General features: G+C 39.8%; 5 protein-coding genes and 2 long non-coding RNA genes across 10 annotated transcripts; 5 read left to right on the top strand and 2 right to left on the bottom strand.

The window, feature by feature from the left end:
• Positions 1–5,389: 5,389 nt before the first annotated feature.
• On the bottom strand, positions 5,390–10,084 carry LOC114206735 (uncharacterized). 2 transcript variants are annotated; one of them, XR_003608712.2, is made up of 4 exons: positions 9,981–10,084; positions 9,167–9,270; positions 8,827–9,016; positions 5,390–5,860 (listed from the first exon to the last, which is right to left on the bottom strand). It is a non-coding gene; the product is annotated as an uncharacterized LOC114206735 (long non-coding RNA). The 2 variants fall into 2 exon arrangements; XR_003608711.2 differs by lacking the exon at positions 9,981–10,084 and having other exon boundaries at positions 9,167–9,703.
• LOC114206731 (C-X-C motif chemokine 6-like) lies at positions 9,922–12,023 on the top strand. Its single transcript, XM_028100593.2, has 4 exons — positions 9,922–10,102; positions 10,256–10,388; positions 10,501–10,584; positions 10,956–12,023. Exons 1-4 carry the CDS (start codon positions 9,997–9,999, stop codon positions 10,972–10,974), a joined length of 342 nt encoding a protein of 113 aa, XP_027956394.1. The 5' UTR covers positions 9,922–9,996; the 3' UTR covers positions 10,975–12,023.
• An 8,631-nt stretch (positions 12,024–20,654) lies between these two features.
• On the top strand, positions 20,655–21,927 carry PPBP (pro-platelet basic protein). The gene is made up of 3 exons (XM_028100592.2): positions 20,655–20,959; positions 21,279–21,414; positions 21,551–21,927. Exons 1-3 carry the CDS (start codon positions 20,839–20,841, stop codon positions 21,651–21,653), a joined length of 360 nt encoding a protein of 119 aa, XP_027956393.1. The 5' UTR covers positions 20,655–20,838; the 3' UTR covers positions 21,654–21,927.
• A 4,356-nt stretch (positions 21,928–26,283) lies between these two features.
• Positions 26,284–27,495, top strand: LOC114206732 (platelet factor 4-like). The gene is made up of 3 exons (XM_028100595.2): positions 26,284–26,514; positions 26,817–26,946; positions 27,128–27,495. The coding sequence occupies exons 1-3, from the start codon at positions 26,412–26,414 to the stop codon at positions 27,213–27,215; spliced, it is 321 nt and encodes a 106-aa protein (XP_027956396.1). The 5' UTR covers positions 26,284–26,411; the 3' UTR covers positions 27,216–27,495.
• A 15,234-nt stretch (positions 27,496–42,729) lies between these two features.
• LOC114206733 (growth-regulated protein homolog beta-like) lies at positions 42,730–44,535 on the top strand. The gene is made up of 4 exons (XM_028100596.2): positions 42,730–43,067; positions 43,164–43,287; positions 43,410–43,493; positions 44,209–44,535. Exons 1-4 carry the CDS (start codon positions 42,968–42,970, stop codon positions 44,216–44,218), a joined length of 318 nt encoding a protein of 105 aa, XP_027956397.1. The 5' UTR covers positions 42,730–42,967; the 3' UTR covers positions 44,219–44,535.
• A 7,323-nt stretch (positions 44,536–51,858) lies between these two features.
• On the bottom strand, positions 51,859–137,432 carry LOC114206734 (uncharacterized). 3 transcript variants are annotated; one of them, XR_003608709.2, is made up of 7 exons: positions 137,325–137,432; positions 114,412–114,492; positions 100,110–100,175; positions 99,311–99,382; positions 90,041–90,122; positions 76,490–76,533; positions 51,859–52,096 (listed from the first exon to the last, which is right to left on the bottom strand). It is a non-coding gene; the product is annotated as an uncharacterized LOC114206734 (long non-coding RNA). The 3 variants fall into 3 exon arrangements; XR_015767466.1 differs by having other exon boundaries at positions 90,041–90,119; XR_003608708.2 differs by lacking the exons at positions 51,859–52,096; positions 76,490–76,533 and adding an exon at positions 81,879–82,724.
• Positions 137,433–140,331: 2,899 nt separating this feature from the next.
• On the top strand, positions 140,332–142,085 carry LOC148164907 (growth-regulated protein homolog beta-like). The gene is made up of 4 exons (XM_088021143.1): positions 140,332–140,526; positions 140,623–140,746; positions 140,869–140,952; positions 141,739–142,085. The coding sequence occupies exons 1-4, from the start codon at positions 140,427–140,429 to the stop codon at positions 141,746–141,748; spliced, it is 318 nt and encodes a 105-aa protein (XP_087877269.1). The 5' UTR covers positions 140,332–140,426; the 3' UTR covers positions 141,749–142,085.
• The last annotated feature ends 2,094 nt before the right edge of the window (positions 142,086–144,179 follow it).

Here is a 144,179-nt window from a genome sequence, read left to right as displayed (position 1 = left end):
TTTTATTTATATATTTCTGTGTAAAAGACTTATCCCAAAACTTAGTGACTTCAAACAATAACTGTTGATCGTCTCAGGATTATCTGGGTTGCCTGAACTCATCTGGGTGGTCCTTTGGCTCTGGGTGGCTAGAGTTGCAGTCCTCGGGAAACCTGACTGGGCTGGCGTGTACAAGATGATCATTCACATGACTGTCAGTTGGTGCTGACTCTTAGCTGGGAGCTCAGCTGAGGAAATCAGCTGGTGTGCCTGGGGTCTCTTTCATATGGTCTCTGCATAGAACTTAGGATTCTCACAGCACAGCAGTTGGGTTCCAAGAAGGAGGGTTCTAAACCAACAGAGGTGGAAGCAGTGGACACACTTTCAGAAGTTACACAGTATCATTTCTGCCAAATTATGTTGATCAAAACCAGTCACAGAAACAGTTCAGATTCAGATAGATGCCACATTTCAATGAGAAGAAAGGGAATACATTTATGGCTATCTTTATCCAACAATGCACAAAAATATTTTATAATGTTTTTAGCTGCTTTATTCATAATAGTCAAATTGCTAACCCAAAACTGGAAAAGATCCAAATGTCCATCCACAAACTAATGGATAAACAAATTTTGCCAACTTTGTACAATTGAATACTTCATGTCAGTTACTAAAGGAATATCCTACCAAATAAAAAGGAGTGTGGTATTAATATTTACAGTAACATGGATGAATCTCACAGATACTAAGTTTAGCAAAAGAAACCAAAGAGTACAAGAGAGTACACACTGGATAATTCCCTTTATGTAAATTTTAAGCATAGACAAAACTACAAATCAGAATAGTGTTTTTTTTCTGGAAAAGAGAGATTGAATAAATAAGCACAGATCTTCTGAGAGGATGAAAATGTTCTCTATCTTGATTAATCATTTACATTTTCCAAAATTCATTGACCTACACACTTAAGATGTATGCATTTCACTGTGCAAATTTTATCTCAATTAAAAACATAAAAATAAAAAATATTTTAAAAAGTTTTCATAATAACTATTGTTCCTCTCAATAGTTTTATGAAGAAAAAAAGGTATCGGTACTTTCATTTAAAGAAGTGATAAGTTGTTCAAGGTTACACAAAAAGTTAGTGGCATAGAAATAGCATCCAAATAGGGCAATGATTAATGAATGGCTGAAGAAACATCTTTTTTCTTTTTAGAAATTAATTTTTTAAATGTTAAAATTGGCTTTATTTTTAGAGCAGTTTTAGGTTCACAGCAAAATTGAGAAGAAAGTACAGAGATTTGCTATGTATTCCCTGCCCTGACATATGCATAGCCTCCTCTGTTATCCATATCCCCCACCAGAATGGTGCACTTGTTACAATTGCTGAACCTGCATGGATGCATCATTATCATCCAGAGTCCAAGGTTTACATTAGTGTTTATTCTTGGTGTCTACATTCTATGGGTTTGGACAAATGTAGAATGGCAGGTATCAACCATTACAATATCACACGGAATAGTTTCACTGCTTTAAATATCCTCTGTGCTCCTTCTCCCTAGCCCCTAAACCCTAGCAACCACTGATCTTTTTACTGTCTCCATAGTTTTGCCTTTTCTAGAATGTCATACAGGTGGAATCGTATTGCTTTTCAGATTGGGTTAAATTTGCATTTAAACTTCCTCCATGTCTTTTCTCAGCACTGAATAATATTCCATTGTCTGGATCTACCACAGTTTATTTATCTGTTAACCTAATGAAGGGCATCTAGCTTGCTTCCAAGTTTTGTCAATTATGAATAAAGCTGTTTTAAACACCCATTTACAGATTTATGTGCAGACATAATTTTCAGCTCCTTTGGGTAAACACCAAGGAACATGACTGTTGAGCTGTATGTTTAGTTTTATAAGAAACTGACATTTTGCATTCCCAACAGCAGTGTATGAGAGTTTCTGCTCCACATCCTCACCAACAATTGGTGTAATCAATACTAATACTCTAGATTTTGGTCATTCTAATATATGTATAGTGATATATCATTGTTTTTTTAATTTGCATTTCCCTGTTGACATATGATGTGCACCATCTTTTAATATGTTTATTTGCCATCTGTATACATATATTTTTAGTGCAGCATCTATTAAGGTCTTTGTGTGATTTTTTAAATCATATTATTTGTGTTCTTATTGTTGAGTTTTAAGCATTTTTTGTATATTTTGGAAAACAGTCCTTTATCAGATATGTCTTTCACCAATATTTAATCCTGGTCTGATCTTTTCCTTCTCTTGGTAGTGTCTTTTGCAGAACAGAAAATTTTAATGTTAATAAAGTTCAACTTACCAGTTTTTTCCTTCACCAATTGTACTGCCTAAATTTACATTATGATTTTATTTTCAAAAATTCATAGAAAGCTAATTGGAAACACTTCATATCAAACTTTCATAACTTTCATTTATTACTAACAACTAATTTGTACCTAATCATAATATGAGAGAAACCAGCTTTGTTTTTTTCCTAGTACATTAGCGACTACTATTTTTCCCTTTTCTATGACATAATGCCTGGTCATAGCATTCACCGGTCTGGTTCTCAAATTTAAATTAGGGAAAAATAAATGCTGTTTCCAACATACATTCAGTTCCAAAGAAAATGACTTGGCAGTCTGATTTACTAATGCTGAATTTTTTGGAAACCAAAATGATTCAAAGCAAAGCATTTTACTCAAGTGGTTTTGTCAATTTACTCCCCAGGGGAAGCCATGCTTTAAAATCCCAACTGGTTAGTATGATACTCATAGCCCAGCTTTAGCCAGAATTTCTAGGATTTTGTGATTTTTGTTTTGGTATTACAACACCTCTTATGTCAGTAGGATCAATTTCTCAATTCTTAAAAAAAAAATTTCATCAACTGTGGCCAAGGAGATGAGGTTTTTGGCTTTTTTTTTTTTTTTTGCAAATTTTTAATTAAATGCTTTTAAATTGAAGTTTAATTTTTGACACACAATGTTACATTAGTTTCCAGTATACAACATATTGATTTGACAACTGTGTACATTAGGCTATGCTCACCACAAGTGTCGCTATCATCTATCACCATACAATACTATTACAATATTATTGACTACACTCCCTATGCATTTCCACCTTCCATCCCCATCACTTATTCATTCCGTAACTGGAAGCCTATGCCTCCCCACTTCTTTCACCCATTTTGCCCATCCCCACACCCCCTTTTATGGCAATGTTTCAAAAACGCATAAAAGTAGTTATTCACTGAGAATTCATAATCAGATTTACGAAAAAAATTTGTAGCAAGAAATCAACTATAAGATACATTTTATTCTCATTTTTCTCTTGATCTTATAAACAACAGAAATGTATTGCTCACAGTTCTGGACACTGGGAAGTTCAAGTTCAAGGTGTTGGCAGGTTCAGTGTCTGGTGAAAACCTGTTTCCTGGTTCATAGATGGCACTTTCTTGTTGTGTCTTCATTTGGTAGGAAGGGTTGTGGGACTTCGGTGGGGATTCTTCTATAAGGGCACTAATCGCATTCATGAGGGATCTGCCCTCATGACTTAATTACTTCCTAAAGGCCTGTCCTCCTAATACAATCATACTGGGTGTTAGGATTTCAACATATGAATCTGGGGAGGGGAGCACAAACATTTGGACCATAGCATTGTTGTTGTTGTTGTTGGTGGTGGTGGTGGTGGTGGTGGTGGTGTGTGTGTGTGTGTGTGTGTGTGTGTTTGACTTTTACGTCAAGATGAACATCATCTTAGACACATGTCAAATGATGAGTCTTTGTTATTTGTTCAAGTGATGACAAAGGAGGCCAACAGAGGGTTTTGATTATCTTCAAAGTATATAAACCACAAACATACAAATACATCACAATTATTCCTATTAAAGCAGCAATCAATGAGTTTCTAATATATATTAAATGAGAATGAAAGATATTGTGGCTCATGAAGAAGTGGATATTCTCCTAAATTGGAAGAGAAAAGGTATGAAGGTAATGGTAGTCAAAAAACAGTATAGTAAATGACAACTGTTAAGTACAGCATTTGAAGTCTAATTTTCATAAAGGACCTCTGCAGTATCAGATAAATGACTTCTCAAAAAACTTATTTAAAATAGCTAACCCCTAAAAAGATTTTTGTTGTTGTTTTGCTGAGCCCAGACCCAATTTCTGAAGAAAGTAATGAATGCTTCCTATTTCTGAGAAGCCCAGAGCTTTTGGAAATATTTAAGATTTAATCCTCGTCTTTGTATCTTCTCTTGTCAACAAAACATCTTGCAGCCTTTGCACAGATGAACAAAAATAACTAGCTACCTTATCCACCCAGGAGGTGGCAAGATAAAGTCCATCTATGGTTACTTGGAGCCTTGCTCAATTTGAACCCAATTAAGGATCATTGATTTACTCCTTTCTCAAGTAGACTTAATCTGAAATGGGCAGCAAGGAAAATTAGAGAATGGACAAGAGAAGGGAAAACATTTCTGATATTTCACAGTACAGTTGGGGCAACTTTTGAAGTAAAGTTTTCCTTAAATAATACTGTTTCGTCATCGGACTGCCAGTCCAATGTGGAAAGAGAGAGACTGCATGGATGTTGCAAAGCTAACCCATAAGGAGCTGGCTTTTTCCTTTTCTTTTGCATACAAGCAAGTAACTCTATCCTCTACTTACACTCTTACTGATCAGTAAATTCTTTTACTGATATCTTTGTTGTGCCTAACCAGACAGTTGTATGTTTACATCTTTTATTACTGTAATCATATGGCATTTCTTAAAAATAATGTAATATAAATAGAAACTTAGAAAAATATTTAAAAGGCCTAGCTCATATACTTAATCACACAATTAAAGGCCTCTTTGATTTGTTGGAAGAGATCATTTAAAATAATAGCACCACACCGTTAACATTCAATACAGTATGACTTAACCAGAATTTTTCCTTATCATTTATCTCTGACAATCTCTAAGTCCCAGAAAAATTTTATTTGGTTGATACTGTAGTTTTATAATCTTTTTCTTTTAATATCAAATATCCTGCTGGTTTCTGAACATTCTTTTGAATAGTTCAAATTCCAAAGACTTAAAATATCATTTGAACTGTCCCTAAGAATAACCAAGAAATAATTTTCGACACAGGGGAAAGCTAATTCAAAATTGAGGAGTTCAAATGATTAATGGCAGCAAACCACCCTATTCTCTTCTCCTTGACTTTAAGGTCCACTTGTAATTCAGAGAACATTGCAAAATAAAAAGTTATCATTATCTGTCATTAAATGTTCATAGACTGTTATTGAACTGGGAACATAAGGAGGCTATGTGAGAAATAGAAGACGTTACCACTTATTTTATTTTTTAAAGTTTTTATTTAAATTCCAGTTAGTTAACATACACTATAATATTAGTTTCAGGTGTACAATATAGTGATTCAACACTTCATCACCCCTCATTTTAAAGAGTTTATAATTGACTGGAGAGAGACAAATGCAAAATTAAGGAATAAGTAAACTCTGTCTCATGAGGCAGTTATCACAAGTACATTAGATATTCAAGCCTGAAGATAAAAAGAATACATAACAATTGGCTTTGCCAGAATAAACCTTCTCCGGGAAGACAGGACCTCACACCGGTCTTGAAGAAAGAGAGGAATCTGGAAAGCAGGTGACAGTTTCAGGCTGATTAATTTGGAAATCTCTTGGCTGCTTGACATCACTGTAGCCTCAAAGGCCAGGAATACATAGACTGGGGATTTCAACAGCTTAAAATATGTTTGTTTCTTCAGTTTGTTTTGCAATACAAGTGGTTAAGCAGATATTGAGAGCCATGGGGTATTTGCTAGTGACTGTGAAGAATATGGTTCGTAATCTGAAAAACATTAAAATTTTTTTGTGAAAAGAAAAAATAGACAAATGGGATTATGTTAAACTAAAAAGTTTCTGCACAGCAAAGGAAGTCATCATCAACCTACTGGATGGGAGATGATTTTTGCAAATCATATATCTGATAAAGGATTAATATCCAATATATATAAAGAACTCATACAATTCAAAAGCAAGCAAAAAACAACCTAATGAAAAAATGGGAAGGGGTTTTGGACAAAGAAGACATACAGATAGCCAATAGACACATGAAAAGATGTTTAACATCACTCATCATCAGAGAAATGCAAATCAAAACTATAATTAGATATCATCTCACACCTGTTAGAATAGTTATTATCAAAAAGACAAGGAATAACTAGCATTGGAGAGGATGTGGTGAAAAAGGCACACTCGTGCATTGTTGGTAGGAATGTAAAATGGTGCAGCCATTATGAAAAACAATATGGCCATTCCTTAAAAAATTAAGAATAGGACTACCATATGACCTGGTTATTCCATTTCTTGGTATTTATCTGAAGAATACAAAAATACTGATTCAAAGGGATATATGCACCCCTAGGTTCATTATTTACAATAGGCAAGAAATGGAAACAGTCTAAACATCCATCAATGAGTGAATGGATAAAGAAGATGTGGTGTGTGCACATATATATCGAATAATGATGGAATATTACTCATCTCTAAAAAAGAATGAAGTCTTGCTGTTTGTAACAGCATAGATGAAACTTGGACCTTAAAAGTATTATGCTAAGTTAATTAGGTCAGCCAGAGAATGACAAATATCATATGATTTCACTTATATGTAGAATCTAAAAAAAAAAAAACTAAACAAATGAACAAACAAAATGAAACAAAAACAAACTCCTAGATACAGACAACAGACTGGTGGTTACCAGAGGGAAAGGGAGGAGGGGGTGAGCAAAATGGGTGAAGGGTGTCAATTATATGGTGATGGATGGTAATCTAGACTTCTAGTGGTGATCACTTTGTAGTGTATAGATACCGAATTATAATGAATTAAATGCTGTACACCCAGAACTTACATAATATTATGGACCAATTTTACCCAATTAAAAAAGTCCTTGTGACAGATTCTCTAGCGCTTCACTTCTAGTCATTGCTTTTCTACTTAACTGGCCTTACTTTTATGATTTTTAAAAATTTTATTTATTATTATTATTATTATTATTATTATTGTTATTGTTATTTGCTTAGCCCAGACCAAATGGATGATTCTATTTCTGAGAAGCCCAGGGCTTTTGGAAACATTTAAGACTTTAATTCTCAACTTCTTATTTCCTGTGTATCATTCCCTGTCAACAGGAGAAGCTGCTCCTAAAATGAAGATAGGAGAATTTTTCTTATCTGCTTCAAAGAATCAATATGAGGCTCAAAAGATAATGAGCACGGAAGTGTTTCGGAAGCCAGAAACCATTAAGAATGGTTTAAGTCCTATTACATTAGTTTGTGGTATTATGACTAAAACTCTATTGCTTCTGACAAACAAGTCAGTCTTTCAGGCTATCAGGATGTCAATGTCATTTTGTGGATTGTTTGATTATATTTAGGGACAAAAATAACGCAGAGCCTTTCTCCACTACCTAGACAGAGTGCAGGTAAGGCAAATAGCCTCCCTTTAAAAGAAACAACTACTTTTAAAGAACCCTGTCTTCTACGGTACTTGGTGCTGTCATTCTCAACAACAGGGAGTCTTTGGACCATCCACATTCCTATCTGTCTTTGCAGAAGGCCCACACCAGTGATTCCTGGACAGGAGCTAGGCATGGGCAGTGGGCCAGAATGATTTCAATGAGAACCCAGGTTAAGTTACACACTATTTCCTGGTTAGGTTGGGCAACCCAACAGCCTACATCTCCTGGGAACTTTCTATTACCTGCCCGCCAGCTGAAGAAAAATTTTTTGCCTTATATTCTGTAAATAATCCATGGCAAGTTGATTCAGAATGCAAACCAGGTGAAACATGAACATCTATAAGAATGTCAGGAGAAACTGGAAATCACGTCTCATGACCCTTCTTTGATTTTACCATTTAGTGCCAAAATAACCCATAAGTTCATTTATATTTAAATAGGTTATTTGGAACTAATCTAAACACACACACACCTACACACCCCTAAATAACCCATGTCATGAAGCTTTTTTTCAATCTTCTTATTATATTGTGGTTTATTTGCTGTTGTTAAGCTGAATTTAATTGCCCAAGATTTTTAGTCACGTTCTTGAAGTTTTGTTTTATTCACATCCGTGAGGTTTACTTTTTGTTTTTAGATGCATTCTAATCTCTAAAAAGTCAATATAATAAATCTGAAGGCAGGTTGTTTTCCCAGATTACCACTCCCTAGAAGGATGAAGGATTATATTAGCTGAGTCAGGTATGATGCTGATGGTATCAGGAAGCTGTGCAGAATAGAGAACTTTCCATTTAGCTTCCCCTGAGGTGAGGCCAAACCTCCCAGCCTTCGTCAATTTCTCAGGTTTCCTTTCAGACCAAAAGTTCTAAAGGTTTATGAGACCTCCTCCTTGTTCACCAATGGAGGTGATGTTCTGCCAAGGAAGCTATGTGGAGGAGTCAATAAAATTCCCCAGGGTCTTCAGGGACAAGGAAAGTAATTTCTTTCCATCACTGGCTTCCAGTTGCTGTCATGTGTACCCAATGCCTTTGCTGGCCTACTGTGAGGACAAGGGTATTGAGAACAATCCAGAAGAGGATTTAGTTAGAGTTCCATGAAAGAAAGTCCATGTGTCATTCCAATATCATACTCATGCCTTCCACAGAGTTAGACATGTGAAAGACCTGCCGTTAAAACTTCAGCGTTCTATTTCCACAGTTAAGAGAGAGAGAAGAGAGAGGATGAGGAAGCTGGAAGCTACCTCACCCCTTTTCCAGCTACCTCACCCCTCAATTTCAGGGGGCAGCTCTGAGCTCACCTGGATTCAAACAGGCCTGTGGATTAAAGCAGCCACTGATCATGATGCTAAATCACTCCAGAAGCTTGTGGTTCTTCTCTCCCATGAAGTTGAGCAAAACCAGAGTTGGTGCTGTCTTGCTGCCAAATGGATTCAAATCCCCACACCAAACTTCCAGAAGAGTTCTTCAAACTCATCAGCCTCCCACAGCCTGTCAGAATTGGGTCAATTACACACCTGGCCAGAGTCTGGAGCCATTGCTGGAACAGGCTCAGCTGGGACTCTGCTTTAGTCTGCACTCACCGCTCCCCATCACATCTCCTCCCCCCCCCCCCCAAAAGACCCGCCTCTTCCAATTCACCAGTGTACTGAACTGCCGAAAGCAAGGCATCGTCTTCCAGGGCAATTTGCTTAGTGATTTTTGAAGATTTTCGAAGACCACCGGGCACGCCGATGCTTGCGGAGCTACAAGGACAGCATTTCCAGTTAGCAGAATTGTTTTGGGAGTCCCTTCCTGCCACTGGCTTCAAGCGGGAGTAGAGATATTTTCATCAAAGCATCTTGGCTTTGATGAAAATATGGCTTTGATGAAAATAAAGCTAGCCGAAATCAAAAGAATCAGAAATTAATTCGAGCCAGAAACCTAGAATGATCTGCCTGCAAGCCGAAGAGGAAGATTTTTCTGTTTAGTGCAGTTTTAATCACAGCTTACATTCCCTGAATGGTGATGATGATAATGATGATAAATTAGAAAGATCGTTCAGAAATTTTTCTAAAGTCAAACTTGGCAGTTTGGCTCCAGTTTTCCTCCTTAGCTGGGAACGAGGGGATTCTCCCAAAGGCTCCGTCCCCAGGAGAAGCCGGCCTTCGCTAGCCCTGGCTGGCCTAGGGGACGAAATCCCTGCAGCAACCAGCTGAGGAGGAGGCAGTTCCTCCCAGCCACCCTCCTCCTCAACTCCCTCTGCTCAGCCCCCCTCCACCCATTGCCCCCCTTCCCGCCTCCGCCCACCCCCCTCATCCAGGGAATTTCCCGAGCATCCCAACGCTTGAGTTTCCTGCCTGGGGGGAAGGGGCCCGTGCAGATAAAAGGGATGCAAAGGACTTGGGGGAAGCCACAGTGCGCAGGAGCTTCAGATCCCCGCTCCTCTCCTGCCTCTAGAACCCGCAGCCCTCACCGCCCTGGTTGCCGCAATGAGCCTCCTGCCCAGCCGCGCCGCCCGCCTCCCCGGGCCCTCCGGCTCCCTGTGCGCGCTGTTCTTGCTGCTGTTGCTGACGCCGCCGGGGCCCCTCGTCAGCGGTGAGAGCGCACAGCACGCGGCAGGCGCCCGGGCCGAGCGGCGCGTCCAGCCTCCGCGGCGGTCGCGGCGCGGGGAGGTGGCCTGGGCGGGCTTGCGGGGGGAAGAGCTCTCCGCCAACCTGCCTTAGAACGGTGTCTCTCTTTGTGCCCCAGCCGGTCCCGTCTCGACCATAGTGAGGGAGCTCCGTTGCATGTGTTTAACCACCACACAGGGGATTCATCCCAGAATGATTACTAAGGTGCAGGTGATCGCCGCCGGCCCACAGTGCTCCAAGGTGGAAGTCGTGTAAGTCCTCGTGCGCTTCGGTGTCCACTGTGACCTTGACAAGAGAGAAGTCTCTTAGCCTGAGTCTTGAGCCCCTGGGGCTCAAGGGCTCACCCCCTTTTTGTTTCTGCAGAGCCACCCTGAAGAACAAGAAGGAAGTCTGTCTGGACCCAGAAACCCCTGTGATGAAGAAAGTCATCCAGAAAATTTTGGACAGGTACCCTGCCGCTTTGATCTTTGTGCTTTTTAGTCTCTTTTGAGAGTGCAGACTTCTCAAGGTCCTTATTCTCTGCCTGGGATTTGCCTACCACATTCCAGACCACGCTTAGAATAAAAGATGGTTCAAGAGAAAGGGGAAAAGTTGTTCTGGAATGTCCCGGGAAGACTCATCACCAATTTCACATGTAATTGCCTAAGTGGTTCCATAGAGCTCATTACTGAGATGTATTTTTTTGTAGTTGTTAGTATAGTCCTTGCGTCCACCCTTTGCTTTTTTTCATTGCTCATAAGCTCTGTGTTTTGAAAATAGGTCTGAGTAGACAGGAGTGTAGAAACTTGGTTAAACTAATATGATTCTTTTCTCAACAGTGGAAGAAAAACTGATTAAGAGAAAGGACCATGCCCTGGAAAAATTGCCCAGTTCCTTAGCAGAGCGGTTTCCTGAGTGTCTCAGGACCCAGTGAAGACAAGAAGCAAGGACAAATTTTCTCCAATGAGTTAGGCTTCTTCATAAACTTCCCACTTTGAGAAAAGGATGGTGGGGAGGCACCTATGTTTGTCCCTCGAGCTTAATGCTCAGCTTATGAAGTATTTAACACAGTATTTCCCACTATTTATTTGCTGTTATTTTATCTGCTGTGCTATTTGAAATCTTTGGCAATTGATTAAATTGTGAGTCAAGAATCAGTGGTTGTTAAGCTTTCAAAATGACTTGTATTTTTAGAATATATTCCTTACAGTGTTACTGAGAAGGCTGTGGGTTTAATATGTGAATGTTATTTCATTAGAATGCTGTAGGTGGAGATAAATTGTTATCTTCACACCTCATGAAATAGGAGATATTTTGGTATCGTTTCTTGGGGAATATGTTAGGTTTCCTTGCTCTTGACTCTGGGATGCTGAGTTATATTGCCTTAAACAGCTGGTGTAACATGCAGTTATCTGTATAAAATATACTTCCTTATTTAGAATTTTTAAATGTTTACGTTCTATAAGAACTAATATGTTTTTTTCCTATAATTTTAGACATTTGATGTCTTCTTAGTATGGCATAATGTCATGACTTACTAAACCTTGATTTTATGGTGTGTATTAACCATTTTACTAGGAGTACTATAATTCTGGTCACTAAATATATGTTTTGGACAGATGAAGAAGCTAGGATATAGGCAAATTCCCTATTTCTAGTTTTTTTTTATAGAAATGCATTGTTTGCATTTTTTAGGAATAAAAGCAAACTTCACAATGATTTGTACTCGTAAAGTTTTGAAAAGATGTTTGAGCTATTTAAATATAGATTCACATTTAGTTTTCAAAAAGTATACACAGGTTAAGGTTTTGATCATTTTGTGATAAAGAATTGCCTATGCATCACAATTACCATGTGAAAGTTACTCTTTATTATGTGTCTCATTGGTTTGTAGCACTTCTTTTGTTCTTTGGGAAAAAAAATAAAACATTTATAAAATTTATTTATGTTGTTTCTTCCTTCCTATACTGTTACAAAATGTCCATTTATTTTTAATGCCACATTATCTTAAAAATAACTATGCTACTCTCTGGCTAGCAGAGAGGACCCTCATTTCCCAGGGCCATTACATTCCTCCCACCTTTCTCCAAGCTCAGTCCCCTTCTAGCTACTCCTCCAGAGCACCAACAGCCTTCAGGTTGTTTAGAAAACAAACCCTAACTGGCTCCCTATTTCCTAGACGTGACATCAAAGTTGCAAGGCAGGGCAAGTTAGGTTCTGTCTCATCTGACCTCTGATTGCTGCTTCAACGTCCCTTTCCCCTTGCATAAGTGTGGTCAGGAGCTTAGTTCCCTGACTGGGCGTGTTCTTTCCGGGGTCCACGCCTTTGCATTTGATAGAGCCTCTACCTGGAAGGGCCTTACCACTTTCTGCCTATAGGAGGAAGCTTATTCATCCTTTAGAAGTCAGCTCAAACAGTACTTCCTTCAGGAAATTTTCCTTGGCACTCCCGGAGTAACTCCTTGGTCTCCATTTTGATGTTCTGCTAGCATCTTCTAGATATCTGAATTTCTTTGATTAGCAAATACTGTACTGTGGGGCTTTTTTGTTTGTAGATTCTTTATTCTACTGAGTTCTCCCAGATCATCAATCATATGTCATTCATCTCTGCATCTGCAATACCCGACACAGATTGGCTGAAGAATTAATAAAGTATCCTGAACTGCAGGTAATCAGATCGTGTCCTAACATCAGTAACCTGCTCAGTGTGGTGTTGAAGAAATCGTAATTCCTTCACTCTCTTCCTTTCTTCTTATCTACAAGTAATCCAACAAGAGCTTTGGCCTATGCAGTCCCCTCAACCCATAACATATACACCTCACTTTTACCTGGCCAACTCCATCCTTCCTTCGAGGTCAGTTTACCTGTCACTTAGGGCCTCCACTGGTCCTTGCCCTTACTAGATGAAGGCCTCTTTCATATCCTCTCATAGAACTTTGTTCTTTTCCTTCCTAACATTTTGTCACTGACATGATTACAGAATCTACAGGGACGATATACATGTGATCATTTATTTAGTGTCTATCCAACTTCACTGTAAGCTCCATGAGGTCAAGGATATGTTTATCACATTCATCTCTGTTTCTAGGACACTCTGAGCACATAGTAGGTGCTTAAGCAGAAGAGTGGTCCAGGCTAAACGAGTCCCACTGTCTCTAAGTATCAAAACAGCAAGTTCATCTGAATAGCTCATTTTTGGGGCACCCGGCTGGCTCAGTCCTTAAGCATCTGCCTTCAGCTAGGGTCATGATCCCAGAGTCCTGGGATGGAGCCCCTGCTTGGCGGGAAGCCTGCTTCTCCCTCTCCCACTCCTCCTGCTTGTGTTCCCTCTCGCTGTCTCTCTCTCTGTCAAATAAATAAATAAAATCTTAAAAAAAATAAATAGCTCATTCTTAGGAAAAGCAAGAAAATGGAAGGAAGGAGACTAATCCAATTGATATGCATATATACTCATACCCCAACTGGATTAATATATATGCTTATATTAACACATGTATTTCTCGGTACAGACTAATATATTATTAGTACATCTATATCTAACTTAATTTATTCTACATCTTTTCATCTCTTTCCTTATATGTAAAATACCAATTAGATTCATATATGTATTAACATATTATTATTAATTAATATAATATATTAATTATAGTAATACATTATGATTATATATTAATATATCTATAGGACAGAGAAAAGGAAAAAAGACAGGAAGATACAAAAATATGGAAAAATTCAGAGATGATTTGCTGACAAATTTTTTTAGCAATAGATAAAAGCACAAAATACCCCAAAATCTTTAAAAAAAATCATTAAACTTCTGGGGCGCCTGGGTAGCTCAGTCAGTTAAGTGTCTGCCTTCAGCTCAGGTCATGATCTCAGGGTCCTGGGATCGAGCCCTGGGTTGTTGGAGCCCACTTCTCCTTCTGCCTCTGCCTCTGCTCCTCCCCCCCCACTTGTGCTTTCTCTCTCTCTCTCTCTCTCAAATAAATAAATAAAATCTTAAAAAAATCACTAAGCTTCTGTGATATCTTTTTCCTCTCTCAAACAGTATTTTTTTATCCCTTTGAACCTATAAATCATACACTAATATTAGGGAAACATTAAGAAAGCAAGCCAAATTACCATAGATGTAAGAACTATAAATTTCAGTGTTTTAAACAATCTCTGATTTGTCATATCGGCCCCAAAATACTCATTGAGTAAGTGCCTAACAATAATAAATGAAAGCATATTACATGTCCTTTGAATAGGTGAAATGTATGTTCTGCGAAGAAATAAACGTTACTGATTACTTTTTCTTTGTCATCATTCTAGATCTTTGTTTTTTCCAGAAGCAAGATTTGTAAGTTTAGCTTGTTTATAGACCATAGAATAAGACCTCATTTGTAATATTCTTGCAATTCTGTTTGTCATGCTCACACTATAATTGGCTGTTCTATAATGAAAATAGATTATATCGCTGATGTAGATAACCTATACCAGAGCCTCAGTGACAGCTACGTCTCACTAATCCTACTATTACTATTGATCCTGCCACTAGCAAATTCCAGGACTAACATATCTGGGGAAAAATAACCCACTGAAGTTCTTCTAGGGATACAGCTTATATTTTCCTCATACAGACTCCTAAATACTACACCCCCACTGTTATCCATCTGAAACTCACTGTCGGTTATAAAATCACTGGGACTTGAAAAAGAGGTCAGCTAAAATATCTATGTTACTCCCCCAAACCAGACAATTTTCCATGTTTAATTAATGCCTTTCATTTTACCATATTCCCCTGCTTGCCTCTGGGTGTGACACCTTCACATAATCCTTCAATTCCTGAAGTTATGACAGGATCTATGATAAAATCTGACTAGTGGCTTTGTTTTTCTCTCATACTTTTAATTCCTGCATAAGGAAAAGAATTGCTGTGGGTAACTCACATATTGTACATCATAACTTCAAAAGTCCTTCCTGGATGTTACAAATTGAGAAATTTACCACATAGAATGAGCACCTGGGGATTTTGATTTTCCTGCCTGACTGAATCACAGAAGACAAGGAGAGTGCACATGATTCTGACTTTGGCTGACGGTCCTGGTTTGCTTTTAGTCAGCAAAATTATTACATTCCCAAAAAGGATTGTTCATACTTCAGATATGTGCAGTGAAACAATGACATAGAAAGACCTAGAGTTTATGTGTAAAATTTTGTTTTTACAAAGTCTAGAGTCCCATTTTTTTAAATATTGAGAAATGACAAGAACCCCTTCCTCCTCTGAAAAATCCACATTCTTAATAGAGGTGATTCTGCTGCCCCATAAATGTGGGGTGATTGCTTCTGATCCACCTCCAGATTGAACAAAGAGAAAAATGGCCAACTCATTTCTAGCATGAGCGGCAAGAGATAGTTCTTTACCCTTCGTGGTACAGTACAAAGTCAGTGTAATTGTGTTTCAGATCTAGTTGAGCACTTCTGGCTATTTGACCTTGGCAATTTATTTAACATCTCCATCCCTCAGTTTTCTTGTCTGTAAAATCAGTACAGAAATATCCATCTCACAGGCACTATGGGCTAATCCTGGAACAAAGTAGATACTTGACAAATATTAGTTCCTTTCTCCTCATTCAAATTCAGAAAACTGAGAGCTCCATAGTTTAAGTGCCATCATTTTTTCCCCAAACGTATCCATATTCTTTCTATCTATGCATGGATGTTTAGTACACCTAAGAATTTGTTTCCAGGAGTCTTTTTTAGGAAGCTTCTGGAAACAATGTATTCATATTCTCTCTCTATTCTCTGTCATTACTGTATTAGCATTATCAACATGTATGGTGTATTTTCCTTCTTATAAATATTCATCCATCAACACCCATTTACTGATAATCTTGTTACATGCTAGACCCAGCCCAGGATCCTTCTGATGTGGAGATGACAAAAGTGAGAAGCTTTCAGACTAAGTTAGGGCCTTTTGACGGCCAATATACTGAGTTCTCTCTGACAAAGCTTTACTTGAAAGCTGAATGAAAAGGGACTAGATATTTTTTTAAAGAGAGAGAAAGAGTCCCTTAGGTGGGATTCCCTGGAATCAAACTCCAAGAGGACATTTGTGTGCAGGAAGTTTACTGAGGAGTGCTCTAAGAATGCCCATCAGTCAGGAAGTAAAGAGAGGGTCGGATAGAGGGAGAGCTTGCCGCTACACCAGAAGATTCAGGGGCCGGCTCTGCAAAGCTCTGAAGCTGGGGTAACCTTTCAGAGCCATTCTGAATTGTGGCAAGAGAGCAGATCTCTGTACTCCCCCCACCGACTGGTCACTAGATGTGGGCTATCTCTGGGAGGCGGGCACAACTTTGGGCAAGACAGTCCCTTTAGGCCCTGGGCCGTGCCCAGAGAGGGCCTCGGGCAGCCATCATTAGCAGCCGAGGGACGCTGTTGTGGTGTGCCACCCTGGGAGGGAGGCTCCTGAAAGGGAATGAATCTAGGAGGTGCAGTCGGGTTTCAGGGGCAGGGGAGGAGAGGGAAGGGGAGGAAGGAAAAATCACAGAAGAGGAGAGGCAAGGAGGGGAGGAGAGGAGGTGGAAAAGGCAAGGAGAGCGGAGGGGACCAGGAGGAGAAGATGTGAGGGGAAGGGAAAGGAGGAGAGTGGAGGGCTTGTGCCTTCACTTTTCTTTTTCTTTTTTCTTCCTTCCCTTCCCTTCCCAACTCTCCTGTCTCCTCACTCCCTCCTTCTCATCTTTCCTCCCTTTCTACCTCCCTTCTGTTCTTAATGTATTCCTGAGAAGTAAAATCATGCTACTGGAAAAGGAGGAGCAGGAAGATGGGCTGCCCCAGCAACCACCTCGCTAGCAGCCAGCCCCCAGCCCTCCCAGGTGGGTGAGGCTGTGGTGGGGGTCTCAGCCCCTCCAGGGGTGCTCTGACTACACCTGCCTGAGTGAGGTCCAAGTGCCACTCATTAACATGCGGAATTATTAGAAATAATAAATTGTTGTAGGTCACTAAATTTGGGATTGGCTTGTTCCACAAGAGTATCATTATGCATTGGATGTTCAGTGGATGCTATTCATCAACATAAAGTTAAAGTGAAAATTCTCAGGCCTGCTGAACTTTGCAGTGAGTGCTTCTGTCTAACAGCACCCAGGAAGACATTTCTCCTCAATTCTTTCACCCTCGCCCCCTTCCTCTCCATTGCCCCCCACCCCCACCCCTCACTTCATCTCTGGGCAGTCTACAGCCTCAATTGACTTGACTGACAGAGTAATTAAGGTCTGGATCATTCTTGTCAACTCAGAATTATACAGAACACATATTTGGTTTCAGCACATGTAAGAAATCTTTTACTGGCTAGAATTTCAACTTATTGCTGAAGGTGCTTTAACAACGGGACCCAAAATTGTATTAGCCCTAAGATTTTCTGTACCAATTGCTTTTAGGACTAATTTGCAAGTGATAGCTTGTTTCCTTCATACTTGGGAGATGTCAGTTCAAAATCTTTTATGTAAGACAGAGTTAATATATCTTAATTTTCAGGGATAATTCTCCTCAAATGCCTCTAGATATTTCCTTTTAAAATAGCTAGCAGATTAGTTGTTTTGAGTCTTAGAAAACTTGCTCGTTTCCTGAATGACTCTATGACTCTGCTATTTATACAATGACTTAAAGGAAAAAGAGATAAAGTAACTTACCACAGAATAAAATAAAATGAACAGCATGACAATGTCAGATCAATAAAAAGGCTGTCATTTTAAAACCCAAGAACCCTGACACTAATTTCATAGCATTCATTTAAATATACTATTTTGTATAAGCTGACTTCTTTTGGTTGAATAACTAATTTCAAAGTATCTTTTCTAGTAGTAGCAGATTAGTATCGATGTCCCATTGTTTTGCACAAATATTTGAGGTCTCACTTCTAAAAAAGAAATAGTTAAATGACCAAGTCATACAACGAAGAGAACTTTTAAACACCTGGTACATAATAGATACTTAATATTTATTGAATCAACGAAAGCTAGCAAAACGTTATTTCCTCAAATGCCAACTAATAGGCTTGTGAAATTTTAATGACGCAAGAAATTTGTTAATGCTTCCTGATGAACCTTGCTGACGATGTGTCTTTTGTGACAAATTTGTTGATTAAGACAATGACTTAATGATACTCTTCTACGTGCCTACCTCTTTCCTGATACTAAATGAACCAGGAAAGAGAGTTGGATAGTGTATGTATGAGGGAAAAAGTGTCCAGTGAAGCCAATAAATATAGCGAACAATATGTGTTGGGGCTTATGATGGATGGAAAAAGAAAGATACTATGATGCTTAAAAAAAATCTTTGTATCTTGCTCTGGAAATGGTTTTGAGCTTACATTTGAATAAAAATATATCTGACCAGAGAATTAATAACATTTCAGTCTCAATGAGGAAAGACGATAAAGCCATCACTCAGGAAGAACTAGAAAGAAGTTAATTCTCTTTACTCTGTTTCTTACTGATAATCTCTCTGCAATTCACTCCACATCTCAGCTTTTTCTTGATCCTGTTTCTTAGACGATGAATTTCTGAGTTGGGAGAGGTGGAAAATCATTTTAAGATATTCTACTGCTAGACTGGAAGTTACAAGAGGAAAATAAATGGGGCGAGAAAAATAAGAAATACTCTTATAAAACAGGGCTTATGAACTTAAGTAGGTGTAGTAGTCATTGGCACCTACTACAGGGGACAACAGGGGACATTGGCTTAAAAGTTAAAACAAGGGACACCTGGGTGGCTCAGTGGGTTAGGCAGCTATGGTCATGATCCCAGGGTCCTGGGATCGAGCCCTGCATCGGTCTCCCTGCTCGGCGGGGAGCCTGCTTCTCCCTCTTCCTCTGCTGCTCCCCTTGCTTGTGCTTGCATGCTCTCTCTCTCTCTCTCTCTGTCAAATAAATAAAATCTTTAAAAAAGATTGGAAAAAATAATTTACTGTATTCATTCTTTTGATAAAAAAGTAAACATTTGAATATTTTGAGTGTTTTCTTACCAGAATTTTAAAGTTATAAAAAGTAGGCAAAAAAAGGAAGTTTAAATAATAATGTGTAATATTCATGCATAGTTTTAACAGGAAGAGAGTTTGTGGCCCGAACTTTATCCTTTATTCCCAGCCTTCTAAATCACCTTTTCTATACCCATAGGTACTTGGGACCACATGGAGTTTGGTTTGAGGATTGTGTCTGATTAAAAAGGAAAGAGAAACTTTCCTTCATGTGATACACAGTCACTGACTAATACTGTTTAGGACCCACTGTATATTGCATTATCCTACACCCCGAAGGATACCTAAAGCATTCAAAGAAACCTAGGGCATGCCTCGGCTTTCAAAAGTGTACAGACCAGTTCAGGCAGCAAGTCGTATAGAAGAAACAGGGATCCAGACAATAATACACACCAGCCAGCATGTGATGTGTAGGTCTGCCCTGCATTTCTGCGGGGCTTTATCTGTATCATGTGGGGTTTGAGATCGAGACCCATAAGGAGGGTCTGAGAACTGAGGAATAGAGATTTTATTGCAATTTGTAATACTGCAAAACTGGAAACACCCTTGAGGTCACCAATAAGACAGAGGTTGGACAGAGGATTGCCCATGCCATAGAATGTCATGCAGCCATTAAAAAAGGATGGGGCAAAACTACATTGGGGTAGCATGAAAGGATGCTGAAGACATATTTGGGAAGGACAAAAGCAAGCTATATAATGATCCCATTTCTATTAAAAATTCTGTGTCTACCTCTATCTATATATGAGCTTCTCTATGAGTGATGTGTGTGTGTCTCTATGCATATGTATATGTGTGTATATAAATGCAGGTAGCATAGAAAACTAATGCCAAATTGTTACCAAAGGTTACCACTGGGGAGTGAGGATGTAGAATGATGATGATAACACTTCTTATTCCACATACATCTGCAGTGTATGAAACTTTTACAATAAATTATATTACATGCTTCCCTGTAATAATAAAAATAAGAGAAAAAATAAATATTCTGGGGCTTGCTTTTTAGGGTAGACTCAGGTGTCAGAAAGAAGCAGTTTATTTTATAACACAAGGGGAGATGAATTTTTCTTCTAGTTTCTGGATGAAATGATAAAAAAAATAATACATTTGGAAAACAGAAAGCAGCTAATGCACAGAGTGAGCCTTTTATGGTTCTTGGCTCATATTTTATCCACATCCTACAAACAAATCCTAGCATTTGTCAACAGCCAATTTGGGAACAACTGCTTTCCTTGGCAACTGGAAAGGGCTGCATATTTATGTTTTCAGATACTCATAAAGTGTCTTTTAAGCCTACAAATTGCCTTATCAGGGCATTATCACATGGTGATACAGAGAAAATGTGTGTAGGACTTCAGTCTTGTTCTTACCTCCAAGTGGGAGGTTATATTTGTTTAAAGGAGATGGGGACGAAGATAAGGATGGGGGAGAGTGTGAAAGGAAGTAAAAATGAAATTGAGCGGGAACCCTGACCCGCCTGGCATTTATCTGGGCTGGGCACAGCCTGACCACCCTTCCACATGTATTTCCATATACCCTCACCTCTCCTGCCCTATCTTTTTCCTCCTTACTGGCCTTGAGGGAGCTTGTATAAAAGGCATCAGGGGAGCATGAAAAGTCACATTGCTGCAGACTTCTAGGCAGCAATACACCCTCACGCTGAGGTCTCCTGTCTCTAGGAACGACTCCAGCTTCATCTTCTCCACCATGAGCCTCAGACCTAATGCCGCCTCCTCCTGTACCTGCACCAGCCCTCTCCGGGTCCTACAGGGGCTGCTAGTGCTATCTCTGCTCTTGACCACGCTGCTTCCCTGGGCCGCAGGAGAAAGTAAGAGAAACTCCGGGAAAACTGAGGGTGGAGCGTCTGCTGCCCTGCAGTAGTTTGGGGGGCAGGTGGTAGGGAGGAGGACCCTGCCCTGGTTCTCCTGGGGCGGGAGACGGGTATTATACTAGTAACTCTAAGCGGCGAGGAGATGCTTCGTGGGCACTCTGCTAAGGTACTTTACTGAAGGTTTGAAGATGATCGTATACCCAGTGGCTTTATGAGAGAGGTACAGTTAATGAACAAGGAGACTAAGGAAACAAGTCAAGAGATAAGATCTCCTCAACAATCGCAACTGCTAATGGAGCCACACTTTCTACCCTAGCTCAAAGTGTGGACAGGAAGAAGTTCTTTGAACTTTACTGCATGTGTTTGAAGACCGTCTCTGGCATTCATCCAAGTAACATCCAAAGTTTGGAGGTGCTCAGAGCAGGACCCCATTGTGCCAACGTTCAAGTGATGTAAGTCTCTGCTTCTGTAATCATTGCCTCATTGGGCGTTAGGGAAACACTCTTCTCTCCCTGTCAACTCTATTGTATCCAGCCCTTCTGAGAGTCCCGCCAGGGCACTCACACAAAACTCCATTCCCTCTTGCAGAGCCACCCTGAAGAATGGGAAGAAAATCTGCCTGGACCCAGAAGCTCCCAAAATCAAGAAAATAGTCCAGAAAATTTTGGAAAGCCATGGGCCAACAGCTTAATTGGTTCACTTTGTCAAACCTTTTTATCTCCCAAGAATGGGAGGAGTTTGAAGGCTTGACTTTCTGGAGTTCTTATTTATCCAAAATTCCTCTTCGTATTGTGTTAAACTTTGGATATGTTTTCCATTCTGCCTCAAAAAGTTACATGGTATTCTGAGAAGCCTGGTTAATAGATGACAGAGAGAAGATGACAATAAGCAAACTTACTTTCAAAATATAATGTATGGTTTATTCCCTAACTCTTGATTAAATGTGGCACTCTGCTTTGCATTCATTTATTTAAAATTTTCTTTTCAAATACTTACATGTGCATTAACCTATCTGGCTCTACCTAACTGTTAGACTAGCTGTGCCCATGATGATTAATAGATTCCATAATGGTCAATGGTATTCGGAATTACACAGAGCCCAAAATAGAGCACTTGCTCAAGAAATGTTTGCTAATTTATTTAGGTGCTTAATGGAGTTTTTTATTGTCTTAGTCTTAGGATGTCTTGTTTCAAAGCATTTTGTGAAAGATATTTCTAGCGTTTATTTTAGCCTTCAAACCCTAAAAATAATAAAGTTGTAGAAAGTGAGTCGTGTAAGCAGTGGTTATTTATTTTAAAGAGAATATATTTAATATGAGTAGAATAAAAAACATATGATGAGGGGTGCCTGGGTGGCTCAGGCGGTTAAGTGGCTGCTTTAGCTCAGGTCATGATCCCAGAGTCCTGGGTTGGAACCACACATTGGGGTCCTTGCTCGGAGGGGAGTCTGCTTCTCCCTCTCCCTCTGCTGCTTCTCTCTCTCTTTCTGTCAAATAAATAAATAAATAAACCTTTAAAAAAATATGATGAAAAGCATTAACATTCTCTATTCAAAAACTCCAGTATTTTCAATAATAATAATAATTATTATTATAATAATACAGGTTCTATATAGTGTTAAATGTTTTAACCTGACATGTTTGTATATATTTGCATTCACTTAATATCTGCATGGTTACAATTTTAGTATTAGAACCAACCCTGTGAATGAGTAAAATAAAAAATGTAAACTTTATCAGACTTCTAAGTACTGTTTTGTAATCAACAGAACTTTCATTCTTTTTAAAATTGTTTTTATTTGAATATAGTTGACACATATGTTGTGTTCATTTCAGCATAGTGATTAAACTTCCCCATACTTTATGCCGTGGGCACCAGAAGCGTAGCTGTCTCATTACAACGTTATTACAACATCATTTACTATATTCTCTATGCCGTGCCTTTTATCTCCATGATCTACTCATTCCATAACTGGAAGCCTGTACTTCCTATCCCCTTTCACCCATTTTGCCCGTTCTCTCCCCGGCTCCCTCTGGTATTTCTTAATCCCTGAAATTTACACCCACACTATTCTTACACAAGTATTAACATGAAATCAAAATTTGTTATTGTTTTGTTGTCATATATTATTAATTTTAACAGAACTGTTGGTTGAAAAACGCCTTAATTACCTTTTTGGGTTTTTTTTTACACTTCAGTATTCTACAATCTAGCAAATAAAATCACTAGTTGATAATTTATGTCATTTTTAATTTATTAAATAATAGCTAAACTTTATTGATAAATTTTAATATACCAGGCATATTGAGTGTTTTGTATGTATGAATTAAATAATTCTCACAAGATAGCTCTAAGAGGACATCCTCTGCAGAGAAAATAATTGGGTAAATAGTTCTACCATTTGCTAACTGCGTAACTTTGGGCAGGTTGCATAACCTCTCTATGCATTAGTTTCTTCATTTCTAAAATGGGATAATAATATTGCTTATCTCACAGAGTTGATATGAAAATTAAGAGTTAATAAATTCAAAGGGCTAGAAGTAGTGCATGTCACACAATGACCCATATATAAATGTTAGCCACTATTTGTTATTATTCTATTAGCATCCCCAGCATTATAGAGAAGAAAACTGAAGTTCAAAGAGATTAGGAAATTTGCCCCAAGATCAGATAACTAAGTAGGTGACAGAGTGGGGATTTGAAACTCTGCTTTTAACCACCACACTGCTTTCCTTGATTCTTCTTTTGCTAATAAAGAGATTACATTATATATCACACAATGTTATTGGCACACAAAATAGGACCTGATCATAAGTAGCATATTGTGATGGTTATAGGTGAAGAAGTAAGTTCATCAAGCCCAACCTGCACATGGACTTTGGGGAACACATAGTAAGCACTTAGTCCACAAATTTTGTATGTTAAGATCTCCTTTTACTATCTCCTCATCATAGGCTCAGTGCCTTAAAATGGTTTGTCTACAAAATAAATGCATTTATTAAGTAATAGTTAATAACAACTACAAATATATATATACATATATACATACATTATATATATATATATACATCAAAGCCGTAAGTGGGGATTGCCGTCATTTTCATTGGCTTTTCTCCAGTAATTCAAAATAGCTCAGACGTCTCATTCATTTCCCTAGTGGCTTCCTACTGAAATCCAACAGTGCCAGCTCCTGAGACATGACACAATTCTTCCACTAAACTGCACCTCCTCAGAGGCAGATGTCTTTTATTTTCGTGTACACACGTTAAACTATTTCATTTAATGCACAGGAAGAATCATTTAGTCGCCACTTACTACTTCCTGCAAATACTGAAATCCAGGGGTAAGGTTGCATAAATCCAGGGTGCCCCATTCATAGCCCAAACCATTCCTTCTATCCATTCCCTCTGCCACTAACCCTTATTTGGGATCTCAAGTTTTAATGCAATAAACTGGTCTAAGGTACAGCATATTCTGTATCAGTCATTGCATTGGATGCTGGATATTAAAAAAATGTAAGTCACACAGAATTGTCCTTGAAGAGATCATTGTCCGGTAGGAGAGGCAGATAGATTGACAAATCATCACAACCATATGGAACACACGTTAATATAGACACATGCTCTAACTTAATAAAGAAACAACACGTGAATAAGTCAAAGCCTCAGAATCATCATTTTCAACATTTACTATCTTCATGAATATAGTTCTTTTTATCAAGTCCCTACCCATGTGCTAGAATAATGATAAACGTTATGATGTCTCACCTCGTAGAGCTTTCCATTTGGGGAGAGAAAACATTTTAAACACTTTCAAACACACACACACATACACACACTCACATGCATGTCTAATGTACATGTGTTCGGGGCGCCTGGGTGACTCAATCGGTTGAGTGTCTTGATTGACTCTTGATTTCGCTCTGGTCATGATCTCAGGGTCTTGGGATAGAACGCCATGTTGGGTTCCATGCTCAGCGGGGAGTCTGCTTGAGATTCTATCTCCTTCTCCTTTTGTCCTTTTGCCCCTCCCCCCACTCACGTGTGTGTGTGTGTGTGTGTGTGTGTGTGTGTGTGTGTGTCTCAAATAAATAAATAAAATCTTTACCAAAAAATGTACATGTGTGCATGTTTGGAAGATCTGTGAGAAATCGCAAAGGCAGAGGGTGCTACAAAAACCCAACAGGGAACACAATTAGCTGTTAACTGTCAGGAAAGACCTCTCTGAGTAAGTAATGTTAGGGTAATACCAGAAATTCGAATAGGACTTAGCTGAAAGGCAAGTGTGGGATCCTAAGAGAAAGAACCACGGAAGCCCAGGAAGTAAGCTGCATACTTCCGCAGAGGTCTTGTTCCTGCTGAGCATTCAGAACCAGCTAGTTCCCTGCAGTGGGCTACTGATGCCCATCACCGCTGTTAATCAGTGTGACAGAAAGCCTCTGGCTTTGAGATGAGGGCATCCTGTGCCCTAATCAAGAGCCCAAGTCATCCTTTCTCAGGAAAGGGAAGATGGTCCATATTGATCTCTTGACCTTTCCTACGTGGGATTCTGTTGCATGCCCTCCGTATCTTCTCCACACTCCACTCCTGGATGCCCTGTGTCCTCCTGAGAGCATCACTGCTCCGGCCGGCACGGCAGCCTGCCTGAAACTGGCACTGGCTCAGGAAAGGCGGCCTGGAAACTCTCTTTCTTCACCTCATTTCTAGGCCCAGCCCAGCAGAGAAACATCTAGGCACCGAGTTTTTACAGAAGGAATGTGTTCAAATATTACTTCTACAATTTTTCTCGGAGGAAGAGGATAGCTGAGGATAACAGACTTTGCTCCCTAGAGTATATTGGATGAAGGCTGGGCGGGCAGGAGAGATCAAGAGACCGAGGAAGTCTTCCACATTCCAGTGAAATTCAAAACTGAGTCATCCTCTAAAGACCACATTCAACTTTTTACCAGCCAGAAAACAATTACTAAGGACACACCCTGAACACCCACAGCCACCCAACTCAACTGATAATGTGTAACTGGTAATGTAGGAAAGGCAGGTGGGAGTATGCGTGCTTTGAAAGTTGGGAGTTGGGAAGAAACAGAAACTGTCTCAGGTCTGAAGGTACCAGCCCTATAAACTTCAACATGTGCGGCAGAGAATTCTATCGTAACACGTAACGCAACATACACCTAAGGTTCAAGGGTTGTTTCTAACTGTGCCCGCGTGCATGTATATGAATTCAGGTTGCGGTTGTGGACAGGACAGCTGACCTCAGGCTTTTTCCGCCCCCCTAATCTTGGCTGGCCAGAGCCTAGCTCTTCCCAGAATTAGCTCAGCTTCCCCATCCTCCACCCCAAGCTTCGGACCCTGGGGATAAAACGGGCCTGGAGAGTCTTGGGAGCCACTGGCCCGCAAAGCCCCAGCTCCGACTGCCCTTGCACGCTCGGCTTCTGCGGCACCTGCTGGACATGAGCGTCGGAGCGCGTTCCCGCGCCCCCAGCCCCTGGCGGGGCGCACAGCGGCTGCTCCTGGGGCTGCTGCTCCTGCCAGCTGGGGTCGCCCTCCGCACAGGTGGGGGCTGAATAAGGCGTCTGGGGGACACGGGGAAGCAGAGCGGGAGAGTTGGGGAACCCTTAGGCCTGGGGCAGAATCTTGCATCTTTCGAGTTCTCTCTAGGTGTGCGGGCGCTGTGCCAAGCGCTGCCGCCGAATGCGCTTCACCATCTAGTCAATAACGCTTCTCTGAGGGAGGTAGGATTTGTGGGGGAGGAAATGAAAGCGAAACGCAGTGAGAAAGATCCCTAAGGTAAGTATGGGGGTTCCCGGAGTCACCACTCTCTCCTTCACTGCTGTTTCCCCGGACCCAACCCCCAGTGGACCTGGAAGGAGGAGATGAGGACCTGCGCTGCGTGTGTATGAAGACCACCTCCCTAGTCCGTTCCAGGCACATCAGCAGCCTGGAAGTGATTGGAGTCTCAGACCACTGCCCCACCCCCCAGATGATGTGAGTCCTGCCACTTGCCTCTCTGGCGCCCGCCCACCTCCCCCTGCCTCCTCTGCCTTCCCTTCCCCGCCTCTGCGTCCCCCTCACCCCGCTCCCCCCCGCCTCCGCGCCCCCTTCACCCCTTGTCTAATCCCAAATTCAAACCAACCCCTGAAAGGCGCGTCTCTTCTTTCCCTGGCAGAGCTTCGCTGAAGGATGGGAGGAAAATATGCCTGGACCCGAATGCCCCCCTGTACAAGAAAATAATCAGGAAGCTTTTGAAGAGCTAGCTACTTAGCTGCCTGACTCTGTACCTTTTCGACAGAGCATGTTTTTTGTTTTTGTTTTTTCATTTGCAAGCTAACTGTGGAAGAATCTTCTGATTGGTTTTATGATCTTTCAAATTCTAAATAAATACAATAAATCGACTTGTGGTATAGTCAAACTATTTCTTAATAGAGCAAAGAAATAGTGTCCTCATGTAACAGTTTCATTTTAAAAAATCTCCAGAATTTTAAGCAAAAATAAATTTGAAGGAAAGTTTGGCTTAATAAAGATTGCTTCACTTGGTGTTATGCGTTGGCTGATACGTATTTACATAACTGCGTTACTTCATTTATTTACATATTAATGTTATAATTAGCTTCGCCAGTAAATATTAATCACACTTAACCGTTATTGGCTTTTTAAATCAAAGAAAGGTAATTATCAGATGGTTTCACTCATGTGGAATATGAGAAACAGCACAGAGGATCATAGGGGAAGGGAGGGAAAACGGAATGGTAAGAAATCAGAGAGGAAGACAAACCATGAGAGACTCCTGAGTCTGGAAACAAACTGAGGGTTGCTGGAGCGGAGGTGGGTGGGGGTTGGGGTAACTGGGTGCGGATGGGCGTTAAGGAGGGCACGGGATGTGATGAGCACTGGGTGTTATATCCAACTGATGAATTATTTAACACCCTACCTGAAACTAATAATGTACTATATGATGGCTAATTGAATTTAAATTAAAAAACTGTTTGGTAAAAAAGAAAGTTACTGGCTTTTTATTTGTATTTTTATTTATTCTTTTAAGAGATTTTATTTATCTAATTGAGAGAGAGACACAGAGAGCACTAGCAGGGGGAGTGACAGGCAGAGGGAGAAGCAATCTCCTCACAGAGCAGAGAGTCCAAGGCTGGCTTGATCCCAGGACCCTGAGATCATGACCTGGGATCATGACCTGAGTGGAAGGCAGGCCTTAACCGCTTAACCCACTGAGCCACCCAGGCGACCCGGTTACTGGCTTTTTAAAATAAATAAATACACCAGATTCTGCTTTTATCCCCTTAAGATTTATACTCTACCCCAGTATTAGAAGAATTAATAAAAATGAAACTAAAACTCTCTATGCATATTAAGAGAAGTATGTGTTTAATTTCCAGAGAATTACATACACATATTTTACTCTTTTTTTTTTTTAAGATTTTTATTTATTTGACAGAGAGAGACACAGCCAGAGAGGGAACACAAGCAGGAGAAGTGGGAGAAGGAGAAGCAGTCTTCCCGCCGAGCAGGGAGCCCAATCCAATCCCTGTGGGACTCGACCCCAGGACCCTGGGATCATGACCTGAGCTGAAGGCAGACGTTTAACTACTAAGCCACACAGGCGCCCCATAAATGTTTTACTCTTTCTTAGTGCTTTGATAATGTTGACATTTCACTAAGGTGAAATGTTAAAAAACAGTTCCTATATCCACATTACTACCTTTAGTGAATACCACATTTGGCAAACCTACAGAATTGGCTCTTATTCCATTCCATTTATATACCCTGAGGGTTGCTCTAAGCCTGCAAATGTTCTGAATGGGCTTTTTTTTTCCCTTGGTAGTCTCACGTTCGGTAACACTTTATTTGCAGTCAACCACCGTTCCATGAATCCCTTAACACTAGAGAAATCAAAATTGTATGTTACACAGCTGTGGAAGGTAGGAGAGGTGCACGTTATACTCTCATTTATGCTTCAGGAAGACACTACTATATTTTGGGGAGAAAGGAGCGTGCTGCAAGATGGGCATGTTAGTTACCTATTGCTTCTGTAACAAAGTACCGTGCATGCCATAGCTTTAACAACACCAATTTATTATCTTCCGGTCCTGGAAGTCACAAGTCCAAAATGAGGCTTACAGGCTAAACTCAGGGTGTCTTCAGAGCTGCATTCCTTCTGCAGGCTTTAGGGGAAAATCTGTCTCCTTGTCTTTCTTAGCTTCTAGAGGCCATCTGTAGTTCTGGGCTGGTGCCTCCTTCCTCCATCTCCAAACTACATCACTCCAACCTCCGTTTCTGTTGTCACATTTCCTCTCTCTCCTTTGACCTTTCTACTTCTTATACCCTACTTGTCTCAAAAAAAAAAAAAAAAAAAACCCTTTGTGATGACATTGGGCCCACTTGGATAGTCCGGGACAATCTTCTCATCTCAAGATCCTTAACTCATCTGCAAAGTCCTTTTATTTTCTTGCCATATAAGGTAACATTTTCACACGTTCCAGGGAAATTTCTGGGAATGGGTGACACTATTCAGCCTACCATTGTGGGCAAGGATGTAGAATCTGGTTGAGGCCGGAGAACACTACAGACAGCTTGTGATTTCATGTCATTTCAACCTAGTGCAATCATACATAGAGGTAGGATTGGTCTGCTGAGGGAAAATGGGGATTAAAACAATTCATTCTCCTTGGAGGCGGGGGAGGGCCTCTGAGATGACAAACTATTTAAGAAAACGCTATTTATAGAGGCTTTGGAAGTACCAAAGTATCATCTAAATTTCCACACCCACTTTGCATGATGGGTAATATTATTCCCATTGCAAAGTTGAGGTAAGTCTCAGAAAGGTTCTGGAACCTCCCAAAGCCATAGCTGGGTAGAGGCTGAGCAGATGCATCTGACCCCCAACTCCCTGTTTGCTGCCTTTCACCCAGGCCATTGGCCTGTTAGCTCATTCTTCAGAAAGGAACTGTCCCATGAATAGCCCGTGGAAGTGGAGTAAGAATGAGCTGGGGGCGTGGGCAGCGTGTAAATGGAATAATGGAACTGCCATGAGATGAAGAATGAGTAGAAAGACACAAGACCATTAACTCCTCAGCACGACTGGAAGGCAGTTCATCATTCTGCAGAGCTGAGGTGTCTATGGGGAGCAAACGATCGTCTTCCAACCAGTTTTCGCCCATTTGGTGTTTTTCACCTTCAGTCCACCATATGAAGGTCACCTAAATTCTCTTTCCAAAAATACAGATACTTCCTTGCCTAAAACCTTCAAGGTTCAAAATCCTTAGCATGGCGCCCAATGACGGGCCACACTTACCTCCCCTCTGTGCCTGAGTCTCCTCATCTGGGAAGTGAGAATAGTATGAGCGTCTACTTCATCGGTGTCCATGAGGACTTAAATAGATGACATAGGCAAAACGCTTAGCATCGTTCCTCCTGCAAAGACTGTGCTTAAGAACCAACAACCATAATTATTACTGTTGCTCTCAATATTGCTGTCAGTACCCCATCCCAGCCAGCCCGGAGTGCAGACTAAGGCATTTAACAGAATGACTCTTGGTGCGAAGTAGCAACATATTGGTGCAATAAGAATAAAAGTTCCTTTAATTGCATGAACTTTGGGAGACAAAACATTAGAAGTGGAGTGTGGGTGGGAAGATTGTTTTTTGATTTGCTTACTTTCCTTTTATGGCCTGCCTCAAACAACCTACTTAGAGTCCATAATATAGGTGTGACTCAAATGGCCCAAGTGCATTTTGCAAAAGTCAACCCATGCTGGTGCTTTGCAAATCCTTCCTTCAAAATTGCCGGAGAAGACTTTCAAGTGGCCACCTTTATCAGCAATGGCATCAGGAGGAAACTTTCTTGCCAGGGGAAAACCCAAATTAGACAGCAACCTGTTGCAACTTCTGGCTCTTTGAACATTTATGGAGTGATAAAGTTTGAATGTACTTACATTTTTTTTTCCCTGCAAAAAATGTCCACACACTAATCACTAACTGCATAGTCATGGACTTTATCAACAAAACAAAACCACCAAAGGATATTTTGCTCTTGGAAGTCATCCTGCATTTTTTCTAAGTATTGCTTTTTTTCCCCTTGGAAGGCCTTTGTGGTAAAAACAGTTTCCTCCTCATTGCATAGATCATTGAGGGTTTAGTGGGCTTAAAAGATACATTCAAGTGTTTTGTGGTTGTAAAAGACAAGGAACATATGCTCATTATGGATAACATGGAAAACACAGTGGAAAATATAAGGAAAAATTTTAAAATGACTGTAAGTTTGCCACTCAAAAATATTCTGTTTTTTCAAAATATTAATTATTGGATATTGGTCATAAGGTGAATTGCTAATTTTCAATAAATTATCACTGTAATTACAGGAAATTAAAGGAAACAGTAACTACTTCATTGTTAGGGAGCATTCCTGTCCCAATTTTGCAGGTAGGAAACCACGTCCTGGGGTAATAAAATAAGTTATTCCTTGGTCAGAGAAAGAACATCAAACTTAGGGGATCAAGCATTCACTTGTACATTTATAGGTCTTGTGCATATATGTATTCACAGTGCGTGTGTTTATGTATTTATACACACCCCTAGAACAAGTTCACAATACAATACTTGTTTTGTTCAGTGTGTTTTGATATTTTATTTTCTATACTATCCTACTTTATCCACTTTTTAGCAAATGTTGGCCACAAGCTTGTGAAGTATTTCATAACCCATTAATGGATCATAACTTATAGTTTTAAAACTTTGCTGTAGCTCTCTGATTAAAGATTTGAGTTTTCACATTTCATGTTGGAGGCCATACCCCAAAATAGTGCTTCTCAAGATACTCAGAGAGTCAGGGGCAGGATGCTCAGGACCAGCTGGATAGTTAAATCTCCTTGCCTGAGGTCCGTTTTCAATCTCAATCTGCAAGACTGACCTTGGGTTGGAATCTTTGGGAACCCCAGGAGGAGCCAGCTTTTGAGGGGAAGATACAACACCAAACAGGGACTTGTCTGCACACTGTTGAGATTCTCTGCCTTTTTCAGCTTGGGGGTCCCACTTATACTCACTGCTCATTCAGCTTCATTCACACACATCCTGTCTGGGTCCTAATGTAAATTGAATTGAGGGCAGAAAACATTGCTTTCTAGGGTGCTTGGAAAAAGTAAACACATTCAGTACATTCAACTGGTGGTTTTATAGCTATTTTTTTTTTCCCTTACAGTTTTTCTCCTTATCCCTTGAGTAGCTGGCTTTAGCCCAGTGGGCTTTCGATAAGGCAATCTTGGGTTACAGAGTTTTGACTCTGTGTGACCTGAGTTCCCTCGTTTCCTCATCTGAAAAACCAGGGCAATAAAATCCACCTCACGGCTTGCTGGAAAAGGGTGAATCTCACTAAGAACAGGACCCAGCATGGGTCTGACTCAGAATTGGAAAGCAATGACTAAAAGTAACTCTTCTTCTCTTTCTCTGGGAGTTTTACCCCCAAAGCACATACCATTTCCTAACAATAGTGGCCAGCCACATCCTTGAACTAACAAGTGAGCATTAAGAACATGGCCGACAAGCCAGAACTTCCCCTGAACAGAACCACAACTCCAAGCGTGGGTGCAGATAACTACGGTAGTCACCCATGTCTGCAGTTTTGTGTTCCTTGGTTGTAATTACCCACCATCAACCATGGTCTGAAAACTCCGAAAGCAGATGGTCCTACTTCTGACTTAGCATGAGAAGGCCCATAGTAGCCTAATGCTATGTCACAATGCATACGCCGTTCACCTTGCTTCATCTCATTATGTAGGCATGTTACCGTCTCACATCATCGCAAGAAGTAGGATGAGTACAATACAATATTTTGAGAGAGAGACCACATTCAGATAACTTCTATTACAATATATTGTTCCAATTTTTCTGTTTTGTTAATTGTTGTTGTTAATCTCTTACTGTGACTCATTTATAAGTTAAACTTTATCACAGTTAGGTATATATTAGGGAAAACATAGTATATATAGGGTTCAGTACTATCTGCCATTTCAGGCAACCACAGAAGGTCCTGGAACATATGCTTGGTGGTTAAGGGCGGGCTACTGTGTTTAAGAAAAAAAGTTTAACGTGACAGATACAAGTTGCATTTTTCCATTCATGGTAACAACTAAAAGAAAATCAGATAACAAAACCACAGTGTTTATCACACAGCGTATCTATAAAATATTCGGGAGATCTGGTGGTTGGAGGCCTGGCATAACTGTTTATCTAGTAAAGAAAACAAGGACAAGGAATGAACTTTGGATGTAACCTCATGAAATATTTATGTCTTTGCTGAGGCAGAGCTATGGGAATTATGCTATTATTAGGCAGTGTTGTGATAAGAGGTAGTAAGTCCTGATGGCAGAGTAGTCATCAAGCAGATTGGAGCAGTCAGCTCTTACTTATCAGCTGTGTTGGAGAATCGGTGAATTATCTTTGCAATAATTCTAAGGATGAAGACAGGATCAATTGGGGAAAGGGGGAATAAAGCAGTGTATATCTATCTCCTTAGACGGCACTGTGATTATTTGTCTGTTTCTTCCTTTAGATCAGGGAACTAGGGTCTTGCCTCTTCTCTTCATTCCCACTTCCAGAAAAATGCCTAATAGAGTGGGTGTTAAATAAATGTTGGTTGGGCGCCTGGGTGGCTCAGTTGGTTAAGCAACTGCCTTCGGCTCAGGTCATGATCCCGGAGTCCTGGGATCGAGTCCCGCGTCCCTCTGACCCTCCCCCCTCTCATGTACTCTCTCTCTCATTCTCACTCTCTCAAAATAAATGGATAAATCTTTAAAAAAAAATGTTGGTTGATATTTATTAACTACATGAAGGGAAGCAGTAAGGCAGTTAGTACCATAATGCAGTGGTATAGTTGGGGGCTGGACAAGGCGCCTTGTCAAGAGAAAGTGGGTTGAACATTAAGGACTCTATTTTCCCAACACCTGACTTTGTTAGGCTCAGAGATTTCACCAAATTATTCATAGACATTATAACACATTCACGCCATTTACCCTCTCGATGATTTTTATGACTTTTTAGTTAGAGTCACATCTATAACTATTAGGGAAACAGCTACGAGTTCCCCTCATCTGTCCATCCACAGCCTTCCATCATGCACAGATGCTATAATATGTACTCATTAAACATGATTTGACTGCAGATACTCACATTCGATGTGCAACATACACATATGTAAAGTACAGACAACCAAGCCATCCTTTCTCCACTTATACCATAATTCCCACCATATCTAATTGGATCTCATATTTCCTTAATGTCCTCAACTACTTCAGAAGTGTCAATCAACAAACTAGCTCAGTTGTACACCAATAGAGTCACCCCTTTGAAAGAAGTATCATGCAGAATCCTCTGCCTCCAAGATTACCTGAGTATATGGACAGAGTCTAGAAGGCAAAAATAAAAACAAAATATTTCTGGCCAAAAAATTGGGAGATAATGAGTATTGGAAAATACTGTGGACAGCATGCTCAATATCTAGTTTTTATGATGAGTAATATTTCCTAGTTGAAATCTGTATCTTGATGCTATGCATTTTCTTTTGCGGTTTATACATTCATTTTTGGCTTCCTAAATTTGGTTTCCATAATACGATAAGGTCATAAGGGTGTTGTCATCTCCAAGACAGCTTTCTTATGTGATTATTTCTAAGAAAAGTTTTCTCATTTCCTTATTCTTTTGCAATTTTGGCAATCCTGTATTTCTTCCTGTTACACTATATAATCACGATGCCATTGATTTAGTGAGTAGAAAGTTCAGGAAACAATTTTAGAAAATGGAGATAAAAAACAATTTATAAAACATTTTAAAATCCAATAAACCTCAAAAAAACTGACAAAAACTAATATATCAAATGATTCTCAGTGTTAACTGAATGATTTTAAGTATTTGTAGACTGATTATATCATCAGATGATCATGCGAGGAACAGAAAACTAAATGATCTGGATCTTCCATTGCAGAAGAAAGTGGACAGGCTAAATAAATTTATGTTAGAAACTGAACTTTATCCCCCAATTTCATCTCTTCTATTATAGCTATCACTGCGCCTTACACACGGAGATGAACCAAAAAATATATGGGGTAAATAGCTATTATCCATTCACTTCCTGCCCAGATCTTGCACCTTTGATTAGATGGACCTGCCCATATACCATGAAGCAGATGGCCCATAAAGGCCAGACATACTATCCGGTTCCATCTGTGGCAGTCAAACTGGACTTCCTTTGCTTAATTCCTGATATCGTTCGGGTGCTCTGGCTTTGAATATATTTGTAGGTCCTACTTGTGTTCTTTGGACATGTCGGCAGACCATCGCCTCTGGACTTTCTAGAGACTTTAGTTCAGACTCATTTCTCTGGCTGCCTCAGGTACGATACTCTTCCTCAACTCTTTCACTGTAATTCAAATTCTGGCTCATCTGCATTCACCTATGTCCCCAGAAAGGTTGATGCTGAGTGGTCAAAATAGGCAAATGGAAGGAAATCTAGGCTGTTCCCAATCCTTCAAGGATGATTGCCTGATGTCCCAACCTCAGGACACATTGGTTACATACAACAGTGGCCTGGAACCATTTATTCATGCATTGTCTCAACAAACATTGGTTGAATGCTTTGTATGGATGATATTTGTACTGGAGAAGGGGACACAAAGAGAAATGAGATATGATAGCTTCTTTTCAGAGTGGGAGTATGTAAACCAGTGGTTCCCAACAACACGATCTGTAGCCAAAGGGCCAACTCTTGTTAAGAACTTTCTGATGGAAGTAGCGTTTGAAATGGCTCCTGAGCCATGGAGGCCAGGCGATGCCTATCTGCCTGTTCTATCTCTCTGGACTCCCTGCTTCAGTGGTAAACTCCAACTTAAAAAATCAACTGTTTACTTTTGGAGTCGTGTCATACCACACTGCTTCCGGCTTCCATGCCTTCACTTATTTGGTTCTCCTTTTCTGGAATGGGTTCCGTAATCACTCACCTTAAATGGCACCCTCCTCCAAAATGTTTTCTCTGATAGCTCCCACCCTTCCAAGAAAGGGAATCAGATGCCCCCTTTCTCTAAGTGCCTATAAAGCTCTGTGCTTTGGGGCACCTGGGTGGCTCAGTTGGTTGAGAGATCGATCCTAGCATTTGGCCCACAGTCTGCTTGAGATTCTCTGTCTCCCTCTCCCTCTGCCCCTCCTCCTGCTCTCCCTCTCTCTCAAAATAAATAAAATCTTAAAAAAAAAAAAAGCTCTATGCATTGCTAAGTATCATGGACCTCCAGACAACTCCGTATCTTTTTTTTCTTACTTTTATAGATTGTGAGTTTGGTGGTGAGAGAAAATGTCTTTTCCCTCTGTGTAGCTTAATTTATTTCTTAGCTTATAAGTAGTAGATAAATGTTGAAGGAATGAATGGATAAGTGGGTTAGAAATAGAGAAGTAGAGCTACTTGTGTTGGCAAGTTATCTTTAGCAGAAAGGTGGAAGATGAAAGGTGTTGAGCCAGACTATTCACTGGCAAGAAACAGATATCTAATTTAAATGGCATGAAAGAAAGAAAGAGAGAGAGAGAAAGAAAGAAAAAAAGAAGAAAAAGAAAGAAAAAGAAAGAAAGAAAGAAAGAAAGAAAGAAAGAAAGAAAGAAAGAAAGAAAGGAAAGAAAGAAAGAAAGAAAAAGAAAGAAAGAAAGAAAGAAAGAAAGAAAGAAAGAAAGAAAGAAAGAAAGAAAGAAAGAAAGAAAGAAAGAAAGAAAGAAAGAAAGAAAAGAAAAAAGAAAGAAAAGAAGGAAGAGAGGCAGGGAGGGAGGGAGGGAAGGAGGAAGGGAAAGAGGGAGGGAGGGAGGGAGGGAGAATTTGTTGGCTGACATAGCATCCATGAATAAATCAGAGCCACCTGGAGGACATGGGTGCCCAAACAATGTCCTTTGTAACTTTTTCCCATTTCATGTGCTTTCCTCTGGGCCAGCTTCATTCTCAGGCAGACTCTCCCCAAGCACTGGCTCACCTCCGGATCCCCTTTTACCAGTTTAGCAGCCCTAGGAAGAATTAAGAACTTCTTTTTCAATTGTTTAACAAAAATTCTAGGGACTGTTTCTCATTCGAACAGGCTTAGGTCACTTGTCCATCTCTGAATCAACCAGTGGGCCTGGAGGGTGGGCCAAGAAATAGTTCATCCCCCTGAACTTCATGGACTGAGAGGGGATAAATCTAGGATGTGTTACCAGGAAAAAGAGAAAGGGGAGCCCAACATGCCATTTCTGAGGAGACCCAATAGAGATGCTGACCTATTCCTGGTACACCCTAATGCTTTTGGCCTGTAAGGCGGATGAATCCAGAAATCTAGTGTCATGTTCAGACATCTTCACTCTTCCCTCATCAGAGCTGGAGTCATTACATCAGAAGAGATCATTTGGGGCGAGCTAGGAGTAGAGCAGAGCTACTCTGCCCTTTCCTGCTTGCCAGTCAGCATGGGTAGTTCTCAGGCTGGAGCAGTGTTTCAGCCTTGGTACCCCCCAAAAAGCAGAACCTGAGTCATCAGCCTGCCATACAGGCAGATTTATTTAGGGGAAATGTTCCCAAAGTTGGCACTGGAGAACTGGGAAGAGTGAAATAGAGTGTAGGCATCTGGGGTTTAGCCCTTCTGGGGTTCCTGTGAGAAGCCATGCGGAATATCTGCCTAAAACCTGGCAGAGGAGGAAATAGTTATCATTGCTTCTTCTTCCTTACTGGCAAGAGATTTTCCAGGGCAGTGACAGAGAAACTTTGGGGGAGGAAGTCACCTGGTGCGGCCGAGGGGAGGAGGTGTAAGTTTACACCTGCCTGCACTTGGTTGCTGCTGCTGTCATGACGAGGGCAAAGCAGCGAGCCCAGGGGCTGTGCACGTCCTGAATTTTATTAATTGTCAATTCCGAAAGATTTATAATAATTACAGGGGGTAAATGGAATTTAACCACCAAAGCATCCCTTTTAAAGGCTCTTCCATTTCCTTAGGAGTTGTTGCTTCTACTGGCTTAAAGAATGTGCATAAAAACTTGGTGTTTAGGGGCACTTGGGTGGTTCAGTTGGTTGGGCAACTGCCTTTGGCTCAGGCCATGATCCCGGAGTTCCAGGATTGAGTCCCGCATGGGGCTCCCTGCTCAGTGTTGAGTCTGCTTCTCCCTCTGACCCTCTCCCCTCTTTTTTTTTTTTTAAAGATTTTATTTATTTATTTGACAGAGAGGGACACAGCGAGAGAGGGAACACAAGCAGGGGGAGTGGGAGAGGGAGAAGCAGGCTTCCCCCGGAGCAGGGAGCCTGATGCGGAACTCGATCCCAGGACCCTGGGATCATGACCTGACCTGAAGGCAGATGCTTAGCGACTGAGCCACCCGGGCGCCCCAGACCCTCTCCCCTCTTAAGTTCTTTCTCGCTCTCTCATATAAATAAATAAAATCTTAAAAAACAAAAACAAACAAACAAAAACCTTGGTGTTTAACTCTTGCAGAAGTAATCAGCTTGGAGAGGTACATGTTCAAACAAGAGATTGAACTTGTTTATTGTAGTAGGCTACAGCAGTCCTGTGCTTATAAACATTTCTGCATTTTGGTTGAGAAAGATTTCATGGACTCAAGTGGCATAATAAAGAAAAAAATAACAAACAAGAAACCTTTCCTTTTTACTTCATTTCCAAAAAACAAGAGATGTGAAGTCCTTCCTGGGAAGTCAAATTCTACACAATCTGCAAGTGTTAACTGCTTCTTAACGTGTTTCATTTGGTCCCATTTTTTGGCAGCTTCTGTAGATAAGCTGGAGTTCTGATCTCCCTGAACACCCTCATTTACGTCAGTTTTGGGTTAGGTCTAGAGATCATTACTGCAAACGCTTCCTGTTTTTCTTTAATTACATGAAATTGAGAGATTTGTACTGCATGATTGGTGCTGAAGTCAAACTCTTTAAGCCTATAAAACATGACGAAGTGTCCAAACTGGAGCAGCAGATAGTTCAGATTTTCATATCTGAGCAAACATGAACTCAACAAAAATTCATTTTTTTTTTCTAGGAAGCTAGCAGTAAAGCATGCACGCCCACTGATTTCATTTGGGTGGTATTCCTAATGGATTTAGAAAGAGCAACTCTTTAAAAAACAACTTTTTTATTTTGAAGTAATTTTAAATTGACAGAATTGGTAAAAATAGTAGTTTCCTGTACTCTTCACTCAGTTTCCCCTTTTGCAAACACTACCTTAACAGGGTACCCTTGCCAAAGCGAAGAAACCAACATTGGCACATTCTTATCAATGAAAACTCCAGACTCCCCTGGACTTCACGAGGTTTTCCACTCACTGTCCTCTTTCTGGTCCGGACCCATCTCAAGTTACCACACTGTTTGTTGTCACCTCTCATACTTCCCTCTGAACGATGACTGTTTCTGAGTTTTTCCTTATTTTTCATGACCCTGACATTTTTGAAGAGTTCTAGTCAGCTATTTGATATTCCTCAATTTAGGTTTGAAGGATGTTTTTTTCATGGTTAGCCTAGAGTTATGAACTTTGGGGGAAAATACCAAAGAGTTGAAGTGCTCCTTTCATCACATTATATCAGGAGGCACGTGATATCCACTTAACACCATTAACCTTCATCCTTTAGTTAAGGGGATGTTCGTCAGATTTCTGCATGGTCAAGTGACTAGTTTCTCAGAATTGGACAATTTAAGAAAATATAACAAGCTATATGAACAAGTTACAACAGAAGAGTTATGCTGTAGAGTGAAAGAAAGCTATGCAGCTGTAAGATTGTTTGGCTGTGTTTGAATTTTAGAAAAATTCAGCTAGGGGATTAACAAACGGTTTTTAATTTTTTTTATTTTTATTTATTATTATTATTAATTTTATTTTTAGAGAGAGTGAGTGCATGGGTCAGGGGAAGAGCAGAGGGAGAGGGAGGAAAGAATCTTAAGCCTGCTCCAGGCACTGCACAGATCCTGACGTGGGGCTTGATCTCACCACCCTGAGATCATGGCCTTAGCAGAAATCTAGAGTCTGATGCTTAACCGACTGAGCCACTCAGGTGTCCAAACAAAACAGCTTTTTTTTTTTTTTTAATCACTCCTCTCTAGAAATTTTTAACCATATATCTTTATCATAGCATAATGGTTAAAAGACATTCTCTTTGAGTCTCAGGCTCAACATCTTGTGGTTTTGGGAAAGTTACTTCACCTCTCTTCACCTTAGTTTCTATATTTGTAAACTTAAAGCCCCATAAAGATAACCTTAAAGTTCCATATCTACTTCACAGCGTTGTTTGGAAGACCGAATGAGTCAATATTTGTAAAACTCTTAGAAGAACACCTGCAATTTGCACAAAATAAACATGCTGTGCCTTGGGGTGGGTGCATTGGCTTAGTAATTTGCTCATGGTATGTGGCAACTAAATAAAGGAAGTGGCCTGTTTCATATTTACTCAAAATCCTGTAAACTCTTCTTTGTTAACTACTATGTTTGTTGAAAAAAACAGCAAATTTTCAGTGATTTTCTTAAAGTTTGTTCTATAGAACAAACAAAAGAGAGATTATAGAAAAAATAATCTCTTCATGCCTTTCTGATTCTATAAACTTCATAAAATGAGCCTGTTTTACATGTACAAGTAAAATACAAAGCAACACATCTTTCAAATTTTAAAGAATATTTTTGGGTTTTTGAGCCAGTTTCCCATCAAATCCCAGAAAACAATTTATAATGAGAGGAGAACCACACAGACTCAATTATTCATAACCTAGTCACATATTTACAAATTTTTCTCACTTCTTACTGCTTAACACAAATTTTAATCTTTTAATTTCCCTCATTTTCCCTCTCAGGATCATCTGATAAAGGCTAGAATGTCTTTAAAGGTAGGCATTCATTTTGTAAATCTTTTCCAACCAATGAGATGGAGAGTAAGTCAAACTCCTTTTATAGATGAAGTGATTGAAAATAGGACTACAGTGGGGCTCCCGGGTGGCTCAGTCCCTTAAGCATCTGCCTTCAGCTAAGGTCCTGGGATCCAGCCCTGCATGGGCTCCCTGCTCAGCAGGGAGTCTGCTTCTCCCTCTCCCTCTGCTTCTCCCCTTGCTTGTACTCTCTCTCTCTGTCAAATAAATAAATGAAATCTTACAAAAAAAAAAAACAAAACAAGAAAAAGAAAAGAAAAAAGAAAGAAAGAAAGAAAGAAAAAGAAAATAGGACTACAAAATAAATCAGTGGTAGATCTCAACAGTAAAATTTTTAAAAAATCCTATGTAAGTATGTCTCCTGGTAGAGTACAGATGTGCCTTCCTTTCAGGAAGCCTAATACAGAAAATTTTAAATGTGAAGGGAAAAACTGGGGAGTGAACCTTTCTATTACAATTTTTTTTTCTTTCTTTATGGAAGGATTTACAACAGGTTGAGTTTCTGTTTGGCAATGCTGGGAAAAGCTATCTCACTTAGCGAACATTTATAAAGCGATTAACCTGTGCTGGCTCTCACCAATGTTGACTCATTTCAACTAATTACCTTGGGGTAGACAAAGAAATGTTTAACAACTTGCAGGTGAAAGGTGGCAACCAGAGGTAAGCAGTTTTGCTGCTCGCCCAGTAGCGGGCTACTAAGTGCAGGCTTATTCACTAAACTGGGCTGCCTGGAGCCTGGTTTCTAGATACCCACACCTCAGCCAGAGGCCATTCCTGTCTGCCCCCTCCACCTCCCCCCGCCCCTTCCACGCTTCCCATCGGATTCCATGCCTCGAGAGGTCTGAATCCACCCTGGAGAATTATTACACTTAAGCCCTCTATACCTAATATTGAATTAGTAAGAGTTCTCTAAAGCTTCTGGGTGAAAAAATAGTAAAGGTGTCAGGTTCAAAGACTGAAATTCCTAGTCAGAAAACAGAGACATGTCATTGTTGCTAGAGAAAGGGGGACGAACACTGAAGGCCCCATAGTAAATGGAACGGGATTTTGAGTGGGGTTTGGCGGTTCATGCTTCATCCGCACACAACAGGACCAAGGCTTACACAGTAGGTACCCACTCTCTGGGGACCATGTGCTATATTGTCCAGGGATGGACCAGAAGGGGAGAATTCCGCGAGCCTGCCGGACTAGCCCCTCTGCAGCTTTAGACTGGCCGCCAGTCCCGTATTTCCATAGATCGAATCTGAATCTCTCCTGCATTTGGAAAAGGAGATCTCCCCAGAATTCGGGGAGTTCCAATATTTCAGAGGGGAGAAGGAAGTTCAGCAGGATACAGAAAAAAGAGATCATGTTACGGTCCTCAACTCTCACTCAAAAAATCAACACTAGAATCCACTTTAGACACTGATCCTTGTTCCCACCAAATGGAAAACATGACCAAGATGATCCAAGTGTGACTTGAGAATACACAAGAGAAACAGATTGAACATTCTCTGGAATCTGAGAAGCTATTTTTGACAGACTTCATTTCAGGTGTATGGAATACGCAAAACGAAATTTAGAGACAGAATATATAAAGGATAGACAGTTAAGCAAAATTTGCCCCCTCACCGTCCTTAATTCCCCCCAAAACTGATAACTAAAGAGACGTAACTCTCCCTCTGAAGCTGTGGTGCCACCTTTGTCGGGAGGCTCACAGACCCGCCCCCCCCCCCCGCCCCCCGGCTCCTGGCTCCTGGCCAGGCCACCGGGGTCGCTGGGCACCCACGGTGCCCCCTGCAGGCGGCAGCTGCAGCGTGACGGCCACTCACGCCCCCTTTGGGGATTCTGGAGGAAGGAGAAGGCCCCGACTCGCAGGGACACGCGGGTGGCCGGGCGGGTCCCCCCTCACCGCGGGGGCGGGGCCGCGCTGTCCTTCCAGACCCCGAAGCGACCTGCGGAGCCGGGAATTTCCCTGGCCCCGGGACTGCTCACTTCCCCGCGCCCACCAGGGATAAAAGCGGTTCTCCCGGCTCCGGGAGCCACAGAATCCGCTCCGCCAGCTCGCGCTGCAGCTCGCCAGCTCCAGGTCCCGCCGCCCCGACTCTTCGAGCTGAGCCCCATGGCCCGCGCCGCCACCGCCGCCGCACCCCGCGCTCTCCGCCTCCTCGGCGCCGCGCTGCTGCTCCTGCTGCTGGTCCCCGCCGGCCGCCGCGCCGCAGGTGAGACTCGGCGCGCGCCCAGCCCACGGGCGGGACGCGGGGGCGCTGGGCGCCCACCGCCGGGCCGCCCGCTAACCAGGTCTGTTCTCCCCGCAGGGGCGCCCGTGGCCGCCGAGCTGCGCTGCCAGTGCTTGCAGACCTTGCAGGGAATTCACCTCAAGAACATCCAGAACGTCAAGGTGACGCCCTCGGGACCCCACTGTGCCCAAACCGAAGTCATGTAAGTGATGCCCCACACCGCTGCGGCGGCTCGCGTCCTGGTGTCCCCCAGCGCCCTGATGCCCGCCGGCCCCCCGCCCCGCCCCACCTCCCGTCAACGCGGATTCTGCCTTCTCCCTGCAGAGCCACTCTCAAGAATGGGCAGGAGGTTTGTCTCAACCCCGAAGCCCCCATGGTCAAGAAAATCATCAATAAGATGCTAAACAAGTGAGTTGTGCTTTTTGTTCACACGTGGGACTAGAGTCATTGGTCACTAATACTGGCAAATGCCTCCAGAAAGTTTTACCAAGGAAACCCAGGGTTTAGCTGAAGGACTGAAAATCATTATTATTTCACAATGAAATCTGCTAGTAAGATCATTCATCTGTTCTGGTGCCAGAAGGATATTTCCAGTACCCTCCATCCCCATGCAAATGAGTGTGGGTAAACCTGCTTTCATTAAAATTCTTATTGGTGTTGGTCAGTTATATTAAAAAGTTTTCCACCTGTTAAAAAACAGAGGTACCCCCCCAATTCCTTCTAGACTTCACGTCTGAAAAGCAGAACCCTTGGTTTTCTGCAACGTAGGCCCTAAAGCTTAGAGGTGAAGAGCAGACACTTCGTAGTGACACCACACTGGGAACAAATCTGGATTCTACCACCTATTAGCCATGTGACTCAAGGACAATTATTATCATCATCATCATCATCATCATCATCATCTAAAGCTTCAGTTAGGCCCCACAGGCCCCACCTGCATTCCTAAATAAAAGCATCCGAGAGCTTAGAGTTCTCTGCTGCACAACATAGGGAGTAGCCTTTTGATGCCAGGCAAGGGAAACTAGATTCAGAAAACTCTGGAACCTCGGGGTCGGGACAGGAGCTGTGCAGGCAGATTCCCTGAGCAGCTACTAAAGATGACATTTTTCTCATTATTGCGCAGCTCCAACTGACCACAGGAAGGAGGAAACTGATTGGTGGCTGAATACCTGAATCAGGCCCCGTCCTTACAGGAACCCAAGAGGAAAAGAGGAATCATCCGTTCCCAATGCCACCTCAGCTGGGCCTAATATATTTGAGCATCTCCTAGGAGAGTTCTTCTGTTTATTTATTTATTTATTGGTTGGTTGGTTTTCAAAGATTTCAATGTTAATATTTTACATACAAAATAATTAGGATGTAATTGAATCTATTTGTGCACTGTACCACTATTTTTATTGTTTATTTTATGTTAAACCCAACTTAGTTCAACCCTGATTCTTATTTAATTTGAAGGTAAAAGGCTTTCAAATATTCTCCAATCATTAAGTTAATACTCTGAGGGGCCCACAGCATTGCCAGCCACTGTGACTGAGGCTGGGGCGAGAGGGGGGTTCAAGCAAATAGAGAGTGAGGTCATTGTCAGTTTGAGGAATATATGTGTACATCTATTTTTGTAATTGTTTAAAAGAATGTCAGCTATTATTTATTGAAATAATTTCACAGTATGTGGTCAACATTTCTCATGTTGAAGCTTTAGGAACTACAATGTTCTAAATATCCTTTGGACATTTTATGTCTTTCTTGTAGGGCATAATGCCTTGTTTAGTGTTAATTACGTGGTGTTTCTCTATGTCTTCTAACAGAGAGGTTCAAATATTCATTGTTGTTTTTGCAGAGAACTTGAAAATAAAGTACTTCAAAGTAAAAAAAAAATGTTTGTTTCATTTAGGGGAAAAAGGCTATCTGTACTGGACAAGCTGATGATTTACACCAATACTTCTTGACCTTTTAAAAAAAAATTTCTTCCTGGGCATTCAGTTTGCTACACGGAGAAATGGAACTATAATTTATGCTTAACTTTATCTGATGGTAGCTTTCACTCCCCTTGAGTTTCACAAACCCAAGAATGTGCTTTTCCGAAGTGTGGGCTTCCCTTGGCCCCTCAGTGTGAGAGTCACTGATATATATTGCTGTTTTTTGATAAGGAGCTCCTTTCCACCCTAATACTCAATCTTCTCTCCTCAAAAACATTTACATTCTTATAGCAATCTTAACAGGGACTCTCATTTTGTTGCTTTTGCTAAATGATTTTTCAGTTACTGACAATTTAATGAAGCTGGCAGTGAAATGGTGGTAAAGTAGATTTTTCCTTCAAAACTCAAATAATTTGTGTCACTCATAGAAACACAAAGAGTGAGTGGCTGAGTACTTCACCTATGAAAAGATCTAACTGACATTTGGGTTCAATTTTCTAACCTTTATTTATAAGTAACTACCACTGAGTTTAATGTTACTCCAGTTTTTATGTCAATTTGTCAAATAGAATAGTTTTAAGATTTGAGTGCCTTAGTTCTCATCATTCCTAGCACAATTTTTCCGGAACCTGATAGATTGTCTAGCCTGAGAATGTCCTCTGAAACTTGATATTCAACACTGCCCCAGGATGATACCAACACCAAGACAGAAACAAAATTTGTATGTAAAGAGAGGAAAGATCCCTATAATCTGAAACCACACTCCAAACCTGAAAAGGAAGAATGTTTGTGGGTGTGCGGAGTGTGCTTGTCCCTGAGTCGGGACTCATTCAGGAAATCTTGAGCTTTGGGTAAAAGCCTTCAGCAGAGGCAAGAAGGCAGGGCTGGCCCCCTCAATACTTGAGATCAGGTTCGAGTTTGCCCAAGCAGCTAGGTAAATAAGGACTCCACGTAGCAAGAAACAAACTCTGTGAGCTTTTTTTCATAAAGTTAAAAATGGTAACCTCTTTATAACTCCAATGTTACTAGTTATCAATGAGATAAGAAGGAAGAAAATTTGTGAATGGTACAGAAGGAAATAAATGTCAGCCATTCTAGTAGTTCCACAAATGCTAGCATTCACTCCCTAACCTAACCCCAAGTCAAGGGACCTTGGAAATTATTTATAAGGGGAACACCAAGGGCTCAATCAAGCCCTCACACTCAAGAGAAGTCCTTACATTCAAACACTGGCTTGAGCTTGCTGTACTGGACACTGAGCTCTTGTCAATAAGGAACATGCAGCATAGAAAGGAGAAAGGAGATGTTCTGTTCATATGGTGGTTAAGGACATAGGTTTCAAAGCATCAGATAGACTTTGGATGAATTCCAAAAGTTCCAGCTCTATAGCTTGTTGACTGTGTGCTCTTGGGCACGTTTCTTGACTTCACCAGCCTCATTTCCCCTGCTATAGAATGGAGATAATGACATAATACACTTGCTGAAATTTTAGCAGGAATCTGCCATTGGTCCTCAGGCCAATTCCATGGACATTGTCTCGGTGTCTGTTGTGGACCAAGTGGATATGTACTATACTTTTCACACCATATGGCCCTGAGACTTGGCAAGTACAAGGCAGTCTCTTACTAAGAGTGTTAGGGCAGGAAATGGGACACAAGGGTGTGTGAGGTGGTGGTCATGAAGTGAAGTGGGGAAAGGTTATTTGGTGACACAGCTCAACTTCCAAAAGTCATCAACAGGAAATAGCAATGGCAACACTGACTGAAGTCTCTTGAGCAATGTTACCAAAGGAGCTAAACCCAGAAAGGAGGAAATATGGCTGATCCTATTATGTCATTATGAGTCCTTCTTTTGAATGCTATTGAGATGCCCTCGCAGGATTTCCAGACATGAATGGAAAGACATTGGGGGATGGCGGAGGTAGCAAAACTGCGATAGTATAATGGGGAAATCCAGAGTAACCGGCGATACTGTTTCTCTCTTTTTTCCTGACTACCCACACAAATAATAACGGGAAGGTCTTATCTCATCTTCACCATTGATGCTCCACTCCATATTTTCTTCACTTACCAATGACTTCCACAGTTGCTGTGGGACAGCATCTATACTTGCTGACAACTTCCCAACTCAAGTGCGCCTATCCTGATCCTCTTCCTGAGGGCTCTCTCCATTTGGGCGTGGCGGGGGGGAAGGCAGAGAGAGTTTGCTTAGCTCAGAGGCAGGATGACCTGTGATTTAATGCCCTCAGAGGCCAGCTCATTGAGAGGCAGGAGTTAGTGGATGAATATTCTATTTTCCAGTCCCTTGGTTGGACAATTCTAGAAGTTACACTATATGTGTGTGTGTGTGTGCGTGTGCGTGTGTGTGTGTGTTTTAAGAGGAACTCTTTTCTACCTTGCTACTCAACTTTATCTCTTCAAAAACATTTCCATTTTTATAGCTACCTTAACAAGGACTCTCATTTCATTGCTTTGCTAAATGATTTATTTATAAATATATTTATTATATATATGCTTTCCACCTCTCTCTTCGTTATGTTCACATTTTCTCTTAAATCTTTGAGCATATTGGGGTGCCTGGGTGGCTTAGTAGGTTAAGCATCTGACTCTTGATTTCGATTTCAGGGTCATGGGATCCAGTCCCCGTTGGGCTCTGCATTCAGTGGGGAGTTGGCTTGAGATTCTCTCTCTTTCCTGCTCTCCCACCAAGCTTTCTCTCTCTCTCTGTCTCTAAAATAAATAAATAAATTCTTAAAAAATATCCTTGAGCATATTTATAATAACTAGTTTAAAATCCTTGTCTATTAATTCTATCATTCTGTCCTTTTTATTTCTATTGACTGATCTCCACCCCCCCACCCCATTATGGATCATGTTTTTCTTCCTGGCATATCTAGTAATGTTTTATTGGATGCAGGAAATTCTGAATCTTATGTTGTTGAGTGTCAAGATTTTGTTTTCTTCCTTTAGAATCTTGGTCTCTGTTATGGCAGCCTGTTAAGTTACCGGAGAATCAGCTTGATCTTTTGTAGGCTTGTTTGGAAGATTTATTAGGATGATCTAGAGAGAGTTCTTTTCCCCAAGGTTTGTTTAGTCGTACTACTAAGTCATGCCCTTTCTGTGTCTCTGCTGAATGCCCGGAGTGCTTACAACATCCCTCCACTCTAAGAAGTCCAACCTCAAGTATCTCCCCACCCCATGCACTCTAAGAATTGCTCAGCTTACAGATCTCTGGCCACTCTCTGCCTGACCCGGTGGACTTTCACCTTATGCATGTGACTCGGTATTGATCAGAGAGACCCAATGGAACCTCAGTGAGGATTTCCAGAGCTCTATTTTCCTCCGTGGATTTCTCCTTTCTACAACCCTACTCCATAACTTGTAGTCACCTCAGTTTCCCTGCCCTCCAAGACCCAGAAATTCCAGCTGAACATCCACCTACCTGAATTCAATTCTCTGTCTCCTCAACTCAGCAAAATCGCTGTGCTCTGCTTGGGATCTCCCTCCCTGCGCAACAATCCAGAATTGTTCCAGCAAAAAAAAAAAAAAAAAACAGGGTGATCATGAACCTGATCTTCTTTGTTTCCTTTTCTCAGGGATCCTAGTCTTCTGCTGCTTGTCATTCCAAGGCCTAAAAGCAGTCGTTCAACGTTTCCTATTGCGTTTTCTAGTTGTTTATGGCAGGAGGCTAGGACTGTTCCCTTTTATTTCAATACAGCCAGAAGTGAAAGTCTTCATGGGACATTCTGAGGAACATTTTTACAAGATTTCTGAGGCTCCGTAGCAAGATTAATCTCTAGTTACTCATAGTGGTAGCCCATTTATTACATAGACTTTATTAGTGTTGTTTTCTTCCCTAGCCCACATTCCCCCATTCCCTCACTTGCTCTTCTTTTTTTTTTTTTTTTTAAGATTTTATTTATTTATTTCAGAGAGAGAGTACACAAGCCGGGGAAGACAGGCAGAGGGAGAAGACTCCCCACTGAGCAGGGAGCCGGACGTGGGGCTCGATCCCAGGACCCTGAGATCATGACCTGAGTTGAAGGCAGATGCTTAACCAACTGAGCCACCCAGGTGGCCCTCACTTGCTCTTCTTATGATTCTTTCCAAGCTAAACTATTGCACACGAGTCTCAGTATCAGTATCTGCTTTCAGGAGACCTTGGTCACTTGGATTCCCCAGACGGATTCCCCAGAATTAGATTTCAGTGCTAGGGCTCATGTACATCTTTTTTATTAAGGAGTACATTCCCAGAGAATCAGGAGGTAGGAAAATGTGAAGTGGGGCAGGGAAAAAGTCAAAACCTGGAAATTGGATCCGTAAGGCCCTAAAATGGGTCTGGGAAGAAAACGTCTACCAAACCCACATTCAGGACCTTATCTTCCCCTGTGAAGAGGATGATGTGCCTATGGACATTCTGTCCTCAAAATTAAAATTGATAAATATTTTCTTTTTTAAGTGAGAATCAGTTGGGATTGTTTTTTTGGCTTTCAATAGTTTCCTGAAAAAAGAAAAAAACCCACATAGTTTGGAGAAGAACAGACAAGTTACACACTAAAACCAGGAACTGATCTTTTAGCAGCCAGGTAGGAATTTAGTTCAAAACCTGAGAGATCATGGGCACCTGGGTGGCTCATTCGTTAAGCATCTGCCTTTGGCTCAGGTCATGATCCCGGGGTCCTGGGATCAGGCCCCGCATTGAGTCCCGCATCGAGCCCCGCATCGAACCCCACATCGAGCCCTGCATCAGGCTCCCCACTCGGTGGGAAGCCTGCCTCTCCCTCTCCCGTTCCCCTGCTTGTGTTCCCTCTTTCGCTGTGTCTCTCTCTGTCAAATAAATAAATAAAATTAAAAAGAAAACCCTGAGAGATCACACAAAAAATCAATTCTTTCATTTTATAGATGACACTATGGAGGCTCAGAGACCATCAAGGAATTCCCAAATGTCACAGAACTGTCCTGTTTCAAAATGGGTTAAGACTCAGCTTTCTGATATTTAGTATAGGACTATTTTCACTAACTAGATCATTATTAAATTTCTTTAGTTTCGGTTCTAGGGTTGGCTTTCTAAAATGTGTAGGACTAGTCTCAGGGTACTAATTAATAGCTAGTAGTCCATTCATACCACAAGCTTCTGTAAGGTATTCTAAAGGAAGCACGATGAATATTGTAGCCAAACAATTTGAAGTAAAAGACGGGTTCAGCCACATTATGTGATCTGCAAGGTTACTCTCTCAGTTATCTATTACCTCCCCGAAATGTAGTGGCTTAAAGCAACAACTATTTCATCCTGGTTCATGACGCTGTAGGTCATCAGTTTGGGTGAAGTGTTCTTCTGATGGTCTCTGCTGGGTCATTCATGGGGCTGCAGTCATCTGTGGCTTGAGCAGGACTGCCTTGCTCGCTTGTCTGGTGCTTGGTGCTGGCTGTTGGCTGGGCTTCATGTCTCTAGTAGATGAGCTTGGCCCTCTTCTTATGGTGCAGCAGCTTTCCAGGAGGGCAGGAGTGGAAGCTCCTAACGTTCTCATGTTTTTCTTCTTCTTTATTTTTTTATTCAAATGTAATTAACATGTAGTGTTATATTAGTTTTGGGTATACAATAAAGTAATAAAGTGATTCAACAATTCTATACATTCCTTAGTGCTCATCATGATATCCCCTCAAGGGTTCTGGAATTTTTGTTTTGAAATATCCATATCACTTTTACCACATTCTACTGCCCAAAGCAGTATCAGCACAGGGTCAAGGGGTTTGGGAAATAAATTCCACTGCTTGAAGTGAGAAGCTGTTAAAAATTTACAGCTCTTTTTAATCTTTCATAATTATTTAACCTCCCTGGGATATTCAATTTTCTCATTTGTAAGATAGAAACATCCCTGGTCAAGTTTCCAGATAATACGCAAAAAGGTCATAGAGTTGTATTGACACAAAAGCAGAACTCAATAAATGGTTGTTACTACCACTACATTTTGTTGTACCTCTGTTAGGGTAGGTAAATATTTTGAAGAAAGAAACATAAGATTATGGTTAAAAATGGGATTTTTTTTTTTTGGTGACTTGCCTGTGTGTATAGGTCTCAGGTGTGTGTGAAAATTCAACTAATAAAATAGATCGTCTATAAAACTTTAGAAGCTGACAATCAGAGCATTTTAAACAATCTAGATCCAACTCTACATTAATTGTGCTCCAGATCTGGCAGAGATTTTAGTAGTTCTAGAACGTGAGACCCACATTTGATAAGGAAGATCTCTGGATCTTTATCACTATTTCTTTAACAAATTCCTTAACAGCCATGATGTCCTAAGCCTGTTTTTGAAGTTTTGGAAAACTAAATTATTTTGAATCTTTCAATAGTTGATTATTTCATCTTTGTATTATCTTATTCTCATCATAATATCTAGACACAGCATTTCACTTGGTACAGATGGAGAATAAAACTCAAAGAAATCAAGATGCATCTGAATGGTGTTTCTAACTGATCTGCAGCTTTTTGGTTTCTATAAAGGTCAATATCTGATTGGTCCATTGAATGTTGTCAAATTATTTTTTTAAATGTTTTATTTATTTATTCATGAGAGTGAGAGAGAGAGAGAGAGAGAGGCAGAGGCAGAGGGAGAAGCAGGCTTCCCGCTGAGCAGGGACCGCAATGCGGGACTCGATCCCAGGACCCTGGGATCATGACCTGAGCCAAAGGCAGACGCTTAACCATCTGAGCCACCCAGGAGCCCCGAATGTTGTCAAATTATTAAAACTTACCTGATTTTGAGATTGGAATCACTTTTTTCTCTTTCTTAACATGACAAGACCCTTGTCTTGGTCTGTCCATGTTATTATAACAAAATACCATGGACTTGCAGCTTATAAACAACAGAAATTTATTTCTCACAATTCTGGAAGCTGGAAGTCTGAGATCAAGGTGCCACCATGTTTAAAGAAGGGCTTCTTCTGCATCATAGACTGGTCTTGTCTCACCTGGCAGAAGGGGCAAGGTTCTGGTGTCTCTTTTACAAAGTCACTAAGCCATTCGAGGGTTCCATCTTCATGACCTAATTACCCCACCTTCTAATACCATCACCTTGGGGTTAAGGATTCAAACCTGTAAATTTTGAGGAGAAGCAAACATTCAGACCATAGCAATGCTTTGTGAACCTGTGCTCTTGTGCATTTCTCTGTCTGGAATATTTATCAGCCTTTAGCTGTGATGAACTTCCTTTCATCTTGAACAACTCCAATGTGACTTCCCCAGTGAATTCTCCCACCACCACACCCACCCACTCTCCCCTCCAACTCCTCCCACCCCCGCATGCAGAGAGCCTCGAGTTTACATCTAACTTAACATAGATCACCTTCTAGTTTTGTCTATTTACATGTTTGTCTCCAAACAGGCGGTGAATTCCTCAAGAGCAGAAACTCAGTTTTTATTCTTTGACTATTTAATGTCCAGCAAAGGCCTTGGCAGGTAACAGATGTTCAATGATAATTGTCAAAAGAAAAGACCTTATTTAAGCTAGGTTTACCTTCAGACTATATCAGCCCTTAAAGAAGCACTAATTCTTCAGTTAAATGCTGTTATGGGTTGAATTGTGTCCCCCCACAGTCACTCCCCAAATTCATAGGTTAAAGTCCGAACCTCTAGTACCTCATATGGAAGTAGGGTCTTTACAGAGACCACCAAATTAAAGTGAGATCATTAGCGTGGCCCTAACCCAACATGACTGGTGTCTTTATAAAGAGGGAAAATTTGGAGATAGACAAGCACACAGGGAGAACACCATGTGAAGATGAAGACAACTATCTATAAGCCAAGGAGAAAGGCTTGGAGCAGCTCCTTCCCTCCCCGCCCCAGAAAGAACCAATTCTGCCAACACCATGGTCCTTTGGAATGGATTGTGGGCTTCTAGCCTCCAAAATTTCAAGACAAAAAATTTTTCTTGTTTAAGCCACCCAGTCTGTGGCTCTTTATTATGACACCATGAGGAGAGTAACGTCAATGCTTTGATATTTGATTTGTTAATGAAAAAAAAAATGTGGTCAGTGTGGAATAATAATTAAGGCCATTTTTTAAAACTGCTTAAGGAAAAGGTTCATAGTTCACTGTTACTTATTGCAGCTTCAAGCCCATTACAACTGCTGCCTTCAAACCACGAGTAAACTGTCATTTGCTATGTTTGACAGGGCAAGGGTTATTGTAGTCTGAACATCAGTTTCTTTGTAGGTTACTTAAAGGTGGAGTTGGAGCTTGGCAGATTCTATTATCACCTTGAGTGGAATTATGCAAGGAGGTACAAACACCAAAAGCAAATACTTGAGGAGGAAAAAGCATTTTAATTACTTACTGTGTACAAGCATGACGTTTAGAAAGTGTATAGGCATTCCTTTGACTCCATTCTTTAAGTCACTGTTAACTAACTGGCATTGAACTTTTCAGGATTATGCAGTTTCTCTCCCCAGGAAATAATACGTTCATCTCTCCTTTCAATAAATTTCGTATCCTGCTCCCAAACCTCAGCCCTCCTCCAAATAAAACAAAGCTTGAAAAACAAACCCCATTTCCTTATCGGCTTGTGACAAGCACACTACTTAATAAGCTGCTCTTTTCATTCTTCAGTGGGGAGAGAGTGCACGAACAACAAAAAATTCTCAGAGCTACAGAAGGCACATAGAAGAGGGCTGCCGTGTTGTTTACACCATTCAGACAAGGGTCGAGATTGAGTGCAGCCATGGCTGCCAAGAGCCCACAGACCCTCCTGCTGGCCGTCCTTGTCCTGAGCATCTTTGGTAAAGGAGCTATAGCTTTTATACTCTCCTTTGCAAAATTTAGCAAAGATTCCAGATCTTATGAGATTGTATTTAGCATTGAGCAAAATGGAGAAGCTGTAAAACTAAAACCTAAGCAGAACATATGTTTAGATCGTGGAGTGTCAAAGAATTTCTTGTTGAGGTAATTTTAAAAATTTTAACTTCTTAGAAAATATGTAACTGTAAGGGTCTGTGCTTGTCTTACTAGAGATAACCATAGGAGCATTCCTACAAATAGGCTTATTTATTTGTTTATTCTAAGGATGGTAGGCAGATGGGAATTGCCACTTTCAACTGATAGAATTCACCTAAAATGTTTATGTTTACAACTTTCATAGGAGGGAACCAAGTTGATTTTTAGCACGAAATAAGTTATTTTATTGGCCAGGCATAATTTGAAACAATGAATTATTGGTCTAGTGTACTTAACCATTCTTCATAGCAGATGCTTCATAAATGTGTGTTGATTATAAATAGAGCAGATGATTAGATTTGTGTGATTGCCTCTCTAACCCTTGCAGTACTTATTTTGTGAACTGAGGGTCCTGCTGCATTGATAATTAAAGGATAAGCATGTGGCTGTCTCTGTTCTCACTCAGGGTTTTGCCATTCTTTTCTTACACAGCCGATCCCGTGAGGGCCAAGAGCTGCGATGTCAGTGTGTTCAGACACATTCTGACTTTATTTCTCCTAAATTCTTTACAAATGTCCAATTGATACCTGAAGGTGCTTACTGCAGCAGTAAAGAAATCATGTAAGTAGTAAAGTTGTGGGGGAGAACTGAAGCCTCCAGTACCGGGCTTTTCAAAGCTGACATCTGTATTAAAAATGTGCTAGACTGAGAAGACAGGAGACCAGGGCTCTGAGCATTATTCATGTACAGTGTGGGAAGATCATTGTCCAGTGCTTATGTTCTCATTTCTGAAAACATCATGTACCCTCTCCAAAAAGAATAAGCTCTCACGTGGGAACGTGATTTGAGTGGCCTTTAAAGTCAATGAACAGGTACAACAAGCAAAGATACATGGTCTCAGTAATACATGGGTGAATCTTGTCTAGAGATCTCTCTATTAGACACTTGGGGAACACAATAAATCCAGTATGGCCTAGTGGCTCTCGAAGCTGACTTGACAACCTTTCTGAAGCATCAGTCTAGAAATATAGAGCTTAGAGGCTGTGGGGAACATTTCTGAATTTTACTGAAACTTTTTAAAATTTTGAACTGTATCATACATACCGTTTCGGTTCAATGCTAAGTAACAAATTAACCACAACTTAGTGGCATAAAATAAACCCATTTATCTCAAAGTTCTGTAAGTCAGTAGTCTAATGGCTTGACTAGGTTCTTTGCTCAGGGTTTCATAAGGCTTAAATTAAGGTGTCAGCAGCATGGAAGTCTCATCTGGACTCTCTGGGGGGAATCCCCTTCCAAGATTATTTATGTTGTTGGCTGAATTCAGTTCTTTGCAGTTATAGGATTGAGATACTCATATTCTTTCTGACCATTGGGTGATGGTCACCTGCAGCTCCTAGAAACTACTCTCAGTTCTTTCCACATAGCTCCTTCTGTATCAGCAGCTGAGAATCTGCCCCATGTTGAACTGATCTCACATTTCAAATTCTCTTTCTCTTCTGCTACCAGCCAGAGATAACGCTCTGCTTTTAGGACCCATGTGATTACACTGGGCCCACCTGAGTCATCTCTCTTTGGATTAATGTAGTCAACTCATCAGTAACCGTAACTGCATCTGCAAAATCCCTTTGCCATGTAATGTGACATAATCATGGATGTAATATCTCATCATGTTCCTGGAGACCAGAGAGGAAAACTTGGTGGTTCTTCTTAGAATTCTGCCTAACAAGCATACAAAAGAGTGTATAAATATATCCACATACAGTTTAAAGATCAGTAATAAAACAAACACCCATTCACTTGCCACCCAGGCCAAAATCTGGAACATATTTAGTACATCAGAAGCCTGCACGTGTAAAACACCTATTATGGGCTGAATTTGTGTCCTCTCTGAATTTTTTATGTCGAAGTCCTAACACCCAAAAGCTCAGGGTGTGACTGTAATTGGAGATAGGACCTTTAAAGAGGTGCTTAAAGTTAAATGAGGTCACAAGGCTGGGCCCTAATCCAATATGACTGGTGTCCTTATAAGAAGGAGAGACACCAGGAATGCACACACACACACACACAAGGAAAAGGCCTGTGAGGACACAGCGAGAAGGTGGCCATCTGCAAGCTAAGGTGAGAGGTCTCAGAAGAAACCAAACCAGCCAATACCTTGACTTGAACTTATAGCCTCTATAGTGAGATAATAAGTTTCTGTTGTTTAGGCTACCCAGTCTGTGTTATATTGTTATGGCAGACCTAGCAAACTAATAGAACCCCCCCCCCAAATCATATACCCACCCCAGGCTTAGAAATAACTACTATTTGAGCTGTTGTTTCCTGCTTTTTAAATAGTTTTACCATCTGTGTATGAAATCTAAAGCAATTACAATTTTGCCTGTGTCATGAACTGAATGTGTGTCCCCACTCCCAACCCATATTAAGAAGAGGGGCCTTTGGGAGGTGGTTAGGTCATGAGGGTGGGGCCCTCATCGCTCATTAATGGGATTAATGCCCTTAAAAAAGAGACCACAGAGAGCTCCCTAACCTTCCAACATGTGACAGACAACAGAGGAAGAAGGTGGCCCTCTATGAGCCAGGGAGTAGGTTCTCCCCAGACACTTCGATCATGGACTTCCTAACTTCCAGAACTGTGAGAAATAATGTTTGTTGTTTAAACCATCCAGCTGGTGGGGGTTTTTTTTGTTTGTTTGTTGTTTGTTTATAGGCGCCCAAATGAACTAAGACAACCTGCTTTTTTTTTTTAACTTAAATTCAAGTCAGTTAACGTATAGTGTATTATTAGTTTCAGAGTAGAGTTTAGTGATTCATCAGTTGCATAGAACCCAGTGCTCATCACATCAGGTGCCCTCCTTAATGCCCATCACCCAGTTACCCCATCCAGCAACCCTCAGTTTGTTTCCTAGAGTTAAGAGTCTCTCGTGGTTTGCCTCTCTCTATAAGACAGCCTGCTTTTGAACTTCAGGGCACCATGCTGAATATATTCTTCTGGGACTCTCTTCTATTATTCAATATTTTATTTTGCAATACATGCATTCTGACATGTTTAGCTGTAGTTTATTCAATTTAAATGACACTTAGCATCCCGTCATAGGAATACTAAATCAATAAATACGAAATTTGCTTCTCCAATCCACTATTGGTGCACATTTGGATTCTTTCCAGATTTTTGCTATTATCAACATTCTCTATATATGGTTCATGTATATCAGAGTTTCTCTAGGAATTACTTCCTGGGTTTAAGGTTTGCACACCTTTGACCTTACTAGGTTATGCCACATTGTATTACTGTATTAAGGTACCAATGAACACTCCTTCCTACATGAAACCATCTGTTGCTTCATATATTGGCCAATATCTGGTGGTATTAACCTGATGGGTATATAATGGTATGCTTTAGTTGTTTTCTTAATTTGCATTTATCCATGATTAACGGGGTTGAATATTTTTTTCATATGTTTATAAGCATTTGTGTGCCTCCTTTTGTGAAATTTCTCTTCATTTCTTTACTTCTTTTCCTACTTGGATACTATCTTTTCCCTATTGGCTCACAGGTATTCTTTATATATTCTGGATATTAATCGTGTGTCAGATTTATATATAGCAAAGCTCATTTTCCAATTTGTGGTTCATATTTTCCTTCTTTCTATGGTGTCTTTTCAATTAATGTAAGCTCGTGTTTTAATATACTGAGTTAAGCAATATGCTTTTTTTTCCTGGTTAGCACATTCAGTGTCTTGTTTCAAAAAACTTTCTTCTACAGACTTCACAGAAATATTTTTATATTGTCTTCTAAAGTTCTTACAGTTTTTTTCCTTTGTATTTAAGACTTTAACCCAAGCGGAACTGATTTTGTATGTCAAGTGAGGGAATTATACAATTTTATTTTATTTTTCTGTATGGTTCATCAATTATTCCAGCACTGCTACTTCTGTCATAAACTGAGCTCCCATCAATGTGTAAGGATATTTCTGACCTCTCTATTCTGTCCCATTAATCAAACTGTCTATACTTGTACACCATCCTTATTAATTTTATTAATTAATTGTTGACTTTTAATTAGAATTAACTAATTCTTGACATTAAGAAAGAAAAATTCTGCTATCGTCTTCAGAATGGATTTTCTTAGAGCTTTGTTTGCTCTTCCATATAAATATTAGAAGCAGCTTGCAAATTTGCACTAATTTAATTATAATTTTGAGTGAATTTCTTTGAAATTATAATTTGTGAATTATTGACATCTTTATGATGTCAATAATCATGAGTTATTTCAAGAATATGAGTTATTTCATATTCAAGAATATGAGTTATTTCAAGAATATAAAATAGCTCTCAATTTATCAAAGGCTTCCCTTAATGTCTTTAAACAAAGTTTTGTAATTTTCTCCATAAAGACCTTCCATGTCTTTTGTATTACTAAAAAAAAAAAAAAAGCACATTTCTAGTCACTTTATATTTTTGATGCTATTGTAAAGAACAGTTTTATAAAGTTTTATGTTCCCGTTGTTATTAGGATTTAGACATAAAATTTTGCATTGATTTTGCAACTATCAATTCTTTACTTGGGTGGTCCAGTCATCTGGCGATAATGTCTGTTGAGTTTCCTTCTTTGGGAGCTTATGCCTTTTATCTCTCTAGCTTTGTGGAGATGGCAGGCACTCTCATCTTTTTTCTGCATTCAGACGGAATACTTTCAAGTTTTCGCTATTATGTTTGATGTTTTGTGGCCAGCTTTGTATTGGCAATTTGCTCAAGGGTTATTATTACATTATTATCATTATCATTTTTATTATGATCTGGTCTTCATGTAATGAACTTCAAAGAGGTAGAGATTTGTGGTTCTGTGAAGTAAAGTTGAAAACTATAGAAGTAATTTAAACTACAGAATTAATTTAAATAAGCAATTTATGTTCTCCTTCCCTCTCCCAATAATAAATGAGGCTTTACTGAGTCCCACTAGTTAGCGCAGGTATGATGATAAAGAACGTATAGTAAGTGGTTGATAACAGGAAGCCCGGAAGATATGACCTTTATGTACATTTCCCAGAGTCTAACACCTGGGTAGCTTAAGTCCAATAAATGTTTGTTGATTAGTTGATATCTCAAAAATTCTAAGAAAAAAAATTATTCTTTAGTTGATTTTTAAAATTTCATTGTGTACACTGGTATGACTGAAAGTCATATTCCAATAATATGATTAATGTAGCTTGAGAAATAAATCCATATGTTCATTTTAAGCATTAAATTTCATGTTGCTGAAATTTTAATCAATAAATTTAAAGCATTATTGAATTACATACAATTATCATTTAACCAAAACGCTCTTTTTTTTTTTTTTTTTCAGAGTCACACTGAAAGATGGGACATTAATTGGTTTGGATCCTGAGGCTGAATGTGTGATGATTATTATCAAACAGATTATCAACAGGTATAATTAATGCCAAGGATTCTCATATTCAGACTCCCTCTTGTCTTTTAATTAAAGATATTTATGAATATATACAGACTCTGCTGTAAGTTAGAATAAAATTACAGTAAGATCAGAATAAGTCTATGCCAGAAAATCCAAAAGTGTCGGCACAAGACTGGCAGAATTACCATCACCTAGGAACTTGTTAGAAATCCAGATTCTTAGGCTTCATCTCAGACTTACTGGATCAGAAATTCTGGGGGTGGGACCCAACACTCTGTGTTTTAATAAGCCTCCCAGATGATTCTGATGCATGACCAAGTTTGAGAACCATCGGTGCATGCATTCTATTTTAAATACCATCCAAATCGAACTGTGTTATAAACATCCCCAATGAATATAAAAATGATCTAAAATTGCTAGAAGCTGTCTTATGCAGATCAGGTAGGCAGGCAATAGACACATTTGATGAAAGAAATTTTAAGAAAAAAATTCCCCTGTGAAAAAAATCTATCTCCAGCACAACATTTCTAGAAACTAGACTCCAAATAGAATTTGCCAACTGGTGAATGGAGAAGATACACTAAGGACAAGCAGGAGTGTATTTGGATTAACTTCTGGAAAAAAAAAATCAAACTAGGGCTTTGGGGGGGATTTTTAAGCCACAGCAGTGTGTAAGAAGAGAGAGGTGACCAGTCATAATGGAAAAACTAAATTTTGTGGGGTTTTTTAGTTAAAAAATAAACAGGAAAACAAATTAAGGGTATGCGGAGCTATGATTCACCAGAGGATCACCTTGGCAGTTGAGGGGTATAAAGTGGTGGGAAGAGCTTGGGTTTGTGAATTGTATAGCTATGGCTTAGTGTTCCAGATCCACAGCTAAAAGTTATGCCATTTTGGTTAATTCACTGAACATTGGGATTGACATGATTTCATTTGTTCTTACTTTGCTCTGTCATGGGAGAAGTAGAGATAATACATGTAAAGTGGTTAATTATGGCTATTATTAGTCTTCAGCTTACCAAATACATGGGCTTTTGTCTTTATTCCTCAGGGTTTTTTCTTTTTTCTTACAAGGCACCACACATGGGCAGTCCTGTGTATCTGTATAGTTATGTGCCGCTCTGATTGTGTTGTAGTGCTCCTAACTGATGGTCACACAAGGAACGTCACATCCTAAGGGTATCGAGAACCCTTGGTATCATTGTGAGCTTGGACATCCTCCAGAGTTTTCTCTGGAGGTAGCACCAACTTATGCTAATTTATGACTACATTGAACTGCCCTCTTTGCTCATTCTCACAACCTAAACATTGTTTTCAGCCAGGTGATTGGCTACTTGTGTGGGAATAATGGAAGGAGAAGTAATGAAATTTCTATTATGTTGGGAGAATAATCTCCCAAATTCATATAATAGGTGAGAGGTTTCCCTGTTAGGCTCAGTATACCTTAACAGAGTCCACATCTTCCATGCTGTACCCTATCACTTAACTCCTAGTGGACTCTGGCATTTGATCACTGCTTTTCACTGAACTCTATCCTTTGACATATTCTTAACAGTATGTTTCTTGATTAACTTATCAACACTCCGGCCTCCTAATTGCTTGAATTTTTGAGCTCCAAAGGCTGTAACTAGTCACCCACAACTTTGGATCTCAGTATAAAGTAATCTATAGTCTTCAAAACTAAAATACTTCTTTTAGAGGAATTTTTCATTCATTATAAGATCTATGCATTTAACAAGAAGAAAATGGGGTTCATACAGTTGTATGATAGAATTGTCTTAAACTTTAAGGCTTTACTCTTAAATTAAGCAAACCTAGTAGATAACATCAGCCAAGAGTAAAAGTGATCCAACCAAGGAAACTATAAAGTCATTGGGTTGGAAGAGGAGGGGAGGAAATTTAAGACCATCAAGACCCAGGGAGGTTCATGAGGATGATGCCTCAGAAAGATGAAATGGAAAACACAGAGCTAAAGTTGTGTTCTAATCATTTAACTTCTCCTAGGTAGAATTTTTGCATTAACAACACCATATTGAGTGAATAAAATCTCTCTCTCTCTTTTTTTTTTTTACTGTTTCTGAAGAAAAAAAAAAATGTGTTAACAGATAAGTGATGTTCTCATGGAGCCAATGAATAGGAATGCTGTTTCAGAAAATGTCTTAGTCAGTTGGGGCTGCTAACAAATTACCAAAGTGCTAACAAATTAGACCAAATTGTTGGCTTAAACAACACAGTTCTGGAAGCCAGGAGTCCAAGGTCAGGGTGCCAGCATGGTCAAGTTCTTGGAGGGTCCTGGTTTATAGATGGCCATTTCCTTGCTGTGCCTTCACTTGGTGGAAAATGAGCTAGCTCTCTAGTCTCTTTATATATATATATGGCTACTAATATCATACATGGGGGTTCTTCTCTCATGACCCAATTACTTTTAGAGTCCCCCCCCTCCAAATACCATCATATGGGGATTAGGGTTTCAACATATGAACTTTGGAGTGACACAAATATTCCATCTGTAGCAGAAAGGGATTCAGTTCATAGACACTGGAGCCCTGAGGACTTTCTCTTGTCATCTGCTGTGTCTTTGTCTCTCTCTGTTGACCTGGGGTTTCTCTCTTCTCTCTGATTTTTGGGTCTCTGTGACAAGTCATCCACAAAAAGTAACATACTTTCTCTCAGATTCAATTTCCAATTCCTGGGAGAGAAGACCTTATAGGCTATATTGATTCAGGTGTCCACACAGGTCCCATCAACTGTGGCCAAGGGATACAGACAAGGCCATCTGAGACTTACCACTGTAGGATGAAGAAACAGCTAAGTGAGAGTTTCTTATGAATTGAATCTTTCGAAGGATTCTATCACTACATGTGTGTCTTCACGTGTGATAATGGGAAAAGAAAGGCGAAAGAGAAAACGTATTTCCTCAGGAGAAACTATTGTACTTTTTTTTTTAAGATTCTATTTATTTATTTGACAGAGAGAGAGAGAGAGAGATCACAAGTAGGCAGACAGGCAGGCAGAGGGAGAGGGAGAAGCCGGCTCCCTGCTGAGCACAGAGCCCGATGTGGGGCTCGATCCCAGGACCCTGGGATCATGACCTGAGCCGAAGGCAGATGCTTAACCATCTGAGCCACCCAGGCATCCCAAAATTATTGTACTTTCAAGAGGTGACATGCATGTATTGAAAGATCCCTTCTTGGCAAAAGGTCCAGAGTCTAGGCTCTGCAATTCTGAGCAAGTATCTTAACTTCTCTGTACTCTTTTGTAAATGTGAAAACATGGCAAACAAAACAAAAGAAAACAAAGAACCTGCATTCCTCACAGAATTGTTAAGAGGAGATAATAAGATAAAAATTGCTTTGAAATAAACGTGAGGGGTGCCTGGGTGGCTCAGTTTGTTAAGCGTCTGCCTTCAGCTCAGGTCATGATCCCAGGGTCCTGGGGTCGAGTCCTGCATTGGGCTCTCTGCTCAGCGGGGAGTCTGCTTCTCCCTCTCCCTCTCCCCCTGCTTGTGCTCTCTGTCAAATAAGTAAATAAGATCTTTAAAAATAAAAAAAAAGAAAGTAAGCATGAAAAATCATAAAGTACTATCATTATTATTATTATTAAAATGATAAAGTCAGTCCCCAATTAGTACTTAAGAAAGCCATTTTATGATGCTTATTCACATTGTCTTATCCACAATTCTACCCACAAGCCTCTAAGCTGTCTGAAGCAGGTGGCAAGTTTTACTGCTGTGGATGGTGGCAAAAACATGTTATTAAGCTATACACTAACAATTAGCTCCGAGTTTGGGCTTGAGGCAAAAACTCTCTCAGGACCACAGGTACAAGACTGAATATTTGAGAATATAAAATTTCCAAATTTCAAGAGAAAGGGATCAAGCTGACACAGTTTGTGTCATGCACCCACTCACAGTCTAGCACCCTAGGCCAGGAGGGTGGAAACACCTAAAGAGACATGGCCAGCAGCCATCGCAGGATGAAGCAGGCCATTTCCGGAGTTGCCGGTAGACAACTCCATGGGGCTTAAGCAATAGGTTAGATTCAGCTAGAGAGATCATCATTTTAGATGAGTCTAGGATGCACCAGAGAGATGAAAATATATAAATAAATAAAATCTTTAAAAAAAAAGAGATGAAAATATAGAATATGCAAAAAGAAGGCTGAGATTTCAAGAATAGTATTGAGAATATCTGACTTATTTCTGAAAGGAATGTCAGACAATAAGAAGAGGGAGAATGGATGAAAAGTAATGTTTAAAGGATAATGACTAAGAATTTTGTAGACAGATGAAATCCTCATATTCAGAAGCTCAACAAATTCTAAGCATGATAGAAAAATAAAATTCATACCCAACGACATCATAACGAACCTACAAGATCCCAAATACAGAGAAAGACCTTAGAATGAATAAGCATGACCTACACTGTGTGGCAAGTGCTTTGAGAAGGAGGGCTCAAGAAAAGGTCACACCTGCGTTAGGTCTCTGGAATACATACGTGGTTTTTCTAAAATGGAATTGCTGAGGATGAATTAGTTGTAAAAGAAGAGCAAGTTGCTGTGGCTTTCTGTGCACATTTATAACGAAGAATCAAGGTCACCAAATTTAGCTTGCGTCAATTATGCCTAAATGCGAGCCAGTTTCTAAAGGATACAGTAAGCTACCAAGAAGAAACCAGGGTTAGTGATTCATTTATTTATTTAACTAATTTTACTGGAAATCTTTTGCTTCCTTATGTTTGTGGTTTGAAACCATCTCACACATTTTACCGTTTTTCACTCTGATCCTTTTCTTTAGGTTCAAAGGGATTTTCAAAATGTAACGTGCTGGATGTATTGAGAAAGGTATACCTTCATCCCTCACCCCCCCTGCCCCCCCATCTTAACGTGTTAATGTGGGGAAGTGGTAAAAAGTAATGGTTAAAAGAGGATTTGAGGCAAACAGATCCTATTCGTTCTACCATTTACAGAGTAAGTGATTTCAGGCAAGTAACAATTCTGAATTTCAGTTTCTTCTATAAAATGTCAACACTCATATTTACTTTAAAAAGTGAGTGAAAGAACTAAAGAAGTGAATGCCTTTCAACTCTTTATGCTCTAGGAGCCACATTCAATTACTCATTGTCTTTTTGATGGTACTATCCATTTCTCTTTTTTTAATTTATTTTTATTTTTTATTATGTTATGTTAATCACCATAGGTACTATCCATTTCTTGGCTTAAAGCTTGTTTTCATACCATTCCCTCCACCTAAATCGGTTCCCCTTGCCCTGCCTCCTTCCTCCTCACCTGACCTAACATATAAAGGAACTAAGATTTGAGGAATGGTCTTAGTTTGTATATCACCTCCTCCGGGAGGCCTTCCCATACCTCTCAAGTCTGGGTTAGTGGCCCCATGTCTATACAAACTGTCAAAATTACATTTGCTTCGCACTTTATCTCATTTCACAGGGGAAGCTTTTATTTATTTTGTTTTATACAGTTTATTTTTTTAAAGATTTTATTTATTTATTTGACAGCGAGAGAGGGAACACAAGCAGGGGGAGCAGGAGAGGGAGAAGCAGACTCCCCGCTGAGCAGGGAGCCCAATGCAGGGCTGGATCCAGGACCCCGGGACCATGACCTGAGCCAAAGGCAAACGAGCCACCCAGGCACCCCCAGGAGAAGCTTTTAAATAAACACAAACAACTGACTTGCCAAAGATTATAAAACCAGATAGTGGCAGACCCAAGGCAGTACACCAAGAATCCTGATTTTTATCCTCCATTACTCTATTATCTCCATTACTTCTGCTTTGGTTAGCAGAACCAGCTCCACCCTGGTTACATCCAGACTGTGGGATGCTGAGACATAAAACCTCCAGAAAGAGACCCTCTGTGTGTTTCTGGGTGAGGAACATTTCTTCCCCATGACACAGTAACTCATCAGGCTATCTAAGACATCCTGAAGGCTACTCCCTCCAGCAAAACCAGCCTTCCCCCACTGGATCATCAGATGCTATCATCTTGGTCTGGACTGATACCTGTTTCTGCATTTTCTTCTTGGTGCCAACAAAAATATGATATCTTTTGAATTTAGCCAAACCTCCTTCCAGAACTCATCATTCACACAGGGATTTTTCTCTTCTCTTGAGATTCAATTATTGTCACGGCTAAAAAGAATGGTCCCCCTAACTTGCACCCCCCTCCTATCCTGAAACACACATTTATTACCCATGACTATGCCCTACCCCCTGGGACAGGGAGTTCAAGGTGAAGGAGAGACATTTGTTATTTTCCCCGAACTCACTGTTCCTCTATTTTTCTATTTTATTACACTCTTTCTATTTTATTACACCGTTCATCCAGTCGCCTAAGCCAGGGATTTAGGGATCGTCATAGACTGCCCTCCCCCTTCTGCCCCACATCCAGCCAGGCTCTAGGTCCCGACCCTTCTCCACCCTTTTTCCACCCTCATTCAGCCCTCCTCCCTCTGCCCCTTCCCAATGTCTTAGTTCTGGCCTTCTCAAACTTTCAACAGTTTCCCTGAAACAGCCTTCTAACTAGTATACATGACTCCAGTCGGTTCCATTCCAAACAGTCTGATTCACCACAAAGTGACTGTTCTAAAACACGACTATCAGCACAAAAGAAGAATCCCTCACCTATGAGGCAGGCCAATCATCATTTCTTACCCATGGGCCAAAGTTTACATCAGCAAATAGCTGTGTGTGTTATATTTATTGAAAGAAAACATTTATGGTAAAAATTTAAACAGCGTAAGGGGTTATATCCTTTTTTTTCAAGGAAAAAATAAATTCCGCCCCCCCCCAAATCCTGAGTTGTCTGGTTTCCATCCCTCGGTGTAATAATGATTTTTACCAATTTTCGTGGGTATATATTCCCAGAAATGTTCTCTACATGTACCAGCATATTTGATGACATAAATGAGAGCATTGTCTCATTTCAGTACATTTACTTATTTATTTACTTGCTCAGGATGGGGAGTGGGTATAGAATATTTTATTGCAGGTATGTACCATTGTTCAGCTTACCAGTCTCTTCTGATGGACATTTAGGTCTTTTTTTATTTTAAGATTTTATTTATTTATGAGAGAGAGAGTGTGCAAGAGAGAGAGAGCATGAGCAGAAGGAAGAGTAGAGGGAGAGGGAGAACCAGGCTCCCCACTGAGCGGGAAGCCCAATTGGGGGGCTCGAAGATCATGACGTGAGCCCAAGGCAGACACTTAACAGACTGAGCTACCCAGGTGCCCCTATTTAGGTCTTTCCAGACTCTGTTTTATGTGAAATAATGCTTTAGTGAACATTTATGTATTTATCTTCTGTGTATATAAGTTATGCATGTATACCTGTAGTATAAATATATAGAACAGGAGTGCCTGAATCAAAGGGTACGTGCATTTTACATTTTGATAAACATTGTCAAAACAGTTCCAAAGAATTGGCACTAATTTAAACTCCCTCTATTAGACTAAGAAAATGAAATGTACTGGTGATGATAGTGCTTTGTCAAACTTTTTTATCTTTGCCAGACTGATGGGCAAAAAGTACTATCTCATTGTTTGAGTCTATATTTCTCTAAAAAGAGTGATGTTGGGCTTCTTGTCTTTTCTTTTTTTGTTTTTTGCAGCCATTTATATTTTGCTTTCTGGAAAATTTTTTTCATTATTGGTCTTATTTATTTCTAAGCTACATGTATACATTAAGAAAATAAACATTTTTCTGCAAAATAAATTGCAAAGTATTTATTTTGTATTTTCCATTTGTCTTTTTGTTTTCTTTTGGCTTTTCCCCCATGGAAAAAGTATTATTTTAGTGTAGTTAATTCACTAAATTTGTTCTTAATGGTACCTGGAGTTTGTGTTTTGCTGTCATAGCACTTCTCTATCTTGAAACTCAGTTTGCTCAAATTGAGAGGTTTGAACCAACCACTCTCCAAAATAGATATTCTCTAAATTAGGACTGCTGGAAAACAGGCTTCTTAATGGGTGGGTCACAGACATCATAGCTAAGAATAATGAACTTACATTTAAAAGATCTTGTTAATCTAGAATATTTAAAAGTAGTTCATGTCTTAAAATGAACCAATACACTGCAACAATGTCATCTTCTGGAAAGAACAAAGGTAAGTTTAAGCTTTAAATATAGATATGTGTGTGTGTGTGTGTGTGCGTGTGTGCACATTGATACACACAAAGAGAAGTGTATGTGTGTGTGCATGTATAAATATTCAGTAAAAACTATATAGTATTTTTATATTGAATATATGTGCATAAACATTTTGTATATTATACAAAATACTACATACATACTTATATACACAATATACTAATATATTTGCATACAAAAATTATATATATATATATGTTTTTCACCGAAAAAGAAATTTAACCACATTACAATATATTTTGGATAATAGATGAGAAAGTAATTACTCAATTCCCCCTATATTAACATAATTACTGCCATTATTTAGTACATCTCCATTCAGTCTGTTTTCTATACAGTTCTAAGTATAATGGCTAAGTCACCTTTAGGGGACACTATAAAGGAGTCTCCTGTTAGATCAAAGAAACACAAGCAGAAGGAAACTAGGATTGGATTATGTCTTCATTAATCCTAATTACTTCCATAAAGGTCTTATTTCCAGATAAGCATTGAGGGTCAATGTGTCAACTAGACACAACTAGTCAATATGTCAACTAGACATATGTCTTAAAACATTGAGCCCATCCTCAGTCCACAAATAGTGCTTGGTACATAGGAAGCACTTTATAAATATCTGATCAATCAATCAATCAGTCAGTCAATCATGCTCTGCTATTTTCTAAATCCAAGAACAACAAAATCCCTTTACATCACTTATGTTAGGAAATGTTTCCCCAGACTGGCTTAGATGGAAATTTATGCAACTCTCTCTTTAACCACCTACTTTCTTTGGTTAAAGTTTATATAGAGAGAGAACTAATGAGAACTGAGTATACAACCTGGAGTTATAGAAGATTTGCATCCTTAGTGAGGGTGATAATTATCCCTAATGAGACAAAAATATTGGTTTTGGAAAGTAGAATAATCTTAGACATTACACTGGTTCTTGGCCTTCCAAAGGGCCACAGTACATGAACAGATATACAGTATGTCTATGGTTTTAAAATTTTATGGAGGAGAGGCAATTGATTAGAAAAATCATGTTTCAAAATGCTCTTTGCAGAAGGAAGGATGATGATAATAACAGGTAATATTCAGCAATAATAACCATAGTAATACTAATATTGAGAACCACTGCTTCAAAAAATGGAGAATCAGTGCCCAATACCCAAATCTCCCACAGCTAATTTACATTTTACAAAAACCCACTGTTGGACATACTGATGGGATATTCCCAAAGGGTTCATGGGGGACTAAACAGGTTCACAGAGAAGTAGCACAAGAGAGTTGCCTCTCTCAAATTCCAATGTGAGATTATTTAATAAAACCAAGAGCTGGTTCTTTAAAAAAATAAACAAAATTGGAGGTGGCTTGGGGGATGGGCTAAATGGTGATGGGGATTAAGGACGGCACTTGTTGTAATGAGCACTGGGTGTTGTATGTAAGTGATGAATCACTAAATTCTACTCCTGAAACCAATATTACACTATATGTTAGCTAACTAGAATTTAAATAAAAATTTGAAAAGAAAAGAAAAAATAATAATTAAAAAATAAAAGGAATGCTGCATAATATTCCATTGCATATATATATCACATCTTCTTTATCCATTCATCTGTTGATGGACACCTTGGCTCTTTCCATAGTTTGGCTATTGTGCACATTGCTGCTATAAACATTGGGGTGCACATAGCCCTTCAGATCACTACATTTGTATCTTTGGGGAAAATATCCAGTAGTGCAATTGCTGGGTCGTACAGTAGCTCTATTTTCAACTGTTTGAGGAACCTCCATACTGTTTTCCAGAGTGGCTGCACCAGTTTGCATTCCCACCAACAGTGTAGGAGGGTTCCCCTTTCTCTGCCTCCTAGCCAACATCTGTCATTTCCTGACTTGTTAATTTTAGCCATTCTTATTGGTGTGAGGTGGTATCTCATTGAGGTTTCGATTTGGATTTCCCTGATGCCAAGCGATGTTGAGCACTTTTTCATGTGTGTGTTGGCCATTTGGATGTCTTCTTTGGAAAAATGTTCATGTCTTCTGCCCATTTCTTGATTGGATTATTTGTTCTTTGGGTGTTGAATTTGGTAAGTTCTTTATAGATTTTGGATACTAACCTTTACCAGATATGTCATTTGCAAATATCTTCTCCCATTCTGTTGGTTGTCTTTTGGTCTTGTGGACTGTTTCTTTTGCTGTGCAAAAGCTTTTTATCTTGATGAAGTCCCAATAGTTCATTTTTGCCCTTGCTTCCCTTGCCTTTGGTGACATTACTAGGAAGAAGTTGCGACGACCTGAATGGAACTAGAGGGTGTTATGCTGAGTGAAATAAGTCAATCAGAGAAAGACATGTATCATATGACCTCACTGATATGAGGAATTCTTAATGTCATGAAATAAACTGAGGGTTGCTGGAGTGGTGGGGAGTGGGAGGGATGGGGTGGCTGGATGATAGACATTGGGGAGGGTATGTGCCATGGTGAGTGCTGTGAATTGTGTAAGACTGATGAATCACGGACCTGTACCTCTGAAACAAATAATACATTACATGTTAAAAAAAAAAAGAAGAAGAAGAAGAAGAAGAAGATAGTAGGAAGGGAAAAATGAAGGGGGTGGAAGTCAGAGGAGGAGATGAACCATGAGAGACTATGGCCTCTGAGAAACAAACTGAGGGTTCTAGAGGGGAGGGGGTGGGGGGTTGGGTTAGCCCGGTGATGGGTATTAAAGAGGGCACGTACTGAATGGAGAACTGGGTGTTATATGCAAACAATGAATCATGGAACACTACATCAAAAACTAATGATGTAATGTATGGTGATTAACATAACAATAATAAATTTAAAGAAAAAAACTAATGATGTAATGTATGGTGATTAACATAACATAATAAAATTAAATTTAAAAAAATTTTAAAAAGGAATGCAAATACAAAAAAATTAAATAAACAAAATTGATAAACCTTCAGCCAGACTCATCAAGAAAAAAAGAGAAACCAAATAAAATCAGAAATGAAAGAAGAGAAGTAAAAAGATCATTTTATCTTTATGTAATATAGCAAAGGCAAAAAAAAAAAAAGTAGACACCATAAAAAGCTCTTTCCCAATTATACTGACACAAAAACAAGTGTAGCATGTAGACAATGAAGAGTAAAATGGGTACAGCACAGGAATATATTCTTTTGACTCACAATTCTGGCAAAAAAGGAAATGCTATCACAAGTATTAGCCTAATGTACTGGCAGTTCTTGCATTTGCATGATTCTGGTTCCAATATGCACAAGTTTCTTAAACAGTCATTTTGGGCCCTACACCTCTGTGTAAAGTGAGGACAGAACCGCCTATATCAGACACAGTAAATATTATAGTAACATTAATGAATGCAGGATACGGAGAATAAGAATAATTCATTAATGGTTAAGAAGGAAACTCTAAAGTAGTAACAATAATATTAATGGCAACAGATAGTACTTATTGAGCACTTATTATATGCCAGCCACCTTAAAACACTTTTTTCTTTAAGTTATTTAATTTCCACAACAATCTTATGACGTAAGCACTGTTACTATCTGCAGAAGCAGATACAATGGGATAAGAGATTTAATAATCCTCTTATGTAGGGACACATGGGTAGCTCATTTGGTTAAGTGTCCAACTCTTGATTTCAGCTCAGGTCACATGATCTCAGAGTCATGAGATCGAGCCCCACTTCGAGCCCCACATCGGGCTCCATTAGGCATCAGGCTCTGCACTGAGCTTGGAGTCTGCTTAAGATTCTCTCTCCCTCTCCCTCTACTCCTCCCCCACAACACGTGCTCTCTTAAAAAAAAAAAATCTTGTTATTTGGAATGAACAAAGAACTGTTTATTTAAATTTAACCAGTTTCCAAGGCCAGATTCTAGAAAATGGAGAGTAAGGAGAATCTTTCATTGTCTTGGGCCAAGCTATCTTTAAGCCTGTTAGTAAGTGTAAACCCCTTTCCAGGTAATCTAAGAGCCTGGCATACTGGTGTTCATCCATTCATTCACTTAATAATTCAACAGATACGTGTTGAGTGCCTCCATATCCTGGCTTATTTTCAGAAACCAAGGATGCAGTAAAGCTCTGTCTTCACGGAGCTTATATCATAGTGTGGGATACAAAACAATAACAAACAATTATATCACATAATATCAGGTTATATTATTATATATTCCGAGATTTATATCAGAAAAATTAGATAGGACAAGGAAAAAAATAAGTGGTCAAGGAAATTGCTAGGATGGCCCAGAAAGATTTTTTTGAGGAGAGGACAATTGAACAAGAAACCAAATAAAATGTGGGAGCAAGTCATGTGAATATCTGGTGGGCAAGAAAGACATGTAGTCCAGGTAAAATATTGAGCTGGATATTCTTTACTTAAATATTCACCCAGTATCATAATTTGAGAAAATCACAAATGCAGGAAGATTCTTTGTCATTAAAGATACCAGTTTTAAAATGTGGTAATTTATAGCGTAATCAACACACACACACACACACACACACACACACACCCTTACACAATGTTAGTAATGTCAGTGTCTGCATCAATGTGGTCCTATCCTTACCAGCAGCAAACAAAGTATATTGAATTTGAAGATGGTGTATGCCCACGTGCTGTTCATTGCCTTTCCCCATGTTGATTTGTGTTCCAAATCTCTGTCGGGCCAGGACTACCTCAAATCTTAAAGTTTGAAGTTTAATATTACCTGGACTTAGCCATTCAGCGTGAAATATGTTTGAGGGCTGGCTTACACCTGGGTCTTCTTTAGACTATCTGTGCATTCTCCTGCATTACGAACTCATTGATGGCTGTCTTCTATTAAACTGGCCATTATATATGGGTCATCAAAATTAGAGTTCAGATTTGGGGGAATGAGGGAATCTCCTTAGGGACAAAGGGCCCTTTTATACTCCAACTTAGTTATCTGATTTCCTGATTTTCTTCAAATCTTGATCTAATAATTCTTTATTGCTTTGGCTTTGCAGCTTTTAAAAGAGCTTTAAAAAATATCTTATCTACCCTTTTTATTTGTTTCCTGTGAGAGTGGGACTCCAGATGACCTAGATTATTGGAGACCAGAAGTCTCAATCACATCTCTAGTTGAGAAAATTTCACCCAAGTTTTTGAAGCTCTGCCATTGCTTCAATGATGCTTCTCTTGATTCTCTTATACATACGTGATTTCTTCCTTCTTCAAAACCCCATATCACCTGTCTGACCCTCTCATTTTCCTATTAGTCATGAGTGCAGTCCCTTTTTGTGTCATGTTAGACTCTCAATGGCAGATGGCGTGTCTTATCTCCTGAAGCAACCAGTTCATGCTTTGCACAGAGGAGACACTTGAGATTTATTTAATTGAAAAAATTTCAAAGCATTGCTTGAGAAATCAGCTATGAAATAATCACTACAGTTATTTCCCACATTTCTTGATTGCAAAAGGGAAGAGTCTTGAGCAATAAGAAAAGTTCCCTAGCCTTTTCCTTCACATTCCACTTGAGTTTACATAGAGTGTCAGCCCCAGTTTATTCTTCTAACAAGGCCCAGCTGCTGGAACATTCAATCACCGTTAGTTCAACTTGTGATAATGAACATGTTTCATCAGTCCACTTCATAAAACTCATTGAGAAGTCTCCGTTCACAAAAGAAGGAATTTGGCTCCCCCGGGAGCATAATTCTGTACAGATGTGGTCAAACAAGACTGAATGCCAAACTGCATAACAATATGTGAAATGATGTGGGGAAGGAAGGAAATCATTTGCATAGAACATGAAACACGTGTGTTGCCTTAATTGCCTGGCTATTTCGGGGGAAAAGTGTGGGCCAAAAAATATTCTGAAATTTGAAATCACACAACCCAAGCGACAAATTTGAGGTTCATCATTTATTAGCTACTTATTCATTCTTAGACACTACAGATTGTAAGTCATCATTATTTTACATACCATTTAGAAGGAGAAATATCAGTCAAATAATCTGTGGTCCCCATTACTGGTAAGTATATCATGACTTCAGAGATGTTAAAACGTAATCAAATACGAGTCTTAGAATCATTGAAATAGCATGTATCTTATTATCTTTGAAGTTTTCTTTCTCTGTTGGGTAAATAAATGGGTATAAAAAGACTTTCTTCATACATTTTAGTTTCTTTGTCATCTTTCTTTATCAGTCTCAGTATTGACCCGGGGAAGTCAAAATCTACAGCGGCAGAATGACCCATAGTGTGAAGGTAAAGGATCCGGCAGCAAGCCTACCCACAAAGAAGAGATGGGGAGGGGGGAGGGGTGTGCAAGTTGACCTGCTGGTTGTACCACTTAGGAAAAGCAGGCATTTTACCCGTAAACTTACCTGCTTCTACTCCCTCATGATATATCTACCTATGGAAAAAGACGGTGTATTAAAAAGTTTATTAATCTGGTCTCTCTGCTTCTGAGAGGAAGATTAAGGTTATTTAGATGGAGGGGCACCTTTGTGGACCCTGCTTAAGATTCTCTACCTCCCTCTCCTTCTGTCCCTGCTCCCTCTGCTTGCACGCACTCTCTCTCTCTCTCTCTCAAAAAAAAAAAAAAAAGGATTATTTAGATGGATGAGTTTGTAATAAACCAAGTGGATCTGCATAACATAACATCTTCCTCTTACCTTCTTCATGGGAGCCACCTGCACACCTATGGTAAGTGATCTGCTCTGTTCTCTGTCATGTGTGAAAGTAGCTTACCCCACAGGGGATGTCCGTAATTTTCCGACCTGATTTGTGACTACATAGATAAATCTGCCTAATTCTGGGGTTCAGCATTAAGGAGTTCATCTACCCATAGATATAAACTGTGAACTTTAATATCAGCTTTATTAGTAGTAAGGGTGGTATTTTGGTCTTTTATCTAACTTATTTTTTCTTACCTTAATTGAATCAAGACTCATAATCCAGGAAGTTGTAAGGAGCACTACTTGGAGGTTCCCTTAAAGACCAACTAGCATACCTGACCTTGACTCTGATGAGCAGCAGACATCTGCACTAGAACACAAAACTATGATAAAGGTTGGCCCATCAAGGTGCCATTGGGAAATCCAGTTCATCACGTAACCAGCCCTTCCTCATCCTGTTTGGCACAGTCACGGTTAGAACCCCAGCCCACATCTGAGTGTGCTATTTCTCAGGAAGAGGGCCACTCCTTTCTCCTCCTATTCCTCTGGCTTCTCTTAGCTTCCCCCCATCAAACAATGCTGTCTCGGGCCTTACTTCTGACCCATGATGAACTTGGCTGACCTCCCTTTACCACTAGTGAGCAGAGGAGCAACCCAGACACTGATCCAAGCCAACCAAAGTGCGGGCAGCTGTAGTCTGTCAGAGTGGCAGCAGTATTACCTAAAGGCCCAGCCAAAGCACATATTGACTCATTGTGAGCCACCAGATTAGGAGAATAAGAAACTTTATCAGTAAAACCACAACCTACTTTGCTTGGCCACATTCTCAGAGACCAACAAACTGGGAACAAAGGCAGCTGTTCAGGGGTACCAAGAGGTAGAATGTGAGAACAGTCAGGACATTGAGCTGGAGGAATCTTGCCCAGCTCTATGCTCAATTGACTTCCTTGCATATATTCTGTACCCAGACAAATCAATCACGTTTCTGCCAGAAAAATGCAGCCAGAATGCTTACGTTTTGTTTTCTGCACCAAGACAAAACATTCCCACACAGTCCATAGACTTTTGTATTACTTATTACTATTTGTAATTATTTTACTTGGTTGTGCCCTGTCTCACATCCTCTGGGCTCACCCTCTACCCAGGCATTCATGCAGTAAACAGCTCTGAGTCGGTATTACCCAACAATACTTGGACTCAGCTACACAGCATGTCTCTTGCTTTACACCCTGGAACTTTTATGACATGGGGGCACCCAGAAGTGAGAGATGGTTAACTCTCTCATTGCCACCAGTGGGTCCTGGAGGATACTGGTGGTGAATTCTCCCTGTTTCTTTCCCTAGGGCAGATAATTCTGAGGTACACCTACACTGGGCCCTGTCACTGCCTCTGCACCTGGAACAAGCTATAAAGGTCCCATCCCTGAAGATCAGAAGGAGCATGATAAAACATGGACTTCCCCAAGAGGATAGACCAGCATTTGGGGCTAGTGAACTTGGAACAATGCAGCAGGAAATGGTCAAATGAGTTTGTACTAACTTTGATCTGACATATTTACAGAGAAAGGCCCTTGGCCCTGATGGGAGGATGTTTATATAACTCTTTAACATAAAAGGATGTTATCATCATCCACCAGAAGGAGAGAGAGAATGCAGTTAGGAAGCAAAAGAAAGACTCAGTGCATACTGAATACAAAATTTAGCCTAAGGCAGACTCCACTTGCAATGATTTTTAAAATACTGGTTTAGAGTGTTTTAGAATGTTTACAGTACTTTTGGATTTAATCCATTGCAACATGCTATCTAGACATTATAATTTGCAGTGATATGATTGTTCAGTAGGTAACTTAATTCACAAAGCCTCTCCTCTTTCTTTTCAAGTCAAAAGGGTCACACTACCATATGATGCCAAGCACAACAGAGTATACATTTGCGAGGTTTTCAGAAGTGATACATTTCCAAAGCAAAGTTGGAGAAGTAACTAGATGAGGTCCAGATCAATAACAGAATAATTATGACTATTCCTGGTTCTATCTGAGGATGGGTTACAGTGAAGAAGGAGTCAGACGGTTCTGAATCTACAGAGGTGATTCTTTCTCTTCGGGTTATATATGAAGAAGGTCCCCTCATACTGATGCCTTCAGTGGTAACTCGGGCTCAAGCACTTAAAGTAGCTATATGTGAATCCAGATCAACCCAGCAGCAGCATCGCTTCTCAGCCTTTTGGCAAAGATCAAGTGCACATCAACCCAGCAGCCCATCCAAACAGCAACACTCAAGAAACTTGCCTTGGTGACCTCAAAGTTCACACTTATTCAGAGTACACACTCGGCTTACCTAAAAAATGTCTTTGAAGGGTTTGAAGGGTAAACTGGTACCACCTAGAAAGAAGAGAAAAGAGATTATTGGTCACTGACAGAGTAAAGAGATTATTTGTGAGTAACTTCTCTCTTGTCAAGAACTAGCAGAGAATCATCAGAGGACAAGGGGCAACAACTTCGCTGGGTGATGTGTTTCACCAACCTGGTTTTACATTTTACCACTGCAGCGGGATTTGTTCCTTTCCTGTTTCCTCTCCTTATGTATCTCAGACATCATGCACTTACATAAAGAGACATCCTAACAAGGGACAACTTGGATCATGGATACTAATAAAATCTATGGACTCTTTCTTGAGTTGTTATAATTAAAACCATCCAAATTCAGATCATTACCAGAACGGAGATTAACAAATTCCCAGAAAAGATCCTGTTTTGGGGGACGGAGCAAGATGGCAGAGGAGTAGGAGACCTGGATTTCGTCTGGTCTCAGGAATTCAGCTGAATAGGGATCAAACCATTCTGAACACCTACAAACTCAACAGGAGATTGAAGAAGAGAGTAGCAACAACTCTCTGAACAGAGAAACGACCACTTTCTGGAAGGTAGGACGTGCGGAGAAGTGAATCTGAGGCGAAATTCGGGAGGATAGACGGCGGGGGAGGGGGCCTCCATCGGCCGCTTCTGGCAAGTGCTAGAGCCAGGGAGCACAAAATTGGAACTTTTAGAAGTCGGCTCCGCGGAGGGACGTCGCTCCAGTGGCTAAGCGGGGGATGGAAACCTCGCGGGACAATGTGGTCTCAGGACCCTTGGGGTCACAGAAAGACCGGGGGTGCCTGAGTGCGGCAGAGTTCCCCAGTATCGGAGCGGGGAAGCCGGATGCAGAGACAGAGCCGAGAGGCGGGCTCGCAGCTCGGGGTGGCCATAAACTGTGATCCGCGGGCCAGTCGGGCCACTGCGCCTCCAGCAGGGACACAGCAAGCGGCAGAGCCGGGGAGACTCCCCTCCCTCCCCCGGGAGGAGCGGCGCGGGAGCGCTCCACAGGGATCTGCTGGGTTTGGAGACTCCACACAGGGTCGGGTGCCAGAGATAGAAACGCTCGGTCACAGGCCGGGTGAGCACGGAGTGCGGCCGGAGACCAGGGAGACGGGAGTGATTGACTGCTTTTCTCTGGGGGCGCACTGAGGAGCAGGGCCCCGAGTTCTCAGCTCCTCCGGGCAGAGAGTGGGAGGCCACCATTTTCACCCTGGTCCTCCAAAGCTGTACCGAGAGCTTGCAGGGAACACAAGCTCCTGAGAGCAAACCCGAGCAGCTTGCTTAGCCCGGACCCACAAGGGTGGGGCAATTCCGCCTCCGGCAAAGACATTTGGGAACCACGGCAACAGGCCCCTCCCCCAGAAGATCAGCGCGAACAGCCAGCAAGCCAAGACCAAGTTTACCGATGAAGGAGAACGGGAGAACTCCAGCACTAGGAGAATACTGAACATAGAATTCATGGCTTTTTTACCATGATTCATTAGTTTTTCAAAGTTAATTTTTTTAACTGTTTTTTGTTTTGTTTTTTTTGAATTTTTCTTTTTCCCTTTTTCAACCAACATCTTATCAATCCCTTTTTTAAAAAAACATTTTTTATTTTTCATTTTTAGAGTCATATTTTATCCCTTCATAGTAGTTACCCTTATTTTTGGCATATATATATGTTCTTCTCTCTTTAAAATTTTGAGATACAGTTTCTTCTAACAGATCAAAATATACCCTAAATCACTAGTGTATGGCTTTGTTCTAGTCTCCTGCCTGCTCACAGTCTCTCCCATTTTTTTCCTTTTCTTTTTTCTTTTTTTTAAATCTTCTTCTTTCTTCTTTCAAACAACTTCTTAACAATTCTGTTTATAAAAGCTTTTATAAGTTTCATCTTTACAGTCATCTTCCATCCCTTCATTGTATCAACCCTTATTTTGTACATATATAAGTCTTTCTTCCTTTACAATTTTGGGAGGCACTTTCTTCTAACAGACCAAATACACCCAAAATCTAGTGTGTGGCACTGATCTAGGCACTAGCCTGATCATATTTGATCATATTCTGGTTTTTTTGTTGTTGTTTTGTTCCGTTTTTGTTTGTTTTTATCTTTTTCTTTTTCTTTTCTTTCTCTTTCTTTTTTCTTTCTTTCCCTTTCTTTTCCCCTGGTTTCAGGTCTTTTCTGATTTGTATAGAGTATATTTGCTGGGGACGTTGTTAACCTGTTAGCATTTTGTTCTCTCATTTATCTGTTCTCCTCTGAACAAAATGACAAGACGAAAAAAATCACCTCAGCAAAAAGAACAAGAAGTAGTACCGTCTGCCAGGGACCTACTCAATACGGACATTAGTACGATGTCGGACCTAGACTTCAGAATCATGACTTTAAAGATACTAGCTGGGCTTGAAAAAAGCGTGGAAGTTATTAGAGAAACCCTTTCTGGAGAAATAAAAGAACTAAAATCTAACCAAGTCGAAATCAAAAAGGCTATTAATGAGGTGCAATAAAAAATGGGGGCACTAACTGCTAGGATAAATGAGGCAGAAGAGAGAATCAGCGATATAGAAGACCAAATGATGGAAAATAAAGAGGCTGAGAAAAAGAGAGAAAAACAACTACAGGATCACAAGGGCAGAATTCGAGAGATAAGCGATATGATAAGACGAAACAGAATAATTGGGATCCCAGAGGAAGAAGAAAGAGAGAGGGGGCAGAAGGTATATTGGAGCAAATTATAGCAGAGAACTTCCCTAATGTGGGGAAGGAAACAGGCATCAAAATCCAGGAGGCACAGAGAACCCCCCTCAAAATCAATAAAAATAGGTCAACACCCCGACATCTAATAGTAAAACTTACGAGTCTCAGAGACAAAGAGAAAATCCTGAAAGCAGCTCGTGAGAGGAGATATGTAACCTACAATGGTAGAAACATAAGATTGGCAACAGACCTATCCACAGAGACCTGGCAGGCCAGAAAGGACTGGCATGATATCTTTAGAGCACTAAACGAGAAAAATATGCAGCCAAGAATACTATATCCAGCAAGGCTGTCATTGAAAATAGAAGGAGAGGTAAAAACCTTCCAGGACAAACAAAAACTAAAGGAATTTGCAAACACGAAACCAGCCCTGAAAGAAATATTGAAAGGGGTCCTCTAAGCAAAGAGAGAGCCTAAAAGCAGCATAGATCAGAAAGGAACACAGACAATTTACAGTCACAGTCACCTTACAGGCAATACAATGGCACTAAATTCCTATCTTTCAATAGTTACCCTGAATGTAAATGGGCTAAATGCCCCAATCAAAAGACACAGGCTATCAGATTGGATTAAAAAACAAGACCCATCAATATGCTGTCTGCAAGAGACTCATTTTAGACCCAAAGACACCCCCACATTGAAAGTGAGGGGGTGGAAAACAATTTACCATGCTAATGGACACCAAAAGAAAGCTGGGGCGGCAATTCTTATATCAGACAAATTAGATTTTAAAACAAAGACTGTAATAAGAGATGCAGAAGGACACTATATCTTACTTAAAGGGTCTATCCAACAAGAAGATCTAACAATTGTAAATATCTATGCCCCTAACATGGGAGCAGCCACTTTTATAAGGCAATTAATAACAAAAGCAAAGAAACACATTGACAACAATACAATAATAGTGGGGGACTTTAACACCCCCCTGACTGAAATGGACAGATCATCTAAGCAAAAGATCAACAAGGAAATAAAGACTTTAAATGACACACTGGACCAAATGGACTTCACAGACATATTCAGAACATTCCACCCCAAAGCAACGGAATACACATTCTTCTCTAGTGCCCATGGAACATTCTCCAGAATGGATCACATCCTAGGTCAGAAATCAGGTCTCAAATGATACCAAAAGATTGGGATTATTCCCTGCATATTTTCAGACCACAGTGCTTTGAAACTAGAACTCAATCACAAGAGAAAAGTCAGAAAGAACTCAAATACATGGAGGCTAAAGAGCATCCTACTAAAGAATGAATGGGTCAACCAGGAAATTAAAGAAGAATTTGAAAAATTCATGGAAACCAATGAAAATGAACACACAACTGTTCAAAATCTTTGGGATACAGCAAAGGCAGTCCTGAGAGGAAAGTATATAGCAATACAAGCCTTTCTCAAGAAACAAGAAAGGTCTCAAATACACAACCTAACGCTACACCTAAAGGAGCTAGAGAAAGAACAGCAAATAAAGCCTAAACCCAGCAGGAGAAGAGAAATAATAAAGATCAGAGCAGAAATCAATGAAACAGGAACCAAAAGAACAGTAGAACAGATCAACGAAACTAGGAGCTGGTTCTTTGAAAGAATTAATAAGATTGATAAACCGCTGGCCAGACTTATCAAAAAGAAAAGAGAAATGACCCAAATCAACAAAATCATGAATGAAAGAGGACAGATCACAACCAACACCAAAGAAATACAAACAATTATAAGAACATATTATGAGCAACTCTATGCCAGCAAATTAGATAACCTGGAAGATATGGGTGCATTCCTAGAGATGTATCAACTACCAAAACTGAATCAGGAAGAAATAGAAAACCTGAACAGACCTATAACCCCTAAGGAAATTGAAGCAGTCATCAAAAATCTCCCAACAAACAAAAGCCCAGGGCCAGATGGCTTCCCAGGGGAATTTTATCAAACATTTAAAGAAGATTTAATACCTATTCTTCTGAAACTGTTCCAAAAAATAGAAATGGAAGGAAAATGTCCAAACTCATTTTATGAGGCCACCATTACCTTGATCCCAAAACCAGACAAAGACCCCATCCAAAAGGAGAATTACAGACCAATATCCTTGATGAACATGGATGCCAAAATTCTCACCAAAATACTAGCCAATAGGATCCAACAGTACATTAAAAGGATTATTCACCACGACCAAGTGGGATTTATCCCTGGGCTGCAAGGTTGGTTCAACATCCGCAAATCAATCAACGTGATACAATACATTAACAAAAGAAAGAACAAGAGTCATATGATCCTCTCAATAGATGCAGAAAAAGCATTTGACAAAGTACAGCATCCTTTCTTGATCAAAACTCTTCAGAGTATAGGGATAGAGGGCACATACCTCAATATCATAAAAGCCATCTATGAAAAACCCACAGCGAATATCATTAAATATCATATCTCAATATCACTGAGATCAACAATCCACATCAATAAAAAGGGCTCTAGATGACACTGATCTTTCTACTAGAAAAGAGCTGGATCAAAAGATAGGACATATAAGGGAAAACTGTTTATTGAGAGGCTGGGAAAGACCTCTTTGAGAAAGGAGTATTTAAGCAGAGACCTGAAATACCAGTAGGATTTACTACTGGTATTCTGGGTTCTGGGGCATATTAGTTGGCGGTAATGGTTAATACATAGATTCTAAAATTTAATGGCTAAACAAAACAAAAGTTTATTTCTCTTTCACATAACAGTCCAGCGTTGGCAGTCAAGCTCTGCTCTGTAAAGTCATCTAGGGATCCAGGCTGAGAAGGGCAGTTCCGTCATCCTCCTTGTGACTTCTACAGTTGCTTCCAGCCAGCAGGAAGGAAGGGGAGATGGCCATCTTGAAGAACTTCTTTAAACAGATGACTGGAACGTTTCGCTTGTACAGGAAGTTTGGCTGGATGTTCAGGTATTCAGATAGGCTATCATGGAACTAACTGGCCTGCCTTGGTGTGGTCATCATTCACTAGGACCTGGATGGCAATTACAGATATCCTACAACTCTTGCAAACCAAACTCACAACAGATACATGATACATGAGCATAGAAAAGTCTCACCTTGAAAGTATAAGCCTTTAATTAACGGAGTTACTGAACCTCTGTGAGACTATATCTTCCCTGTGAAGTGGGATAATGATAATATCAGTGCCTTCTCTATATGTTGGAGATAATTACTTACACTCATATCCTGTTGGTGCCAGATGGTTTTGTAATATGGCCACACCTAGATGAAAGCCAAGTAAGAAATGTAGTCTCTTACTTAGTAGGCATATTCTGAGTAAAAGAGAAAAGAAATTGTGGTTTCCCCTAGGTGTCTAACACACAGGCAGAGAAACTCAAAACTCTAAAGCCCTAACATTGGGAAGAGTTTGGCATGCTAAGAGAGCTGGATGGAAGCTAGGACAGCTTGGAGAAAGTGGGGTAACATGACACTAAATGCCAGGATCCTCACTTGCAATCAGCTCACAAGCCACTAGGAGAGAAGTAAGAAAACATGATTAATGTTATTATAATTGCAAAAACACCATGTTTTGGTGGGAGAGGGGTAGATTAATTTTTCTCTAGACAGTTTATGGAGAGTGGAACATTTTAGATGGACCTCTGTGACTAAGAATTTGGGCGTGAGATGATGGGTGAGGACATGGCAGGGAAATGAACACTTGGACAGAGCAAAGGCAAGGAGCCAGGAAATATATAGGGTGTTTCCTAAGAGTGGTAAGAGTTAGTTATGGCTTAAAGCATTAACAGAAAGCATTTGCCTCTGCTACTCTTAAATTGGATCCAAAGATAAATCCTACACTGGTAGTAAGGCAGCTAGAAAGGAGGGTAACAAAAAATCATGGGGTTAAAATGTAGTATCAAGTTCTTGAGTTATATTTAAAAAAAAAGTTTGAAAAAACAGTGCTCTCTATCTCCACCTAACATCAGAAGACCAACTTTATTCATCTCTCCAACTAAGGAACAACCTTTGCATCAAAGTCTTGTTTAACAAGTTAGCAACTCTGATGTGCCGGTTCTATGGAAACCAGAAAATATTGCTGTACTCTTATCTGAAAAATGCATGCAACACAGAAATAATTTTGATTAACTCTGAAAGTTCATCTAGTTCCACAGCACTTAAAAGTTCTACTGTTTTTCCCTCAAAGCTTAAAACATGTTCAACACTTCCATTCACTTACACATACATTTACTCATTCAGCAGTGTTCACAAATGCCAACGATCTGCACGAAATACAAGGAACTGTTAGGGGATGGTAATAAGACACAGCCCTTGACTTAAAGGGATCCAGGGTCTCATCTGAATGGGAGAAGAACAAACACCACAGAATAATAGCAGGACAGAGTGAAAGACATGATAGTATGTAGGGGTATGTAAGTCCAGAAGGCAAAAAGTATCGCTCTGTGAAGAGGAGACAAGGAAAGCTTAGTGAGAAGAGAGTTATTAAGAGAATTTGAAGATTGATTTGGATTTTGAAAAGCAAAGAAGAAACTCCCAGTCTGAGAAGAAAATCATGAGTCATTGAATACGATTGGCCAGGCTAGTTTAAGGGTGGCAATTGATCTAGAGTAGATGGAGCAAGCTAATCAAAAGGAGAAATGAAGGCAGAATGGCAAGAGAGAGCCGAATTGCGAAGAGCCTTGAGTGCTGAGCAAAATGTTTTTGAATTTGTGTCATAAATAATGGGAAATTGCCGGTCTTTAAGATGGGGATGGACAAGACTGGATCCAAGTGTTAGGAACAGAGCTCTGGCAACAGTATGAATGATAACGGGCAGCTGAGCTCAGTGAGCATGGAAGCATGGTCTCTGCAGAGAACCCTGCCACTTGATAGCTGTGTGACATTGGGCAAATGATTGACCCACACCGTGCCTGATTTTCCTCATCTGTAAAACAGGGACGATAGTGATAGCTACTTCCCAGGATTGTTGTGAAGATTAAACTAAGGAATCCCCACCCAAGGTTTAAACAGTGCCTGACATTTAATAAGCACTACATAAATACTTATATACACACAACGACATATACCTTCGAGAGAAACGGTGACAAGGTGGTAAAAAAAAACCATCTAGTTTGTGCTAGGCCTATAAAGGGCCCTTGAGAGATGGGAGTAAGATGTCTGTGACCAGATATCCTGGTGTCCAATCCCAGGTAAACTTCTTAATCTTCCTAAGACTCTTGTTCCTTCTCTGTAAATTAGAAGGAACAACAGTACATATTTCATAGAGTTGTGAGGAATTAATTAGATAACACACGGAAGGTGCTCAGCAAAGAGCCTGGCACCTAGTGATCACTCACAAAAGGATAGTTTCATTATCAGAAAGTATGTGCAAGGAGCTTATAATCCCATAACTCCTTGCCCCAGGTAAACTCCCAGCCCTTGGAGTGCAGAGAGCAGACTTTCATTTCAGGTGAACCTGAAATGAATTCTTGTTCTGTCATTTAAAGCAGCGTGAATGTGGGCATTTTTCTACAATGAAGGCCACCCGGTTTCCTACTAAAATCATCAGAATGCTTCCCATCTCAAAAGGTTACTGTGAAGATCAGAAATAATTTATGTAAAGTAGCTAGACTGGTGCACACTAAGCACACACCAGCCATTGCCTCCCCCCACCCCCGTCTTTTTGGAGCTCCCTCCCACATCTGCCCTGAAAGAGGAAAAGCCACACTCTCTGACCTCAGCCTCATGCTCGGCCTCAAAGACAATCATGGCCAACAAGCCAGGCCGAAGATTAATCACTATTCTGGATCATGAATTATGGGTCTCAGAGAAAGACAAAGTAGAACCAAACTAACCCAACCCCTTCACTTGCCAGACCTCTTGCTATCTGACTCCCACTGATGTCTAACCGAAATTAACCACAGACCACTAATGAGCCAATGAACCATTGTGCAATGTTTTCGGCTGGATACAGTGCGGAAAATTGGGAAAGAAGGAAGGGCCAACAGATAGTTGGGGGTTGAAAGTATAAGTGATGATCATCATGACACTGGGACAGAGGACAACATATACATTAGTTTGGAGGAAGGGGTATTTTTTTTCACATGAAAATACACAGAATTAGACCACCCCAAGTGAATAAGCTTTCTTCATATTGGGGGGTATTACCGTTAAGAGGTGTTAAGTGGTTAAGAGAGCTGCTTAAGAATAGTGATTGTTGAGTTTAACCCTTGGACCCACCACTTGTGAGCAGTGTAAGCCAGTGTAATTCAGTAATTCAGTGGGCAAGTTATTTAACACTTCTGAGTTGGTTTCCCCAGTAGCTCCTAAATCATTACATTAATGCAATAATTAAATATAATAATCTATTTAAAGCAGGTGAAATGGATTTGGGATATAGTATGTGTTAAAAATATTTGATTTTTATAATCATGATTTAATATTTTAGCAGAGTCAATGCAATTCACAATAAGGAAGGCAGAGGTGATTATCTATCTATTGTAGGTGGTGCAAATGACAAGATGAGTTAGACACCTACCTGGCAGCCTGAACTATCTAATTCTATAGATTTATTCAGTATGCCATTAACCTACAGTCACTCTCCTGAAAATGATTTTCCTTCTCAATTTCATCTTCTTTTCCCATTTTTTAAAAGATTTTCTTTTTATAAGCTTCTGACAAATGGCACTTCTTTGTTTCTTGAGAAATTGCTAATACTAAAAATTGTCATCAAGTGACTTGCTTCTCAAGTGCCTTCAGGATTGACTATTGCTCATAGATCTTTTAGTTAGTTCTTTCCACTCATCCCTGTGGTTTGCATCTTTCTGCCTTTCCTTCTTTCTCAATGTGCTCATTATAATCTAGATAATACCCATTAAAGGCAACAAGGCCATTTCACCTTCTGGCTTTATGATAGCATTCTCATCACCTGAAAAATGCCCTCCTGTTCTTTACTTAGCATTTGCCAAGCACAAGTTTTGTGCCTAGACTTGTGCTGGATACTCTGATCTACAGATGCGAAGGTGGGTCTTGGCCTCCCAGTGGTTTAGAATAACGGAAGAAACAAATCTCATATGCATGAAATAACTAGAGAATAGAGAGTTATGAAACTTTCATGACAGTTTTAATGGAAGTTATGAAAATAGGGAGGATAATATGGTAAACACAGGACAAGGGCCCACCAAAGAGGGAGAACGGACAGACATTGCTTTTTGGGAAGCAGCGATCCCTACAGCTGGGAAAGGGAGGGGAGACAGTGAAGAAATATTTCTGTTGGCCAGATGGCTGGCTGTCAACACCACAGCTGGGGGAGTTAGTTCCTGACCTACTGTAGCCTATCTTGAAACACTATGCACTTTCCTCTATAGAAACATTTTAAATAGCATTTGTTTTCCACATAATTTATAAAGGGAGATTTAATCCAGAGAGTAGCTGAACCATAGAGCACTAGAGTACATTAATAACTAACATTCTGTAGGATATAGCAATGTAAAAAGAACTTTTGTTTACCTTGCCTTACATCATGCTCACAACCAATCACCCTATGAGGAAGTTAACCAACCACGCTATGAGGAAGTTATAATTATTTTTCTCTCACCTTTTTTTTTTTTCAAGAGAGAGCATGAGTGAGTGGGGGGCAAGGGAGGGGCAGAGGGAGAGAGAATCCTAAGCAGGCTCCATGCTCAGTGCAGAGCTGGACTCGGGGCTCGATCCCACTACCCTGAGACCATGACTCAAGCTGAAATCAAGAGTCAGACGCTTAACCGACTGAGCTACCCAGGCACCCCGGGTCTAGTTTTTCTTATCTAAGATCGAGTGTTTGGTCCTAGACAATCAAGCCATATTTGTTTCAGTGGTCTTTAAGTCTTCCAAGCCCTTGGCTGTCTGTCCCTAAAATATTCCATCACCTCTCTGCTGTGTCCCCTGACCCCTTGCGTAGCTAAGATACTTTCTTTGCTAAGAAATTTCATTAACCATGAGAGTTAATATTAAAAAGTGTTTTGAAAAAGATGGACTCTCTTTTGTCCATGTTTCTAAAAATCTGTCAACATGTAGTTGACAGAATGAGCCAGTTTTGGGAAATGAAAAAATCTAAGAGATGCAAAGTTGCCAGGTCTTATTTTTACAAGGCTTTGATTTCTGTCACTGCCACTACCACTTGGCCAACATTTTAGAATGGTTTCAATTGTTTTTTTTTTTAAGATTTTATTTATTTATTTGACAGAGAGAGCAAGAGAGCACAAGCTGGGGGAACAGTAGGAGGGTGAGGGAGAAGCAGGCTCCCCCCCAAGCAGGGAGCCCAATGTGGGGCTCAATCCCAGGACCCTGGGATCATGACCTGAGCCAAAGGCAGATGCTTAACCATCTGAGCCACCCAGGAGCCCCAGAATGGTTTCAATTGTTATATTCTAGTTAAGTATTATTTTATTATTTCAAAAAACCTTGTAAATATGAATGTTGCAGCACACACACTTAAAAGATGGCATGGGCTGCAAGTTGAGCAGTGACTTCTGTCTAGTCCTACTTCTTCTCTAGATGAAGAATTGACTAGATGGATTGTTTTGTAATTTTCCTCACAGTTCACACTTGATATTGTAATGTCATCTCCCTCAAATTAGCACTTACTGTTGAGAAACAAAAGTCAAAATGACTTATCCAAGTATAAGTCATTGTCATGGCTGGGATTAGACCCCAGATTTTCTGATTTCTATCTCCTAGTCCTCAGCTAAATACACGGGACTCTACTCATCTGATCTCTATTTCTATAAGGCCAATACCAGTACTCATCGAAATAGAAAGCTGTCATGGACGATAGAGTTAGTCTTTCCTGGTCTTCTGTAGGCTCCCATGGTCATCTTTGCAACTCACAGAGCACTTCTTGATCCTTTCATTAAAAAGGTGAGATTTGCTTACCAGCCAACTAACCTGTGTTAACCTATCTTTTGTTTGCAATGTGGATTTAGCCCCAAGTGTGCAAATGAAAAGTGGAGCTTATTTCTTCATAGTGAATTTGATAAGTGTTGACTTACAGTGTTGAGAATAATCATAGTTCTACTTATGTCCAGGATCTTGAATTCTTCTTAGGTCATGCCTGAGAGACATTTTGTGGATTGGAAGATTATCTCTTTCCCTCCTGCCTAGAGATGATATATTACACAATCCCACGAAAAAGCCTGGCTGCAGAACCCAGCACCCAGAGGAAGTCAGGGGACTTGGCAGGACATGCAGCTGTCCTCAAATGCAAGATATGGCGGCTCAAAAAAAAACAAAGTACAAGAAGCTTCCAGCCACCAGAGAAACTAGGAAAGCAATAGATCTAGCTGAAATGAGGAAGTAGAAGCCACCTTTGAATAATATTGTGAGGCAGAGAGAATAGGAAAGCCTGGAGGAGAGAGACTGGAAAGACTCCAAGAAGACCTGGTCTTTCTAGAGTAAGTGGCAGCACAGACAGAATTCTCCAGAACTTTCGGGAAAGCACTAAAGACTCCAAAGCATATGTTTAAGGAGTAAAATGGTTGACTTGGGAAACACAGTATAAGAGTTGCAAACACTACTTTAACTTGTTAAACTAATATCAGTTGAAGTAAATAGCTGGCTCCTATTTGGAAAACAACTTGTCTTCTAAATGACTAGAAATTTGGAATTCTTCGGGGGTAAGAGCCACTACAGAGAAGTAAATAAGGGGTCAACAGGTAGAAAGAATAGAAAGTCTCATGAGAAGTTCTAAATAAATTTTCATTCAAAGGAATCTGGAGCTTTAAAACAAAATCATGTCTTTGACACAGGAATTATACTTCTAGGAATATATCCCAAAAGACAATCTTAAATAATTGAATAAAAAACATTAAACACAAAGATATCAATGTAATACTTTTATGGTTAAAAATGAGAGCTATGTAAATTCTTAAAAACAGGGAAATCATTCAATAAATAATATATACCATAGAAAATGAAGTCATAATATTAAAACAACTTAAAATATTTTAAATTATGCATTATGATGCATCAAATAAAAAAATGAAAACTTTGCACTGGCATAATATTCTGTACGTGCACAAAAGCATGAAAATATAGAATGATTATCTCTTAACAATGTAATTATGAGTGACATTTATTTTTTAATTATTTTCCAAATGTTCTAAAGACCATGGGAAGCAGTCTGACACAATGCAAAAAACTCAAGATCTGCATTTAGCTAGCTGGCTTATCATTTTTACTAGCCCTACAACCTCATATATTCTACTAGCTTTGTGATCTTGGGCATTTTACTTAAAATTCTTGGGGCCTTAGTTTCCTCATCTGTGAAAATGGGATAATAATAATAACTACCTCATAAGGCTGCCTTAAAGAATAATGAAATAATGTAAATTATTAAATGAAATTAATTAAATGAAATAATGTACTGCATGAACAGTCCTGGCAAATAGTTAACTGTTTGATTAATTTTAGCCATTCATTACCTTAAAAAAAAAAAAAGAAAATGCACGCGCATGTTTGTGTGTGTGTGTGTGTGTACACACACCTACTCAAGCATACATATTCAAGTTTTAAAACAATAAAAATAAACACAGCTGATAATATAAAAGGACAGTTGAGTATTGTTAAAAAAAACCCTTTTAATCACACTTAGTTTGCTTAAGACCTAGGGAGGAGCTTGACAGAGGGTAGGCTGGTCAGGGCAGTGAGTGTGGGCTCTGCCCAAGCAAAGTGTGTCTCTCCCCTGTAACCTTGTTCATCCCTGTTCCTCATGGATCACATTTGTTCAGTCCTCTCCTGATTGCTCAGTGCTTTGGAAATGGATGGGACATTATAGAAATTTTTCTTCTAGAAGTAGAGGTTTTTCTACAAACCATTGAATATGGGACGTCTAATGTTCAAATACTTTTTCTTCATTCCCTGGGGGCCACAAACTCCATCTTCTCTACAGGTCTGCTGTAGAAAGGGAGGAAATATTAGAACAATTCATTGAATTCACTTTCTATATTTTTTCCAGTACCCTGCAAGTTATAGTAGGTCTCTATCTCAGCATAAAGGGAGCACAGGGTGGATGGAAAAGGCCAAACCTCCAGAGAGTAAAACTCCTGGAGACCTGAGCAGTATAATCCCAGTTCTCCATTAATGACCTTTTTCTATGGTGTGGTTTAGAAGAAAAGCGTAGAATCAAATTTTAGCTCTGGATTTACTACAGTTGAAATCAAGCAAATTACTGAGTTTCTGAATGCTAAATTTCCCACCTATAAATTAGGATTATAAATAGTTACTTCAGAGAGTTATAGGAAGGACTAATGAAATATTACTTGGAGTAAGATATGTGACATGGGGGCACCTGGGTGTCTCAATCATTTGATCGGTCTGCCTTTGGCTCAGGTAGTAATCCCGGGGTCCTGGGATCGAGTCCCACATCAGGTTCCCTGCTCATCGGGGAGTCTGCTTCTCCCTCTGCCTCTCCCCCTCTTGTGCTCTCTCTCAAATAAATAAACAAAATCTTATAAAAAAAAAAGATATGTGGTATACAGTAAGCATCCATCAAGTAGCAGCTACTACTACAGAAACTAAAGAAGAAAGGGAAGTGTGGAGTTTCCATGATGATAACAAGTGCTAATAATTGCTAACATTTAATATGTGTCAAGCACTAGTTTGAGCATTTTATCTATAATAATGCAGTTAATCCTCACAACAGCCTTAAGAGTTGGGGAATATTAATCTATTCAATATTAATTTGTACAATATTAATTCTCTCTGTTTTATATATAAGGAGGCTACTGAATATAAAATGTAGTTTGGAGATACTTCGGAGCTCCTTCAAACTCTGTTAATATCTATCTATATTATAAAACTTCTCTCTCACTCTAGACTCTGAACTCTCTCTTCAATGACAGATCTTTGTATTCCCAGGTTTGCTTGGCTTATGGAAAATATACAATAAATATATATATTTATAATTTTTTATTGTTATGTTAATCACCATATATTGCATCATTAGTTTTTACAATAAATATATTTTGAAGAGAAACGCTCTGCCCCCAAGAATGGAAATTAGTTCTACCCTCAGTGCAGAAATTCATTTCATTTAAGATTTCAATGGCTACAAAGGAACAGACGAGTTGTATCTTCTCCATCTACAATACATATTTTGAGATCAAAGTTTTATAGTAATGATCAAGATCATTCATCAGTTTGCATTAAATAACAATTCAATAGAGATCATATGCTGGGTGTCAGGGATTATACTGCTACTTTGGATCTCTGCTGCCTATTGTGTTTTGGGCACTTTCTGCTGTTTTCATGAGCCCACCGAATCAATCACAACATAGTTCATTCCATTCATCTGGTTTTGCTCAAAGCCTATGTCTACACAATTAATCAATTCAAATGTGCAGAAATTTGAACGAGCCATTAGATGATAGAAATAACCAGGGACCAGGCCACAGTCTGAGGAATTTTGTTAAGTGGCCACAGATAGGGCTGAAGTCAAACACACTGGGATTTGCACATCACTGAACTGCGAGCAATGCATTAGAATGTGTACTAGCAAAAAGTCTGATCTGAAATTCTCTTCTGCATTAGGACATCAAAGAAAGCAAATGGCAAAGAATGTTTACTGTCATCATAATACATCTGTTGGAACTCTACAATGTCCTTCAGCATAGTATTTTTTGAAATGAGTGAATTTCCTTGAGACATTTCAGGGAAGAGTGAGTGATTAATTGACTTTGGCACAATATATTTCTTTTCTGTTTATATGCATATTTAAAAAATAGGACTTCTACATAACTTTAAAACATTCATATGTAAGTGGTTCGTGGCTTGGGTATTTAACTTTCTGAGTCATCATTTTACTGGCTTATGGAAATGCTGTGGTTGTTCAGGTATGTGTTTTTATATTCCAGTTGTTAGAAAAGCCTTTAATTTCCTTTAGACTTTTGCTCTTCAGTAATACAAAGTGACCCTCATTTAAAGATGCAGCTACCCATGCTAATGGTTGCCAGGAAACATCTCCTTTGAAATAAACATGCAACCTTTCCTTTAGAGAGTGGTTTTGATTGTTATTTGCAAGCACTCTTAATGTTTATATCACTTTCTTTTTGCTAAACTGTTTTAGGGATCTTACATAACTTTGAAATAAATGTTAGTCAAATGTTGATTCTGGTACTATAACAGAAAGATTGAGGGCAGGGAGAATGAGGCTTTATAAAATATGTTACATATTTCATATTAGAATGCTCCATAATTAATGCATCACTCTCCTGAGAACTTCAAAGAAGATGCCATACGGGTAGGAATATTATTCACTATAGGCCAACAATTTCACATTCTAAATTGAATGGTCAGAGATAACGGAATGTAGAAAGTCCTGCACATTTTAGCAAAGGATTATGATTTTTTTTTAAAGATTTATTTATTTATTTTTGAGAGAGTGAGAATGAGAGAGAGAGAGCACATGAGAGGGGGGAGGGTTAGAGGGAGAAGCAGACTCCCCGCCGACCAGGGACCCCGATGCGGGACTCGATCCCGGGACTCCAGGATCATGACCTGAGCCGAAGGCAGTCGCTTAACCAACTGAGCCACCCAGGCGCCCCGCAAAGGATTATGATTTAAAAGATATGACTCTAGACAAGTCAAGCTGACTGGTAAGGACATAAATATATAAACAAAGACTGTCATCTTGAATATAAATACCCGTTTCCTGGCAGGCTAAAGATACATATACAGGGGCGCCTGGATGGCTCAGTTGGTTAAGCATCTGACACTTGATCTCAGCTCAGGTCTCGCTCTCAGGGTCGTGGGTTCAAGCCTCATTTTGGTCTACACACTGGGCACGGAGCCTACTTAAAAAACAAACAAGTAGGGTGCCTGGGTGGCTCAGTCGATTAAGTGTTGGCCTTTGGCTCAGGTCATGATCCCAGAGTCCTGGGACCAAGGCCCGCATTGGACGGGAAAATCTGCTTCTCCCTCTCTCTCTCTACCCCTTGCCCTGCTCTTGCTCTCTCTCTCTCTAGCTCTCTCTCTCTCTCAAATAAACAAATAATCTTTTAAAAAGTTAAAAAATTAAAAAATAGATAAAATAAAGATATATATCCAACTACTAGTAAATAAAATACCAAGAGGTAAAACAGAGGTAGGTTAATGACCTACTCTGGAAGGGGAGATGCCTATATCTACACAATGAATAAAAACATGGTGTAGGATCTCAGTCAGACAGAAGCTTAAAGAGAAGTCATATATTCAGCAAAGACCTCTTTTGGAAAATATCCATTAGGAACTTGAGGGATAAACTTGAGCTTCCTAAAGCCAAGGGTGACCTATGGCTTCCCGGGAGTTTTAATATGTAGTCTCAACCTTAGCCTGGAGGTAATCAGATCACCTGTCGAGACTTCTGGGAGGTTGGCACGGATTTTGTAAAGACAGAGTTCACTTGGCACCATGGTCAGATGAAATCAGGTAATATAAGAGTCAAGGAAAATAGAATTTCCTCAAAGAAGGACTCCACATGAAGACAAAAGTGTTGGGAACTGCAGAACCTCTGCCCTCTACTCATTACCTGAGGCATCCACCCCCCACCCCGAACACACAGGCAGAGAGTAGTAAGTCCTGGGGTCTCTGGAGCACTAAGGAAATGTGGGTAATGTTGGAGGGAATGCACATCATTTAACACTGGCTATACTTTCAATTAAAATATCAATTCAGTAACAATTTATAGTGAAATGGATAAAAACCCAGACCAGGTGATTCTCCTCTGTGACACCGTAGACAGATTTTGGTACATACTAACGTTATTTTCTAGCTGGAATGGGCCAGCTCAGAGGTGACACTCCAAGGTTGGGGCACTGGTCTTCAGGATCTGGTAGATACATCCATGGATGGGGGAAATAGGGAGAAGGAGTTCTGACCTCTCCCACCACCAGACCCAGCTACCCACTTGCAGATTTTGTCCTTCTGGAACTCATAACTAAGCTCTGACAACTGGTTCTGGGCTCCTGGATCAGCAGTTCACAGATAAACTGCCAGCATCCAAGGCCTTGTCTCAGGTTCTGATTTTAGGAGAGTGAAAATTACAGCAATTCTTTCAAAGAGGGAGTGTGCAAATTTTTTTTTTTTTTTTGGTCTACAGAAATACATGTCTTTCTAAGTATTCTATAGATTATAAAACCAGTTATTTATTATTTAGTTGCTCACTTTAATGGTCTTTGGTTAGCATTTCTTTGTTCCTATGTTGTCTTCCCTTTTTGGAAATACCAAGTTATCCCAAAACACTCATCTTAGTTTAATCTCAGGACGGTGGTAGTGTAACTTCTGGTGCTCTGCCCCTCCCTTGCCTTAGTTCTCTGTTATAGTACACAAAGTACTGTAACAGAGATTCTGCAATTCTGGGATCTGTTTAACACTTGCTCAAGAGTTTACAGCACTTACACATTTTCCCCAAAGGACCTGACTTCTTCACAGTCCCTGCAGTTAGTTGTGAGGTTTGGAGATTTTCGGCTACAAATTTAAACATCTAAGTGTGGTCTGCCTTTAGAAAACACTGGACTGAGTGACACACCCTTGATTCCTTTTTATGATTCTACTCAATATGTTGAGAAACCTCCTACCCTCCCCAGTCAAGTCTTTCCATTTGTAACAGAGCCACCCAGCGCTTAACTGTATTCCAGACTAAAAGGAACGGAGTTAATAGACCTGGGAGCCTCTTGGATACTGAAATCAGGAATGGGTCTAATTCCACTGTACTTTCTTGTGTTTGTAATCTAAAGTATTTCTATTAGTTACTTTTATTTTGATATAGTTGGAAATATGCTTCAACTACAAAAGAAGAAAGAATGATATTTCATACTTTCATTTAATAATTGAACTCTGATACAGGGAAATTAAACTATAAGTGAAAAAAACAAAATCACTTAAAGTCCTGAATGATATACTACTTCTTCACATCTCTTTCTGAACCTCATTCTGATCAAATCAATACTATGTTGCCTATTAATACCAAGGATACCATTGCTTTGGATAAAACAATGCCCGAATCTACAGCACACTCCCAGAAGAGAAGAATGGCACCTAGGAGCACACATAAACGGACATATAAACCCATCCTACACTAAGGCTCTAGGTATGAAAACATAAGTTGGGAGGGAGAGGAGGAGTATGGGAAGAAAGGGTTGCATGTGGCTGCAAAGCTCATTTTTTGCCATTTTACTTTTGGCATGAGTGTGTGTACAGGGGGAGGGCTCATGTTTGTGCGTTGTTGGAGTGTTGTTACGAGGTAGTCTGCAATGAAATATAACCCCCATGTATTTTCTTTTTAGAGATGGCTTTTAGTTCTGCGAATTCTTTTTAAAGTTCATTACTCTTAGCTTTGGATTATTCATTCATCATAGCATCAAGCACTATAACCAGATCACTGACTTATTTTATCTACAGCACTGAGGTGGGGGTGGAGATAGGGCATGGGGAGTGGGGGTAATTTTTATTTGGAAGGAGAGGTAGAGGCTCTGGAGGGCAGGATCTGGTCTGCCAGAGAGCAGTGACAAAGCTGTAGATGCAAGGAACTGGCGGGGGGGGGACACCAAAAGGCTTGTGAAGGTAGAAACGTGAGAAAAAGAAAAATTGTTTAACAATTGTGACTTTGCAGTTTTGCCTCGTGAATTCACAATAATATGTCCAGGTTAGTACAAAGATGACCAAACTTCTCCCTATTGATTCATCCAGGTTTTCCCAGTCGTGCGAGGTCCCCAACTGGAAAAAGAAAGGGGTTCATTTTAAAAAGTTGTGAAAGAGAGGTGTATACGTTTCTACACCCCCTCACACACATGAGTGTTTGAGCCAGTTTCCCCTTCATTTTTAATTACCAGTATATTAAAAATTGGGATTTATATCTCCAAATATTTATCTTTTATAATTATCATGCAATATATCAAGAAATGCACAGAAAAAATTGATGGCTCAGAGGAAGAGAAATCAGACAGCTAGTACAGAGTTATCTGCATGATGGGATTAATTACAAGGAGGCTTTTGATATAAAGTAAAAGGCTGCAAAAAAGAAATATGTCTTACACTGAGAAGTACATACATTTAAAGTTAAAAGGATGATTTAACCACCAATTCTTATATATCTTACCCCTCAATAGCTTTTGGATCCCTGCCGGTCACTCTAGCTGCCTTGTCCCTACCCATATATCTGTCACCTGGAATATTATTATAAACCAACTTGGAAGTTATCCTCAGCTGTTCTTTTTCCCCTCACACATTCCAAATCCACTACAACAGGGTATCTTGGTTCACTTTCCAAGTTTAATCATGTGCACTGTTACCCTCCTGGCCTGGGCCACCATCTTCAGCCACTTGAATGACTGCAATGACCTCTTCACTGGTATCCTTAAGTCTACTCTTGGTGCACTCCCAGTAAGGTTCTTTCAAAATATACCAGAGCAGGACTCTCCTCTGTTTAAATCCATCATTAGCTCCCCTCTCTCAGAGTTAATGTCCAAGTTCCTGGAAATGAGTCAGGAGGTTTTGCATGCTGTGTCTTTTGTTCTTTCTCTGGTCACATTTTTGACAGTGTTTTCCCCCTCGCTCACTCACTCCAGCCACACAGGGCTCCTTACTCTTCCTTAAACAACTAGCCACCACACTTCCATTGTACGACTATCTATTCTGCCTGGGATTCTCTTCCACCAGGTATCTGCTTGGCTAAATCCCTCACTTCCTTGAGATCTTTGCTCACACCTTCCCTTCCCCATGAGGACAAGTTCCTCAAGCTGGCTCCTTTGTCCTTTCAACAGATCCCTCTCTGTTTTTAAGCACTTCCTTACTTTCTCATGTAAGCAGTTATTCCAGTCTCCCTCCATACTTTTTCTTGAGCTGCTCTCAAGCCTTCCTTAAAGTGCCGCGCACCTGTGTGATTCGCCGTGTGGATCTTGTTGACCATAAAGGATGACATGGGAGAGGAGATGCCCAGCATTTACCCCTCCACTGACATCAGCTCAAGGCAGCAGCTGCGTGTCGCAACACTTCATCCAGAATTCCAGATACCCACAGCACCCACATAAACTTCTTAAGATTTCATTACATTCTGGACTCCATTTGTTGTCGTAAATGTTTTATTAAATTAATTTAACAATAAGCACATTCACTTGTGTCCTCGTAATACTGCGTGGTCCCCTGTCATCATGGATCATATCCTTTCACATTTGAAGCCCCAGATTTGGGTATAGTTTCCAGCACTTATTGGGTGTTTGATAAATATTTGATCTGGAAAAGGAAGGAAGGGCCATTTTATCCATTCTACCAACAATTCAGATAAAAACATATGGAATGATATACTCTGCAAAAATCCTGTGGCCAGTGCCTGGCAAGTTGCAGGTATATTGCAAGAGTAGCCAAAGTAAAAGCTAAAGAGTTTTCTGCAATCTGCTAGTTCTGAGATATAAGCAGCAGGATTTTTTGTGTGTGGTTTATTGTATTTTCAATATTCCCGTTGACAACATAATAAACCGGTTAAAAAAATTACGAGAAGGCATATTTGATGTTACTCCTGTTCAATCTCAAATTTTGGAGTTTCAAGAAAATTATTTTAAAGTGTAAGCTAAATTGAATTTTCCCCTTTGAATCAGTACAAAGTAAATGATTGTCAAGAAATCATGTGTAAATACTAAATGAAAACCACCAAACCAACTGATGAATTCTGAGCAGGAAGTACAAAATCCAAGAATTATGCTTACTGTGTTTATATTAAGTCAATGATTGATGAAACACTGATGCACTTTTATACAAACTAAAACAATGTTACAAATAAATTAATGTCTAGACTGGCTTTGGAAAATAGCTACACTTCTAACTGTAAGAATAAAGCAAAGTTTAGGATTGTAATTAACTCTGGAAGCAGAGGAACAGAATAGTGGAGGAACGTAGATATATTTGATAATAGCGATAAAGCTCTAGATCTGATGCTCATGGTGTGCAATCATGAGTGTGTGTTTTGATTATGGTTTTCGTTATGCTTTAAACTTTATATCTTTGGTGTTTTTGTTTTGCATGTATCAATTATTACATACATAATAAAATAGTACATAGTCAACATTTTGAAATCCACTGATCTAGTATACTAAGCCTTTGGTTTTCTCATATGTCAAATGGGGATAATAACCCTCATAAAATTGTCTTTAAAATTCAATGAAATAATATATAAAAATCTGCAACATATTGCCTGGCATATATGCATATATTATTAACTCTATAGGTATATAAGTGACGATTTATGCTAAACTTTGTTCAAATTTTTAGTTTTTAAAAGTGCAGTTTAGTTTTTGGTAAGTTTCAAAATATCATCTATAATAAATATTGCATTTGAATCCATCTTGAATTGTTTTAGGCATATATCTACTTGATGAAAGTGACTATCTTAATCACACATTTATCTTCGAAAATAAGCACTGAACAGCCTTCTCTAAAATGTGGGAAGAATATCAAAATATGCCCTCCATCTAGTGTTACTGCTGTCCTGATGGCTAGCTGCAAAAGTCCTCGCCACAGATTAACTGACAATAGGATCTTAACAATTCACGTAAAACATTAAGCTGGAAATTTTGGGCATAAGATGAGTCACATATGATTATGAATTTTGATTTATCCACACTACAATTAGACTGTCTAATTTTACCTTCTTACTTACAAGACAGATGCATGAAAGACTTTGCTAGAGTAAGTTCTACAATTCTTTTTTTTAAAGATTTTATTTATTTATCAGAGAGAGAGAGACAGAGGCAGGCAGAGGGAGAAGCGGGCTCCTTGCTGAGCAAGGGATGTGGGACTCGATCCCAGGAACCTGGGATCATGACCTGAGCCGAAGGCAGACACTTAACCAACTGAGCCACCCAGGAGTCCCAAGTTCTACAATTCTGTCTTATTTCTACATCTCTTCCTGAGATAAAAATCAAATATGTGTGGAAAATCAAATATGGGTGGACACAATCAAAACAAGTCTCTCTCATTTACTTTGAAAAGTCTGTGAATTCACTCAAAATGTACTTATCTATATTTTGGCTAACTATATACTCAGATAAATAAGCTAAAAATTAAATTAAATTAATAAAGAAATAAATAAGGGAAAAATATACATATACTCAGACCATCCAGTTGAATTCCAGGCTGTACTCTTTCAAGCAATGTTGGGTTGTCCACTCTTCTGACCACCTCTCCCTCTGCAAAAACAAACATGGAGAGAGACGATGGACTCTGAAAAACAAACTGAGGGTTCTAGAGGGGAGGGGGTTGGGGGGATGGGTTAGCCTGGTGATGGGTATTAAAGAGGGCACGTTCTGCGTGGAGCACTGGGTGTTATGCACAAACAATGAATCATGGAACACTATATCAAAAACTAATGATGTAATGTATGGTGATTAATATAACAATAAAAAATTAAAATAATTAATTAATTAATTAATTTAAAAAACATGGAAGATATCCCACCATTTAGAGCTGATTTTTGAGGCTCAATTCAGAATCAGCTGAGAAAAATCAGCACAGATATGTTTAGATCTTTCCATTGAAGACGAAATTAATTATTGTCATCATCCCATGATACTGTGAGTCAAAGCAGTGATGGTAATGAAAGGCACTATTACATCCTTACCATGTTCCAGGCAAAATGTTCAGCACTTTACATATGATCTCATTTAATTCTTACAAAAACCTTCATGAAGGAAGTATGATTACCTGGAAGTGACTTACCCAAGCTACACTGCTATTACGTTCGACTTGAATATCAAACCTCCAGCTCTAGCACTAAGACTCTTAACTGCTAATATTACCATATGGTGGTTCTTATATGCTCAGTTCCACCATATTAATTCTTTTACCATTTATTCAAATATTATGTATCAGTTGCAATCAATGGCCAAGCATTTCTTCCAGCATTACGTTACCTACCCTGGAAAGAAGTTTTCATTGTCTGAAAGGAAATTTTTGAGGCTCCATTTGAAGACTTCAAAGATTCTGAGATAAGAGAAAGAAATAATGAATCAGTCATGATATGACAAAACCTTTAATCTGACAGGATCTTTCCTGACAGAATCTTTGAGAATGTACAATCTGTAGTTTTGCTCTGTGTTCCAGGTAGAAGAAGAGGAGGAAAGGGTTCTGAAACTGTTTTGTAAGTACTCAGGTAAAGCCAAGAAATGAGTAGTTGTTAACTAACCAATTTATAAAAGAGAGAAAAGGTAAAGATTAGAGATTTTTCTCAGCCCAGCATGCTAGGCCATGTACTATTTGAAGGGTTCAACATTAATAGGATGATTTATTTACCTCTTTTATTGAGACTACTCTTGAAGAAAAATGTCTAGACACATTTAACAGCTTTCTTGCCCATTTAAAACCTATGAAGCTTGCTTTTCTCTCTTCTAGCCAAATGCACAACTGATTATTAAATGGACCATCTGCACTTTGGATTATTATCACCACGGATTTTTGCTGCAGTGTCTTCTTGCCAACCTGATTCATTTTCAATGAGTGCAGAGCTGAGAAGGCAATGGATGTGGGGCCACCTGGTGACGGATGAAGAAAAGTCCTGGAAACTGAACACTGGGATTAGAATTTTGGTTTCCATTTCTAAATCATTAATTTTCAACAAATACCTTTTGCAAAAGGGTATCCTATGGCAATAGCTGATTTTTGCTAATGAAGGAATGGTTACCAGTATCACCATATACTCAATTACAGTACTGACTTGTTTCTATGTGCCAGCCACTGCCATAAGCCTTCGGCACATACTATATCATTCAATGCTCAGAGAGATCCTATTAAGTAAGGGCCATCATATCTCCATTTTACAGATGAGGCAACTGAGATTTAGAAGAAATAAGTAATTCATTTAATTTCATGAGGAGAGCAAGTGTGATCTTAGGAAGCCTCAAAATATTCTGCTTGAAAATGTGGAAAGCAATGTCGCTCTATATGAAAGTACAAAATTACATGAAAATATTAAGAAGTAAATCAACATATTTAAACTTTTGTAACATTTTAAAGCTTCAAATTTTATTTATTTATTTGACAGAGAGAGAGAGCACAAGCAGGGGAAGAGGGAGAAACAGACTCCCCACTCAGCAGGGAGCCTGACTCAGGGCTCAATCCCAGGAGCCTGAGATCATGACCTGAGCCGAAGGCACCCGCTTAACCAACTGAGCCACCCAGGTGCCCCTCAAGGTGCATCTTATTAGTGTATTTTGGATTAGAGACTCTGTTTTTACAAAAACACAAATTAATAGGAAAACGTTAAAATGTAGAAAGAACCATAAGAGATGATAATATGAATAAACTCAATAGTATAGAAATTTAAAAAGCATAAATATATTACATTCCCCATACTCATAACCCTATGATCTTATTTTTTGCCTTTATCTATGTTAAGTTAAAAGAGGGTATGTGTGTATATGTGTGTGTTTGTGTGTGTGTGCATGTGTGTGTGTGAAAACAAAAAGCAGATATTTTCTAGCTAAAATTAATACTAAATACCTTTGGATTCTATTTTCAGTGTGCCGAAATTATTAGTGAATCATGTGCTCTATTTCTATATTTCTATAGAAATTCCTTCAGGGATTTCAGGTGATATCTTCAAAAGTAAAGTCATTACTTTTCCCCTATGTTGTTATCTGTATTTCCCATCCCCAATGATGGCAGTAGACATGAAGTTCCACTGCCCAGATTCCCCTTCAAGGAAGAACTTGCTGTTTCAGCTCCAGACACTTGCCTTGACCAAAGTCACACACTTCCTGGGGAACACTGCATCCAGTGGCTCAATGAGGGTGTAAAGGTGGGTCATTTCAGCTCTAGGTGGGACGACAGTATTTGCTCTGGGGCTTACCATGCTGGGTTGTCTAAGTTTATATAGGGTTTTCATTGCAATGCAACTGTTCTCTTCTGCCCAATCCTGTTCCCTCCCCCTTCTTTTCATAGGTTTTGATCGATAAAATGTCTTTTTTTATTTTTATTTTTTAGGTTGCAAAATTTGTCCTAGTACAAATTGTTTTTTTTATTATCCTATGTTAATCACCATACATTACATCATTAGTTTTTGATGTAGTGTTCCATGATTCATTGTTTGCGTATAACACCCAGTGCTCCATTCAGTACGTGCCCTCTTTTTTTTTTTTTAAGATTTTATTTATTTGATAGAGAGAGAGGGAACACAAGCAGGGGGAGCGGGAGAGGGAGAAACAGGCTTCCCGCCGAGCAGGGAGCCCGATGCGGGGCTCGATCCCAGGACCCTGGGATCATGACCTGAGCCGAAGGCAGACGCTCAATGACTGAGCCACCCAGGCACCCCGTCAATACGTGCCCTCTTTAATACCCATCACCAGGCTAACCCATCCCCCCAGCCCCCTCCCCTCTAGAACCCTCAGTTTGTTTCTCAGAGTCCACAGTCTCTCATGGTTCGTGTCCCCCACCGATTTCCCTCCCTTCATTTCTCCCTTCCTACTATCTTCCTTTTCTTTTTAACAGATAATGTATTATTTATTTCAGAGGTATAGGTATGTGATTCAACAGTCTTGCACAATTCACAGCGCTCACCATAGCACATACCCTCCCCAATGTCTATCACCCAGCCACCCCATCCCTCCCACCCCCCACCACTCCAGCAACCCTCAGTTTGTTTCCTGAGATTAAGAATTCCTCATATCAGCGAGGTCATATGATACATGTCTTTCTCGGATTGACTTATTTCGTTCAGCATAATACCCTCCAGTTCCATCCACATCGTTGCAAATGGCAAGATTTCATTCCTTTTGATGGCTGCATGATATTCCATTGTATATATATATATACCAATTCTTCTTTATCCATTCATCTGTCAATGGACATCTTGGCTCTTTCCATATTTTGGCTATTGTGGACATTGCTGCTATAAACATTGGGGTGCATGTACCCCTTCGGATCACTACATTTGTATCTCTGGGGTAAATACCCAGTAGTGCAATTGCTGGGTCATAGAGCAGCTCTATTTTCAACTTTTTGAGGAACCTCCATACTGTTTTCCAGAGTGGCTGCACCAGCTTGCATTCCCACCAACAGTGTAGGAGGGTTCCCCTTTCTCCGCATCCCCGCCAACATCTGTCGTTTCCTGACTTGTTAATTTTGGCCATTCTGACTGGTGTGAGGTGGTATCTCATGGAGGTTTTCATTTGGATTTCCCTGATGCCAAGCGATGTTGAGCATTTTTTCATGTGTCTGTTGGCCATTTGGATGTCTTCTTTGGAAAAATGTCTGTTCATGTCTTTTGCCCATTTCTTGATTGGATCATTTATTCTTTGGGTGTTGAGTTTGATAAGTTCTGTATAGATTTTGGATACTAGCCCTTTATCTGATCCGTCATTTGCAAATATCTTCTCCCGTTCTGTCGGTTATCTTTTGGTTTTGTTGACTGCTTCTTTTGCTGTGCAAAACTTTTTATCTTGATGAAGTCCCAATGGTTCATTTTTGCCCTTGCTTCCCTTGCCTTTGGTGATGTTTCTAGGAAGAATTTGCTGCGGCTGAGGTCAAAGAGGTTGCTGCCTGTGTTCTCCTTTAGGATTTTGATGGACTTCTGTCTCACGTTTAGGTCTTTCAACCATTTGGAGTCTATTTTTGTGTGTGGTGTAAAGAAATGGTCCAGTATCATTCTTCTGTATGTGGCTGTCCAATTTTCCCAACACCATTTGTTGAAGAGACTGTCTTTTTTATTGGACATTCTTGCCTGCTTTGTCAAAGATTAGTTAACCATAGAGTTGAGGGTCCATTTCTGGGCTCTCTATTCTGTTCCATTGATCGATGTGTCTGTTTTTGTGCCAGTACCATACAGTCTTGATGATGACAGCTTTGTAATAGAGCTTGAAGTCCGGAATTGTGATGCCACTGGCTTTGCTTTTCTTTTTCAACATTCCTCTGGCTATTCGGGGTCTTTTCTGGTTCCATACAAATTTTAGGATTATTTGTTCTATTTCTTTGAAAAAAGTGGATGGTATTTTGACGGGGATTGCATTGAATGTATAGATTGCTCTAGGTAACACTGACATCTTCACAGTATTTGTTCTTCTAATCCATGAGCATGGAACGTTTTTCCATTTCTTTGAGTCTTCCTCAATTTCTTTCATGAGTATTTTATAGTTTTCTGAGTACAGATCCTTTGCCTCTTTGGTTAGATTTATTCCTAGGTATCTTATGGTTTTGAGTGCAGTTGTAAATGGGATCGACTCCTTAATTTCTCTTTCATCTCTCTTGTTGGTGTATAGGAATGCCACTGATTTCTGTGCATTGATTTTATATCCTGCCACTTTACTGGATTCCTCTATGAGTTCTAGCAGTTTTGGGGTGGAGTCTTTTGGGTTTTCCACATACAGTATCATATCATCTGCAAAGAGTGAGAGTTTGACTTCCTCTTTGCCGATTTGGATTTCTTTGATTTCTTTTTGTTATCTGATTGCTGTGACTAGGACTTCTAATACTCTGTTGAATAGCAGTGGTGATAGTGGACATCCCTGCCATGTTCCTGACCTTAGGGGAAAAGCTCTCAGTTTTTCCCCATTGAGAATGATATTCGCTGTTGGTTTTTCATAGATGGCTTTTATGATATTGAGGTATGTACCCTCTATCCCTATACTCTAAAGAGTTTTGATCAAGAAAGGATGCTGTACTTTGTCAAATGCTTTTTCTGCATCTATTGAGAGGATCATATGACTCTTGTTCTTTTTTTTTTTTAATATATTGTATCACATTGATTGATTTACGGATGTTGAACCAACCTTGCAGCCCAGGGATAAATCCCACTTGGTCGTGGTGAATAATCCTTTTAATGTACTGTTGGATCCTATTGGCTAGTGTTTTGGTGAGAATTTTTGCATCCATGTTCATCAAGGATATTGGTCTGTAATTCTCCTTTTGGATGGGGTCTTTGTCTAGTTTTGGGATCAAGGTAATGGTGGCCTCCTAAAACGAGTTTGGAAGTTTTCCTTCCATTTCTATTTTTTGGAACAGTTCCAGAAGTATAGGTATGAATTCTTCTTTAAACGTTTGGTAGAATTCCCCTGGGAAGCCATCTGGCCCTGGGCTCTTGTTTTTTGGGAGATTTTTGATGACTGCTTCAATTTCCTTAGTGGTTATAGATCTGTTTAGGTTTTCCATTTCCTTCTTGTTCAGTTTTGGTAGTTGATACATCTCTAGGAATGCATCCATTTCTTCCAGGTTATCTAATTTGCTGGCATAGAGTTGCTCATAATATGTTCTTATAATTGTTTGTATTTCTTTGGTGTTGGTTGTGACCTCTCCTCTTTCATTCATGATTTTATTTATTTGGGTCACTTCCCTTTTCTTTTTGATAAGTCTGGCCAGGGGTTTATCAATCTTATTAATTCTTTCAAAGAACCAGCTCCTAGTCTCGTTGATCTGTTCTACTCTTCTTTTGGTTTCTATTTCATTGATTTCTGCTCTGATCTTTATCATTTCTCTTCTCCTGCTGGGTTTAGGCTTTATTTGCTGTTCTTTCTCCAGCTCCTTTAGGTGTAGGGTTAGGTTGTGTATTTGAGACCTTTCTTGTTTCTTAAGAAAGGCTTGTATTGCTATATACTTTCCTCTTAGGACCGCCGTTGCTGCATCCCAATGATTTTGAACAGTTGTGTTTTTGTTTTCATTTGTTTCCATGAATTTTTTTAATTCTTCTTTAATTTCCTGGTTGACCCATTCATTCTTTAGTAGGATGCTCTTTAGCCTCCATATATTTGAGTTCTTTCCGACTTTCCTCTTGCGATTGAGTTCTACTTTCAAAGCATTGTGGTCTGAAAATATGCAGGGAATGATCCCAATCTTTTGATACCGGTTGAGAGCTGATTTTGTGACCTAGGATGTGATCCATTCTGGAGAATGTTCCATGGGCACTAGAGAAGAATGTGTATTCTGTTGCTTTGGGATGGAATGTTCTGAATACATCTGTGAAGTACATTTGGTCCAGTATGTCATTTAAAGTCTTTATTTCCTTGTTGATCTTTTGCTTGGATGATCTGTCCCTTTCAGTCAGGGGGGTGTTAAAGTCCCCCACTATTATTGTATTGTTGTCGATGTGTTTCTTTGCTTTTGTTATTAATTGCCTTATAAAAGTGGCTGCTCCCATGTTAGGGACATAGATATTTACAATTGTTAGATCTTCTTGTTGGATAGACTCTTTAAGTAGGATATAGTGTCCTTCCTCATCTCTTATTATAGTCTTTGGTTTGAAATCTAATTTGTCTGTTATAAGGATTGCCACCTCAGCTTTCTTTTCGTGTCCATTAGCATGGTAAATGGTTTTCTACCCCCTAACTTTCAATCTGGGGCCGTCTTTGGGTCTAAAATGAATCTCTTGAAGACAACATATCAATGGGTCTTGTTTTTTTATCCAATCTGATAGATAGTCTGTGTCTTTTGATTGGGGCATTTAGCCCATTTACATTCAGGGTAACTACTGAAAGATATGAATTTAGTGCCATTGTATTGCCTGTAAGATGACTCTTACTGTATATTGTCTGTGTTCCTTTCTGGTCTATGTTACTTCTAGGCTGTCTCTTTGCTTAGAGGACCCCTTTCAATATTTCTTGTAGGGCTGGTTTCGTGTTTGCAAACTCCTTTAGTTTTTGTTTGTCCTGGAAGATTTTTGCCTCTCCTTCTATTTTCAATGACAGTCTAGCTGGATATAGTATTCTTGGCTGCATATTTTTCTCATTTAGTGCTCTGAATATATCATGCCAGTCCTTTCTGGTCTGCCAGGTCTCTGTGGATAGGTCTGTTGCCAATCTAATGTTTCTACCATTGTAGGTTACAGATCTCTTGTTCCAAGCTGCTTGCAAGATTTTCTCTTTGTCTCTGAGACTTGTAAGTTTTACTATTAGATGTCGGGGTGTTGACCTATTTTTATTGATTTTGAGGGGGTTCTCTGTGCCTCCTGGATTTTGATGCCTGTTTCCTTCCCCACATTAGGGAAGTTCTCTGCTATAATTTGCTCCAATATACCTTCTGCCCCCCTCTCTCTTTCTTCTTCTTCTGGGATCCCAATTATTCTAATATTGTTTCATCTTATGGTATCACTTATCTCTCGAATTCTGCCCACATGATCCAGTAGTTGTATATCTCTCTTTTTCTCAGCTTCTTTATTTTCCATCATTTGGTCTTCTATATCACTAATTCTCTCTTCTGCCTCATTTATCCTATCAGTTAGAGTCTCCCTTTTTTATTGCACTTCATTAATAGCCTTTTTGATTTCAACTCGGTTAGATTTTAGTTCTTTTATTTCTCCAAAGAGGGTTTCTCTAATATTTTCCATGCTTTTTTCAAGCCCAGCTAGTATCTTTAAAATCGTCATTCTGAACTCTAGTTCCAACATCGTACTAATGTCCATATTGATTAAGTCACTGGCAGTTGGTACTGCCTCTTGTTCTTTTTTTTTTGAGGTGATTTTCTCCATCTTGTCATTTTGTCCAGATGACAATAGATGAATGAGAGAACAAAATGCTAACAGGGTAACAACGACCCCAGAAATATATAAACTAAACAAATCAGAAGAGACCTGAAACCAGGGGAAATGAAAGGGAACAAAAGAAAAAAGAAAAAGATGAAAAAAAAAAGAATATGATTAAATATGTTCAGGCTGGTGCATAGATCAGTGCTATACTCTAGATTTTGGGCATATTTTGGTCTGTTGGAAGAAACCGCCTCCCAAAATTTTAAAGAAAGAAAAGCTTACATATGTATAAAAATAAGGGTAAATACGATGAAGGGATGGAGTATGACTGTAAGGATGAAAATTATAAAAGATTTTATAAAAGTAATTGATAAGATAGGAAGTTTGTTGAAAAAAGAAAGATTAATTAATAAAAAGAAAGGGAGAGAATGTGATCAGGCAGGAGACTAGAACAAAGCCATACACTAGAGATTTAGGGTATATTTTGGTCTTTTTAGAAGAAACTATATCCCAAAATTTTAAAGAGAGAACAACTCATATATATGCCAAAAATAAGGTTAACTACTATGAAGGGATAGAATACAGCTCTAAAAATTGAAAATAAAAAAGATTTTTTAAAAAGGGATTGACAAGATATTGGTTAAAAAAGGGAAAAAGAAAAATTCAAAAAATAGAAAATTAAAAATGTTAACTCTGAAAGACTATGAACAAACAATGAATCATGGAACACTACACCAAAACAAATTATGTAATATATGGTGATTAACATAACAATAAAAAAAAGTTAAAAAAAAAAAAAGCCATGAATTCTATGTGCAGTTTTCCCTTAGCTCTGGAGCTGTGTCGTTCTCATTGAGGATCGGTAAACCCGGTCTTGGCTGGCTGTTCTTGCTGATCTTCTGGGGGAGGGGCCTGTTGCCATGGTTCCCAAATGTCTTTGCCGGAGGTGGAATTGCCCCGCCCTTGCCAGGTCTGGGCAAAGTAATCCGCTGGGGTTTGCTCTCGGGAGCTTTTGTTCCCTGTAAGCTTTTCGTTCGGCTTTGGAGGACGAGAGTGAAAATGGCAGCCTCCCAATCTCCGCCCCAGAGTTGCTGAGAACTCGGGGCCCCGCTCCTCAGTGCGCCCCCAGAGAAAAGCAGTCACTCTCATCTCCCCAGTCTCCGGCATCATTCCATGCTCACCCGGCCTGTGACCGAGCGTTTCTATCTCTGGCACCTGACCCCGTGTGGAGTCTCCAAACCCAGCAGATCCCCCCAGTGCGCTCCCGCGCCACTCCTCCCCGGGGAGGAAGGGGAGTCTCCCCGGCTCTGCCGCTTGTTGGGTCCCTGCTGGAGGAGCAGTGGCCTGACTGTGCCGTGGATCACGGTTTATGACCACCCCGAGCTGAGAGCCTGTGCCTTGGCTCCATTTCTGCAGCCGCCCTCCCTGCTCCGATACCTGAGAGCTCTGCCACACTCAGGCACCCCCAGTCTTCCTGTGACCCTGAGGGTCCCGAGACCACACTGTCCCAGAGAGGTTTCCACCCCCCGCTTAGCCACTGGAGCAACGTCCCTCAGCGGATTCGACTTCTAAAAGTTCCGATTTTTGTGCCCCGCTGCTCTATCACTTGCCATTAGCAGCTGACGGAGGTCCCCTCCCCTGCCATCTATCCTTCCGAATATCGCCTCAGATTCACTTCTCCGCACGTCCTACCTTTCAGAAAGTGGTCGCTTTTCTGTTCAGAGAGTTGCTGCTATTCTTTTCTTCGATCTCCTGTTGAGTTCGTAGGTGTTCAGAATGGTTTGATCCCTATCCAGCTGAATTCCTGGGACCAGATGAAATCCAGGTCTCCAACACCTCCGCCATCTTGCTCCTCCCCCCCCATAAAATGTATTTAAATTCAAAATCATTTCACAATCTGCTTCCTGTGTGTGTGTGTGTGTGTGTGTGGTAAAAAAACACATGACATGAAATCTATCACCTTAACCATGTTTAAGTGGACAGCACAATAATGTTAACTATATGCACACTGTTGTACACCAAATCTCTAGAACATCAGTATTTGCTTCTTGAGAAGCCAATTGGCTTCTCAATGATCTAAATCCTCTTTAGTTGTTTTGGAATGCTGCTCTCATTTCTCAGTCATACCCCGGAAGGTTTGCAATATGAAATTGCAATGGTGAAAAACATGGCAGACAACATATAATGCAGAATGTTTGCAATGATCACATCCCTTTCTGTGGCATCAGTGAGAATTTCCCATACAGCTTGAAGATTGGAGTTTTTCTTTTCCTAGCCCTCTTGAGAAGTAGATAGGAACTGGAAGGCTTTGTCCCGGGAAGCTCTAAGCAGACTGCTGAAGGTATTTTTTTTTTTTTATTGGAGAGAGGCCAAAAGCAACGTGTCAGGTATCTAACAAAGTTTTTGACTTAAATCTTTCCTGAAGTCTTGAGCATGATATTTAGAGTTTTAGAGTAAATTGTATTTACTCAAAATTGATGTCACATCAAAACTCCATGCTCTGGTTATCTGTATCTGTAAAATGGGGAGTTTAGGCTATTATAATCATTTCAATTTCAGTGTGGTAATTTAAAGATGGTGGAAAATTTTTTGCTACTCCTTCCGTTGAGAGGAGGAATCAAATTCCCCTTCTCTTGATTCTGAGTTGATATCAGTGACTTGCTTAATAAATAGGTTGTGGCACAAGAGATGTGGCATGAATTTCGAGCTAGATCAGACAAAGCCTGAGGCTGCCCCTTGATCTCTAGGACCATTCTCCGTGGAAGCCTCTGCGCAGACCAACATTTTTCTTGGGACCAGACTAGTGTTTTTCTGAGCAGCAGGGCTGGAGGGAGGAATTACAAAAGGGCAGGAGGAAACTTTTGAGGGTAATGGATATATTCATTATCTTTACTCTGATGATGGTTTCAGGGACGTATACATATATCAAAGTTCATCAGATTATAAATTTTAAATATGTAAAGTTATTATAGGGAAATTATGCCCTAATAAAGCTGTAAAATGAAAGCGAGACATTGGTGAGCTCAGAGAATTTCTCTAGGAACCAGAAAGCTGGATCCAGCGGATCAATAGCTGAAAAAAAAAGTCACCTGAATTTCACAGAATTAGGTTGACAAAGGTAACACAGCTGTCCCTCACTGGACAGGGACAGCACAGATTGCATCATTGACCTCTGGACTCCTGGAAAGTGGTTACTTTTATGAGAGTGATTGCTTTTGGTACTGCCTCTGACAAGGGAGGCATCTGCCCCCACCATTTGCCAGGTTAATTTAGCTCTTCCAGGTGAGTTTCATCACAGACTACCTTGTTTGTAGGTATACTGAATCCTACTGGGACTGCTTAGATAAGCCCAGGAGCATCTATTTAAATTCATAAAAACCTCATCGAGGAAGCAAAAGTGGTTTTCTTCTAAGCTTCAATAGCTCTGTACCTGGCATTATCATCTCACAAGCTAACCATGAAACCCTGGCTTCAAAGAAAGCTAAACAGTTCATCAAAAGGCATGGCAGTTAAATATTTGTCAGCCTGAGTTGACCAAAAAAAAATATGGAACCCCACAGTTAGTCACATTTTTTTCAGGACTTTTTGCACTATGACAATCTGAAAAACGCTCTGATAATAAGTAGAATAATGGTACTGGCCAAAGTTCTTTAATAGATGTCCTTAGACCATTGATTCCCAACAAAACAATCCTTGCTTCCTTTATACATATCAAGTATCCTTTTTACATATCAAGTATCCTTTTTATCCAGAAAATACACCTTGACTCTAGCACAGAGCTTCTCCTCTAATTTGTCTTTCTATTTCCCAGGTACTTGGGTTTCCCCTAAATAAAAGCTGTTTAAATCCAACTCATGGGGTTTTCTATAATGATGCCTAGGAGAGAAAGAGTATGCTTTATTTTCTTTTTTCCCTATCTCTTATCTTCTATTGAGATAAGTAATTCTCACTGGTCTACTGTGGCACTAATATGCCAGGACTTTAAAGAAAATAGTAATATTCCTGGCTAATACCCTTTCTTCCTGCCCTGTTAGTCACATGACCAGAGTTACCAGCTCCATCGTAGTCTCTCTTAAAACAGAGAGAGACTATTCTCTTAGCTCATTTATTTGTTCATTCATGTATGGGCCCAAGATCATCATCAGGTAGCTGGACTAAACATGCTGACTGATTCAATCAGGTTATCTTTGACTTGAGCATATGCCTGGCTTCTTTTCTACACTGTTACTACTCAGATAAACTTTAGCAAGTTATTAAACTTCTTTGAGCATCAATTTCCTCATTGATGAGATGAGGATACCAACTACTTTGTGGCATTATCATCAATAGTTAGTAAGATGTAAACTATATGACACAAATTAGACATGCAATAAAAGTGGGTAAATTTATTTATTTATTTATTTTTAAAGATTTTTATTTATTTATTTGACAGAGAAAGATAGTGAGAGCAGGAACACAAGCAGGGGGAGCGGGAGAAGGAGAAGCAGACCTCCCACCGAGCAGGGAGCCCGATGCGGGGCTCCCTCCCAGGACCCTGGGATCATGACCTGAGCTGAAGGCAGTCGCTTAACAGACTGAGCCACCCAGGCGCCCCAAAAGTGGGTCAATTTATACCGAATTGTATAGTCAGAGGATTTGCTCTGCTACATTTATGTAAATTTCATTTCCTTATTCAAATGATTAATTCATCAATTGTATTTTTCTCCCTCCTTCCACTGACAGCCCAGGAAGTCTGGGCTTGCTATGTACAACCACTGGTTGATGGATAGTCGAAAGTCAGCCTCGGGAACAAGTACCTAAACCGTGAAGCACTAATACTGAGGACTTGAGAAAAAAAATCCCAAACTAAGAGACTAAAATATATAAATCCTCCCTGGAATTGGTTCTCTTCTGTGTTTTGAAAACAAAGGTGTATAAGGTGTAAAAATTACCATAGAAAATTTTAAACTTTCTAAGTCAAAATGTGATTGGTAAAATAAAAAGCTTTCTAGAAAAGTTTACACTTGCACGTTAAGAAAAAAGGGAAGGCAGAAGAAAGGCAGGAAGGGAGGGAGCAAGGAAGGAAGGAAGAAGAGAGAATGAAGAAAACATGTATATTTCCCAACTGCCAAAATGGTAGAGAGAAAAGAATCCGTCCTCGGAGCATATGAAGAAACATCTTTTTAAAAGTTAAATAAATAAAACACGGTGTTGACAAAACATTTCCATTTAAATAAAATAATGACAACCTATGGTACATAGTAAATAATTTTGACCAACCAACAGTGACACTGAGTACAATGTCAAGTGAATCTTTGCTATTTTGCTTTTCAAATATAATAAAGCCATAACAGGGATGCTTCTCTAGCACAAAAGTCTCATGGTCCAAGCTATAATTGAGTAAAAATGGAAGGCAGGCTAAGCAGAGTACCAGCACAGATGAGAGCAGCGGCAGAGCACTCTAATATAACATCACTGAGTCTAAAATAAGAATGTTCTACCAAATCGTTATATTATCCTCTTAATATCTTTTCTTTATAATTTGGCTATATTTAACATTTGGCTAATCTATGCACTACCTATATACATGTATATTATATTATATTTGAACTAAATTACATTTGAAAGTAGTCTTTTATACGACTATTTAAAAGCTTAAATCATCTTGGGCGCCTGGGTGGCTCAGGTCATGATCCTGGAGTCCCTGGATCGAGTCCCGCATCGGGCTTCCTCCCCCTTCTCGTGTGCTCTCTCTCTCTCTCTCTCTCTCATTCTCTCTGTCTCAAATAAATAAAATCTTTAAAAAAAAAAGCTTAAAGCATCTTACATGTTCTCATAATTCTGTGTCAGACGAAGTGGTATATTTTTACCCTGCTTTAGAATTTCAAGACACTGAACACAGTGGTTCCTTTTCAGCCCCCCAGAGTACTCACAGCTCTTGCCTTAGTTAGGGTCTTCCTTCGAGCAGTCACTTAGATACAGATTCAAGTGTAAATAGTTTATTTTGAAAGTGATCCCTATAACCATGGGAGGAATAGGGAGAGAGTAGTGAAGGAAAGAGAAAGCACTCAGTCAGGTGTTAGTTATCAAACAAGTTATTGCTATGGATTAACTGGAGCTTCACTGGAACCGTGTGGAACACGTTCATCGGGGTTATCCCACCTGAGGGGTGAGGGAGCTGGGAGATGTACGCTACCCTAGTAAGTCATTAGTTGGAGGCTGTTTTCAGGGACACTCATTTCCAGTATTTCCAGCCCATGGTTTAGTGGACTCTGGTGGCCAGAGAAAACCTCTGAAGATTAAGTACAGTGAGGGATGCAGTAGTGAAGATGGGAAGATTGGGGGGGAATGAGGGGGGGACCCATCAGCATGGCTAAAGCTCTGACTTTATTTATTTGAAGTTTCATTAGTATGTTCACTAAGAAATTTTGGGAAACCATGGAGGAATTATCCTTTACTTTTTATATCATTCATTTTTCTCATCCCTAAGAGCAATTAAAAACAATGGATTAAGAAAGCATAAGGGAACTTCTTTGTTGTGTTTCTTTTTTTTTTTTCAGAGAAATTAATACTCTTAGGTTTACTGTTTTGCTCTACATTTTCAGTTACCAAAAAAGCAAAACTGCTATTGCCATTCTTTTCTATCACCAAAGGGGCAAAGACATGAAAGAAACCTTTTAAGGAGCAGGGAAAAAAGGCTTAGTGCAATTCCATCAGGTGATTGAGCTGACTTCTGAAAGCTCCTTATTAGTTGCATGAGAAATGAAGAATTTTAATTGAGAAAAATCAACTCACCTCCTCAAAACTATCTAGAAACTTCTGCATCCACTTCCACTGCAGAGCCAGGCAGAGGTCTCTTCATGAATAAGCTTCATGCTAAAATAATGAGATTTTTGAGATGAATTATTTCTCTGGTTTTAGGTAATCCTTTGCCATGGTCCTTTGGGGTTCCCTGGTGAACTGAAATGATCCCAGGGATTTCTTCACAATTTTCCAGAAGCCACGGGCACCTCGCTTACACTGCCAAAGGCCACTGGACCCAGTCCTCACAGTGAAAGGAATTCCCAGGTTATGTGGAGTCAAATTGCTAGGGGTCAGCCAACACGCACCTGGAGTTGCTTCAATCACACTAGTTCCAATTCAAATTTAATTGTTATTTCAGAAACTTTCTACTGTTTCTCTAATTATTTTAACTCTGCAGAATGGAGGTTAGCCAGCTCTCCAAACTGTGTTTTGGAGTTTGCTCATGTGAAATAAATGAAGCCTTCGCTCTAGAATTCAGAAGTAAAGGGTCTCAATAGCTAAAACAAAACAGGCATCTGTAGCATGTTACCTTTCATAAGGACAGAGATTTTTTCTTGCTCTTTTGTTTACCATAAGTACCCAGCACTTAGACTTTCTACATATGCAGAAGCAAAATAACAAAGCGTTTTTAAAAGCGTATACATGATTTCTCAATTTTTATAGTGTGAACTATCCTGAATCTTTTTTAATTCTTTGATATATTTGGGATGGAAAGGAGTGGAATGTGTCCTCATGTACTGGCACTGAAGCACTGCACTCATCCTTGGCCCAGTGGAAGCATCGGAAACAGTAAGGGGCTAGGGACTGTTTCATCAAAGGGCACAGCTCTGTTAGATACAATCCAATACAATGGATTGTATTATCCATTGTAAATCCAATACAATGATCTTGAAGACTGTGGAAAATGTTTTAATTTTAAGAAACAGCTTGCTGCAAATAGAGACCTAATTTTTGGCCAGCCCTTGACATCAATTTCCTTTTTTAAAAAAAGTGATTCTCACTGACAATTTTGAATACCTTTCTATATAAAGACTAATATTTGTAGTTTTTAAAATTAGCATAGAACCTCCATGTGGCATTTTTTTCTTCTATTTGATTTTGCAGAATCCTATGTGACATCATAACACTATTTGTAGGAGGTAAGCTAGGATCTCATCAATAAAGAAATCAGCTTCAGAAAAAATTAATAGTAATATATGACTATTTCACAGGGATATCTTATGTATAGAAGAATTAATACAATTAAAAGAAAAAGAGCAAGTGCAGAAACCACAGGCTAAAAATACAATATTATTGGGACACCTGGGTGGCTCAGTGGGTTAAGCATCTGCCTTCAGCTCAGGTCATGATCCCAGGGTCCTGGGATTGAGTCCCATATTGAGTCTGTTTCTCCCTCTGCCTGCCGCTCCCCCTACTTGTGCACGCCCTCTCTCTCTCTCTGTTTCTGGCAAATAAATAAATAAAATCTTTAAAAAAGTATTGTATTTGTTATAGAGCAGGATCTCAGGAGGGTCTAGGATGCGTCATGGGGTCTTCAAAGCAAGCAGGAGATGATAGTTGCCTGAGCCTTTGTTAACAGAATGTAGAGTAAAAATACATGGGTTCAATATCTGGTTCAATATTAATACATAATTTTTATCAACTGTGGCTCCCATGGAACACAAATTATATATGGATATAGCTATATATAGTGAGACATAAGTCTATAAATTCAACTAATATTCAGACATAGAAATATGTCTTATAGAACAGAATCTGATTTTTAGCAACCAGATGTCTACATCAACTCAAATATTACTTTCCTTAGAGGTATAGAGATAGAGAATAAAAAATTCAAAATCTAATTCAAATCAGAGCCAGCTAACTTATGCCTTAGGTACAGTAGACACAGTGCCTAGCTCCCACAATAATCTTAGTGACCCATAAAAATGTTTCAATTTCTTTTAAGGTCAAAATAAAGAAGATTTAGAGTTAGACTTATTTTTTTCTCACGAAAGAGAAAGATGAAATTTCGGGGGCTCACAAAAATCTAAATTTTGCCTAAAACAGAAGAAAAAGTTGAAGTATTTCAAGCTATATCAAAAATAATTTTTAATATTGAGATGATTAGGATGGGAGACCCCCATAAAGGTAAAAGTGTCCAGGGTCCATGAAAGTCCTTTTGCAGCCCTGTCAACATTAAACGAATGTAAACAGATTTTTTGCTTGTTTGTTTGAGTAAAATTAGCGTTTGTTATCAAAGCATTAGACAAGAGGAAACTCTATTGATGGGAGGGTGTGCCTACCTTCACAGGATGCAACAGAAAGCAAGAAACTGACAAAAGAGCAATAGAGCAATGGTCAGCTTGGAAGTTATGTTTACACTGTATCCTTTCTTCCAATTCCCTGCTGCCCCTAGACACTGGTATGCTTAGCTGTCTCTGAGGACTTGCACTGGCTGAAGTGGCTTTTTATATATTGCAACACTAACCATGTGTGGGGCCTCACCCTTGCACTATGTTACTGGAAATGACACCAAATCCAATATGCACCCCTGCCCTTTGAAATGAACCCTGAGAGAAACAAACACTCCTAGGTCTCTTAACAAATTTTCAGCATGCTTAAATATTAACCTGAGTTTGTATAAAAACTATTTTGCTTAATGTGCATGTCTTATTCTGTTTGGGCTGCTATGACAAAAACATTACAAACAGGGTGGCTTGAACAACAAACTCTCAGAGTTCTGGAGGCTGAGAAGTCCAAGATTAAGGCACCAGTAGATACTGTGTTTGATGAGAAACCCCTCCTGGTTATAGATGCTCGCCTTCTAGCTGTGCCCTCGCATAACAGAAGGTGCAAGAGGGCTCTCTGCGGTCTCTTTTATAGGAGCAGTTATTTAAAAAAAATCTCATTCATGAGAGCTCCACCCTTATGCCCTAATCACTTCCGAAAGACCCCACCTCCAACTACCATCACACTGGGGATTAGGTTCAACATATGAATTGGGGTGCGAGGAGCACAAACATTCAGCTCATAAGAGTGCACCTCTCTCAATTTGAGTATCTGTATTTATATCCCTAATTTTTATAACATTTTATTTTGAAATAACTTTAGAGTTACAGAGAAGTTCCAAGAAGAGTATAAAGAATTCTAGAAAATTTTTCACCCAATTTCCTAGGATTTCCTAAAAACAAGAAAATGTTCTTACATAACCAGAGTTACAATGATCAAAAAGAAAATTAATGGTGATTCCATACCATTATTTAATCTATAGACTCTATTCAATTTAAGACAATTGCCCCAACGATATTCTTCACATAGATGGATAGCTGGATAGATTGGTAGACAGATGGATGGACAGAGAGAGAAATGCAGAGATAAAACTACTTCAGGATTTAAATCTAAGATCACATATAGCATTTAGTTGTCAATATCTAATATCTAGTCTCCTTTATTCTGGAACAGTTTCCTCCGTTTGGATTTGTCTGATGTTTCTTCATGATTAGATTCATTTTGTACAGCAATATTTCAGTGTGATGTTGTGTACTTCTCAGTGCATCTTCTAAGAGCCTGATTTCCAGATGCACAAGTAATAGTTACAACGATTTTGCACCCTAGCAAACAGGACTTTGAAGTATCAATTTATGCCTTAGGGGGGAAAAAAAAACACTTGCTGAATGAAACTTCCTTGACCTGTTCCGATTGTTATTCTTGTTTTATAAGAATCATGTCAGTTTCTGGGTATAATGAGCACTGTCCAAGAGCGCTTGCAGTAGTTATAATTAATAAATACTTTATTTTGATAGTACTTTTCCGGTCTTCCAGAGCTCAGTGCAGCAGTAAGCAGCTGCTCACAGAAAGCATGCGTGTGCGCGTGCGTGTGTGCGGCGGCGTGCATATGTGTGTGTGTCTTTGGGGGGAGGAGGGGTGAAATCTATATTAAAGTGATCACTAATGAATCCAGGCAATTGTTAGAAGTATTTGGTTTCTCATGTTTTTAATTTTTGTATTGTTTCTGAATTTAATCATTTATTAATTTAATAATGTCACTTCATAAAACCAGGATTATTAATTACTCAGTAAGTGCTTTTTCACCATGTTATGTGCCAGGTATTGTGAGACGTGCTGTGAATACAACAGGAATAAAATCTAATCTCTTCCTCTGTCGACCTTGCAATCCAGTGAGCAACCGGACAGACGAGTCAAGTGCAGGGGTAGAGTGTGGTAATAGGGAATTACAGAGGCACGGGAGCACAAGGGTGGGGGACCTTTCAACCATCTTGAGGGAACTGATGTATGAACTGAGACCTCAGTCTGAGTGTGGAGCTCTTCAGACAGACGTGGCATGGAGAAGACAAGGGGTGCTGCTAGGGAGAAGAGAGAGCTTTCGTCCGCGTGCTCTCTCTTCTACCAACCCTGCACCTCCTCAGAAGCAGCTCTCACGAGGGAAGTGACTGCAGAAAATCGCAGCCACTTACTGACTCTCCTTAGAAAGAAACGACCCCCCGAATTTGAACCTTTGAACACCCAGTGAAGCTACTGATCCTCTGGCAAATATATTGTATTGCCCATTTTTAACCATCCCGGTCACCAATATAATGACGGGAATTATGGTTCCTTTTCTAAAAGCTCAGAAAAGAATAAGCAGCTGCCAACACAGTTAATGAATGGATATGTACCACAATGTTCCGTTCGAGCGCATTCAAATTCTCAACAAAGGGGAACAACCAGGGCATCGAGTGCTCTGAGTCGGGGAAGGGCTAGACAGAGACTGGGCAGAGCTGCGTAGCAGTCCCAGCTCTGACCTCAGCAGAGCAGTGGCTGCGCAAGAAATCAGTCTCAGAGACTGCTGCTCGCCTTGGCTAACATCCGTCTAGCCTCCCCAGCAGGCACAGCTAAGCCAACGGACAGTCAGGCGAACACAACTTCCTTTCTCTCCTACCTAGGCTCCCATCCCGTGTTTACTCCCCCGTCTGCCATACGTCCTGCCTGGGTGCCATAGCCTATAATGCTCGTCTTGTAGAAATTTCTAGAATAGGCTAAGTTAAAGAAGCTCCTATAGGAATCATAACTCTGTCTCTCTTTATGGAATCATTCATACGTCTCACCCACCGTGGAGTACATCTTCACAGCTCTGAAATCTGTCTCTTCTTTCCTCCTTTTTTCCCTTCCTTCCTTCCATGCTTTTCTTCTTGGCATTTGACATAGTTCTACATTGCAAATGTGATTCCCTCTGAGTATAGAAAAGTATGAAAAGAAAGTAAAAATGGTCCCTCATTTCACTATCCAGAGACGAAGGCTGTTAAGGTTTTGATAGATTTCGTTTCAGGCCTGTGCGCTCTGTGTACGCTACAATTTTATGTCCTGGTTATTTCACCTTCTCTTGTGTTGCCAGTGTTTCTTAACATCAGTCAGTACTTAGGGGCACCTCAGTGGCTCAGTCGGCTAAGCATCCAACTCTTGACTTCGGCTCAGGTTATTATCTCAGGGTCCTGCGATCGAGTCCCGCATCGGGCTCCCTGCTCAGTGGGGTCTGCTTGTCTCCCTCTGCACCCATCCCCCACTCACTCAAGCACATGTGCACGTGCTCTCTAAAATAAATAAATAAATCTTTAAAAAAATCAGTCAGTACTTCTACTGAATGATTGTCCTGTCAGCATTTCTACTTCTACTTCCACTTGCATTTGTGAAGTATTCCAACATGTAGCTTTTTTATTTTTAAGTTTTTATTTATTTACTTTGAGAGAGCAAGAGAGAGAGCATGAGCAGGGGCAGAGGGAGAGGGAGAAGCAGACTCCCCACTCAGTAGGGAGCCCAATGTGGGACTCGATCCCAGGACTGAGAGATCATGACCAGAGCCGAAGGCAGAGCTCAACTGGCTGAGCCACCCAGGCGCCCCCCAACATGTAACTTTTTAAAATTCCATAGTGAATTTCTCCTCCCTTCCTGCCCTCCTGCACTAGACTGAGTCCTCCTTTCTCTCACCCAGATCACCCAAGAAATCTCCTTAGTGGTCTAACCTCAAGCTTTCCCCCTCTCCTATTTGCTCACTTTTGCCAAGTGAACTTGCTAAAATATGACTCTGGTCATGTCTTTTCCCAGCTTTAGTCTTGCTGGGTCTTTGGGAAACAGTTTATATTTTCACCCTGATGAAAGTGTTTCTCTGCTTGGCCCCTTCTGGCCAGCCTCTCCAGACTCCTCTTCAGATCTGTCTCTCCTCCTTGCCTCAGCTTCCGTCTTTTAAATTCTCCTATCTATCTCTTGAGTCTTTGTTCATACTCTTCTGTCTGGGATACTTTTTCCATTTCTTTGCATCCTTTAAAATTCAACCCAGATAGCACCACTGCTTGGAAACTTCCTGAAAGTTCTTCTTTCAACCTCCACTTCACCATATGGGTTGAGATCTCAAGGTCTTCTCTTCCCTGCCTGTGAGCAGTCCTATAGCTGACTGAACCATAAGTGACTTCTTGGGGATTTTTTCCCCTTAACAACATGAGCTGGATTTGAATCCCAAGCACTTCACCCAGAGTGAACACTCAAGACAACTCTTTTGAAAAGAGGAAATCTTTCAAAGTCACTCTGGCTCAGCAGCAAAGAGTTCCTGTGCCTGAGGCCAGTTTCCTTCTGTTGACCCCAATACAATGTTGCATGCCTAACTCATGACTCATAGATTCCTGCACAATGTCATTTGTCCAAATGGCTATGAAGCCATGTTCACTTGTGGGATTTCCCAAGGATTTCAGAATCTCCCTTTAAAATCCCTTTCTCCAACATTTCTGTCACAGAAGCCTCTGGAGAAAAACAGTAATAGGGCATTGTTACCCTGAGCATAAATCACCTATTGAAAAAAATCCCCCACATTAATTTTGCTTTAAGGAGCTACGAAAAAGGAAACCAAATGAGAGTTTGTTTAAAAATATAATGAGTTAAAATTTTAACATGCAAATTCTATTGTAGTAAATGTGAAAGTGGTTTGGGTAGAGATCCAGAAAGACAGATAGAAATCAAAACACCACTTTAGTGTCAAGAAAAGAAAAATCTCTTTAAACCTAACCTGATGATAGTTTTTCATAAAATCATTCTGGTGACCTAGACCTGATTCACCATTTTTTGAACATGCAACAGAATCTTCTTATATTTGTCACTGTTACCAGTTACTAGGGGCACAGTTACTACCCTACACATAAGGATGAACATTTGTACATCCTTTTTAAGGAATGATGTCACTCAGGTAGATGAGAACTTTATCACAACGATAGGTGGACATATCATGAGGCTACTTAGCTTGAGCTCCAGGACCCGTCAGTGGGTCAGCCTCTTTTCAAGGCTTTGACAGGGGCCCTAGCAAAGCTTCTATATTTTTATAAAATGTCCTGTTGTATTTTAACCAAATTGGTTAGGACTGCTTATTTTTCTCATTCTCACTTCCCTTCTTTACACTTCTTGTATTAGACAATGTTGATGTTTTGCTTTTGATAACTGGCTAAGGGGAAGTTGAGATGAGGATATTCGCTTTGATTTCATGATATATATTTACTGGTTCACAGTCATGTTATACATGGTTCTGTTTTTACTAGGCATCCTGGCATGAGCAGAGCTTCTAGGAAAATCCCTCTGATCACTGTGCCTACTCACCTGGATTCCTGTAGTGGAGAGTGGGTCTTAAGGGACACAACACCAAAATGATGCAGGCATGGGAGAAACAAGGTTAAAATACACAGAAGCGGAGCTAGTCTGGGGAAAATTCTTCTGGTCATCAGAATGGAAAGTTGCACCAGAGGATTCAGTTCACATCAATCCTAGACAAAAGAAACCCCCCTCCCCATTTCAGGACTATCTTAATCATGCAGGGTATATGGTCAAAAATGTTTCATATCTTTTTTTTCTATTTGACTGGAATCATGCATCATAGAATCTATCAGAATTCTTGCACTTGTAAAGCGTGCAACTGCAGTAGCATGACAAATAGTAAGTCCATCTGTACATGAAGTCCCATGCTTTATGCATCCAACTATCTACCATAAAAACAGATTTTGATCAACCACCCTAACAGACAGAAAAAACTATCTTTCTAGTATTTGTATAGATGATTATCTTAAATATCTTTGTTATATGAAGAAGATATGATGAGTATTATAACCACAAATGTAGAGTCAAAGTGTTTTAGAGATGTTGCCAGTAGTTACTTAATAAGCATATCCTATTTTACTGGATTTTCTCTTTGTGGTATTTTTCAGCTTTATAAATGTATAATTTATTAGGATTACTTTTCTTATTTAGAGTAAATGTTTATTCTTACACTGTAATCTGTCTTCCCTCTTTTAGAGCATCTCTATAATTGCATGAGCTTCTGGGTCTACAAAACCTGGATCTGACTAATTCATGATGTTTTTTAAAGGTTCATGTGCTTATTGCCCTTCGCTGTCTTCCATAGAATGGCCCTTGTCCCCTCACTTGGAGTCACGTGGCATCACCCAGCACTCAAGAGCAGGTAGTCCTCCTGGGTTTGAACCATAGCTACCGCTCACACACCGTGTGACCTCGCGGTTCTCTCTGTCTCCATTTTCTTACCTATAAAACAACGGCAATGGGAGGAATGCAGAGGAGAGGAGTGAGGGCTAATTAAGGCAAAGTTTTGGAAACCACTTAGCCCACTGTCTAACACAAAATATATAATCAGTTAAATGATGGATGCCATTATTAAAGTGTTACAGAAATTTCATCATATTTTTCACATGTAATATGCATTATTTTTGCAAGACTTAGATCTACCTAAAGTAATATTCTGAACTCAGTCTCAAATCCATTAATAGAATTAGTTTTGTGGTATCTCTTATATCAGAAGAACTAAACAGTAGAGGTTTTTAAAGATTATTTATTTGAATGAGAGAGACAGAGATAGAGAGAGAGCACTAGAGAGAGAGAGGGAGCACAAGCAGGGGGAGCAACAGGCAGAGGGAGAAGCAGACTCTCTACAGAGCAGGGAGCCCGACATGGGACTCGATCCCAGGACCCTGGGATCATGTCGTGAGCCGAAGGCAGCTGCTTAACCGACTGAGCCAGCCAGTTGCCCCAACAATAGTTTTACACCAGATAAATATTTGAAGAAGAAAAGGTCCAGAGAATCTAACACATCACATAGTGATCGTAGTTGATAACGTTGTGCTATATAAATAAAATTTGCTAAGAGACTAGAATGTAAATGCTCTCACAAAATTGAAAGAAAAAGATACATATGTGAGGTAATGGATATGGTAACTAACTAAATAGAAGAAATTTTTTACAATGCTTACATATATCAAATCACCACAATGTACACTTTAAAAATCTTGCAATTTTATTTGTCAGTCATATCTCAATAAAGGTGAAAACAAACCCAAAAAAGCCATTATGTTCTTAATCCAATAAATTGTTTTAAATTAAAAAAAAAGAAATGGTTCTCATATATATTTAAATGTGCTCAAAAACATCTCCTCTGGCCAAAAAAAAAAAAAAAAGTGGTTTTCTCTCAGTCCAGTGAGAACCAACTCCTAAGAATCTTCTGTGCCTGCAAGTTCTATAAATAGTGAAGCCCAAGAAAAATCAAGAATGAAAAAGGAAACCAACTAAAGGGGGGAAAATGTCCAACGGATCTCAACAGAGGGCAACTGGATAGCAGAGGCTATAGAAAGGGGGAGGGAATAGGGGAGAATGTTTATACAGAGCGGAGAAGGATTACATGTAGTAGTGTGTTTTTTGAAAGCAGCTTTCAAAAAGAAAGCCCAGATTTGTAGCATCTGCTAATTTCCATGGTGCAAACATTTCCACTACGGCCAAATTTATGCTGCCAAAAATTAACAACCGGCTAACAGAATTTTCAATGATTTAACACTCAGCTCTTGGAATGATATGAGCTGATTTGAGGACAGCAATGACTGTAAGTGACACTGGGAAAGACTCGCTGACTAAGGATGAGCTCCTATGGGACCCTTGGGATGATAACTCTCCAATTACAGAAGACTTTTCTTTTAATAAAACTATGACTATGTTTTACGCTAGGACATCAGTGTGCATATCCCGTGCATCAAGAGGAGTTTTTTGAGCGAGGGATTGAATAAAGTAAAGTGGTTTTACCCCTCAAATGCTGGGCACCTCTGTTCTCTGGTTTCAATGACAACTGCTGTCCATTTAGTGAACTCTAACCACTCAGAGGTGGAAGGAAGAGTGGGAGAAAGAAATGGAATATCAGGGAAAGTGCCCTGTGTTCTCACCCTGCCCTTTCGCCTCACCCCCTCACCCCCCACCCCCTCACTCCCGGCCCTGCTTGTAAAGCCTTGGCCTCTCTGTGAAATAAACACTACTTGGCCCTGTCTTGGAGGAAACTTGGAAGAGCTAGGCTCTAAAATAAACTAATTTTATTCACAGTCTAGGACAAAAACAAAACAAAAAAAACAGGAAACATTTGGCACAAAGAAGTTGTCTTTGAGAAATTATTTTCCATGTTGTATTTGCATAAATTTGTCATGGGCCTGCCATTTCAATAGAAGAGGAAAATGGCCTGACCTTGAGTTGGCTGACATCCTGTTGTCCTTCTTCAGCCAACCAAAGTCAGACTATTTTACAATCTGCTTTATTTCTGTTCTTATTAGTAGACTCAAGCCTGGCAGATCTGACGCTGCAGACTGAATCCTACTGATTTTTCCCCCAATCCTGTGTGCTCTAAGTAATGCATATTGGGCAACAAGATTTCATTTTGCTGATTCTTGGTTTGTTGAGCCATGAGTCGGACAAGTTGTTCAAACCGTGAAGTAGCATTTCCTGTGGCAGTGCCAGTCAGAGAGAAGCTGTGTCCAAAGGTCAAGTACCAAAGATGCACGTGGCAAGACCACCTGACTCCACAATCTTGCTCTAGAATCCAAATTCCTCACTACCCAATATTGTTCCTATGAATTTCAAATGAGGATCAGCCAGCTGACAACATATCCCAAGGCATGATGACCAGTTCAGACTTCTGCCCTAACTGTGAAAGTCCTCCACCAGGAAATGACAATTGCTGTCCCGCTGTTAACTCATGAAGAATTTGAAGTCTCTTGAGTAATAAGAAGTTGAGAAATGAACTTCCTGCTGTTGAAATTCCTACACCTTGGAGTACTTCAATCAATGGAAGTAATTAGTGTTTTTTCTTTAATAATGAAAAGAGATTTGCTTAAAACAAAACCAAACTAACTGTCTTAGTATAAGTGCATAGAATTAGTTAGATTCTCCAACCACTGAGAAAAATAAGGCTGTCTCTCATTGCATAATTTTCAAGGATAGTTTGAGGCACCACTGAAGACAAGATGATAATTCTTTGCTTTTTCTAATAATGCCATGTTGTGTTATGTTATCAAGATTGATTATAGTTAAAATAGCATTTTACTCATTGGTCAAGAAATTCTACTTGAAAGAAAACCATGCATTTCATCACTTAATGTGGCTTTCCCCATCTGGAGTCTTAACCATTAAAATTTATGATCTACACTCCATTTCTCTTCCTTCCCAAGAACATCTTATTTCAAGTTATTTAGCACCATTTCATTCCAAGCACTATAAAATGAACTCTGTGTGTAGAAAACATAGATGGAAAATAAATAATTTTTTTTTCCAAAAAGGAGTAAATCCTCTAGGGGTTACCAAAATAAGCACAAATTTAGATACATTATAAAAATATTCAACTTTTTCCCAAAATTCATCTCCCAGTCATCTGTTTTAGGATGCCTTTCCAAAATTCCTTCCCCAAATGCACACCCCCAATATCCATGAACTCAGGCCTATATCTAACAGTCGTGAGGTCTTAGGGGAGAGTTCAAAGAGAGACCAACATTTCTCTGTCTAAATGTTTAAAACTTTCTAAACAAGCTAACAAAATGTTAAGAGAATATTTCTATCCTCCTACCTTGACAAATATACCTTGATAAATATATATCAATAACATTTTAGAAATACATAAAGCTATGGATTTCTTTAAAGATTTTATTTATTCATTTGAGACACAGATACAGAGAGAGAGAGAACATGAGCAGGGGGAGAGGCAGAGGGAGAAGCATGCTCCCTGCTGAGCCAGAGGCCCGATATGGGGCTCGATCCTAGGACCCGGGGATCATGACCTGAGCCAAAGGCAGATGCTTAACCATCTGAGCCACCCAGGCGCCCCAAAGCTATGGATTTTATATGATGAAAGTAAACAAGAGAGGTGTGCCTGGCTGGCTCAGTCAGTTAAGCGTCTGCCTTCAGCTCAGATGATGATTCTGGAGTCCCTGGATAGAGCTCCATGTCTGCCTCCCTGCTCAGTGGGGAGCCTGCTTCTCCCTCTCCCTCTGCTTCTCCCCTGCTTGTGCATGCTTTCTCTCTCTCTCAAATAAATAAATAAAATCCTAGGAAAAAAAGAATAAAAATTTTAAAAAAGAAATGAAGAAAATAAGGAAAAGATCGAAGATAACTAAATTTAATTACTCCATGTATCTGGGTGTTTTGTTATTATGAAGGCCATATTTGAATGTGTATAAAATAAAGACATACATACTTTATAATTAATGCTGTATATATGGCATAAAATTCATTCTTCCTGGCTACGTACATTTCAGCAAAATCAATTCTTAAGTTTTCATAATTGAAATTTGTGTTCTATAGACAGTCATGCAAAACTAGATGTTATTTGAATCATTAATCTTTAGATAACTTTATTATTAATTTAAATTTGGGGGCTTCACTCTGCTAAAGTAGTGACTTGAGTTGTTAATAAGGTTCCTAAAACATTACTTAGATTCAGAAATGAACCATGAATTTCCCATCATGTTCATATATTGTAATGAGTTGCCTATGACAAACTACCTAGATACTGAGAATAAATGAGAAAACATACAATGGATGGATTCCTTAGGGTTTATTAGCTGTTATTAACTGATCTCTGAATGAGAGGACAGGGAAATTATTGGTCATAAGGGTACATGGCCCTCTTGACTTCACCCACGCTTCTTAGGTCAAGTCTGCTGTGAATATTCTCGATTTATTGTTGTTGCTGTTTTAAAGTTGTTTTGGTTCTTTTTTTGGTAAAGATTTTATTTATTTGAGAGAGAGTGAGAGAGAGAGGACACAGCGGGTAGGGGCAGAGGGAGAGGGAGAAGCAGACTCCCCGCTGAGCAGGGAGCCAGACATGGGGCTCAATCCTGGGACTCTGGGATCATGAACTGAGCCACACAGGTGCCCCTTGTTTTTGTTTTTTTTTTTAATACACCTCCACCTCCTCATATGTATTCCAGGACAGAAGAGACTAGGAAAAAGCCTAACTGCCACTTTTATTTTTCATTAGCCTCTCCAGGGCTTGGAACACTCAGCCTTGGAACTAAACTTTGTTAGTCAAAAGAGTAGATATTTAGGGTTAAGGATGTTTAAGATGTTAAGGGTCATTTGATGCCCACACAGGTCACTTGTTCTTCACGTGGCAGAGGTGCTCTTATGTTCTCCAGTACATTTATTTTTCTACATGTTTGTAATAAAGAGGTCTTCTCACACTTTGGCTAAGGAGAGAGGGTCCTTCTTCCCTAAGTCTAAGGCCATGTAGAATTTGCCTGATACAATTTTTTTCCTCTTTGTCTATTCTGTCTTTAAGAATTTAAGCCCTGAAAGGATGGGGACAGTATTATACCCCTCTTTCTATCCCTATCTCTTTACTTATATAGTATCTGGCATATGTATTGTGTTATTATTGCCTCTTGACTTCCCTATAGCTCTTGAAAAGGAAGGAATAGATATTTTGATTTCTGGATCTCAGCGTGTCCCTCAATTCTGGAAACACGGTCGCTCTTTAATAAATGAGTCCATTGATTAATGTGTGTGTAACCTTAGAACTGTACCCTTACTGTGGAAGAAAGGAGACAGAATAGCCCATGTCCCACATAGTCTTATTAGTTTGGAAACCAAACACCCAAAATAGGCAAGAAGAAAATATAGAAGAAGAAGAACACTAGAATACAGAAGTGTCTCCTATCTCCATTCCACAATTTGGCTACCTTCAATTTCATTTTCTGTTTCATAGTCACCATTCCTGAATCTTTTATTCTCTTTTTCTTTTTGAATTCATCATCAACCCTCCAACTCCACCTAGTTCCCTGCTGGATACCACAAGGATAGAAGAGCCGGAAGGGAAAGGGTTGTCACAGTGTTTTTTACACATTGCCAAGATCAACAATTTTTTTCCTTCTCTCAGCTCTCTCTTTCCAGGAAGGTAACAGGACTATGGAAGAATGGCTGTAATCTGTACTTGGAAGACTAGTAAGCCCTGGTATTACCAACTTTAGCAACAATTTCTGTGCTACAGAACAGAAAGAAAGCTACTCAGTGCTGCATCTCAAATGACCATGCCAATGTTTGTCCTTTTATAGAAAATAAGCTCAAGCCAAAGCCCAGAAGGACATTCCTAGATGTTTTGCTTTGAATAAACCCCTTGCACTATAAAGAAGTACTGTCAAGGAGCCATTGAAATTAAATAATTTTCTCCATGGTGGAATGAAGGCACAAGGTCACATTTAATCAGTTTTAAAGAAAATAAGTTTAAATGCTCCTGAACATATAAGAGCAAAATTCAGACTCACCATCCAATGTTTGAAGACTCAAAAAAGTTACTTGAAGAACAGTAGAAAGTGATTTTTTTGTATAAGGACAATTGAGAATTTAAAATATAACCACTGACTTTGCCTTTGTTTTAATTGTGATTATCATAAGAATACAACAGAGTAAATTGCCTCTTACCTCATAAAGAGTTGCCTATTTTTCATGTATTTTTATGATGGAAATGCATGCAAGATACAGGAAAAAAATAGCTATAAAGACGTGACAGAAAGAAATTTCATCCTAAATAAACATATTACTAAAGAAATTCTTCTGTAATCCAAAGATTTTCAACTTGTTTCCAATGACAATTTATGTATAATTATATTGACTTTAATAAAGTTCTATAACAAACAGAGAATATCAACATATTTATTATTTTATGGGATTAAAATTTGTCCTGAAGAATTCAAAGCACAATTTAGGCTCAAAAGTAGAATTCTCACAAAGATATTGCCTTAGTGCTGGGGTCAAATTATTCCTTGCTTAAAGGGTATTCTGAATCCATGCTAAGAAATTTAAAAATGAAGCCTTGAAAGTATCAAACTGATCCTTTGTAGCCTAATTGCATCCCAGAGCAAAGTGCAAACATATTTAAAGTAATATAAAAATATATAATTTAAAAATCCATTCCCAACATAAAATTCACAATATTTGACACCCAATAAAAAATTACTAAGTAATCATAGAAGCAGGAAACTATCACTCTAACTAGAAAAGGAGAAAGACATGAGAATGGCACAGATAATAAATTAGTAGACAGAGATGTTAAAACAGTTATTATTAATATAATCCATTTTTCAAGAAAATAGAGGGAAGGATGAGCATAATAAGGAGAGAAACAGAAAAAATAAAAAACACCCAAAGCAAACATTTAGAGATTAAAAATAGCATAGCTGGAATAAAAATACACACTGGATGATTTACCGGCAGATCGGACACTGCAGAAGAAAAATCTAGTGAACTTGAAGACATAGCAAAAGAACCTACAATATGAATTACAGAAAGGAAAGACTTTTAAAAAACAAACACCTTCAGTGAGCTGTGGGACAATATCAAGCAGCCTAGAATACATAGAATTGTAGTCTCAGAAAATGGTGAGGAGGAAAGAGAGCCAGAAAAATTATTTGAAGAAATGATAATCAAAAACAATCTTAAATGTGTAATGACAGTTGTTAAAAATATATTTTTGGTAAAGTCAAAATTAGCTAATGTCATCTATGTAAATAAAATTTCAGTAAAGCTTATGAAAAAATCCACAATTCATTGATCATAGTTTCATTCATATGCAGTGTTGAATCCATCCTATGTTCTTTCTAAAAGCTAAATAAATGTAATGTTCAGTGAAGTTTATTGTGTTTCATCTTCATTTGATTTTCATCCTGAGTATCAGACTGCTCCTGCTGATTAAGCAATGAATGTTACAATCATCAACTCCTATAGGTCTGCCCATATAACTTTCAAATATTTATCCATTCTCTCTATTACTACCCCAGGATAGTAATAGACAAATAGTCTGTGGAAGGCATCGCATATTTACAGAAGAGTTTATCATTCTATGTAGGTGTAATATATGTGTGGGATGGGGCAGAGATATACTGGAGACAGTAGTAATCACTTCTTGAAGAATTTTGCCCACATTTTGTGTTTCCCTCTTAGCATTTCACTTCAATGCCATGAGAATCATCTTGTTAAAATACAGATCCAATAATGTCACTCATCTATGTACAAACAGTCAAGGTTTCTATTTTTATGCCAGTGGAAGGTCCCAATTTGTAAGCATGGAACACATGCCTTATTTCCCTAAACTTTGAAATGGGTATATTTTGAATATCTATTTCTTGGGTTACTATAAGGAGATTTTACACACACACATGCACACACACACACACACACACACACAATCTCAGCCCCATGTCATATATAAAAACATATAAAATTGTGTGTTTTTACTGTTAGTGATTATTAATAATTATAATTGTTATGTTATTATCATTGCTATTCTTTGTACTATCATAGTCCAGTGGGTTGAATTAAACATTTAGCAGAGATGTTTCAGTGAAGATCAGCAAAGAGTGTTGAAATTGAAACACAAATATTTCAACAAAGTTTTTGGAAAAGTTAACATAGGAGGAAGTGGGGTGCAAGTGGTAAGGTATTATGGTTTTACTTTTTTCCTTTATCTCTCTTCTGATGTTTGCCACAAACATCTTTAGTTGGATATTATAATCAGTAAGTATGACCCAACAGGCCAAGAGACCAGAACAAGTTCTGCTCACTTTACTCTTTGTTTTAGATTAACTCTACTGAGAGCATTGTTAAGGCTGTCACCTTATCAGCAAGAACATCTAAAGCAGATTTCTGTCGGGAAAAGCACAGGTTGTATTGCAATTTACTGTAGCTCCCTGTTGTGCAAACTTTCAGGGAGTGATGAAATTAAAGTGGCATTACTTCAATTTTTTTTTTCTTTCTCACTGAAAATTCTTAGCAGATAGTACTTACAAACTAAGAACTTGTGTGGTCACAACCTGGATTAATGAAACAGAATTACTGAAGGGATATTTTTGCTGGCGGAGGTCTATTTCCTATACCTTGTGCATGGAGGATTTAGTTTTATAGTGACCCATGTATATAAGCAACAAAAGCTTCACGAAATAAGACAAGCTGATTATATATGATGCATTATGGTATATTTTTTATTCTATCCTATTGTATTTAATTCTGTTATATTTTCCAATACTAGTTATAACCCACAAGATTGATTTTGCAACCTACGAATGCATCATGACTTATAATTTAAAAGCATTGCTATAGTTTCTTAATGGCAGAGCCAAGCTTTGACAGTCCATGGTAGAGTCGACATCCTTATTAGCACTTTCCCAGATGTTAGAAGAGTCAGTACAGGTAGAATGCTTAAAGTGGCTAGGCCCTTTGCACACCCTGCTTATCATCTACCTCCAGATTATATGATTTGCAGATCCTAACCTAGGGTTGGAAGTCTCTGGGCCCTCCATGGGACAAAGCATTTGGAGCTGAGATGGCACAGTAAGTAGGAGAATCTCTGGGCTGTCGAAAATCTGGTGGCTAGTAGTTGCCATTACCCCAACATTTCTGTTTGGTTCCTAGTGCAAACTAGATTGAGCATTTAAAAATGCACTGTTGGGGTGCCTGGGAAGCTCAGCCGGTTAAGTGTCTGCCTTCGGCGCAGGCCATGATACTAGGGTCCTGGGATCCAGCCCTGTATCTGGCTCCCTGCTCAGCAGGGAGCCTGCTTCTCCCTCTCCCTCTGACCCTACCGCCGCTTGTGCTCTCTATCTTTCTCTCTCCCAAATAAATAAATAAAATCTTAAAAAAATAAAAATAAAAATGCACTGTTTTCCGGGGCTTCTGGCTGGCTCAGCTGGAAGAGCATGCAACTCTTGATCTCAGGGTCATGAGTTCCAGCCCCACGTTTGTTTTAGAGATTACTAAAAAAAATAAATAGATGAATAAACTTAGAAAAAAAAGGACTCATAGGTAAACTTTAAAAAAAATAAATAGAAATGCAATGTTTTCTAAGAGAGTTTATGGAATGAAATACACTCAGTAGACTTAACATTTACATGGTCTCCTTCTTCCCAATCTGATTCTTTCTTGGTGCAGAGAAAAGCCTGGCTTTGAGCCAGTGTGCTTCTAAGTCAGAGGGTCCTTAGTTTTACTTTTAACTCCACTTTTAAGATCTTCTATCCCAGTTTCCTTGTCTATAAAATGAGAATAATAATATCAACCCCATAGCATTCTTGAGATAATTAAAAGAATATTATAAAGAGCTCACGCACAGCAGCTGACCCAGAATTTGGGCCTAAGAACTATTACTCTTCTTCTCTTCCCTTGATGCTTACCCCCAGAACACATATTTCCAAACAGCAGTGACCACATCCCTGAGCCAACAAGCAACCCACTAAGGGTACACCACAGGCAAGCAAGAATTTTCTTCAACAGAACCACAAGCCCAAAGCCGGGGTGCTACAGTCAGCAAAGAAAAATGTAGCACAATTAATATAAACCACATTTCCCCCTAAATCAAATAAAAACCCTGCAAAATTTATCAACCACTAAATTTATAAGACTATAAAGTATACAGAGTATCTGGTGATTGAGATCTGGTCCTAACTTTCTCTTTGGTGAAAAAAAAAATAAGAAGAAATAAACATAGCATGTAATCATGTTAATTATTTATTTCTTCACTGAGTTAGACACAAAAAGGGATTATAAAAGTATCCAGTTTTATGTGGGTGGCAGTAAAGCTTGAAAGCAAAAGGAGTCACCAAACCTAAACAGCGTTAGGACTATCAAGTCTTAATTATGAACAATGTTGGGTAATTTGTCTTTACTCGATGATTTCAAAGCACCATATCCCAACCTCCATCAGCTCTAACTCCAAAATCTAGTGTAATTATTTTCCTTCTGATTTGTTCCTCTAGAGGAGCAAACTTTATCCCCTCTAGTATATCTACATTCTAGAAAATGCCAACCACAATAAATGCTAAAAACTATTTTTCAACTCTGAATCACAGGGAGGAGAACAATGTGATTACTGTAAAAGTTTTGGAGAAGGACTTTTTTTTATTGCTGAGATAAGCAACTCAACTAACCAAGAATAACACAAAAGTGCTCACTAAATGACATTTAGTTGTATAAGTACATGTTTAATGTAGAGTGTATCATATGTGATATATAACCAAGCCATCTTTCCGTCCCCTTTTCCTCTATATTTTCCACCCATCTGTCCTAACGGGATCTCATGGTGCTGTAACCTCCTTTACTTCAGACCATTCGAATGCCACTAGCTCATCAGCCACAAGCAGAACCTTGTCTTTGTCGTCATCATCTTCAGAACAATGCCACAAGATTATAGACGATGAAAGGCTCTTCTGAGACCACAGTCTTTTGTCCTTCTAATTCTCCTCCTCTCAAACTTAAACTGAGCATGCCCGGCATTCCATGGGGACTGAAAAGTCCCTCAAAAACCCCACCACCATCATTTGTTTCCGTTTCTCACACCTTATCCTGTTTCGTTCACCTTCCAGCTCAGCCTGGACTCCATGGCTAGTCATGTCTGCAAATTACTCTCTACATAGTTCATACCAGGTTAATCCCTCATTCTTCTCACTCCCGTTGTCTTTTTCTGTTTTGTTCCTGAGCTACAAAATATTGCAGAAGAGATGAAATCCTGTAAATTGGTATCAGTATAATTTAATGCTTTCCAGTTCTAGGTGAGTTTTTCTGATATTTTACAATGCTTTTGTTCCTTAAAGTGAACTACCTTTGGACTTCCACAGACTGTGGTCCCAAACCCTCATCACTTCCATCAAATACCCAGCCCTGTCTTTAGCCCTGGCCACTCAAGAAATGACCTGTCTTCCCACTTTACTATGATGATCCCTAAACTTAGCTCCCTTCATCCTCAATCTCTCTGGATCTTTACCTTTTTCTCCTTCCGTCTCCTTGGTATTAAAGAACGTTAACCCCATCCCGACCCCACTTGCTAAATATAAGCAGTCAAGAATACTAATTACTTAGCCTTAACTATGGAAGTACAAAGTTTTGTACAACTTACTCACTTTACTTTTAAAAGCCACTCTTAATTTTAATTATTTCATTATTTTATTATTTTTTCTTTATTTAACAATATTTTATATAGAATTTACTTTCTGGCACATTTTACACATGCAAACCGATTTGCTTTTCATAATAATCCTATGAGGACTCTTTTCAAGACTTTAAAAGTAGTGCAAATATTTAGGTTGGCTAAGCTAGTGGGACGCAGAATAGACAAAATATGAAGCAGACACAAAGAGAAACGCCATAATGAGAGATTGCATGGTCCAAGAAAAACAGAGAGAATAAGCTCTATTCCTGAATTTCTACTTCTCAGGTCCAGCCCCATGTAATAATTTGCTATTTCCTGCCCTGGCCAGTAACTGACTGCCTTTTGGGCCTGCTGTTTACACCAAATAAACCCTAAATACCACCACCACCCTGGCACACAGGTTTTGTTTTTTGTTTTGTTTTGTTGGCTTATGTTGGTTTGGTAGGGTTTCAACTACTTGTTAGCAATCACATGTATGTATGCGCATCTCTGCGTGTCTCTATAAAAAATACATGCACAGAGTCAAGAAGAATAAAAACAAAAATAATAGCATTTCTGGCGAAAAAATACGTGAAGGTGTAGTGAAAAACATTGAAAAAAAGTACTACGGACAGCATTTAAAAATCAAATTTTTGACTCTTTATTCATATTTCTTCTAGCTAAAATATATTGTGTGACACTGTGTGTGACACTTTTCATAGTGGTTTATACAGTCATCTATCAACTTCCTAAATTTGCTTCCATAATGCTAAAGTCATCATGATGTTTTTATTCTCCAAAAAACATCTTCTGATTACATAAACTATTTCCATGAGGAAGTTTCCCTTTTCCTGTGTTTACTTCCCTTTTGTAAATTTGTCATACCACCATTTCTTCATGTTGCATTATATGACCACAGCAGTATTTACTTAATCAGGATGACTTCCGTAAACATTTAGAAAACAATTTTAAGAAAATAGAAGTGAAAACCTAGTTTAGGGCAATTTTTAAAAATTCTTTAAAAATCCTTTTAAAAATCCTTTAAAAATTGCCCAAAGTTAGTATTTTTTCATGTTTCTTGGTGTAACTCGAAATGATTGTAAATAATTGCAAATTGCTCAAATCATCAGGATCTTCACTACATGTGCAGCAACAACAGAAGTTAATTAAGGGAGTATATTGGATAGATATTAAAGAATGTCAAGCCAAGAGTCTGGCATTTACCCAATTTTGCATCTCTTGTAAAACCTGTCCTAGCACCTTCTACACCATGAGTGCTCAGTAAAGGTCTATCGAATATCCACTAGCTCCTCATTTCCTGCCACATCCTCTGATTTCTCATCACTCTGCATCCCACACACCATTTAGTAAATGGTGAATTTGTGCACATACAGTCATGCACACACCTTCAGATGAATTTAAGAGCATTCCAATGGAGGTAAAAACTGAACGGGTTTCTGAACAAGTAGGGTCTACACACAGCCTTCAGTGACTAGGTCCTGCCTCCATCGGTCCCCTCTCCCTGCCTCACAGGTGAAACTCCAGATGTATAAACCGCCGGGTGCTCCCAGTAGACACAATGCTAATTCCAGCCTCTATGACTTTGCATATTTGGTCATGTTGTTCTAGAATGCTTTCCCCACCCTTCAGTCTCCCCATTCACTTGGGGAAATCCCTCCTTTCCGACCCTAGAGAGACTTCTCCAAAGATCTCTGAGAATTCAGCCCACTCCAATAAGAAGCAAGATTCGGGGTTCCACGTCCATGCTCCTATCATATCCTGGACATACTCTATCATGTCATTTACCAGGCTTCTTCATAATATTCTATTTATATGTCTACTTCTCCTATTATACTGAAAATTTGGTAGCAATACAATGCATCTTATACTTTTTTTGTATTCCTGGGACCTAACTTGATTCCAAATTCATAAATGCTAACTTATAAATGAATAGATGGAGAAACGAAGGGAGGGAAGGATTTAAATAGTGAAAAAATCAATCTGTGGCTGATAATTTTAGCAGCAATATGAAAGATGGGGGGCATCTGTTTGGCTCAGTTGGGTAGTCTTCTGCCTTCAGCACAGGTCATGATCCCGGCCGGGGTCCTGGGATCGAGACCCGCATCAGGCTCCCTGCTCAGCGGGGAGCCTGCTTCTCCCTCTCCCACTCCCCCTGCTTGTGTTCTCTCTCTCTCCTTCTCTCTCTGTCAGATAAATAAAATCTTTTTTAAAAAATATGAAAGATGGAAGTATTTTTCAGGACTCTTTTATTCTAAGCAATGGCAACATGACTCCAATTAGCTTAATAAGGAAAGAACATCAACAGCTCTATCACAATGAAAGTCCATGGATTAAGTCGGGCAAAGCTAGATTCAGGTGCCCCAACAATGTCCCAAATAATCCTAGGTCTGCAAGGGCCCGTGCCTTCCTCCGTGGCAGCTCTGTTCTCAGGCAGGCTCCCCCAAGCAATGGCAAGACTCCAAGTTTCTATCTTACCGATTTAGCAATCCCAGCAAGAAGCAAAAGCCCCTCAATTCTCTTTGTTCCAGCACAAATGGCATCTTCTCTGACTCGGCCAATCTTAAATCACTGGCTCCACTCTGGGCAAAGGCACAGGCAGGAAGGAGGGACCCACACTGCCAGAAGGTCACAAACTCCCCTCCGGAGCTCAAAAGCCAAGTTATCTCACCTTAATCGTGTGGACTGATAAGGGCAAGGATGAGGGTTCCTGAAGGAAAACTAGGGTTCTGTTTGAAGGAAGAACGGGTGCCAGACAGGTAGAAAGAGCAGTTGTAGTAGAGACTGGAAGGGGAGGTTAGCACAGATGTGCAACCGAGTGCCCTTAGGCGGGGGGGGGGGGGGGGGGGGGGGCAGTAGCCAATCTCAGGAATTAGTGACACGCTCCCTTCAGAGCAGAATCATTATCCAACAAACTAAAGCTGTTAGGAAATGGGAGGGAGAAGCGTGGCAATTATGCCAGCACAGCTCTCAAGGCATGCCAGGGTAAAGCAGAGCCACACCATTCCTTCTTGGTGGCTGATGAACAAGATCCGTGCCCAGCGCAGAAGAGCAACCCAAGCTTTTGCAAGCAGATTGCAATGTATTAGTCAAATCTGAAAGATACAGTACCAATTACAGGGTAAAGTGAAATTTAGTACACTGAATATATATTTTAGAGATAACTTCATTGGGTTAGTGATTGCATGGATTTACAGCTTGCACGTACAAAAGTAGCATTCAGCACATCTTAAAACAAGAGGCAGTTTGTTTATCGTGGTGGGCTTTATAACACTGGTGCTCCTAAAATTTTCTGGAACTTAGTAGGGGGTGAATTAAATGAATTAAATAATGGAAAGTGATACATTATGAAAAAAAATACCTTTCTACTCACTTCCTGAACGCCAATAATTCTGATTAAACGAGTCTTAGGAGGAACACTGTAGATAATTCCAAAGATAATGGGTTAATTCTTGAATGTGTCATCCTTTTGGCTGCTACTATAAGTAGATTGAAATTCCCCTCTTCCTGCGTATTTGCTAACGTCAGTACTTTGGGCTGGGTCTGGGAATCATTACAGCTAATACTTTCTATTGTTTGAGCAGCCAGCTCTTAATGCCCAAGGCATAGAGATAGTCATAACTGAAATGTTTTCCCATAAGTGGATTGGGGAGAATTTTTACTTTTATTCCCATTTTATATAGGAAACTCAAATTTCAAACAAACACTGGATTTTAAAAATCTGTTCTAAGATCTCGAAAGAATATAGATGCCCCCTCCTTTCACAATTCCTGACTCTGAAAATTTTAAAAGACAAATTAAAAGATGTTTTTCCCCCTGTTTACATAGGGATTCACCACAGAGTGTTCTTGTTCAGGTAAGTGTCTTCATCAGTTCAGGCTGCTAAAACAAAATACCATACACAGGCTGGCTTAAATAGTGAACATTTATTCCTTATTGTTCTGGAGGCTGGGAAGTCTAAGATCAAGATCTGCAGATTCAACATCTGGTGAGAACCCTCTTCCTGGTTTGTAGATAGTCACCGTCTTGCTGTACCTTCACATGACAGAAAGGGAGAGAGAGATCAAGCTCTCTGGGTGTCTCCTCTCATAAAAGCACTTAATTCCATCCTGAGACTCCCACCCTCAGAACCACATATAGACTTAATTACTGCCCAGAGTCCCCATCTCCTAATACACCATCATAATGGGGTATATGGTTTCAACATTGGAGTTTGTGGGGGGCATATTTAGTCCATAACAGGAAGGTTTTAAAACACTACTTCTATTTTATTTAACAAATATTTATATTCCACAATATGTGCTGATGTTTTACAAATGTTAACACTTCTAATACTTGTTAACAACCCCGTGAGGCAGGCACTACTTGCTCTCCTTTAGAGAGGAAAACCGGGAGCCCAGAGAGATGAAATAAATTGCCCACAATCAGAAGGTCATGGGGCCAGAAAGGATGTAGCTGTGTCCAGTCTTCAGGGCTTTACCACACAGTCTCTGTTCAGGAGGCAGACCAGCTCCCTCCGCCTCCAGCCCTTCTCAGGGCAAGTAGGATACCAGAATATCTCCCGCATCAGTGAGGTCTGTGCTACCCTGGAGAATCTATTGAAACTATCCATTTTAATCCCAAAACAGATATCCAAAACTCATGCTGAAAAGTGAATTGCCCCAGGGAGACGTCCTCAGCTACACAGACTGCAAAGCTTTATTGGCATTCTTAGAAAACTGAAATACTTGGCCGGTGTTTCCCAAGAGGATCAATTCAGGAGGCAGATAAATTCAGATGACTGTGCAGTGGAATACCCTAGTAATCTAGTATTTACATACTTGGAAACACATCTGTTTGAGACTCAGAGGAGTAAAGGTGGAAGTTCGCCAGGTCCTGGCTCTCTGGTGTCCATGATCCCTTCTGTCAGTCCTAGAAAAGGTGGACCTCCCAGTCTCAACACAGCCCTCACTGCTCCTGAATGACTGTCGTGAAAGGAAACACAGTCTCCTAGACAACCAACAGTGGGGCTCCAGGAATTACTAGAGTGTGGGAAGTCCCAGAAAAAAAAGACAAGAAATACGACAGGTTACCAACTGTATCCTAAAATAAACCCTGACTTAGCCTGAGGCGCCGTCTGTCCCCTTACCCTCCCGCCATGCCCCACTGCGCAAAGTGTGGTGTGATATATCTGAGCTGATAACACGCCAGAAATAAGACAAACGTTCTTACAAATAATCTGAGATGACTGACACTTTTAAACAGAGCGTTTATTCCGGAGATGAGTACAAGCTGCAAAACCCAACTTAAAGTGAAAGGATGTATATAGGTAAGAGAGGCTGCCATTCCCGCCTCAACTCTTCTTGTTGCAGCTGCTTAAGTGTCTTTGAGAATCAATTCTCTCCCCTAAAGGATCTAACTAACGGGTTGGACCAAACCTGGGCGCCCATGGTGCCCCCGCGGGGGCAGCTGCAGCGTGACGGCCACTCACGCCCCCTTTGGGGATTCCGGAGGAAGGAGAAGATCCCCGCCTCGGAGGGACACGCGGGGGCCGGGCGGGGAAGGGGGGGCGGGTCCCCTTCACTGCGGGGGCGGGGCCGCGCTGTCCTTTCCGACCCGGGAGCAACCTGCGGAGCCGGGAATTTCCCCGGCCCCGGGACTGCTCACTTCCCCGCGCCCGCCAGGGATAAAAGCGGTTCTCCCGGCTCCGGGAGCCACAGAATCCGCTCCGCCAGCTAGCGCTGCAGCTCGCCAGCTCCAGGCCCCGCCGCCCCGACTCTCCGAGCTGAGCCCCATGGCCCGCGCCGCCACCGCCGCCGCACCCCGCGCTCTCCGCCTCCTCGGCGCCGCGCTGCTGCTCCTGCTGCTGGTCCCCGCCGGCCGCCGCGCCGCAGGTGAGACTCGGCGCGCCCCCAGCCCACGGGCGGGACGGGGGGGCGCTGGGCGCCCACCGCGGGGCCGCCAGCTAACCCGGTCTGTTCTCCCCGCAGGGGCGCCCGTGGCCGCCGAGCTGCGCTGTCAGTGCTTGCAGACCTTGCAGGGAATTCACCTCAAGAACATCCAGAACGTCAAGGTGACGCCCTGGGGACCCCACTGCCCCCAAACCGAAGTCATGTAAGTGATGCCCCACACCGCTGCGGCGGCTCGCGTCCTGGTGGCCCCCAGCGCCCTGATGCCCGCCGGCCCCCCGCCCCGCCCCACCTCCCGCCAACGCGGATTCTGCCTTCTCCTTGCAGAGCCACTCTCAAGAATGGGCAGGAGGTTTGTCTCAACCCCGAAGCCCCCATGGTCAAGAAAATCATCAATAAGATGCTAAACAAGTGAGTTGTGCTTTTTGTTCACACGTGGGACTAGAGTCATTGGTCACTAATACTGGCAAATGCCTCCAGAAAGTTTTACCAAGGAAACCCAGGGTTTAGCTGAAGGACTGAAAATCATTATTATTTCACAATGAAATCTGCTAGTAAGATCATTCATCTGTTCTGGTGCCAGAAGGATATTTCCAGTACCCTCCATGCCCATGCAAATGAGTGTGGGTAAATGTGTGTTCCTAAAAGATGAAGTAGATTTGGCCAATGATGCCAAAATGCCCCCTACCCATTAAGGAACAAACAGTACTTACCTCCATCCCTGATGGGCTTCAGCCTTGAGAAGTGGAACCCCTGGCTTTGGACAACATGGACCTCTGAAGCTTTGTTGTGGAGAGCAAGGACTCTGAGACCTCCCTAAGCTCAAGTCTAGGAAAGTTTTCTAATGGCTTTGAGCCTCAGCAAAATGGGATAAATAATAATAGCTATTTCATGGGTGGTATGAGGTTTAAGTGAGGTCTTGCATGTAATATTTTAACCCAGTGTGACAGTGAGCGCTATGTTTTAGCTCTTTGAAGTCAATAAGAGAGTTTATTCCACAGCCCCGCTCCACTCCTCCTCAATAAAAGAGCCAGTTCCCTACTGTGCAGGGCAGTGGGTACTGTGGGACCTTGTCTGGGCACAGGGCTGGGCCAGGGTCTGCATACAGAAATCCCTCCAGCCTCAGGGGCCAGTGTGAGAGAATAGCAGCGTTCCTTAGCCCCTGTACCAGTAACCCTTTTCTTTTCATCGGGGCAGCACCAACTGACCTCAGACAAGTAAGAAGCTCGCTGGTGGTGGTTCCTGAAAGACCCTTACAGGAACTGAAAATGAAGAAGAGAACTGGCTTCTGGAGACTTCTAGAAAGGCCTTAAATATGTTTGACTATTATGAGTTCTATTTATTTATGTTTGTATTTATTTATTTTTCAAAGTTCATATTTAATATTTTACATGTTAGTATTTAAAGATGTGAATGTGTTTAATCAAACTCAGTCCTGATTGTTATTTAATCTGAAGATGATGGGTTTTAAATGTCTCATGAAACCCGTGTTTCCAGGAGTTCATCAAATGCCCGGGGTAGTTGATGGGTTGGGGGGGGGGGGGGGAGGGAGTCGAAGCAGTTAAACAGTGTGTACAGATCTATTTTTGTACTTGTTTAAAAGAATGTCAGTTGTTATTTATTGAAATTATTTCACATTATGTGGTCAACATTTTTATGTTGAAGCTTCCCTTGGACATTTTATGTCTTGCTTGTAGGGCATAATGCCTTGTTTAATGTTCATTATGCAATGTTGCTCTGTCTTGGAACAGAGAAGTTAAAACTACTGTAATGTTTTTACAAACAATAAGACAATAAACGTTTTGCAAAAAATAACACGCTTGGGTTTTGTTTTATTTTTCTCGATTTTTGGTTCCTACTAGGTGCCCAAGGTATTAAACAGTTAGATTGTGGTCACACCTAAATTTATGGCTGCTTCTAGTTTTTACTTTCCTTACCTTTCTCTCATTTAGGGGATATTTGACACACTACTGTCCCCAAGCACCTTGAGAATCCTAGTTTTACACAAAATATTGCTGCTTTTCACACTGATTCAATATTCAAAATTTGTTCTTTATAAACTTCTGGATTTTTATAAATATTGTAACAAGAGCTCCTATTAAAGGCTTTGAGTAAGTGGATTTCCAAACAATTATGTAATTCTTTCCATTTTGATGAGGCTGGGACCAAAAAGTGGAAAAGTGGATTCTTCCTAAGAACTTGAACAATTTGTGTAATTTAATAAAAATAGTGACCTACACTAATACTTACTAAAGCAAAAAAAAAAAAAAAAAGAAGAAGAAGAAAGAATGATCTACGGAGATAAGTACATGCTATAAAGTAAAATACATAACAAAAATAAAGGATAGGTAGGAAGAGAAATGGATTTAGAATATAATACACGTCTTCAATTGTTGGACAAAGTAGTAAGTGAAGGAAAATTGTAATGTGGCAGGAATATAGATTGCAATTTTTAAGGTAAACACTAAAAAGGAAATGAAAATTTTGGATTTAAAAAAATCTGAAAAGGAGATAAAATGGAATAAAAGAAAATATCTGAATTATACAAAATAAATTAAGGAATAAAGAAGCAAAACAGCAGATGGGATAGGGGGAAAAGGGAAAAATCTTCCTTATAGAAGAATGACTAATAATACAAGTCTTTCTCCTTCTGAAGGTGAGTTTTAATTCCCCTCCCCCCATGGATACGGGCTGGGCTTTGTGACTTTCTTCCAAAGAAGAGACTAAGAAAAGGGGGAAAACAACATTATAGTGGAGAATCTGGCAGATCCCACCTTAACCAAGTGATGAAGGTTATTATGACCAGTTGTGTCAAGTGAATATCAGGAACACCTCCCAACATGATATGGTAAGAAGGGCACTTTGTCTCCATCATATTCTTCCCCAAAACCCATAAGCTCAGTAGGATCATGAGAAAATCATCATAAAAATCCAAATTCAGAAACATTCTACAAAATACTTAATAAGTATTCTTCAGATCTGTTGAAGTCATGAAAATCAAAGCAATAATGAGATTCTGTCATAGATCAGAGGAGACAAAGGAGACAGGCTGACTAAATCTAACATGGGGTGTGAGCTCATGACCCTGAGATCAAGACCTGAGCTGATATCAAGAGTCAGACGCTTAGCCAACAGACCCACCCAGATGTCCCAAAGATTAACTTTTTTTAATAAAGATTGATGAATAAGACCAAAAAAACCTATGTTTCTTAAAAGAGACACACTTTAAATATTGGGACCCAGGTAGGGGCGCCTGGGTGGCTCAGTCGTTAAGCGTCTGCCTTCGGCTCAGGTCATGATCTCAGGGTCCTGGGATCGAGCCCCGCATCAGGCTCCCTGCTCCGTGGGAAGCCTGCTTCTCCCCCTCCCACTCCCCCTGCCTGGGTTCTCTCTCTCGCTGTGTCTCACTCTGTCAAATAAATAAATAAAATCTTTAAAATAAATAAATAAATAAATAAATATTGGGACCCAGGTAACTTGAAATTAAAAGAACTGAAAGTGTTATATCATGCTAAAGCTAACTGAGAGAAACCTAGTGTGGAAATACCAATGCATTACTTGTTAATAAGCGCTAATGTATTATTAAGATAAATTTTTAATACATTGCTTAATAATTGATACATTAATTAAGGTTTAAT

This window comes from Eumetopias jubatus, unplaced genomic scaffold (genome assembly GCF_037043125.1).
Source record: "Eumetopias jubatus isolate StellerSeaLion01/CBP00866 unplaced genomic scaffold, mEumJub1_p1.0 scaffold_2, whole genome shotgun sequence".
Classification (NCBI taxonomy): domain Eukaryota; kingdom Metazoa; phylum Chordata; class Mammalia; order Carnivora; family Otariidae; genus Eumetopias; species Eumetopias jubatus.
The sequence above is the reverse complement of the archived record's forward strand: the minus strand, read 5'-3'. Positions and strand labels throughout refer to the sequence as shown.

Bases quoted from the DNA above. Each gene is read 5' to 3' on its own strand.
- LOC114206732 (XM_028100595.2), top strand. From the start codon at position 26,412: ATGAGCGTCGGAGCGCGTTCCCGCGCCCCCAGCCCCTGGCGGGGCGCA. The intron at 26,515-26,816 runs GTGGGGGCTGAA...CCCAACCCCCAG, and splicing joins TGGGGTCGCCCTCCGCACAG to TGGACCTGGAAGGAGGAGAT. The intron at 26,947-27,127 runs GTGAGTCCTGCC...TTTCCCTGGCAG, and splicing joins TGCCCCACCCCCCAGATGAT to AGCTTCGCTGAAGGATGGGA.
- LOC114206731 (XM_028100593.2), top strand. From the start codon at position 9,997: ATGAGCCTCCTGCCCAGCCGCGCCGCCCGCCTCCCCGGGCCCTCCGGC. The intron at 10,103-10,255 runs GTGAGAGCGCAC...TTTGTGCCCCAG, and splicing joins GCCGGGGCCCCTCGTCAGCG to CCGGTCCCGTCTCGACCATA. The intron at 10,389-10,500 runs GTAAGTCCTCGT...TTGTTTCTGCAG, and splicing joins TGCTCCAAGGTGGAAGTCGT to AGCCACCCTGAAGAACAAGA.
- LOC114206733 (XM_028100596.2), top strand. From the start codon at position 42,968: ATGGCCCGCGCCGCCACCGCCGCCGCACCCCGCGCTCTCCGCCTCCTC. The intron at 43,068-43,163 runs GTGAGACTCGGC...TTCTCCCCGCAG, and splicing joins CGCCGGCCGCCGCGCCGCAG to GGGCGCCCGTGGCCGCCGAG. The intron at 43,288-43,409 runs GTAAGTGATGCC...TTCTCCCTGCAG, and splicing joins TGTGCCCAAACCGAAGTCAT to AGCCACTCTCAAGAATGGGC.
- LOC148164907 (XM_088021143.1), top strand. From the start codon at position 140,427: ATGGCCCGCGCCGCCACCGCCGCCGCACCCCGCGCTCTCCGCCTCCTC. The intron at 140,527-140,622 runs GTGAGACTCGGC...TTCTCCCCGCAG, and splicing joins CGCCGGCCGCCGCGCCGCAG to GGGCGCCCGTGGCCGCCGAG. The intron at 140,747-140,868 runs GTAAGTGATGCC...TTCTCCTTGCAG, and splicing joins TGCCCCCAAACCGAAGTCAT to AGCCACTCTCAAGAATGGGC.
- PPBP (XM_028100592.2), top strand. From the start codon at position 20,839: ATGAGCCTCAGACCTAATGCCGCCTCCTCCTGTACCTGCACCAGCCCT. The intron at 20,960-21,278 runs GTAAGAGAAACT...TTTCTACCCTAG, and splicing joins TCCCTGGGCCGCAGGAGAAA to CTCAAAGTGTGGACAGGAAG. The intron at 21,415-21,550 runs GTAAGTCTCTGC...TCCCTCTTGCAG, and splicing joins TGTGCCAACGTTCAAGTGAT to AGCCACCCTGAAGAATGGGA.